The sequence below is a fragment of the Hyla sarda genome, chromosome 4, assembly GCF_029499605.1.
Source record: "Hyla sarda isolate aHylSar1 chromosome 4, aHylSar1.hap1, whole genome shotgun sequence".
Taxonomy (NCBI): domain Eukaryota; kingdom Metazoa; phylum Chordata; class Amphibia; order Anura; family Hylidae; genus Hyla; species Hyla sarda.
In genome coordinates this window covers 294,599,487-294,743,665 of record NC_079192.1, presented here as the reverse complement: position 1 = coordinate 294,743,665, position 144,179 = coordinate 294,599,487, and the positions used below count along the sequence as shown (strand labels likewise).

The window sequence follows — 144,179 nt, the reverse complement described above, 5'->3', positions numbered from 1 at the left end:
TGGATAAAGCCCTTTTTTAAATTTTCCTGGATGTACTCAGACATAGCAAGAGTCTCTGGGGCGGACAGAGGATAAATTCTGCCCCGGGGTGGAGTAGTGCCCGGGAGGAGGTCAATAGGACAATCATAAGGCCTGTGAGGAGGTAGAGTCTCAGCTTGTTTTTTGCAAAAAACATCCGCAAAGTCCATATAGGCCTTAGGGAGACAGGTTACAGGGGGAACCACAGAGTCACGGCAAGGGGTACTGGGAACCGGTTTAAGGCAGTCCTTGAAACAAGAGGGACCCCAACTCTTGATCTCCCCAGTGGACCAATCCAGGGTTGGGAAATGGAGTTGAAGCCAGGGTAGTCCAAGGAGAATTTCGGAAGTGCAATTGGGGAGGACCAAAAATTCAATTTTCTCGTGATGAGGTCCGATGCACATTAGAAGGGGCTCCGTGCGGAAACGTATGGTACAGTCCAATCTTTCATTGTTTACACAATTGATGTAGAGGGGTCTGGCGAGACTGGTCACCGGGATGTTGAACCTGTTGACGAGAGAGGCCAAAATAAAATTTCCTGCAGATCCGGAATCCAAGAAGGCCATAGTAGAGAAGGAGAAGGCAGAGGCAGATATCCGCACAGGCACAGTAAGACGTGGAGAAGCAGAGTTGACATCAAGGACTGTCACATCTTTGTGCGGAGTCAGCGTACGTCTTTCCAGGCGGGGAGGACGGATAGGACAATCCTTCAGGAAGTGTTCGGTACTGGCACAGTACAGGCAGAGATTCTCCATGCGGCGTCGTGTCCTCTCTTGAGGTGTCAGGCGAGACCGGTCGACCTGCATAGCCTCCACGGCGGGAGGCACAGGAACGGATTGCAGGGGACCAGAGGAGAGAGGAGCCGGGGAGAAAAAACGCCTCGTGCGAACAAAGTCCATATCCTGGCGGAGCTCCTGACGCCTTTCGGAAAAACGCATGTCAATCCGAGTGGCTAGATGAATGAGTTCATGTAGGTTAGCAGGGATTTCTCGTGCGGCCAGCACATCTTTAATGTTGCTGGATAGGCCTTTTTTAAAGGTCGCGCAGAGGGCCTCATTATTCCAGGATAGTTCTGAAGCAAGAGTACGGAATTGTACGGCGTACTCGCCAACGGAAGAATTACCCTGGACCAGGTTCAACAGGGCAGTCTCAGCAGAAGAGGCTCGGGCAGGTTCCTCAAAGACACTTCGAATTTCCGAGAAGAAGGAGTGTATAGAGGCAGTGACGGGGTCATTGCGGTCCCAGAGCGGTGTGGCCCATGACAGAGCTTTTCCAGACAGAAGGCTGACTACGAAAGCCACCTTAGACCTTTCAGTAGGAAACTGGTCCGACATCATCTCCAAGTGCAGGGAACATTGGGAAAGAAAGCCACGGCAGAATTTAGAGTCCCCATCAAATTTATCCGGCAAGGATAGTCGTAGGCCAGAAGCGACCACTGGCTGCGGAGGAGGTGCAGGAGCTGGCGGAGGAGATGATTGCTGAAGCTGTGGTAGTAGCTGCTGTAGCATCACGGTCAGTTGAGACAGCTGTTGGCCTTGTTGCGCTATCTGTTGTGACTGCTGGGCGACCACCGTGGTGAGGTCGGCGACAACTGGCAGAGGAACTTCAGCGGGATCCATGGCCGGATCTACTGTCACGATGCCGGCTGGCAGGAGGTGGATCCTCTGTGCCAGAGAGGGATTGGCGTGGACCGTGCTAGTGGATCGGTTGTAAGTCACTACTGGTTTTCACCAGAGCCCGCCGCAAAGCGGGATGGTCTTGCTGCGGCGGTAGTGACCAGGTCGTATCCACTAGCAACGGCTCAACCTCTCTGACTGCTGAAGATAGGCGCGGTACAAGGGAGTAGACAGAAGCAAGGTCGGACGTAGCAGAAGGTCGGGGCAGGCAGCAAGGATCGTAGTCAGGGGCAACGGCAGGAGGTCTGGAACACAGGCTAGGAACATACAAGGGAACGCTTTCACTGGCACAATGGCAACAAGATCCGGCGAGGGAGTGCAGGGGAAGTGAGGTATAAATAGGGAGTGCACAGGTGAACATACTAATTAGAACCACTGCGCCAATCAGCGGCGCAGTGGCCCTTTAAATCGCAGAGACCCGGCGCGCGCGCGCCCTAGGGAGCGGGGCCGCGCGCGCCGGGACAGGACCGACGGAGAGCGAGTCAGGTACGGGAGCCGGGGTGCGCATCGCGAGCGGGCGCCACCCGCATCGCGAATCGCATCCCGGCCGGAGGCAGTATCGCAGCGCACCCGGTCAGTGGATCTGACCGGGGCGCTGCGGGAGCGAGAGTGTAGTGAGCGCTCCGGGTCCCCGCTCCTCCCCGGAGCGCTCACTACACTCTCGCTCCCGCAGCGCCCCGGTCAGATCCACTGACCGGGTGCGCTGCGATACTGCCTCCGGCCGGGATGCGATTCGCGATAACAATGGCGTAACAATGGCTTTGTCCAAGCTGAAGCACAGGCATGGACAAAGTCCAGTAAGTGAGGGTGAGCTAGCACTCCTCTGTGCTCTCTCCTGTCTACTAGGACTCCTCTGTGCTCTCTCCTGTCTGATAGTACTCCTCTGTGCTCTCTCCTGTCTGATAGTACTCCTCTGTGCTCTCTCCAGTCTGATAGGACTCCTCTGTGCTCTCTCCTATCTACTAGGACTCCTCTGTGCTCTCTCCTGTCTGATAGGACTCCTTTGTGCTCTCTCTTGTCTGATAGTACTCCTCTGTGCTCTCTCCTGTCTGATAGCAATGCTATGTGCTCTCTCCTGTCTGTTAGGACTCCTCTGTGCTCTCTCCTGTCTGATAGTACTCCTCTGTGCTCTCTCCTGTCTGATAGTATACTCCTCTGTACTCTCTCCTGTCTGATAGAAATCCTCTGTGCTCTCTCTTGTCTGTTAGTACTCCTCTGTGCTCTCTCCTGTCTGATAGGAGTCCTCTGTGCTCTCTCCTGTCTGATAGGACTCCTCTGTTCTCTCTCCTGTCTGATAGCTCTTCTCTGTGCTCTCTCCTGTCTGATAGGACTCCTCTGTGCTCTCTCCTGTCTGATAGGACTCCTCTGGGCTCTCTCCTGTCTCATAGCAATCCTCTGTGCTCTCTCCTGTCTGATAGCACTTCTCTGTGCTCTCTCCCGTCTGATAGGACTCCTCTGTGCTTTCTCCTGTCTGATAGCACTCATCTGTGCTTTCTCCTGTCTGATAGGACTCCTCTGTGCTTTCTCCTGTCTGATAGCACTCTTCTGTTCTCTCTCCTGTCTGATAGGACTCCTCTGTGCTCTCTCCTGTCTGATAGCACTCCTCTCTGCCATTTCCTGTCTGATAGTACTTGTCACGTATGGGCTGGGAAGGAGTGCACACTAATCTCAACCGCTCCCCTATCCCTGCCTACTTACATACCTGCTTTAAATGACAGGTCCGTAACCACGAAGACAGTCCCTTCCTGTATTTGTGAGGGGCGTAATAGTCAAAATAATAAACTACAATGACACTGACTAGGTCCGGGAACAGTGGGATAACAGACAGACTAACAAAATACGACTACACACTCACACAATAGTCCAGAGTCAACTAACTGCGTCAAAGAAGTCAAAGTACCAAGTCACTACTACCAGAGAGAAGTCGAGATGAAAGCCAAAAGTCAAAGATGCTGGGTTATACAGGAGAAACAGGGAATACACGCTAGCTACTGGAGCAAAAAGACTCATTAACAGGCACTGACTGATAGCCAACTTCCAGGTTAAATAGGCAACTCACATGTGCTCTCATCAAGCGGTCAGCTGACCAGCTAGGTGTAACCCGACAATGAAACAAAGAACCTGTCAGAACCTTTTAACTTTATAAGCTCTGACAGTACTCCTCTGTGCTCTCTCCTGTCTGATAGGACTCCTTAGTGCTCTCTCCTGTCTGATAGGACTCCTCAGTGCTCTCTCCTGTCTGATAGGACTCCTCTTTGCTCTCTCCTGTCTGAAAGCACTCCTCAGTGCTCTCTCCTGTCTGATAGGACTCCTCTGTGCTCTCTTATGTCTGATAGCAATCCGCTGTGCTCTCTCCTGTCTGATAGCATTCCACTGTGCTCTCTCCTGTCTGATAGGACTCCTCTGTGCTCTCTCCTGTCTGATAGGACTCCTCTGTGCTCTCTCCTGTCTGATAGGACTCATCTGTGCTCTCTCCTGCCTGATAGCACTCCTCTGTGCTCTTTCCTGTCTGATAGTACGCCTCTGTGCTCTCTCCTGTCTGATAATACTCTTCTGTGCTCTCTCCTGTCCTATCAGACAGGAGAGAGCACCCTAGCCCACCCTCATTTATTGGACTTTGTTCATGCCTGTGCTTCAGCTTGGACAAAGCCATGATTTTACAAGCCACAATTTCTATAAAAAGGAAATGAAACTTTCTTCTGATGTATATTAGAAAGGTTAATGTTTTGCCAAGATATACAACAAATAAAAAGTTTTTGAATCTGACAGTGCCCATTTAACTCCATCGCAGCTGCTTTCTTCTTTCTTTGGGTGTCCAGAAAAAACTCCAGCACTCCAGAGACCTGCAAGTGGTGGAATCTCTGCCCTATCTTGCAGCACATCTACTGCTGATTGTCTCCTGGCCAGACCCTCAGCTGCCCCACAAAACCAATGTAGTTAAGTCTACTCAGATTTAAAACAAAGAACTGGACTAATGAAGGTGACCAGCCTTAATGTAATTGAAATACCAGGCTACATACAAAAATCCTGGGAATACAACATACAGGCTCTAAGTTGGACAGTTAGAGGCTGGCATTGACACAATACTTGGCACACTTTCAGCTTTTCCTGCCTTATGCAGTAAAACAACCAAATCTAGACTCCATATCCTTCAACCTGTTTCTTTACAGTCTTTCCTATGTTGACAATTTAACACTTACAAAATGGTTCTCCCATTTTTCTTTGGATTTTGCATATATCCAGACTGAAACAGACTATGCTTATTAGGAGAATAGTGACTTTCTATTCATTAGTCAGTCTCCAATGTTTTTGGATCTGCGTCAGATCTTATGGAAAACATTTAGGCCGGGTTCACACTACAGAATCTGCGGCTAGAAAGTTTCCATCTGGAGAGAGTGTGCCCAGTGCCGACAGATTCAGACATTTGCTGTCCCAATAGACAGCAACATATGCAGGCGGGCTCAGCAAAAATATTATATATTGAGCAGGTCCAATGTTCTGGTGGAATTATTTGATTGGAATTTTCCGATGGAAATTCCGCCCAGAAAATTATGCAGTGTGAATAGGTGAACGGAAAACCCATTCACCTGCATTTGACCTATGCAGCGGAATTACAGACCGAAATTCAGAAGCGGAATTCCTGTCCTGTGAACCGGGCATTCCAATGAATCCACTGCTCCTTCTAGATTGGTTGCAGAAATGAAAATGTAACATACTCCAGGTGTACACATTTCACATATCAGAGACCTTTCTCTTTTAAAATGCTTCTTATTAAAGGTAAATAGCATAAAGAACATTTACCAAAATGCTATAGCAATGTAACTTACAAGGTCATACTATTAGTCCTTCATGAATTGCAGGACAGAGTCTGAACAAAGTGCATCCTTTGTGTGTATAGAGTCCTGAATAAGACATAGCTGGAAGCCCTGAGTGTGGTACTCAGCTTGCAATGTTTTGGTGGGATCCCCTCCTTTTGTCATAGTGAGCGTGAAGCTATATATATATGTGTGTGTATTTATAGATATACACACACACACACATACACACATAAACATAAACAATTTAACAACTGAAAATGACAATTTCAATGATGAGAACAACAGGGTCACTCTAGGAGAATTCTTAACTTTGCCTATTCTGACAAGACCGCCTTTAAATGTACAACCCCATACTAAAACCCAGGTTATAGAAGGTTTAGCCCAGGGTTCAGTACTGGGTCTGTTTTTTAAATATATTTAGTAAAGATATAAAGATTGTTTCCATTTTAACAGATGACACAAGGCAGGGTCACACTAGGGGAATTTACTAATAGGATCTAATTCTAAGACAATGCAAACTTAAAAGGACCGACCTCAAATGCACCAGATTTATTTAAGTGGTTAAGACTGATACATAAATCTGCCACACCTGTAGACTGTCTAGTGTAAGTTTGCACTTTTGGGTTTTGGCTTACACTTCAGGCACAGAAAAAAATTACTGAAAGGGAAGAAAAGCTATTTTACACCTTGTCCTTTTTCATACATTACATGTTGCTTTCTGGTAGGCCCGACCCCATGTCACATTTTGTTGTTTATCTGAGGTTATATTTACTTATGTATTTACTTATTTTTTATTTTCATATGCTGGTGTTATGTAATAGACAGCCTGTGTCAGCTGCTCTGACTTTATTGAGAGATGCTCTAACAGCAGAATTTTGCCAACTTAGGCAGAGTGTTTTTGGTGGTTGATAGTATTGACTCTCTTCATAAAGCCTATCCATTGCCATGGCAGCCTGTGGCCTTTATTAGAACTCCTTGGCAACCATCAGTGACCTTCCTTTAAAGCTTGCCATAGGCAGGTTGTATTGGCAGACCAACAATAGAATATATCAATCTATATGAGAGGTTAAATATTGCTCAGACAGTTCAAGTCACCTAAGAGGGAGTAAAAAAGTATATAAAAAAAAGCTGGAAAAAAAATCCTCCATAGTAAATATGTTATTAATAAAAGTAAATATGTTTGGTATCACCACAAATTTTCTTATCTATAAAAATATATTCTTTTTGCCTAAAAAAAAAAACCCTTTAAGAATTTTTTTATTTTTATTTACCAACATTTTAAAAGACTAACTAAACACTTTAGTACTGACCATGTTCTACAACACTTGAACCTATAGTGCAAGTATAAAACTATAACAGGTAAGAAAAGACTATAGTATAAAGCTCTTAAACCAACTGACTTAAAACACTATGCACGTGCTAGAAGCAATCCACATAAAATAATACATTAAACCTCACTCTGATGCCACTGAACTGGTGGAGAAATAAAATCATTTTCAGGATAATATTGCATTTTTTTTTCTAAAGAAAAATTAATGACATGGCCAATCTGACTTTATATTAATTGTGATAAATATTTACCAGCTAATGGCTCAGGCTGTTTAAAGGGGTACTCTGCCCACAGACATCCTATCCCCTATTGAAAGGATAGGGGATAAGATTTATGATCTCGGGGTCCCGCTACTCGGACCCCTTCCCCGTGATCTTCGTGCAGCACCCGTACCGCACCCAGTGCAAAGACATTATGTCACGCCTCCTCCTGATGTCACTTTATGCCCCCTCCATTCATGTCTTTGGGAGGGGGCGTGACAGCCGGTTTACCTGCACTACGCCCAATGCATGGAGTTATGGTGTGGGTAAACCAGATAAAAATAAGGTACAGTGGTTCCTCGAGTTACGATGGCCCCGACATATGTTTTTTTCGACATACGATGGCCTCTCAAAGGCCATCGTGTGTTGAAGTAAGTATCGACATACGATACTTTTTGCGGGGCCATCACTATGATTTTACGTACCGGTGCGGGCTGCGGGGCGCCGTGGTGCGGGTTGCCATGGTGCGGGGTGCCGTTGTGCGGGTTTCCGGGGTGCCGTGCTGCGGGGTGCCATTGCGCCGGAGTCCTCCTCTTGATGCTGATTCGCGAATCCGCAGTCATGTGACAGTGACATGACAGTGACGTCACCAGCCTGCGTCTATGCCGCCATTTGTGGAGCGCCGCCGTGAGGAGAAGACGTGAGGAGCTGGTGAGTTTAACTTAGTAGCTCACTCACGTGGCGGAGTTGTTAACCCCTCACGGCAGCGTTAATGCTGCCGCGGGGTGAGGGGTTAACGCTACCGCTGCCATGGGGTGAGGGGTTAACTTTACCCCTCACCCCATGGCAGTGGTAGCGTTAACCCCTCACCCGTGGCAGCGTTATCCCTGCCGCGGGGTGAGGGGTTAACGCTACCGCTGCCATGGAGTGAGGGGTTAACTTAACCCCTCACCCAATGGCAGCGGCAGCGATAACCCCCTCTCCCCAGGACATAACAGCAGAGACCCCAGGCCTGGGAACAAGCCCCCCCCAGGCCTGGGCCAAAGACCCCCAGGCCTGGGCAAAGGACCCTCAGGCCTGGGCAAAAGACCCCCAGGCCTGGGCAAAAGACTCCCAGGCCTGGGCACAAAGCCCCCCAGGCCTGGGCCAAAAAAAAAAACAGGCCTGGGCACAAATCCCCCCAACGCCAGGCCTGGGCACAAATCCCCCCACCCCAGGCCTGGGCACAAATCCCCCTCAACTCAGGCCTGGGCACAAAGCCTACCACCATTTCATGGACTCAGGAACCAATTACCAGTTTTCCATAGAGATATGTACTCAACATATGATGGTCTCGGGGCTCCGGAACGAATTACCAGTTTTCCATAGACATAAGTACTCAACATATGATGGTTTCAACATATGATGGTCCTCTCGGAACCAATTACCATTATATGTTGAGGGACCACTGTATAACTTACCTGGATTCGTTAACCGGTTCGGAGATAGACCCATTATTACCTGTCATTGCTCATATTTTAATTGATGGCTTTATGCAATAGAGGTGGTATACTCAGACCTGGTATACTCAGCTTCCCTGCCTCCATGTCTTCAGGGCAACAACATCATGACATATAGGTTTTAAGGTTTAATCTTTTCCATGCAGGTACGTAAACGTTTGCAACACGAACACGAGTGGAAGCCTTAAGCACAACTTATATTATTGTGTATTCTCCTCATTATGTCCCATCAGAGCTGTAGTCACTTGTGAGTTCTGCAGTTATGATGAGTAAAACTACAACTGCCAGCATAACCTTACCACTGCTTAAGTAATTCTAGGAGCTGTAGTTTTAAATGGTGGAAATTTCTTAAGCGCTTTCAAAGTCTGTGGCAATTGGTATATTTGATTATGATACTGGAATTTTTCATAATGCGCTACACCAGTGGCATCTCTCACAACAGGCTAAAAACTCACTTTGTTGGGGTGGTAGGTATGGGGTGACACCATTTTCTACCGCACCGGGTGACACCAACCCTACCAACGCCACTGATTCTGTATGTGAGGTCAGCATAGGAGCTACGCTTGCTTCATATATGGTGAGTGATGGCTGCTTATAACATCAAGACAAGTCTGAATGGCTGTCGCTCCTGCAACATAAATGGGGAGGTCTGATGAGTTTCTTTGTCAACTGAAGCCCCCCTGATTACCTCCGCTATGAGGACTTAAAGGGGTACTCCGGCGCTAAGACATCTTAACCCCTATCCAAAGGATAGGGGATAAGATGCCTGATCGTGGGGGTCCTGCTGCTGGGCAGGCCGTGACTTCACAATGCTCCGGCCCCTTGATTGCCAGTAATCAGACCTGGAGCGAACATGCTCGGGGGACTGATTGTAACGAGGTGCTGCGTGCAAGATCACGGGGGTCCCCAGCGGCAGAACCCCCGCGATCAGGCATCTTATCCCCTATCCTTTGGATAGGGGATAAGATGTCTAAGCGCCGGAGTACCCCTTTAATTAGTGTAAAAATAAAAACGTCTATAAAAATATTTATAAATATATAAAAGACCCTCCTCTAATAAAAATGTAAATCACCCCATTTTCCTTATTTTACAGATAAAAAAATCTAACTAAAACAATAAACATAATTTATATCGCTGCGTGCAGCCCATGCAGCAATATTACTATTTAGCACTTTTTTTGTTTAAAAAGTAGAAAATATTAGAAAAACTACATAAAAAGGGTATTGTTTTAACTGCCCCACACAAACACCACAAATGTAGTGTTTTTTTCAATCTCCTCCTGCAAAAAATATTTTTGGGTTGCACCGTACATTATATGGTAAAATTAAAGGAATCATTACAAAGTAAAACTGGTCACACAAAAAATAAGCCTTTATATGACCCTGTGTATGGAAAATAAAAGAGTTATGTATCTTAAAAGACAAGGAGGAAAAAGCGAAAATGTAAAAATGGAAATTGGCTGTGTTCTCAAGGCCAAAATGGGTTGTGTCCGTAAGGGGTTCATAAAGTGAATGAAAAACTACCACAAAATGCTGCATGTGCAACTCCCCTTACGGACGCAGTTATTGCTAGAAATATCATACCACTATGACCTTTCTATAGTTGTCCCAATAAAAAAACAGTACAATAAAAACAAGTTTATAATAGGCTTCAGCAGTTTCAACTGGCACTTATTCATATCACCCTGCCTAGAACAGCAGTGTGAGAAACAAGATGTAATAGATAGCAATGTTGAATAAACCTCAGCAAAAGAGCAAATGAGATTTATTTTCAACATTTGATGACCACAGTTGTTGTTTTACTGTTTCAAAGTACAGGAAAAATTCAGAAACTTGATTGGTCTCAGTACTACTCCCAAGATTTAGAAGAATACACTCAGAAATAGGCCTGTTTTTCACATGAGCATAAAGGTTTATGTCTGAAATCAGGAGTGTTGGTAGCCCCGGCGTCAAGGGCACAGGCCCCGGACTTTTAGTCTGGTGCCCTGCATCTCTGGTTGACTGCCTCCGGCAGATGCAGATGCAGTGAAATAGCTCTCGCTCCATCATTCTGTCAGCTTTCGGCTCCACCATTCAGTTATAGGCTGCAAGCACTTTAGGCCTGCAGCCTATGACACACAAGGACGTGATCCCTGTACTGGCCAGGCAGATGATATGATGATTGGGGATCCCGTTCCTATGGCTTATAGACTGCAGGCCTGAAAAAAGACACACTGCAGCTTCATTCATCATAGGAACCAGGACTAGGGGAGTATCATTTATTATTATTTTCTCTTTTTAACTATAATGGGGAATTATTAATACAGGGGGGGACACAGGGGGTTTTATTACTGTATGGGGCTCAAGGGGAGCATTATTTCTTTTATGGGGCACTAGTACTGTATAGAGGTAAAGGGGAGCATTATTACCATACTCTGCCGAGATGAGCTGCAGTTGAAAGAAATCGTCTTGGTGGTCTGCATCAGATGGAGAAGGAAAGGGAATTATTGCCATCAGAGAAGATGGTTAGAACTGTAAACACGTATATGGGAGCTACTATATTATCCCCTTCCCAACCATGACATACATGTATATCATGGGTCAAGTGAGGGGAATATTGCACGAGCATACGAGTCAGGTCTGCATCATAACCACCAGATGCCATCTGCCGGTAATGGAGGACATCGGAGATCACTTCGATGTCCGTCATTTAACTGGTTAAATGATATAATCAGCAACATTTAAACCCTAAGTGCCAGTAATCCCTGGTGTATAGTGGTAACACCTCCCCCTCCCCCCTCCCTTCGCATGGAGTGAAGTTTGCTCTGTGCCTAATGACTGGCGATACAGTGGCCGGAGTATCGTGATGTCATGGCCCCGCCCATAGACTTGCATAAAGGTGGCAGGGTGTGATGGCACAAGGGGGCGGGGCTGTGACGTCACAATCCTCCGGCCCCTGCAATGCCAGTCATCAGGCACAGAGTGAACTTCGTTTCATGAAGCAGACGACACAGGGTGCTGCAGGAGAGATCGCAGGGGTCCCCAGCTTTGGATAGGGGATAAGATGTCTAGGGGCAAAGTACCCCTTTAGTGTGACACCGAGGTGGCCCTCTAGTGAGAAGGTAGACACTGTTTATAACTGTCTCTGCCTTTTTACACAATGCTACACAGTGCTAAATGAGTGCTATGTATATAGATTAGCATTAGGCATAAGACCTTCCCACTTCCTGTCCCATCTTCATATATATATATATATATATATATATATATATATATATATATGAACTGTTTTATATATTAATAAAGCAATTACAAAAAATACATGCCCTATGTATCCTAGAAATAGTCCGGTCTTTAAGTGGTTCAATAGGGGTAAGGGCTCTGTTCCTATATGGGAGCCTCAATGCTCTGCTATCACAACTATGAACATTTCTCTGAAAATTCCCTGTATGCAGCTTTCACTGAATTCAGTAGAAGCAAAACACAAGCATTACATGCATTTCAATACAAATTACTTTTATTAAAAAATCTTAATCCTTCCAGTACTTATCATCTGCTGTATACTGCAGAGGAAGTTGAGTTGTTCTTTTCTGTCTGACCACAGTGCTCTCTGCTGACACCTCTGTCCATGTCAGGAACTGTCCAGAGTAGGAGCAAATCCCCATAACAGACAGTTCCTGACATGGACAGAGGTGTCAGCAGAGAGCACTGTGGTCAGACAGAAAAGAACTACACAACTTCTTCTGTAGTATACAGCTGATAAGTACGGGAAGAATTAAGATTTTTAAATAGAAGCCATGTACAAATCTGTTTAACTTTCTGGCACCAGAAAGGAGTACCCCTTTAAATATAATTTGCTTCCCATATTTAGGATCCAAAATGCAAGCTTATTCATTATTGGTGGTCAGCTATTTGATGTGTTGTATCAGTGATGTTAGTTGCTATCTCCCTTGTCAAAATGATTTCGCATATGTCTAGCATTTCCTTTTGTTTATGTCTGGTTGCATATTAAGGATTTTTGGAGTGTTGGGAAAGATCCCATGAAGGAAATATTATTTATTCCTGGTAGAGCTTGTGATGTCACCGAAATATCTACTTATAACAAATGATGGGCACAGTGCATACAGTACATTTCTTTAATGAAATGTGCAGAGATCACTTATTAGGCTATGTTGAAAGGGATTTTATGGTTTATTTATATTCATTTTGGCAATATGTTAGGAATCAGGATTGTATAAGAATGCTGCAGTATGAGCACCGTAGCAACAAATGATAAACATGTATGAAGCACAATATACAGAAGTGATTTCTCCATAATGACTTCCAGATGTCCCAAGAGCTTTGCCAGTTACCTATTTAAATACATCAAGTAGTTTTTCTATGAAAGAGGGATTAAAGTGTATTTTGGATGTATATCAATATATACTACATGTAGGATGCATATTTGTACAAATTATTACACACCAAAAATTAAAAACACTATCCATGCCCCCGTCATGACTTTCGTTACACAAGAAACCATAATAACTGTGCCAGACAACAGACAACTATGCCCAACAGACTCTATTGACTCATTATTGGGTCCATTGGGTTCTGATGTGGTGTCATTCTACTGTTGGAAAGAATAGAACAGAGTGCTCTATTTTTTCTTCTCATCATGATGGAATGAGGGAACTGCCAACAGCGGCCCAGAACTAAGAGCCTAAGAGTCTAAGTGAGTAACATTCATTATCTCCTGATATTGGAACCATTTCTTTTTTCCTTTCAATAGTTTTTTATTGAATTTTACCAAAATAGAAAAACAAACATGTATAAAGGACAGGCGCAGGGGCACATTGACATCCATTAATAGAGTTAAACCTTTTCATCATCTTGTTCTATAAGTAATGTCTTGGCATTTGCACTTTTCTACAACGTTTCATTATATTGGAACCATTTAAGGGTTGGTATGTATTAAACAGCCAGGACCATATTTACAACTCATGCTGCCCTAGGCCCTATTTCTAAATACATTCCCATTAAAGATATGACTAAAATTACTCTTAAGATGCCTAATGAATGGCTCCACCATTCAGCACTCATTCTTACTGCATAGCATAACGAGGGAGGACCATTGCTCCCCTTCCTTCCTCCTTTTGCTATGAGGTATGTCAAAAAATCCTCCATCTCCCTACTCCTATAAAAACATACTGGTTTTAAAGGAGTACTCCGGTGCACACTTTTTTCATGTTATCCCGTCCGGGCTGCAAAATAAAAGAAAATGCACTTTATCTTACCTGCCAACGAGCCCCCGGAGCTCCGGTACAGGTGTTCGGTCCCCGGGCTGTATTCTTCTTACTTCCTGTTAGCCCGGCACGTCACACGGAGCTTCAGCCTATCACTGGCCGCAGCGATGTCCCGCCTCGGTCGGTGATAGGCTGAAGCTCCGTGTGACGTGCCGGGCTAACCGGAAGTAAGAAGAATACAGCCCGGGGACCGAACACCTGTACCGGAGCTCCGGGGGCTCGTTGGCAGGTAAGATAAAGTGCGTTTTCTTTTATTTTGCAGCCCGGATGGGATAACATGAAAAAATTGTGCACCGGAGTACTCCTTTAATAGACTGACAGGAAGCAGGGGAGTGGGTGGTTTTAAAAATCGGGCATATTTTTACTACTTATGGCTGGTACCACCCCCCTCAAGGTGCCAACCTAGGCACTGGACCTCTAGTGCCTAGTTTTAAATATAACACAGCAAAATCTCCCACAGGGTACCCAGGGTTAATATATCATTAATTCCCTGGCGCCCCTCAGGGACTAATTCCCTATACTAGGGATACCCCTTTAAAATATCACTTTTATTGTCACTTTTAAAAATGACTATCCCCAATAATGTGCAAGTAAATAATACAAAAATGTATATTAAAAACACAATGCAGGAAATAAATTATTGTCCTTCCAAAGTTGGTACAAAGCTCATAGGAATATTTCCAATGGATTATATCTCATTTAGTATATGTTACTTTTGGACAATATGTCTTGTCCTCTGTATTCAACCCTTTTGATATCCCTGTCTATTTTCAAATCCTGTATTGCTGTTTAAAATACTAAACACGCTAGCATCCTAAGATGTTTCCAGCGGACTACCCCTTTAAAGGGGTACTCTGCCAAAAAACATCTTATCCCGTATGCAAAGATAGGGCATAAAATTTCTGACTCCAGGGTTCCCGCTGCTGAAGAGCCCCGCAATCTCCCGGCCAGCAGCAGCGGCATCTGGAACACGGAAGCTTGAAGCTTCCGAGATCATGACGTCACGCCACGCCCTCCATTCATGTCTATGGGAGGGGGCGTGATGGCTAGTATACAGTCATCATGCTTCCTCCCATAGACATGAATTTAGGGGGCGTGGCAGCTGTAGTAGCCAGTCATCCAGCACGGAGTGGAGTTCGCTCTGTTCACAGATGACTGGGGTGCAGCACCAGAGATCATGGGGGTCCAGCCGACATCTTAGATGTTTTTCGGTGGAGTACCCCTTGATCTTTTGCTTTTGTCCAAATCCTAGTCATCATAGGATACCTTAAGAGGTCTTATGGAGGGCTGTTTTGGTGGCAGAAGGGGGTCCTACGCAATATTTGGCAAGGGATTTTAACCCATTTGCACCCCAAGATATACATATATGTCATGGCAATGTTAGGAAAATGTGAAGTGGACTGTGGAGTAGCTGGGCCTGTTCCATAAGATTAGGAAACATATATGTGTGTGTGTGTGTATATATATATATATATATATATATATATATATATATATATAGTGAGAAGGTGAAAGGTGTGGTCATTGATGGCCGGTATGTGTCACCAAGGTTCCTGGCCTTGGTGAGGGAGGTATGAGCCGGTATTTTCCAGTATCTGTGCTGCAGTGCAGCCTGATACTGTGCCCGTACTGTGGCTGGAAGGCCAATCCGGGACAGCTCTTATCGGAAATGACCAAGTGCAGGGTGGGGGTCATTCCCCATAATCCAGGTCGGCTTTTGTTGGCCTTAAAGCTAGGCTGTTTTACCAGCTGAGGGAGATTTGCTAGTCGCAGCACACAGTGCCAGAGAGGGCTTTGTGTGGAGTCTTCCCCGTGATAGCTGCAGGACAGCCTAGCTGAGGCCTGGAAATGACTTGCTGATGCTGCGTGGCGTGAACGCAGGTGTGAACAAACACCTAAGGGAATACAGGTGGACTTGTTATGTTTTCCTTTCTTCTGAGTTTACAGACTGTTTTGCTGTATGCCCAAGTGTGAATAAAACACTGACTTTGATTAAAAATGCTGTCTCCTTACCTCTATACTGTAACCGCACATATCTGCAAGAGCGAGTCATCACAATATATATATATATATATATATATATATATATATATATATATATATATATATATACAGTATATATACACACATGTATACTTCTTTTATTTATCTTATTTTTAGCCTAAATTATGCCTATCGACATATACCTAATTTTTTGTTTATGTTAATCAAAAGTAGCAACTTGTTTTTCTTTCTTTCTTTCTTTAATAGTTAACTAGATCACTGGGTGACCAACACTAACTTTATCCAACTTACTACCAATACTAACATTATCCAACTGCACCACCTGTATTGATACAATTTTTAACAATACCGGCTTTCTACTCATTTTTGATAATATATCCATTTATCCAACAACAGGGCTAACCCCCATGAGGGCAATTTCATATTAGATTCACAGAAGTCTGTTAGACAAGGGCCAAGGTCTTGATATAGAACAAACAATTCAGGTTGAGGTTATAAGCACAGAGGCAATCGCAGAACATAGGCAACAGATAAAGTAATGAAATGCAAGCTCAGGCTGATGTTTCATGGTCCATTTCCGAGAAAAATTAGAACAGATTATCAGAAATTCAGTGCTTCACCTGAACACGGCATATATATGCTGAATAAAGAATAGCTCTTAGACTGTCTCTCTAACCTACAGGATAAAGGGCAGGCTTTTTTAAGGCCCAAAAAGGTCACCTTAAGTTGGATTACATGTACCGGTAGTATGTACATAGGGTAATTGTGATCTATTGTCATTTCTCTAGATTTAGTTTTACGCACAAATTTCATAGTTTGCACACTTTGCATTGGTGCTAAAGGAATTCTCAGAAACTATGTATGGTAAGTTTTGTAAATGGGATAAACTCTTAAAGTAATTTATTTTAATGGTTATGACATCAAAAATGACTAACCATGGGTAAGAAAAATCCTCGTCATGAAGATAATGTCCCTCATAGAAAAAAGTTGTTCCATTATTTTTGGTAAACATTTCACCAATGTCCTTGAATGTAAAAATATACAATGCATTCTCATGAAAAAAAGTTCTCAGAAACCAGCCTGTTTGGTTAAGAAAATATTGTCTGGCTCTGCCTAATAGAGATAACATTTCAACTGAAAATAAACATTTCTCCGGATATCTGGCTGGATATTACTTGAATGACAAATCAAATGAAACTTCAAACACAAAGTAAAGCTCAAAACTAATTGAGTAAATAAAAAGAATAGATCATTTTAATTAAAGCCGATCTTTTCTTTTGCCCCATCTGCACCATTTTCACATGAAAAGTTATATTCAAACCTACAAAAACTCATAGAGAAAGTGTTTCAGTCCTGGTTCTGTATTTAAGACTACTGCCTGTATACTGATGGTTTACAAACCCATACAGATAAAGTTGTCAGTTTCCCTGTTTGTATAGGAAAAACAGGACTCGTGAGCTTACTTAAAGGGGTTCTCCGGTGCTTAGACATCTTTTCCCCTATTCAAAGGATAGGGGATAAGATGCCTGATCACGGGAGTCCCGCCGCTGGGGACCCCCTTTCTCATGCACGCGGCACCCCGTATGTAATCAGTTCCCGGAGCGTGTTCGCTCCGGGAATGATTACAGGCGATCACCGGGCCAGTGGCGTGTGACATCACGCCTCCGCCCCCATGTGACGTCACGCTCCGCCCCTCAATGCAAGCCTACGGGAGGGGGCGTGATAGCTGTCACTCCCCCTCCCATAGGCTTGCATTGAGGGGCGGAGCGTGACGTCACACGGGGGCGGAGGCGTGACGTCACACGCTGCCGGCCCGGTGGTCGCCTGTAATCAGTCCCGGAGCGAGTTTGCCTTGCCAAACTCTTTTATATAGATTAAATGTTTCATTAATCAGCTCTGGTCTTTGATCCCTAAATATATGAGCTCACCTTTCTGAAGGCAGCTCTGGTAAAACACGTTTATCTAAGGGTTAATTTGGTGACTTGCTGGGACTTGTAGTGGATACCCAGAGGTCTGGCGGCTTTAATCCTTGCACCATCACACTCTCTCTAATGTCTTGGCTGGACCGATAGGGTGTGATCGTGACAACTGGTGGCAGCGTCGGGATATATTTAGAGACTTTTAGTGCTTGCTGGATTTTACCTGTAAGGAAATCTTAGCACTAAAAAGAAATTGCATACATATTCTTGTGTGTAAAGTCCAAAGACAGAGCTCAGTGCTGGTTTAAAAGACATACAAAAAGAGTGCAAGACAGTTCTGTCCTCCCCATCTCCTGTTTTACCTCCTCTGTCTCATCTCGGAAGTATGGAGGCATATCGCAAGCAGTGCAAGCCTGCACTGGAGCTAATGTGCCAAGAAAAGGACATCCCTACTGCAGGAAAGAACAAGGAACAACTTATTGCTGATCTTGTGGAGTATGATGCCCATGCAGAAGAGCTGAGTGACATGAGACAAAGTCCTACAGCTGGAACTGCCATCCAAGGACTGATATCTCCTGGGGAATACAACATTACTCCCCATCAGGACAGTACTGCACATGAGGCCTTGGACTCTTATATGCGGACTGCCTTACAACACCTTGGGAATGTGGATGCCAATATGAAACTCCAACTGCTTCTCCAGTACCAAACTGCAGAGAGAGGGGCTCAGGCACGAGCGGCAGAGAGAGAGGCACAAGCCGCAGAAAGTGAGGCCCAGCAAAGGCATGAACTGGACGTTCTGAGGCTGAGAGGGGATGCTTCATCCGCACGGAGTGATGTGCAGGATCAAGGAGACCACAAACCCTGCTTGGAACATTTCCCCATGTTGGAGAAAGATGGTGATCTGGATGTGTTCCTGAGGGGATTTGAAAAGGTTTGCCGGCAGTTCCATCCACCTAAGGAACAGTGGGGACGATATCTAACCCCATGGTTGCGAGGAAAAGCTCTGGATGTGTTTGCTTCTCTTTCCTCTGAGAGTGACCAGGACTATGAGGCAATAAAATCTGCCCTGCTCAAAAGTTTTAATCTGACTCCAGAGACTTATCGGAAAAAGTTTCGGACTTTGCAACAAAGTGCCACAGAAAGCTGCACTCAACATGCAGGTCAGCTAAGGACTGCATTCAGGCTATGGACTGGGGGCCTACAAGTCACTACCTATGAGGCCCTGGAGGACTTGATGGTCCTGGATCAGTTTCTCCAAACACGGAGCTTTGAAGCCAGAGAGTGGATTTTGGACTGCAAGCCCAAGACAGCCATGGAAGCAGCAGAACTAGGAGATGACTTTGCCAACAACCGGGCACCAACAGCAAAGCGTGGATCTGCACAAGCTGGATCGAGTACCTGGAGGGGAGCCACACAACCACAAAGCACCACCAGGTCAGCCGGAAAATTCTTGCCATCCTTACCAAAAGCAACAGGAGCCACGTTGGGTCAGGGGGACACCCGCCGATGTTACAGATGCAACAATATTGGGCACCTGAGTGCCACTTGCCCCAACAAAAAGAATTCTCCACCAGTAGCTGGAGGACACACAGCCGTTCTTCTGGTGTCCGGAGCAGTGGAGAAAAGAGCGGATAACCTGCAGAGTGTAACTGTGGGTGACCGTGTGACAGTGGGTTTGCGGGATTCTGGAGCCTCCTTTACCTTGGTGCGGCCTGAAGTGGTGGATACAGAGGACATCATCCCTGGAAGAACCATGGTTTTAAAAGGAATTGGAGGTGTGCGGCCTGCTGTGCTCATGGCCCGTGTGTACCTGGATTGGGGTACAGGCAAAGGTTTGCGGGAGGTGGGGGTCTCTGAGGACATCCCTGTTAATGTTCTGCTGGGGATTGATTTGGGTCGGATGCTCTGTCATTATGCTCCAGAGGACACTACCTGCGCACCGGAAGGGCTATTAGAGAGCTCTGTTCATTCTGAGGTACTGTGCGAGACTTTGGGAGACATTGTGAAACGTGGTAACTGGGAGGGGGTGCAGGGGATTGATAATTGTTTACCTGTGACTGAACCAGTAATGTTTTCCAAAAGTGGAATGGGGTGTATTGTAAAATGTGGTGACAATGCATTGCCAATGCCAACACCTAGTGGAGATGGGCTAGGGGGAGGGGTTGGTGTGCCCCTGGTGACATGTAAGGATGAGGGACAAGCAGTGAGTGATATATCCCAATCCTGTGAGCCTAAGGAGGAGGAGGGAAGGAGTGATAGCCCTGTGTATGATGCCTGTATTGTTATGTCTGGAACTGAGGGGGGGAAGATAAACCCAGGGAGGCATACCAATGGTGGCAGTGGTAACGCGTCAGCAGCATGCCAGGGCTGCAGCTTTAACAGGAAGGGAGGATGGTGATGCAAGGGGCAAGCTGTGTGAGTTGCAAGCCCCAGCAGAGGAAGGTGGAGATGCTAGTTCACCTGGGGGAAATGTGCTCCCTGATGCCCAAAGATGGGGGGAAGGAAATGAGCATTTCCAGGAAGCTCTGCGCAGTGACCCTTCCCTTGAAGGGCTGAGACAACGTGCTGAACATACAGGTGTTGACACAGATGGGCATCTGGTATATTGGGAAAATGATATCTTGTACTGGGAGTCCCTTTCCAAAGGCATGCTAGGGGCCCAGGAGGGAGAAAGGCCGTTAGTGGTTCCTAGGCAGTACAGGAAAGAGCTGCTAAGGTTAGCCCATGAGACCCCCCTGGCTGGACATTTGGGAGTGGCCTATACGGTCATAGAGAAGGAATGTCTAGCTGTGTTCTGGGCTTTGCAAAAATTACAGCCATACCTGTATGGCAGGGATTTTACTGTCATAACTGATCAAAACCTTCTACATTGGTTGGACAGAGTGTGCGGTAACAATGGCACCTTGAAACAAATGCTAAAAACATTTGTAGAATCGGAGGGCGGAGACTGGGAAAAGTATTTACCCCATCTGTTATTTGCTTACAGGGAGGTACCCCAAGAGCCTACAGGTTTCTCGCCCTTTGAGTTATTATATGGTCACAAAGTGCGACCCCGAGATTTAGTTAGGGAATAATGGGAAGGGTGGCTACATGCCCCTGAGACTTCTGTGGTGGAGTAGGTTCTGAGATTCAGGGACAGGATGCAGGCATTGACTGGGCTGGTACAGGACAACCTCACAGCAGCACAGTCCAGGCAGAAGTACTGGTATGATCACAATGCAAGGGACCGGGTCTATGAAGTGGGACAGAAGGTAATGGTTCTGAACCCCATCAGGCAGAATAAGTTGCAGGCTGCCTGGGAGGGTCCCTTCCGCATTTTGCAGTGCCTAGAACCCACCACATATCTAGTTGATCTTGATGAGAAAGGTCAGAGGCAGAGACAGTACCACATTTATATGGCATACTATGACCCTGAGAAGGTGGTACTCAGTGTATGTAGTGTACCAAAGGAAGGGCTGGGTAGTAATCCCCTACTGGACCTAGTGGAGGAAGCTAAGAGCCAGGGATCCCTTCAGGATGTAGAGATCAATCCACAGCTCTTAGCTGCAAAGAAAAGGCAGCTAAATGAGGAAATAGGCCCCTTCAGTGCCATCTTTGCCTGGGAATGCAGGGCCTGTGGTGTCAAGAATAGAAATAGAGGAGTAATGGAGACAGATCGATTAGCCTGGACAGGCAAGATCTCTCTGTCCCCATCTTAAGGGGGATGTGTCAGGCCCAAGGCCTGATTATTAAAATCCTATATGTGTATTATAATTATAACTGTGTGATGTATTATCCAAGCCATGGGTGAGAGGTCATTCAGACTGTGTTTTGTGTATTGCATTTTATTGGGGGGTCTGGCTGCTTGTTTACTTCTCCTTTGAAGTCAAAGACTCTTTTGAAGTCATGCACTCTGGTCCCATCATATAATCAAACAGATAAGGGGCCAGGAAGAGAGATGCCCACCTGGTGGGACCAGAGGGGAAGGGGGGATGGAGTCTCCCTCCCAAGAAAGCAGATATATTATTTAAAACAAGGCTAGACTCAAAGTTGGGTGTTCAATGCTGGGCAACAAGCTGACAAGACCATTCTAAGAACAGCTGGAACTCACTCATGGACTGATATCATCATGCTGTAAGAACTTCATCTTTTGTTTTCTGAACTTGCCTTGCTAAACTCTTTTATATATTTTTGTAACTGTATGTCATTTGTTTCTATATTTTTATACAGTCAGCACTGTGATACCTTTTATCAGATTAAATGTTTCATTAAATAGCTCTGGTCTTTGATCTCTAAATATATGAGCTCACCTTTCTGAAGGCAGCTCTGGTAAAACACGCTTAGCACCATCACACCCTCTCTAATGTATTGGCTGGACTGATAGGGTGTGATCGTGACAACCCCTCATAGATATTGGAATCAATTTGTTTTACTAATTTGACAAGCAGTGCATAGCTATTTTCATTCTGTTAGTATGCTCTTTAATTAACAAATTGACATTTACCATCATTTTCTGCTTACTACAAAAATCCTTTTTAGGGTAGGGTCACATGACACAAATCCACATAGTATTTTACGCTGCAGATCTGTCGGTGACCCGTCCCTTAGTGTGCCTCCAGCTTTTTCCCCTGCTCACAGCGGCAATCCGCTGTTCCGAGCAGTTACGCAGGGGCCTGCGTGTGGTGCGCTCACAGTCTACTCCATAAATCGCTGTCTGGCTGCAAAGTATGAGTACACAGCGCATGCACGCGGCGACTCAAACAGAGATTTGTCCTATGTGACTGCACAGAGCAGTGGATTGCTGCTGTGAGCAGGGGAGAACAGATGGAGGCAAACTGAGGGTCTGGTCACTGGTGGATCTGCAGCGTAAAATACGCTGTGGATCAGTGTCGTGTGACCCTACCCATAATGGTCCATTTACACAGCAGATTTCCTGCTGTTGCGGATACATATTTGCCTGTTTCTGCTTCTTTGCTGGGTTCTAGTCTAAACTCCTATTTATTGTTGTTTTAGCTGTTTTCCTTTCCTATGTTAAACACTCTATAAAAGTGGGATTATGCTTAAAAGTTACCAATCAGGAAGGAACACCCACAACTGATCTCTGCAACCACAATCTGGCTAGGGGCACAAACTTACAACCTGGCTCTTAATACACATTCCTGAGCTATGTTCATACAGTAAAAAAGCAGTCTTAAAATCAGCACCAAAATCTATACATGTGGTCAATGTGCAGGTGCAGGCTGGCTATATAAAAGCATATAATATATTGTAATATAAAGCCTTTACCCTTCCTGAAGGACAAGAGTGTGAGTAGCTGTTTATCAGCATTTGGCACATGTGCAGCTTACCCACAGAGCACTAGGGTTCCCCTGCATCCAGCTGGAAACTGGTATTTTAATCTTTACTTCTATCAATAAGTATGGCCGTTTTTCAGTGATACTAACCAGAGGTTTTTCTCCACTGTTCTAAAACTATCGTCCTAAGCATATCTGATTATTCTCCTGTCCCCAGGACCTCTTTACCGGCAGCTGAGGTTGTGGGTTCATGGTCTTGGGCACTGTTAGGCTGGGTTCAGATATATCTGGCATCCGGCATAGTTTTCCTCCAGCATGCACTGGGACAGTTCACAATCATCCAGCATCTCAATTTTTTGCCAGATGGTTGTACACGCAGGCGGGCACCAGACAGGGGAATGCAACTTCCATGCCATACAACTGCCATACAACTGATGACAACTTGTCATCAACTGTGGTATCAGTTGTGACCAGATCTAGGCTGAGTTCCCCTATGCCGGATGCTCGACATATGTGAACCCAGCCTTACTATCCATTAATAAGGCTCACACATAGCATTAATAGATTAAAGTCACACTCCAGAGACCATGAGTTATTAGCTGGAAAAGCGAACGACATTGCGCTCAACTCCTCAGCCAACCGAGAGATCCTTACTTTTCTTTGCATAGATGTTATTGAAACAGCTCAAACACTGACATTTTTACAATGTTCACATCATTATTCCATATTTTCCACATATTTGACATCATTTTGTACCTATTCGTTCCTTATTCTTTATTTTAACATTTGGCAGACCTATAAAATGCTTTGAACAGAAGAAAATAAATGTTTTAGTAGGGTGTACAAAGAGTAAAATTGTATGTACTCTGGGGTTCTTTTGTTAATACCACAACACTAGACAGTATTATTTTTATTAAGTGCACCAATATGTTTCTGCTGGCTGGTGGTGCAGGAAAGTGACCTTTTTGTAGTATGACACATGATCTTTTCTTAAAATTGTGAATTATTTGCAAGTCATGTACCTAGCTATTTGTTTAAAAGGATAACTTTGTTTGCACACTTGTCTGGGTTCCCATGGCCATAGGTGGGATTGAACATAATGCTTTATCCTTTTTAAAGAGTTACTATCATTTAAAAAAGAAGAATGAAATATCAAAAGTGTTGATTGTACCAGGTCTCACTCCTGAGACCCAGTGTGATCACTAGTTATAAGCCAAGGAAGTGTATAGCATCATGCCAGGCTCTATAGCCTGTGGCCAGAGCCTACCTTTTTGACATCCAGGGAGTGGATAGTGAAGTCTGGTAGTTCTCTGGCTTATGACTATTGATCCCAGTGGATCTCAGGAGTGAGAGCCTGTGTGATCATAATTCTTGACACGTCTGGGCAACTATCATTTTTTTAAATGATAGTAACCTTCGAACTATATAAGAAACATAATGATCTATTTCTAACAATAGGGCCTCAGTATAACCTTACTGTACCTCCATATGTCATAGATTTCCTAGAGAGCCATACAGAGGATTTTGTAATTGGAAGAGATGGGCAAAATCTTTTGGTGGCAAAGGTAGAGGTTTTAGATGGCTCACTCACCATCAGTCCCTGATGTTTGGCATGGTAGTTGTAACATGCCCATATTACATTCCTTCCTCATTAATCCTTAAAATTCTGTGTAATTCTGAATGGAGTACATATAGGGAGAGATTGATCAAAACCTGTGCAGAAGACAAGTTGACCAGTTGCCCATAGCAACCAATCAGATTGCTTTTTTATTTTTTAGAGGCCTTTTCAAAACATGAAAAAAGCAATATGGTTGGTTGCTGTGAGCAACTGGTTAACTTTTCCTTTGCACAGGTTTTGAGATATCTCCCCCAAAGTGTATAAAATAGTGGATAAAACAATTTACCTGCTTTGAAACAATAAATTTGTATGAAATATACGTCCTGTGTCGTTGAGAGGTTAATCTCTTTACACCTTGGCCTGTTTTTGCCTTATTGACTTTATAAGTGGTAAATTTTGGTTGATAAATTCAACGTTTTTCTGAAAAACATTAAAAAATTAGCATTCTTTTTCTATTGAAATTTTCTGCCTGTTTGAAAAAAGGTGATTTCACACCAAATTATTATTAATTCTCACCTACAATATGTTTACTTTATGTTTTCATCATTTGGTAAACACCCTTTTACTTTTTTAGGATGTTAAAAGGTTTCTAAGTTTAGCAGCAAATTATTTACATTTTCAAGAAAATTTCTAAATCTGATTGAAAACTTTACCACTCAAAGTATTCAAAATGACATTTATTAAGCCTTTAGGTGTTACAAAGAAATGAAAGAAAAGGGGAGGCGTTATTTAAAATCTTCATTTTTAAATTTTTTTTGCAGATTTTCCATTTTAATAAATTTTTTGCTGTATCATAGCGGGTGTTCATAGAGAAATGCTACTCAATATTCATTCCTTTAATTCTGCTGTATTTAGAAATATCCCACATGTGGCCCTAAAGTTATACATGACTCACACACAGGCCTCAAACATAAGGGAGCTCTATATGGATTTTGAGGCCTCCTTTTAGTTAGAATACATTGTATCAGTGTATCACGTATTTTTGGTTGAAGTTGAAGTTTTCATAGGTACTGTTCTGGGGTACATGTGACACTCGTGATTTTTTTATTCAACTTTTTATGAGGAGGTACATAAAAAAATTAATTCTGTGGTTTTTTATTTTTATTTTTTTTACATTGTTTTTCTTGTGGTATAAATGACATGTTAACTTTACTCTGCATGTTGGTACAATTATGGTGATACCAGATTTATATACTTTTTTATGGTTTATTACAATTATTCCATAAAAACATTTTTTGTTTACAAATGCATATCAAACATACACCATGCTAATTCACTGGTGAATGGCATTAAAGTTTCAGAGTTTATAAAATGGTAACATACATAGTTCATAAGGTTGAAAAAAGAGTCCATCAAATTCAACCTATAACTCTAATGAGTCCCTACTGAGTTGATCCAGAGGAAGGCAAAAAACCCTCATACCAGAGGTAAAAATTCCTTCCCGACTCCAAAAATGGCAGCCAGAATAAATTAACCATGGCCACCTCCTCAGGCAGAGAATTCCACAGTCTCACTGCTCTTACATTAAAGAACCCCCATCTGTGGTGGTGTAGAAACCTTCTTTCTTCTAGACGTAGAGGATGCCCCCTTGTTATAGATACAGTCCTGGGTATAAATAGATAATGGGACAGATCTCTGTACGTACGGTCCCCTGATATATTTATACATAGTTATGAGGTCTCTCCTAAGCCTTCTTTTTTCTAAACTAAATAACCCTAATTCTGATAATCTTTCTGGGTACTGTAGTCCTCCCATTCCCCGTATTACTTTGGTTGCCCGTCTTTGAACCCTCTCCAGCTCTACTATATCTTTCTTGTACACTGGTGCCCAGTACTGTACACAGTATTATATGTGTGGTCTGACTAATGATTTGTACAGCAGTAGAATTTTTTCCTTGTCGTGGGCATCTATGCCCCTATTGATGCACCCCATGATTTTATTTGCCTTGGCAGCAGCTGCCCGACACTGGTCACTACAGCTAAATTTACTATTACTAAGACTCCCAAGGCCTTTTCCATGTCAGTCGTTCCAAGTGTTCTCCCATTTAATACATAATCCCAGCCCGGATTTTTCTTCCCCATGTGCATTACCTTACATTTATCAGTGTTGAACCTCATGTGCCACTTCCCAGCCCAAACTTCCAACCTATCCAGATCCATTTGTAACAGTGCACTGTCCTCTATAGTGTTTACCGCTTTACAGAGTTTAGTATCATCTGCAAAGATTGCTACTTTACTATTCAACCCCTCTACATTAATGAATATATTAAATAGGACAGGACCCAAGACGGACCCCTGTGGTACCCCACTAGTAACAGTCAGCCAATCAGAATAAGTACCATTAATAACCACCCTCTGTTTCCTATCACTGAGCCAGTTACTTACCCACTTGCACACATTTCCCCCCAGCCCAATCCTTCTCATTTTATGCACCAACCTTTTATGTGTCACCATATCAAATGCTTTAAAAAAAATCCAGATATATGACATCCAGCAATTGCCCCTGGTCCAGTCTGGAGCTCATCTCCTCATGAAAGCTGATCAGGTAAGTTTGACAGGACTGATCCCTCATAAAGCCATGCTGATATGGAGTCATACACAGGGGCATAGGAACCGGGGGGGACGGGGGGATGGATCCACCCCAAGAATTAAGGCTGGGGGACCGATATTGGTCGGCAGGCCCCGCTGATGCCTGCGGCCTGCACGTATTAATTCATTACTTTCCCTTTAAGAAAGTAATTAATTCTGGGGGATGAGTGAGGCGACGTGCCTGTGCGCAGTTACGTACTGCAGCGTAGCTCTATTTGCCCGCCAAAGAAGAGCTGTGTCGCAGTTGGAAAAGAGCCCTTCGCCAAGACGGTCGCCTGCAAGGTAGCAATGATATTTCTCACATGAATCATCATCATTCAGCTTTCTACTAGGAAAGCTGAGTGAATGATGATTCCTATGAGAAATATAATTGCAGACATATTTTTTTCACCCAGCTTTCCTAGACTGTCTTCGGAACAGCAAAGTTTGCCTAAATATGTGGTAATATATATTTAGGCAATGTTTGCTGTATTGAAGTCTAGGAAAGCTGGGTGAAAAAAATATGGCTGCAATTATATTTCTCACAGGAATCCTACTAGGAAAGCTGAGTGATTCCTGTGAGAAATATAATTGCAGCCATATTTTTTTCACCCAGCTTTCCTAGACTGTCTTCAGAACAGCAAAGTTTGCCTAAATATGTGGTAATATATATTTAGGCAATGTTTGCTGTATTGAAGTCTAGGAAAGCTGGGTGGAAAAAATATGGCTGCAATTATATTTCTCACAGGAATCACTCAGCTTTCCTAGTAGGATTCTTGTGAGAACTATAATTGCAGCCATATTTTTTTCACCCAGCTTTCCTAGACTTCAATACAGCAAACATTGCCTAAATATATATTACCACATATTTAGGCAAACTTTGCTGTTCTGAAGACAGTCTAGGAAAGCTGGGTGAAAAAAATATGGCTGCAATAATATTTCCTATGGCTGCTAGATTTGTGCAATTATATTTTAGGTGTTACCGCATATGTAGGCAAACTTGGCTGTTTTGAAGCCTAGGAAAGCTGGGTGGAAAAAATATGGCTGCAACAGTATTTTTCACTCAGCTTTCCTATGGCTGCTGTTAGATTAGTGCAATTATATTTTAGGTGTTACCGCATATGTAGGCAAACTTGGCTGTTTTGAAGCCTAGGAAAGCTGGGTGGAAAAAATATGGCTGCAATAATATTTTTCACTCAGCTTTCCTATGGCTGCTGTTAGATTTGTGCAATTGTATTTTAGGTGTTACCGCATATGTAGGCAAACTTGGCTGTTTTGAAGCCTAGGAAAGCTGGGTGGAAAAAATATGGCTGCAATAGTATTTTTCACTCAGCTTTCCAATGGCTGCTATTAGATTTGTGCAATTATATTTTAGGTGTTACCGCATATGTAGGCAAACCTGGCTGTTTTGAAGCCTAGGAAAGCTGGGTGGAAAAAATATGGCTGCAGTAATATTTTTCACTTTGCTTTCCTATGGCTGCTGTTAGATTTGTGCAATTATATAGCAATATACCGGGTATATGAAAATGATGTCAATAGTGCCTACACTAACCCCTCGTCCTGACCTCACACAGTCCTGACAGATCCCTATCCCTTGAATTCACTGCTTCCTGAAGGTACATGTGATGAGGAGCCTGTATTGACCTGCCCCTTTTAGCCCCTCCCCTTTTAGTCCCTTCCCTTTTATGGCTCCGCCTTTTTTCGACGTCTCAATGCTATCCCCCCCCCCCCCAGATTTTTGGGGCTTCCTACGCCCCTGGTCATACATTTATTTGTATCAAGATACTCCAAAATAGCATCCCTTAGAAAACCCTCAAACAATTTACATACAGTGGAGGTTAAAGGGATACTCTGGTTAAAACCTTTTTTCTTTTAAATCAACTGGTTGCAGAAAGTTAAACATATTTGTAAATTACTTCTATTAAAAAATCTTAATCCTTCCAGTACTTATTAGCTGATGAATGCTACAGAGGAAATTCCTTTCTTTTTGGAACACTGATGACATCACGAGCACAGTGCTCTCTGCTGACCTCTCTGTCCATTTTAGCAACCATGCATAGCAGATGTATGCTAAGGGCAGCATGGTGGCTCAGTGGTTAGCACTGCTGCCTTGCAGTGCTGGGGACTTGGGTTCAAATCCCACTAAGGACAACAATAAATAAAGCATTATTGTTATTATTATTATAATAACGTCAGCAGAGAGAACTGTGGTCGTGATGTCATCAGAGAGCATTCCAAAAAGAAAAGAATTTCCTCTGTAGTATTCAACAGCTAATAAGTGCAGGAAGGATTAAGATTTTTTAATAGAAGTAATTTACAAATATGTTTAACTTTCTGCCACCAGTTGATTTAAAAGAAAAAAGGTTTTCACCGGAGTACCCCTTTAAACTAACAGGCCTATAATTTCCTTCCTTTTTTAATAATGGCACCACATTTGCTATGCGCCAGTCCTGGTGAACAGTCCCTGTTACTATAGAGTCCCTGAATATTAAAAATAGGGGACTGTCTATTACATTACTTAATTCCTTTAGAACACGGGGGTGAATGCCATCTGGACCTGTCTATTTAAATTCTTTGTATGCAGCACTGTACTTCTTCCTGGGTTAGATAGGTGACCTGTACTGGGGAGTTTACCTTATCTCTCTGTATTTCACCTGGCATTTAATTTTCCTCGGTGAATACAGTGAAGAATTTGTTTAATATATTTGCTTTTTCCTGATCCCAGTTTATAATTTCTTCCTCATCATTTTTTAAAGGGCCTACACTTTCTTTTTTGACCTTTTTTTTTTTTTTTTTTGCTATTTATATAGTTAACCCCTTATGGACTCAGACAATTTTATTTTTACATTTTCGTTTTTTCCTCCTTGCCATCTAAAAATCATAACTCTTTTATATTTTCATCCACAGACTAGTATGAGGGCTTGATTTTTGCTCGACCAGTTGTCCTTTGTAATGACATCACTCACTTTACCATAAAATGTACGGCGCAACCAAAAAAATACTATTTGTGTGGGGAAATTGATAAGAAAGCCGCAATTTTGCTAATTTTGGAAGGTTTAGTTTTCATGCTGTACACTTTACGGTATATAGACCTGTTTTCTTTATTCTGTGGGTCAATACAATTAAAATGATACCCACTTTTCTGTTATTATACCGCTTTAAAAAATCGCGAACTTTTTAACAAAATTAGTGCAATTAAAATTCCTCTATTTTGCTGACCTACAACTTTTTTATTTTTCCGTATAAACAGCGGTATGAGGGCTAATGTTTTGCGCCGTGATCTGTAATTTTTTTAATACCACATTTGCATATATAAAACTTTTAATACCTTTTTTATCAATTTAATTTGGAATAAAATGTTATAAAAAAGCAGCAATTTTGGACTTTTTTTTTATGTTCACACCGTTCACCGTACGGGATAATTAACATTATATTTTAATAGTTTGGATATTTATGCACGCGGTGATACCAAATATGTTTATAAAAAAAATATTTACACTTTTTGGTGGTAAATTGGGGAAAAACAGACAATTTACATTTTTATAGGGGGAGTAGATGTTTCAAATTTTTTTTATTTTTATTTTTTACTTTTATCTTTACACTTTAATAGTCCCCATAGGGGACTATTTATAGCAATCATTCGATTGCTAATACTGCATAGGGCATAGCACTGATCAGTGTTATCGGTCATCTTCTGCTCTGGTCTGCTCGATCTCAGACCAGAGCAGAAGACCCGTGGAAGGCAGCGGAGGCACGTGAGGGGACCTCAGTCTGCCATTATGGATGATCAGATCGTCGCGGCAGTCTTTCTGTCTAGATTTTTGTGGCTTTCATCTGTTTTTTACATATTTAAAATTTTTCTCTATAGCTTTTTCTCTGCCGTCCTGTTTTAGTAGTTTAAATGCTTTATTTTTGTCATTTATTTCCCCCTCAACATTTTTATTTATCCATATTGGTTTTCTTTTATTTCTGACCATTTTATACCCATAAGGTATATACATCTTACAATGAGAATTTTTAATATTCTTAAAAGTCTCCCATTTAATGTCAGTATTCTTGTTTTTGAGGACATTATCCCATTTTATATTGTTAAGGGCTTCTCTGAGTTGATCAAACATTGCCTTCCTAAAGTTTGTTGTTTTTGTGGCCCCTTGAGAGATTCCCTTATTGAAGAACAAGTTATAATGTATTATATTATGATCACTATTTCCTAGGTATCCTTCTACCTGCACATTAGTTACCCTGTCAGGTCTGTTCATTAATATTAAGTCTAGTAGGGCGCCTCCTCTGGTCAGGCCCTGCACCATTTGGGATAGATAATTGTCTTTAGCTATAGTCAGAAACCTGTTTCCTTTATGAGGTTCACATGTCTCAGTCCCCCAGTTTATATGAGGATAGTTAAAGTCCCCCCATTATTATCACCTTATTCTGATTTGCTGCCTTGTTTATTTGCCTCAATAATTGATCTTCTGCCTCTTCCATTATGTTTGGTGGCTTATAGCAAACCCCTATCAGAATTTTTTTATTTTTATCTTCATATATTTCTACCCATAATGCCTCCACATTATCATTTCCCTCCCATATATCCTCCCGCAGTGCGGCCTTTAGACTCGATTTCACATAAAGACAAACTCCTCCCCCTTTCCATTTTGTCCAATCCTTTCTGAATAGACTATAACCCTGTATGTTGACCACCCAGTCACAGCTATCGTCCAACCAAGTCTCTGTTATACCCACTATGTCATAATTCTCCTCAGACATCAACTCCAGTTCCTCTGTTTTATTGGTCAGACTTCTGGCATTAGTCAACATGCAATTCAAAGGTGTATGTTTTTTCTTCCTATGAAGCCTATACCTACTAACTATTCTAACCCCTCCCTCTGCTCCACCCCAGGTACATTAATAAGTCCCCCCTCTCTATCTACACTATCTTCCCCCTCTTTGTTGTAGGTTCCCTCCCACAGTCCCTAGTTTAAACACTCCTCCACTCTTCTAGCCATCTTCTCCCCAAGCACAGCTGCACCCTACCCATTGAGGTGCATCCCGTCCCTACGGTAGAGCCGGTATCCGAAATCGAAGTCAGCCCAGTTCTCCATGAGCCCAAACCCCTCCTTCCCACACCAGCTTCTGAGACACTTGTTTGCCTCCCTGATCTCCCTCTGCCTCTCTGGTGTGGCTCATGGTACAGGTAATATTTCAGAAAATATTACATTGGAGGTCCTTGCCTTAAGCTTGAGGCCTAAGTCCCTGAAATAATTTTTAAGGACACTTCACCTACCTCTTACTTTGTCATTGGTGCCAATATGTACCATGACTGCTTGGTCCTCTCCAGCCCCACCCAGCAACCTGTCAACTCAAACAGCTTAGAAATTTCTATAAAGTTCTGAAAAAATATTTTTTTTATAATTTCACCAAAGGGTTCTATAGCCAGAAACAGAGTCATTCTTTAAACTCAATAAATCATCGGATTACAAGCAAGCATAAGCAAAGCATATAATATTACAGATACATTTAACATTTGGTTGCCTTTGCTATTTACAATTCTGGGTAGCATTGACTTGGACCATAAGAAATAGTTGGTGGACGATGAGCAAATAAACAGAAGATGTTATCACTTTCAGTTCCACCATTTAAGCTGGTCACTTTACGTTGATTGTTCTTATGTTTTGTTAAACATGCTTATAAAAATGAAAGATAATATGATATAAAAAATATATAAACAAAGTTTATTGCATTGTGCTGCTAATTGTTGACTTGCTTTACACACCTTGAAAAGACTTGGGAATATGAAACATTAATGTAATTTTAATAAACTTTCTACATGTCCCACAGAAGTGCAAAAAGGTTACATGTGCTGGGCTGGGATTTCAGTGCTAAGACACCTTCTGATTGTTAGATATAGCCGAGGAAAGAATGCAGCAGCGCGCGTAACTTTCCAGGTCATCGCTCACTTGCTCACCGGGCAAACCAGGGAGTGAAGGGAGCTGCTGCATGTTTCACCTATCTAAAGATTGGTGGGGGCACTGAGACCCTGAGCAATCTAAACTTTTGACATGTCTGAGCAACATGTAAAAAGTTGAGTAATACTTTAAACCATTATCTATCTGCTTCATGTGAAGGACATTTTTAAAGCAGGTAATGCTTCATTCCACAACTCTTAGAAAGTCTTGCAGTGGTTCCAGGAAATGACTGTAATATAACTTAATGTAGTTGCCCCACAGTCACCAGCTCATAGTTAAGAATCTCTAGAATGAGTTTGAACAACCTAAAAAGTGAAAGTTTAGTACTTGTTCACATGGCCGATGTGCTCCGGTAAGACAGCTCCATCAGCCAGGCCATTTGAGAGTTGAGTGGAAAAAAATAAAAATATGTTCCATTTTTTTTCTTTGTTCAACTCTTGTAAAATTCCAGACAATCGATGCACCTCATTAACGTCAATGGGATTCATTGGGAAGTTGTGAGTTGTGCTCCAATCTGTTTGACCCCCTCCTCAAAAAAAAAAAAGAGCCGAATGAACCCTGAATGGAACGGAGCACAACGACAGTGTGAACTTCGCCTTAACTAACCAAGTAATTATCACCAGCAGTAAGGTACAATGGATACGATATAACAGGGCATCTAGGTGCTTCTGGTTGAGTCAATATTTGAACAAATTCAATAAATTATAGTATAGTCCTTTAGAAAATGTTATGCATTTGTAAATATGGGAGCGCATGACACTGTTTTCTGGGGTTTGCATCCATCTACTGTTGGTTATATTTACATGTTTAAGTTAACAAGTCTAGTATAACTATAGAGATTTATCTTGTCCTTAAGGTCCCTTGAGCTTTCTTAAAAACACATTAAACTACCTTAGTCTAAGTTTAGCTTTACAGGATGAAGAATTAACTGTAAATCATCCATTGAACTTGGTGGACTTTCAGGGTGAATTCACAGAAAATGTGCTTCATTCATCTTCAATGGGTTTGTTCTAGTGGCAAGCTCATGGATTTCTACATGCCCATGAATAGGTTAGTTGCTGAAATTTTAGCTATCAATCTGCTGCCAGCTATTTTCTACTGGGTTTACTCTACAGATGATACTCTAAACCACCAACTCCTGCTCAATGTACTCCACTATGTTTGCCTTAAAGGGGTTATCCACTTATACTTGCTGAGCGTTCCGTCACTGCTATTCAGCACCAGCAGGTCTTCAAGGGTGGGGACCAGAGTGATATGGTGACAAGCAGCAGCCACCAGTGTTTGTAAGGTGAGATGCGAGCCCCATTAAGGAGATTGCTGGGGGTCCGACTGCTGAAACCCTTTGAAATCAGACACGTATCCCCTACATTATGGATAGCAGATATGAAAGTGGATAACCTCTTTAAAGATGCTGATTTGTCTTGGCTTTGCTTGGCTTTGCTGTCTCCATTTCTTCTCCTCTTACTTTTGCTGTTGAGGTCAGTAATAGGTCCTCTTCATTTCTTTCTTTACACTGCTCTATAGGATAAACTATCAGCAGATTTTTCTTTCAGTATTATCACTTCACTGAAGAAATCCATTGATATACCTCTTCCTTTGACGTCACCTCTGCACTACTACATGAGGCCAGTGATTGCTTGCTGTCTTTACCATTATGCCCTCTATCTGAATCTAATGCAACTGTGCCGGTCTGCACTTACTATCCATTAACATTAGAATAGAATTTAAAGGGATACTTCGCCCCTAGATATTTGAACCCCTATACAAAGGACTCCGGCCTAGCACTCCAGATATCCGCATGCATGAAGGGAACTGCCGGATTACGAGCAATCACAACCATCATGCCCCCTCCATATATCTCCCATAGACATAAATGGAGGGGGCGTGACATCCCCAGCTGTCCACAGCCTAGCACAACTGGTGATCTGAACATAAATGCTCAGAACGTTTAGGTGGCGGGCCGGAGATCGCAAGGGGTCCCAGTGGCCAGACCCCCAGCAAACAGACATCTTATGCCCTATCATTTGGATAGGGGATAAAATGACTAGGGGCAGAGTACCCCTTTAAGCTTGTTATTGTCACGATGCCGGCTGGCAGGTAGTGGACCCTCTGTGCCAGAGAGGGATTGGCGTGGACCGTGCTAGTGGACCGGTTCTAAGCCACTACTGGTATTCACCAGAGCCCGCCGCAAAGCGGGATGGTCTTGCTGCGGCGGTAGTGACCAGGTCGTATCCACTAGCAACGGCTCACCTCTCTGGCTGCTGAAGATAGGCGCGGTACAAGGGAGTAGGCAGAAGCAAGGTCGGACGTAGCAGAAGGTCGGGGCAGGCAGCAAGGATCGTAGTCAGGGGCAACGGCAGAAGGTCTGGAAACACTGGCAAGGGACACACAAGGAACGCTTTCACTGGCACTAAGGCAACAAGATCCGGCAAGGGAGTGCAAGGGAAGTGAGGTAATATAGGGAAGTGCACAGGTGATAACCCTAATTGGAACCACTGCGCCAATCAGCGGCGCAGTGGCCCTTTAAATCGCAGAGACCCGGCGCGCGCGCGCCCTAGGGAGCGGGGCCGCGCGCGCCGGGACAGAACAGACGGGGAGCGAGTCAGGTAGGGGAGCCGGGGTGCGCATCGCGAGCGGGCGCTACCCGCATCGCGAATCGCATCCCGGCTGGCAGCAGGATCGCAGCGCCCCGGGTCAGAGGACGTGACCGGGGCGCTGCAGCGGAGGGGGAGAAGCGAGCGCTCCGGGGAGGAGCGGGAACCCGGAGCGCTCGGCGTAACAGTACCCCCCCCCTTGGGTCTCCCCCTCTTCTTGGAGCCTGAGAACCTGAGGAGCAGACTTTTGTCAAGGATGTTGTCCTCAGGTTCCCAGGATCTCTCTTCAGGACCACAACCCTCCCAGTCTACTAAAAAAAAATTTTTCCCTCTGACCTTTTTGGCAGCCAAAATCTCCTTGACCGAGAAGACGTCCGAGGAGCCGGAAACAGGAGTGGGAGGAACAGATTTGGGAGAAAAACGGTTGAGGATGAGTGGTTTGAGAAGAGAGACGTGAAAGGCATTAGGGATACGAAGAGAAGGAGGAAGAAGAAGTTTATAAGAGACAGGATTAATTTGACACAAAATTTTGAAAGGACCAAGATAGCGTGGTCCCAACTTGTAGCTAGGGACACGGAAGCGGACATATTTAGCGGAGAGCCATACCTTGTCTCCAGGGGAAAAAACGGGGGGAGCTCTTCTTTTCTTATCCGCGAATCTCTTCATGCGTGAAGAAGTCTGTAAGAGAGAATTTTGGGTCTCTCTCCATATAATGGAAAGGTCACGAGAAATTTCATCCACAGCGGGCAGACCAGAGGGCAAGGGGGTAGGGAGGGGGGGAAGAGGGTGACGGCCGTACACCACGAAAAATGGGGATTTGGAGGAAGATTCAGAGACCCTGAAGTTATACGAGAATTCGGCCCATGGAAGGAGATCTGCCCAGTCATCCTGGCGGGAGGAAACAAAATGTCGCAAATAATCACCCAGGATCTGGTTAATTCTTTCTACTTGTCCATTGGACTGGGGATGATATGCAGAGGAAAAATTTAATTTAATCTTGAGTTGTTTACAGAGAGCTCTCCAGAATTTAGACACGAATTGGACCCCTCTATCCGAGACAATCTGCGTAGGCAACCCGTGAAGACGAAAAATGTGTACAAAAAATTGTTTAGCCAACTGAGGCGCAGAAGGAAGACCAGGAAGAGGGATGAAATGTGCCATTTTGGAGAATCGATCAACGACCACCCAAATAACGGTGTTGCCACGGGAAGGGGGTAAATCAGTAATAAAATCCATACCAATCAGAGACCAAGGCTGTTCGGGGACAGGCAGAGGATGAAGAAAACCAGCGGGCTTCTGGCGAGGAGTCTTATCCCGGGCACAGATAGTGCAGGCTCGCACAAAGTCCCCAACATCCGTCTCCAGAGTCGGCCACCAATAGAAGCGGGAGATGAGTTGCACAGATTTCTTGATGCCCGCATGACCTGCGAGATGGGAGGAGTGACCCCATTTGAGGATTCCGAGGCGTTGGCGTGGAGAAACAAAGGTCTTTCCTGGAGGAGTCTGCCTGATGGAGGCAGGAGAAGTGGAGATCAGGCAGTCAGGTGGAATGATGTGTTGCGGAGGGAGATCAACTTCTGAGGCATCCGAGGAACGAGAGAGAGCATCGGCCCTAATGTTCTTATCGGCAGGACGAAAGTGAATCTCAAAATTAAATCGGGCAAAGAACAGAGACCACCGGGCCTGGCGAGGATTCAGCCGTTGGGCCGACTGGAGGTAGGAGAGGTTCTTGTGGTCGGTGTAGATAATGACAGGAAATCTTGATCCCTCCAGCAGATGCCTCCATTCCTCAAGTGCTAATTTAATGGCTAGAAGCTCTCGATCCCCGATGGAGTAGTTCCTCTCCGCTGGAGAGAAGGTCCTAGAGAAAAAACCACAAGTGACAGCATGCCCGGAAGAATTTTTTTGTAGAAGAACAGCTCCAGCTCCTACTGAGGAGGCATCAACCTCCAATAGGAAGGGTTTGGAAGGGTCAGGTCTGGAGAGCACGGGAGCCGAAGAAAAGGCAGACTTGAGTCGTTTAAAGGAGTCCTCTGCTTGAGGAGGCCAAGACTTGGGATCAGCATTTTTCTTGGTTAAAGCCACGATAGGAGCCACAATGGTAGAAAAATGTGGAATAAATTGCCTGTAATAATTGGCGAACCCCAAAAAGCGTTGGATAGCACGGAGTCCGGAGGGGCGTGGCCAATTTAAGACGGCAGAGAGTTTGTCTGGATCCATCTGTAGTCCCTGGCCAGAGACCAAATATCCTAGAAAAGGAAGAGATTGGCATTCAAACAGACATTTCTCAATTTTGGCATAGAGTTGGTTGTCACGAAGTCTCTGAAGAACCATACGGACATGCTGGCGGTGTTCTTCTAGATTGGCAGAAAAAATTAGGATATCGTCCAGATATACCACAACACAGGAGTATAACAGATCACGAAAAATTTCATTGACAAAGTCTTGGAAGACGGCAGGGGCATTGCACAGTCCAAAGGGCATGACCAGATACTCAAAGTGTCCATCTCTGGTGTTAAATGCCGTTTTCCACTCGTCCCCCTCTCTGATGCGGATGAGGTTATAGGCGCCTCTTAAGTCCAATTTAGTGAAGATGTGGGCACCTTGGAGGCGATCAAAGAGTTCAGAGATGAGGGGTAAGGGGTAGCGGTTCTTAACCGTGATTTTATTAAGACCGCGGTAGTCAATGCAAGGACGTAGGGAGCCATCTTTTTTGGACACAAAGAAAAATCCGGCTCCGGCAGGAGAGGAGGATTTACGGATAAAGCCCTTTTTTAGATTCTCCTGGACGTATTCGGACATGGCAAGAGTCTCTGGGGCAGAGAGAGGATAAATTCTGCCCCGGGGTGGAGTAGTACCCGGGAGGAGGTCGATAGGGCAATCATAAGGCCTGTGAGGAGGTAGAGTCTCAGCTTGTTTTTTGCAGAAAACATCCGCGAAGTCCATATAGGCCTTAGGGAGACCGGTTACTGGAGGAACCACAGAGTTACGGCAAGGGTTATTGGGAACCGGTTTTAGACAGTTCTTGGAACAAGAGGACCCCCAACTCTTGATCTCCCCAGTGGACCAATCCAGGGTTGGGGAATGAAGTTGAAGCCAGGGAAGTCCAAGGAGAATCTCCGAGGTGCAATTGGGGAGGACCAAAAGTTCAATCCTCTCATGATGAGATCCGATGCTCATAAGAAGGGGCTCCGTGCGGAAACGTATGGCACAGTCCAATCTTTCATTATTTACACAATTGATGTAGAGGGGTCTGGCGAGACTGGTCACTGGGATGTTGAACCTGTTGACGAGAGAGGCCAAAATAAAATTTCCTGCAGATCCAGAGTCCAAGAAGGCCACTGTAGAGAAGGAGAAGGCAGAGGCAGACATCCGCACAGGCACAGTAAGACGTGGAGAAGCAGAGTAGACATCAAGGACTGTCTCACCTTTGTGCGGAGTCAGCGTACGTCTTTCCAGGCGGGGAGGACGGATAGGACAATCCCTCAGGAAGTGTTCGGTACTAGCACAGTACAGGCAGAGGTTCTCCATACGGCGTCGTGTCCTCTCTTGAGGTGTCAGGCGAGACCGGTCGACCTGCATAGCCTCCACGGCGGGAGGCACAGGAACAGATTGCAGGGTACCAGAGGAGAGAGGAGCCGAGGAGACGAAACGCCTCGTGCGAACAGAGTCCATATCTTGACGGAGTTCCTGACGCCTTTCAGAAAAACGCATGTCAATGCGAGTGGCTAGGTGAATAAGTTCATGTAGATTAGCAGGAATTTCTCGTGCGGCCAGAACATCTTTAATGTTGCTGGATAGGCCTTTTTTGAAGGTCGCGCAGAGGGCCTCATTATTCCAGGACAATTCTGAAGCAAGTGTACGGAATTGTACGGCATACTCGCCAACGGAAGAATTACCCTGGACCAGGTTCAACAGGGCAGTCTCAGCAGAAGAGGCTCGGGCAGGTTCCTCAAAGACACTTCGGATTTCCGAGAAGAAGGAGTGTACAGAGGCAGTGACGGGGTCATTGCGGTCCCAGAGCGGTGTGGCCCATGACAGGGCTTTTCCGGACAGAAGACTGACTACGAAAGCCACCTTAGACCTTTCAGTGGGAAACAGGTCCGACATCATCTCCAGATGCAGGGAACATTGGGAAAGGAAGCCACGGCAAAACTTAGAGTCCCCATCAAATTTATCCGGCAAGGATAAGCGTATCCCAGGAGCGGCCACTCGCTGCGGAGGAGGTGCAGGAGCTGGCGGAGGAGATGACTGCTGAAGCTGTGGTAGCAACTGTTGTAGCATAACGGTCAGTTGAGACAGCTGTTGGCCTTGTTGCGCAATCTGTTGTGACTGCTGGGCGACCACCGTGGTGAGGTCAGCGACAACTGGCAGAGGAACTTCAGCGGGATCCATGGCCGGATCTACTGTCACGATGCCGGCTGGCAGGTAGTGGACCCTCTGTGCCAGAGAGGGATTGGCGTGGACCGTGCTAGTGGACCGGTTCTAAGCCACTACTGGTATTCACCAGAGCCCGCCGCAAAGCGGGATGGTCTTGCTGCGGCGGTAGTGACCAGGTCGTATCCACTAGCAACGGCTCACCTCTCTGGCTGCTGAAGATAGGCGCGGTACAAGGGAGTAGGCAGAAGCAAGGTCGGACGTAGCAGAAGGTCGGGGCAGGCAGCAAGGATCGTAGTCAGGGGCAACGGCAGAAGGTCTGGAAACACTGGCAAGGGACACACAAGGAACGCTTTCACTGGCACTAAGGCAACAAGATCCGGCAAGGGAGTGCAAGGGAAGTGAGGTAATATAGGGAAGTGCACAGGTGATAACCCTAATTGGAACCACTGCGCCAATCAGCGGCGCAGTGGCCCTTTAAATCGCAGAGACCCGGCGCGCGCGCGCCCTAGGGAGCGGGGCCGCGCGCGCCGGGACAGAACAGACGGGGAGCGAGTCAGGTAGGGGAGCCGGGGTGCGCATCGCGAGCGGGCGCTACCCGCATCGCGAATCGCATCCCGGCTGGCAGCAGGATCGCAGCGCCCCGGGTCAGAGGACGTGACCGGGGCGCTGCAGCGGAGGGGGAGAAGCGAGCGCTCCGGGGAGGAGCGGGAACCCGGAGCGCTCGGCGTAACAGTTATTCTCACTTACATTACTTTCTACAGTGGTTCCCTACATCTCCTCCTTCATCGGCATCTACTATCCTACCTGTGCTATATGGTCTGTCAACGATCTGAGAGGTCACGTGTAAGCGCTCTGTGTAGCGCGAAACCGGTCGACTTACCTGGCGTTTCTGTTGTGTGTACCAGCATTCCCGAATAAAACTTCCTGCTGTACCGTAAGTGCCGTCTGCGAACTCTTCATTTCTCTATACCTGACGCTTGTGCTGATAGCGGACTGAGCACCGGGAGAGAGGCAGCACAGGACCCGCTCGTGGTGGTGAACCAGTAAGCTCCATCCCTACGTGAGTGCAGCAGTGCTGGCTTTTTCCTTTCTACAGATGTATGAAACATTCCCTAATGTGTTTCCTTTTCTTTTACCCCCTTTTCTTTTACATTACTTCTTCACCCTTTATACCTTTATTCAACTGTATCCCCCACAATCTTTACATTATAATACACTTTATATCTGGGCATACACAGGCAAAGGTTCAATAACTGGCTCCTGCAGATTTATGTACACTTCACTATTTTAAAAAAGAAGGCTGGATCATTTTACAGAACAAACTCTTTTTGCCTTTTTGTTTTACTCGCAATTCCTCATGGACTATTGTTACGCCGAGCGCTCCGGGTCCCTGCTCCTCCCTGGAGCGCTCGCGGCGTTCCTCTCTCTGCAGCGCCCCGGTCAGACCCGCTGACCGGGAGCGCTGCACTGACATTGCCGGCGGGGATGCGATTCGCATAGCGGGACGCGCCCGCTCGCGAATCGCATCCCAAGTCACTTACCTGTCCCGGCCCTCGGCTGTCATGTCCTGGCTCTCTAAGATTTAAAGGGCCAGTGCACCAATGATTGTTGCCTGGCCCAATTAGCCTAATTAGCTTCCACCTGCTCCCTGGCTATAATACCTCACTTCCCCTGCACTCCCTTGCCGGATCTTGTTGCCTTGTGCCAGTGAAAGCGTTTAGTTTTGTCCAAAGCCTGTGTTTCCAGATCTTCTGCTATCCACATTGACTACGAACCTTGCCGCCTGCCTCGACCTTCTGCTACGTCTGACCTTGCCTCTGCCTAGTCCTTCTGTCCCACGCCTTCTCAGCAGTCAGCGAGGTTGAGCCGTTGCCAGTGGATACGACCTGGTTGCTACCGCCGCAGCAAGACCATCCCGCTTTGCGGTGGGCTCTGGTGAATACCAGTAGCATCTTAGAACCGGTCCACTGACACGGTCCACGCCAATCCCTCGCTGACACAGAGGATCCACATCCAGCTAGCCGAATCATGACAGTAGATCCGGCCATGGATCCCGCTGAGGTGCCGCTGCCAAGTCTCGCTGACCTACCCACGGTGGTCGCCCAGCAATCGCAGCAAATTGCCCAACAAGGACAGCAGCTGTCGCAGCTGACCGCCACGTTACAGCAACTTCTGCCACTGCTACAGCAGCAACCATCTCCTCCGCCAGCTCCTGCACCTCCTCCGCAGCGAGTGGCCGCTCCTAGCCTCCACTTGTCCCTGCCGGACAAGTTTGATGGGGACTCCCGACTCTGCCGTGGCTTATTGTCTCAATGTTCCCTGCATATGGAGATGTTTTGGGACCAATTTCCTTCAGAACGGTCTAAGGTGGCGTTCGTAGTGAGCCTTCTTTCTGGAAAGGCCTTGTCTTGGGCCCCACCGCTCTGAGACCGCAATGATCCTGCCACAGCCACAGTCCAGTCCTTCTTCGCTGAAGTCCGTAGTGTCTTCGAGGAACCAGCCCGAGCTTCTTCTGCCGAGACTGCCCTGCTGAACCTGGTCCAGGGTAATTCTTCAGTAGGTGAGTACGCCATCCAATTTCGTACTCTCGCTTCTGAATTATCTTGGAATAACGAGGCTCTCTGCGCAACCTTTTAAAAAGGCCTATCCAGTAACATCAAGGATGTGCTGGCCGCACGAGAGATTCCTGCCAACCTGCAAGAACTTATCCATTTGGCCACCTGCATTGACATGCGTTTTTCTGAGAGACACCAGGAGCTCCGCCAGGAAAAAGACCTAGATCTCTGGGCACCTCTCCCACAGTATCCTTTGCAATCTACGCCTGTGCCTCCCGCCGAGGAGGCTATGCAAGTGGATCGGTCTCGCCTGACCCAGGAAGAGAGAACTCGCCGTAGGGAAGAAAATCTTTGTCTGTACTGCGCCAGTACTGAACATTTCTTGGTGGATTGCCCTATTCATCCTCCACGTCTGGGAAACGCACGCACGCACCCAGCTCACGTGGGTGTGGCGTCTCTTGGTACGAAGTCTGCTTCTCCACGTCTCACGGTGCCCATGCGGATTTCTCCTTCTGCCAACTCCTCCCTCTCAGCCGTGGCCTGCTTGGACTCTGGTGCCTCTGGAAATTTTATTCTGGACTCTTTGGTGAATAAGTTCTGCATCCCGGTGACCTGTCTCGTCAAGCCGCTCTACATTTCCTCGGTCAACGGAGTTAAATTGGATTGCACTGTGCGTTACCGCACAAAACCCCTCTTAATGTGCATTGGACGCCATCACGAAAAGATTGAATTGTTCGTCCTTCCCAACTGCACCTCTGAAGTCCTCCTCGGTCTGCCATGGCTCCAGCATCATTCTCCCACCCTTGACTGGACCACCGGGGAGATCAAGAATTGGGGTTCTGCTTGCCTTAAGAAATGCCTCACCTCTGCTCCCAGTCCCGTCTGTCGGACCTCAGTGTCTCCTCCTGTCCCTGGTCTCCCCAAGGCCTATCGGGACTGTGCCGTGCCTCCTCATAGCCCCCGTCCTGGTGACACCCTGTCCCGTGCCAAGCTTCACCCTCTGCCCTCCCTCCCCATTCCCACTCCTGCTGTACTGCCTGCCTTTGAGGAAACCCTACAATCGCTCCCAGTGTCCTCGTCCCATGTGAAGCAATTGCCGGACAAAAAAAGGGGGAGACCTAAGGGGGGGGGGTACTGTTACGCCGAGCGCTCCGGGTCCCTTCTCCTCCCCGGAGCGCTTGCGGCGCTCCTCTCTCTGCAGCGCCCTGGTCAGACCCGCTGACCGGGAGTGCTGCATTGACATTGCCGGCGGGGATGCGATTCGCATAGCGGGACGCACCCGCTCGCGAATCGCATCCTAAGTCACTTACCTGTCCCGGTCCCCGGCTGTCATGTCCTGGCGCGCGCGGCTCCGCTCCTTAGGGCGCGCGCGCGCCAGCTCTCTAAGATTTAAAGGGCCAGTGCACCAATGATTGGTGCCTGGCCCAATTAGCCTAATTAGCTTCCACCTGCTCCCTGGCTATAATACCTCACTTCCCCTGCACTCCCTTGCCGAATCTTGTTGCCTTTTGCCAGTGAAAGCGTTTAGTGTTGTCCAAAGCCTGTGTTTCCAGATCTTTTGCTATCCACATTGACTACGAACCTTGCCACCTGCCCCGACCTTCTGCTACGTCTGACCTTGCCTCTGCCTAGTCCTTCTGTCCCACGCCTTCTCAGCAGTCAGCGAGGTTGAGCCGTTGCCAGTGGATACGACCTGGTTGCTACCGCCGCAGCAAAACCATCCCGCTTTGCGGCGGGCTCTGGTGAATACCAGTAGCATCTTAGAACCGGTCCACCGATACGGTACACGCCAATCCCTCGCTGACACAGAGGATCCACATCCAGCTAGCCGAATCGTGACAACTATAAGGCCTTTAGGTTAATTATGTTTTTTTTTACTTTGTAATGTTTAATATTCTTTGTACATTCACCCTGGGCAGAATATGTTGTTTCTATATCAAGATAATTATTTCTATTATGTTAATTTACCCTATCTATTCTTAGACTTTGTTTTATTCAGTTAACACAGACCCACTGTCTTAAATTGAGGGGAAAAAAGTCAGATGCAACAAAAGGTTGAATGTTACATATTTACAAAGTATAATCATTACAGACTTCAAATATTTGCTGAATAGAATCATTGCAGGGGCAGTGAACTTTGCATAGTCCAAGGGAATGGTTACAGGTTGCAGTTCTCATGGGATCAATAGCCCTTCCAGAGCTGAACATGAATCTGTACTTTACAGTTAACACCTCGATGTGTGATTTTAGCAGACTGATTTGAAACATGTATTCTTTTCTATTTAGCAGATAGGCAGTTGTCTGGAATATATGAACATAATGATTACTTGCCCCTGCAATGTACTACAGGTGGAAATCGTAGGCGACAACCATTGATGACCTGTGGCATCAAATGGTCTTATCGTTCTTATCTTACACAAACATGTCATTGAATTGTTACCTCGCTTGACTTGAAACACAGTTGCGAAGGGGGGGATGGGGGGGGGGTTGTTCTTTGAACTTTCCTCTCAATGCCTAACTGGGTGTCAGGAACCTGTCTATCTCATAAATGTAACAGTGATCTCCCCTCCCCCCCCCCCCCCCTTATATACCCAGATATAATACTGTTAAGACTTATAGCAGAAGATGTTTAAAGGGAAAAAGGGAATATGATACTCAGAAATGCAGACATTGGCATACAGCTGGTAGGGAGATAAAACAAATGATACCTGTTACTTAGCTGTTGGCTATTTGCAAAGTTATATGTTTTTTTTCTCTTTTAAAGGGGTACTCTGGTGGAAAACATTTTTTAATCAACTGGTGCCAGAAAGTTAAACAGATTTGTAAATTACTTCTATTAAAAAAATCTTAATCCTTCTAGTACTTATCAGCTGCTGTATACTACACTGGAAGTTCTTTTCTTTTTGAATTTCTTTTCTGTCCGACCACAGTGCTCTCTGCTGACACCTCTGTCCATTTCAGGAACTGTCCAGAGCAGGAACAAATCCCCATAGCAAACCCTTTCCTGCTCTGGAAACTTCCTGACATGGAGAGAGGTGTCAGCAGAGAGCACTGTGGTCAGACAGAAATGGAATTCAAAAAGAAATGAACTTCCTGTGGGGCATACAGCAGCTGATAAGTATAGGATTAAGATTTTTAAATAGAAGTAATTTACAAATCTAAATAATGGAAATTATTGAGGCTCAAGGTCTGTAGATAAAGTACACACTTGTTTATTGATAAATAATAAAAAAAATAAAAAATAGGATATCAAACTGACACTCTGGGATCACAGGGCCCTTGTGTATCCTCCGAGTCAGAGATATTAAATAGTATAAAATATATAAAATTAATAAGACCAATATAAAATGTAATAAATGATATGTCCTCGATAGCAGCTTCTTCAGATTGGCAGAATAACAATCAATATGCCACAGAGCTGTTAATCAATTTCTAATATAATGCAGTTAACAGCTCTATGGCATATTGATTGTTATTCTGCCAATCTGAAGAAGCTGCTATTGAGGACATATCATTTATTACATTTTATAGTGGTCTTATTAATTTTATAGATTTTATACTATTTAATATCTCTGACTCTGAGGATACACAAGGGCCCTGTGATCCCAGAGTGTCAGTTTGATATCCTATTTTTTTATTTTTATTATTTATCAATAAACAAGTGTGTACTTTATCTACAGACCTTGATCCTCAATAATTTCCATTATTTAGTAGCCTTTTTCAGACACCTTAGGTACAGGTGCCAATTTGAGCTGCCCAGGTCACTTGGTTAAACTTTCCACAGGAGCCTCTCCATTTTTGACATATTTGTAATTAACAAATCTGTTTAACTTTCTGGCACCAGTTAAAAAAAAAACCCCTTTAAGGCATTCCTGATATTTTGAAAAACTCTTAACATGTTATGCAGACATGTCAAACGTCTTGATCAGTTGCTGGCTCAGTGCTGAGACTTTAAAGTGTCCTTGTCATATTAAAAACTTTCGACATGTCACACAAACATGGCAAAAGTTTTGATTGGTGTCAGGATCCGGACTGGTGTGCAGGGAGGACACAGGTAGTGGATCCTCTGTGTCAGTGTGGTGATGGCTTGGGCCGTACCAGGGGAATGGAATCTAAGGGGTTACTGGTTTTCACCAGAGCCCGCCGCAAAGCGGGATGTACTTGCTGCGGCAGGTAACCCCCAGGTCGTTCCACCCGATAGCGACTCAACCTCACTGACAGCTGAGACAGGCGCGGTACACAAGGAGTAGGCAAGGCAAGGTCAGACGTAGCAGAAGGTCAAGGCAGGCGACAAGGTTCGTAGTCAGGGGCAACGGCAAGGGGTCTGGAAACACTGGCTTGGAAACACACAGAAACGCTTTCTCAGGGCACAAGGCAACAAGATCCGGCAGGGACAGGAAGGGGAAGTGGGTTAATATAGTGTAAGGAGGTGATTGCACAGATTGGGCCAGGCATCAATTAGTGGTGCACTGGCCCTTTAAATTTCAGAGAGCCGGCGTGCGCGCCCTAGAGATCGGGGCTGCACGCCGGGACGGGACAGATGGAGGACAGGGCAGGTGAGTGACAGGGGGCGCGATCCGAGAGCGGGCATGTCCCGTACCTTGGATCGCGTCCCCTCCGGAGACACGGGAGCAGTGCTCGCGGTCAGCGGTGCTGACCGGAGCGCTGCATGCAGAGGCGCGCCGCGAGCGCTACGGGGAGGAAGCGGGACCCGGAGCGCTCACCGTGACAATTGGTCAGTATCTCAGCACTGATCAGTAACACGAGCAAGAAAAAGCATGCTTTACTCCCCACCTCTTAGCTTCGAATTGCAGTCCCCGACTGATCAAAACTTTTGACATGCCTCTGTGAAGAGTTTTTAGAACTGACAGGGACACTTTAAGCTCAAGTGTCATGGAGGCCAGGCTGAGATGCAGCATGCATGCTTGCCTCTTTCTCCACCCCTCCCTGCATGATTGATGTACTATGCTCGCTACTAGAAGCCAAACCATGTACATCAATCATGCAGAGAAGGGAAAGGGGTGTTTCTACATGGAGTGGCAGTTCCCCAAAAAAATTTATTTACAAAATATAAAATAAGGCTGGGTTTCCCATTAACAAATATGTTTTGGATTAGATAATTACGTTTTTGTATACTGCAAAACTAAACGTAACAGAAAATTATTCTAATAAAAACCAGTCTAATATTAACAGAGAAATTGATTATGGGATGTGTGGAGTTGTGCAATAAGTAAGGTTTTGAAGTTTCTGAATTTGGGAAGCCCTACCAAGGACATTATTCGAGTAAATAGGTGTTTGTACACTAGCATATGCCATTACATTTTCACCAATTAGTAAGACCTAAGTGATCCTTAGTACAAAGGAGCAAACCAGCACTCCTGACCACCTGCTATGCAAGAAACTACAACATGACCTCCATACACATAGACCCCATATATATAGAGCTGTGATACAGTTCTAATGTCAGGATTGGTGGAGATCCCTGCAGTCAATTTCCACCAATGATAATATTATAGCATACTCTATAACAATTTGCCATAAGGTAAGAAATTATTTTACGAGCGGCGTGAATGTACGTCCTGGTGACGTGGTACTTAACGCACCAGGATTTACATTTACGTCCAAAGCATAACCGCAGGCATCGGAGCGATGCCTGGATCATGTGCGGCAGGTCCCAGCTGTTGATCGCAGCCAGGGACCCGCCGGTAATGGCGGACATCCGCGATCTCGCGGATGTCCGCCATTAACCCCTCAGATGCCGTGATCAATACAGATCACGGCATCTGCAGCATCGCGGTCACTTAATTGGATGATCGGATCGCCTGCAGTGCTGCAGCGGCGATCTGATCATCCAGCACGGCAGCCGGAGGTCCCCTCACCTGCCTCCGCTGTCTTCCAGGAGTCTTCTTCTCTGATCTGCCTTCCCGCAGACCAGAGCAGAAGATCACCGATAACCCTGATCAGTGCTATGTCCTATACATAGCACTGAACAGGATTAGCAATTGAATTATTGCTATGAATAGTCCCCTATGGGGACTATCAAAGTGTAAAAATAAAAGTAAAAAAAGTAAAAAAAAAAGTTAAAAAAATGTGAAAAACCCTCTCCCCCAATAAAAACGTAAATTGCCCCATTTTCCCTATTTCACCCCCAAAAAGTGTTAAAAAAAATATTTTATATACATATTTGGTATCACCGTGTGCGTAAATATCTGAACTATTAAAATAAAATGTTAATGATTCCTGTACGGTGAACGGCGTGAACGTAAAAAAAAAAAGTTCAAAATAGCTGCTTTTTATAATATTTTATTCCAAAAAAATTAATAAAAAATGTATTAAAAGTTTTATATAAGCAAATATGGTATCAATAAAAAGTACAGATCACGGCGCAAAAAATGAGCCCTCATACCGCCGCTTATATGGAAAAATGAAAAAGTTATAGGTCTTCAAAACTGGGGGAACTTAAACCTACTAATTTGGTTAATAAGTTTGTGATTTTTTTTAAGCGCAACAGTAATAGAAAAGTATGTTATCACAGGTATCATTTTAATTGTATTGACCCAAAGAATAAAGAACACATGTCACTTTTACCGTAAATTGTACGGCGTGAAAACGAAACCTTCCAAAATTAGCAAAATTGCGGTTTTCTTTTTAATTTCCCCACACAAATGGTATTTTTTTGGTTGCGTCATATATCTTATGGTAAAGTGAGTGATGACATTACAACGGACAACTGGTCGTGCAAAATATAAGCCCTCATACTAGTCTGTGGATGAAAATATAAAAGAGTTATGATTTTTTGAAGGCGAGGAGGAAAAAATGAAAACGTTAAAATTAAATTTTCTGCGTCCTTAAGGCCCAAATGGGCTGCGCCCTTAAGGGGTTAAGAGGAAGGTTTAATTTTTGTTGCCATTCACAAATTATTCTTTAAAGCGCAACTGTCATGGAAATTATACCCCCCAGACTAATAACATGATAGTATAGATGATGATATGTGTAATGCAGCTGTCCTTTTGGCTGCTGTTTATCAGTCTTTATCAGCAGGAAAATTGTTTTATCGTGCGGTCAGCAACAGTCGGATAGGCGTGGCTGGGGATCGTAATGCCCCACCTCCGCCACGCCTATCCCCTGTAAGTGAGCGCTGGACCACTGTGTGATTGACACACAGGTCCCCACCCCCCGATGTCCATGATGTGCGGGCCGGCGTGACTCCACTGAGCATATACATATTATGTGCACCTTTATGTTATATGAAATACAGTGCCCGTACTCCTCTTCTTTCTTTTGCCGGAGACGCGCTGCTTCTGTTTTCACTATAGGCAGGGAGCTCCCTGCCTCTAGCACTGCGCAGGTGCACTGAGCTGGCGGCAGACAATGGGAGCGAGCTCACTGCCTGTAGTGAAAGCAGAAGCAGCGCGTCTCCGGCACCAGGAGAAGAAAGAAGAGGAGTACGGGCACTGTATTTCATATATCATAAAGGTGCACATTATATGTATAGGCTCTGTGGAGTCACGCCGGCCCGCACATCATGGACATCGGGGGGGTGGGGACCTGTGTGTCAAGCACACAGTGGTCCAGCGCTCACTTGGCGGAGGTGGGGCATTACGATCTCCAGCCACGCCTATCCGTCTGTTGCTGACCGCACGATAAAACTATTTTCCTGCTGATAAAGAGTGATAAACAGCAGCCAAAAGTACAGCTGCATTACACGTATCATCATCTATACTATCATGTTATTAGTCTGGGGGGTATAATTTCCATGACAGTTGCGCTTTAAATAAAGGTTGCTTAGTATTGATTTCACACATATAACCTGTGGAATAGTGGGGTACAGTTTTTGTAAGAAAGAAGCCACTTTTTTCTACATCCGTGCAATCCCTGTTAACACATTTTAACTTCATAAAATTAAAATGGATGGCATAGCAAAGCAAATGTATGCATTGTGACTTTTATGAAAGATTAGAGAGGTTGTCTGGTTTACAAAATCCAATTTTATTAACCCTCCAAACCAATCAGCATCAATTGACTCTTCATTGACAGTCAATTGCTTTCAATGGGCACCATTTATTACTTTGTTTCCCCTGTGATGGTGCTACAGGGGATTTTGACAATTGTTGCCATGTTAAAGATGATCTGTCAGCTCTAGATCTTTCACAGAGCTCGTGTCAAGAAGGCTTTTCTGACCCACAGGAGGCACACCTACTGTTTTCCCTCCTCACCCTTCCTGTCTTATTTCTATCACTGTAAGCACGGTATGGTACAACAAGTGTGGTACAACAATGGTAAAACAATCTACATTTATTCAAAAATAGTTAAGTCGTCTTCTTCTGGAACATCATCATAACTCTCCAAAACTGGAATTCCACCCTCAATTTCTTGCAACTCCATTTCCATTAGAACCATTGGCTCCAATCTTTGTATGTCCAGCAATAGAGCTCTTATTAAATAATGTCCTGCTCAGACCTGCTTAAAGTGCATTGGCAACAACACTGTCAGTGATTTTATCCCATGAATTCTTCACCCAATTCACAACCTTTTGCAGGCTAGGTTTCACAATGTTTCCATGCTGATTTCTTGTCATTCTATGTTCACTGTAGTTGTTCATTTCCATACGCAAATAGTGTTTAGTGATAAGCAGCTGGGGCCATTTTCAAATACACGATATTTCGCAAATATATGGACGAATATTCTTCTTATGTTCGCAAAATTAGCTTATTGGCTATGTTCGTTCTCTTTTCTTTTTTTTTATGGGAAAATTCGTAATGAAACTTGCATAGTGCGCTTGCGCAATTATATCTTCCACCTAAAAGAAGGGAGGGATCAGTGTCCAGTTTGGAAGTGCCGATATTCGCATAAATATTCGCATAAACTCGCATTAAAAAATGAATATTCCTCATTACGAATATATATCACTATATTGTAAATATTTGTGAAATCGCAAAGTGCCGATATTCTCAGTGAAAATTCGCATTTCACATATTCGCGCTCAACACAACTGATCTTTAAATGGCTTGTTTATTGCAATATCAAGTCTGCAGATAGGCCATCATTCCTGCAGGAATCATTATTTGATATATTCTTCTCTCTGTAAGGAAGTTCTTCATGTCTGTAGCACGGTGAGTGCTGGCTGAATCCCAAACTAGCAGACCTCTTTCGCCACCTCGCAAACAAGTGGCAGCATTAAATCAAGCCACTTCCTTATAACTTCTTGTGTGCACTATGCTTTTTCTGTTTCAAGAACATAAATGCCGGAAACACGTTCAATCTTATCTTTTTTGCCCTTAGTGATGATAAGAGGTGTGGCTTTCTTTCCATCCAGACAAATTGCCAAAATACAGGTAACACATGAACTTTCGTAACCAGTGGACGGAACATAGATTGAGGAGGCACCCCTCTGTTCAATTGTGGTTTGGGCACCCTGACCCATAAACACTGTAGTTTCATCCATAGCAATCATGTTGCACAGTTGGTATTTTGAAAAGTGGATGCCATCAACAAAGGACTTGAATGCAAGTGCTCGCTTAATAACTTGAGCATCTTCCAGCTTAAACAGCGTTTTTTGATTTTCTAAGAGACAGTTCATATTGCTGAAGGAAGCCATCCAGCCAGTATTGTGATGCTTTGAATTCTGGGGATATGTCAAATTGTGGTGCCATTGCAAGGGCAAATGCTTGAATATCAGCCCTATGCACAACCAAAGACTTTGCTCTCCTGTCAGCAATCCATTCACTAATCATGTCTTCCAGCTAAGGAACTAAAGGTTGCCGACCTGAACCACACATGCCTTTCTTGCATTTCCTCTATCCACCTGTAGACTGAGGTTATCATATTCTGACATTTTTGGACCATTCGGATATCCAACTTCTTCTCTTTGCAGTAAGCCGTAAGATTCTTGCCTCGGGAGTCCTCCACAATTCCTTTCTTGTACTCAATAGAATAACTCTTTCTTTTTGCACTCATCTTGTCTGATGGGGCTGCCCCATCTCTCCAGTCACCTGTCAATAGAGATGTCCATGTACCATATGAGTATCGATACTTTTATTTATTTATTTTGTGACCAACCAAAAGCCCTACCGTATATGAGGGAGAATGGGCATATACGCAGGGATGGGGAGAATGGGCTATATGAGGGGGAATGGGCGTATTAAACAAAGGGAATGGCTATATGAAATTAATATAGCCACTGTAGCCATTATCCCAATGCCCATTCTCCTCATTTCATATGCCCATTCTCCCCATTTGCATTCCCGCATATACGTTACCCATTCTTCCCTCATATGCCCATACTCCTCATTTCATATGCCCATTCTTCCCATTTGCATTCCCTCATATACTGTACCCATTCCCCCTAATATGCCCATTCTCCTCATTTAATATGCCCATCCCCCCTTATATCCCCCCTCATATACTCCCCTCATATACCAGTAGTCCCCCCCCCCTTATATTTCCAAAGGGGAGGTGGAGGAGGAGGAATAAAAATGAGTGAAATGGGCATATAAGGAGGAATAAAAATGAGGGAAATGGGCACATGAAGGGAGAGAATGGGAATATAACAGTGTTTCCAAACCAGTGTGCCTCCAGCTATTGCAAAAGAGCTGGGAGTTGTTTTGCAACAGCTGGAAGCGCACTGGTTGGGAAACACTGTATATGCCCATTCTCTCCCTTCATATGCCCATTCCCCTCATTTTTATTCCTCCTTTTTATTGGCCAATTCCCCTTATTTCTATCCCTCCTTTTTATTGGCCAATTCCCCTTATTTTTATTCCTCCTGACAGGCCCATCCCCCTCCCCCTTATTTTATTTTTATTGTTTGAACATGAAATGAAGAGAAACTAACTGAATTTCTTCTCCATTTCATGAACCACACCTGGCACGAGAATGCACCAAAGAGTACCGGGAGGAAGCTAAAGAAACTTCCTCCCAGTACTTTATGATGCATCCACAGGCAACCTCAGGGAGTTGGGAGCCACTGCGTTCCCATGCCGATCAGCTGGGACAGGCTGCCGTACAGGTCAGCTGCCTTCCCCACGCTGATCAGCTGGGAAAAAAGACCTGCAGCCGCTGGTCCACTCGAGCCCCCGCTGCCACACTGAAGCGCTGCAAAGGATCAGGATATCCCTAAGTTGCCCTACCTGTCAGCTGCTGTTCATTTCGTTTAGCTGGGACATGGACCCGCCACCGCACTGAAGCTCTGCACAGGATCAGGACATCCCTAAGGTACCTGGGGCAGATGAGTAGGGGTGGCCATCTTTATTACTTCACTTCAATAAGCCACACCTTATTCGGGGGTATGGCTTATACTGAGCAAAGACGTAAAACTCCTGGCATGGCTTATTTTATGGGTATGGCTTATTTTCGGGGAAACACGGTATGTGCCTGGACAGACACTTTATTACAGCCACTAGTAGCAACAATCCCAGGGTTTCTATGAGATACCAAACATGTGTTATCGGGTTTTCATCAAATACCATGGCAGAGTAATTTTTCTTGGATCACTGTGGACGTCACCTCATTGTATTCAGTGATTCCACATGAGAAGGCTATCATCGCCCTCAGATGGTTCCTGGATGTGTATTCCCAATACCTCAGTGACCTGCCGTAATATTTAATTGTATGTGTTGAATATCTATAAACACATAGGGGGAGATTTATCAAAACTCGTCCAGAGGAAAAGTTGCTGAGTTGCCCATAGCAATCAATCAGATCGCTTCTTTCATTTTTGTAAAGGCCTCTAAAAAATCAAAGAAGCAATCTGATTGGTTCCTATGGGAAACTCTGCAACTTTTCCTCTAGACAGATTTTGATAAATTTCCCCCATAATTTTTATGTTTGATGGCATTTATTTTCTACAGATCACTGGTGCGGCCATGGGGACGAAATTCTCCCCTTCTCTCGCCAATATTTATATGTGTTGGTGGGAGAAGGGGACTCTTTTTCATCCCTAGTAACATCTTTTTTAATTGCATTCAATGGTACAGTCGCTACATAGACGACCTCCTGTTCATATGAAGTTCGGATGTAACGGCCAAACAGGCATTTTCTGTCTACTTGAATGACAATCAATTGGGACTCGAATTCACCGTACATCATACTAAGGACCAAATTTCTTTTTTGGACTTAAATTTATTTGGAAACAGTATCCATGAGGTTACTGTTACGTCTACCTATCAAAAAAAATACAACTGCAAATTCAATCCTGCATGCTGCTTCTTGCCATCCTGCCCACATGAGTAAAAATCTCCCTGTTGGCTAGATGGTTAGAGCTAGGAGGAATTGCTCCTCTATTGAACTGACAATATAGAAAAATGTCTCGCCCATAGAGGCTGCCCTAAATGGAATGCTAGGAAACCTATATCTATAGCTACGAACAAGGATCGTACAGAACTCGTGTTTTCTTTACCAAGGACTAATAATAATATCACCAATGTAACCAATCGAAATAAACCAATAACATTTGTCACTCAGTACAGTCAAGATTTTAAAACAATCTGTAACCTGATCCATAAATACATACCGATTATTATTGGAGATCCTTTATTCATTTCAGTTATGGATGCAGATTACAGATGTGTTTCTAGAAAGGCCCCTACTATTGGGCAAAAACTGTCACCAAGCATGTTTAGTAGCAACGCACCTATAGAAAAAGACATGGCTAACTACTAAGGGCTTTTATAAATGTGGTCACAGGATATTTACGTGCTGTAAAATCATGCATAATACTACCCAATTTACTTCATATTGTACAAGTAGAAATTATTAAATACAGCAGTACATAAATTGTAACACATCACATGTCATTTACCTTTTTTTCTTGTATTGCATGCAAAGTGCAATATTTGGGTTGTACCATCAATACAATAAAAACAAAAATTCAAAAACATATATCGGATGTTGCCACTTAAATTCTCATCATACCTCTATGGTTACCAAACATTGCATTGAGGTGCACCAGGGAGATTTCTCTTTCATCACCCTACAAGGAATTGAAAGGGTTAATCCCCCAACAAGAGGCGAAAACTACAGACAAAAAATATTTGACTGTGAGGTCTTTTGGATCTTTGAACTTGACACTCGTTTTCCGAAAGGGAGTTAGTCCCGACTAACTCTCCATTTTGCTAAGAAAACCAGAGAAAGGGGCGTGGCTGCCGGGAGAAGGGGGTTTGGTCTCTTAAAAGGGGCGTGTTCCCGACATTTTCACAAAAACCCAATATATTTACTAAGATTTCCACATAAAATGTGCTGGATTTGAACTGAGGAAAACCCCACAGATCAGAGCATGCGTAAAAAAAGCTAAATGTAGGGAAAGTGGAAAATGTAGGGAAACCTTAGTAAATACCGTGGAAAATAAATTGTAGGGAATTAAAGCCCACAAAGAAACCTACACAACACTCTCAGTAAATAAGGGCCATTGTTTGTTTCTGCAATTTGACTTCTGTTTTAATAATTGTAATGTAATGAACAGATCTTTTCTATATATGGCGCAGTCTCTTATGACATATTTCTCCCTTTTCTATATGACTGGCACTTTACACAATTGTACAGGGTGGGCCATTTATATGGATACACCTTAATAAAATGGGAATGGTTGGTGATATTAACTTCCTGTTTGTAGCACATTAGTATATGTGAGGGGGGGGGGGAACTTTTCAAGATGGGTGGTGACCATGGCGGGTATTTTGAAGTCAGCCATTTTGAATCCAACTTTTGTTTTTTCAATAGGAAGAGTGTCATGTGACACATCAAACTTATTGGGAATTTCACAAGAAAAACAATGATGAGCTTGGTTTTAACGTAACTTTATTCTTTTATGAGTTATTTACAAATTTCTGACCACTTATAAAATGTGTTGGATTGTCAATGCAAACCTCTTCTCCCACTCTTCACACACTGATAGCAACACCGAAGGAGAAATGCTAGCACAGGCTTCCAGTATCCGTAGTTTCAGGTGCTGCACATCTCATATCTTCAAAGCATAGACAATTGCCTTCAGATGACCCCAAAGATAAAAGTCTAAGGAGGTCAGATCAGGAGACCTTGGGGGCCATTCAACTGGCCCACAACGACCAATCCTCTTTCCAGGAAACTGTTCATCTAGGAATGCTCGGACCTGGCACATTCCCTGAGTTTTTCCAGCAAGATGGTGCACCACCACATTATGGGTGTCAGGTCCGAGCATTCCTAGACATTTGAGTGTCACCATATTCTGAGAGTTGTACTTTCTTTCTATTTTATTTTATTATTATTATTTTTTTACAATGGAGCTGTGTGAGGCCTTGTTTTTGGCAGGAAAAGTTGCAGATTTCAATGGTACCATTTTGGGGGTACTTTTGACATTTTGATCACTTTTTATTAAACTTTTACTGAGACTGGATTACCAAAAAGCCTGACTGCCTGCCGTAGCCAGGTAACCAAAGGCAATTCGGAGACCTCTGGTTGCCATGGCTACCATTGGGACCTCGCAATTGCATCTCAGAGTCCAGATAGAAAACAGCAGGAGCTCTCTCCTTCTGTCACCCTGATCGATTGCAGCCCTAAGCTCACCCACTCCCTCTATCCCTGCCTACTTGCGTAACCACCCTAGGTAGCGGGTGCACAATCACAGTGCCAGTCCCTTCCTATATAGGTGATGGCAGCCAGTAGTTAAAACAATAAACTACAAAAGACAGACAAAAGGTTGGTGAACAGCTGGAGGCACACAAACTAACAGCAAATAACCTAAACATACAAACACACTAATTCGTAGTCGATGAGCCTAGTCCAAGCCAAGAGAGAACAAAGAACAATAACGGAGTTACAAAAAGAAGTCAAAAAGCCGAGCCAAGAGTCACAGAAAACCTGAATAAATAGTAGAGTAAGAGGTAGCTAGGGAAGTACCAGGAAGACTCCAATTGGCCACAAACAAAACCACACCCAAGCACATAGGCGTAGTCCCAGCAACCAAGGATAACAAGAAACTCTCAGGCAGATTAACCATACGGGTTCTGACATTACCCTCATTCTTTTAGGAGGGGCCACTGGACCCTTAAATTTGGGTCTGGGTTTGTCCGGATGAGAGGTATAGAATCTTTTAACCAGCATGGGGGCATGAATAGAAGATGCTGGAATCCACGACCTCTCCTCCAGGCCATACCCCTTCCAATGCACCAAATATTGGATAGAGTTTTATACCCTATGACTATCCAATATTTTGGAGACTACATATTCCAGTTCACCATCAATTTCTACTGGAGTAGGAGGAGGATCAGAAACGGGAGTTTGAGATGGAACATATAATTTAAGTAGACAACGGTGAAACGCATTATGGATGCTTAAAGAACTTGGTAATTTCAATTTACAACAGACTGGATTGATGACTTCCGATATCTCATAAGGCCCAATAAAGCATGGAGCCAATTTACCAGATGGAACTTCATGGCGTAAATTCTTTGTAGAAAGCCACACTTTGTCATCTACTTTAAATACAGTACCACAAGTGCGCCTCTTGTTGGCAAATTTACTTTGAACCTCTTGGGCTTTCCTCAGATTCTCTTGAACCTGGGCCCAAACTGTGCACAGTTTATTCATAGTTGTTTCAACTTCAGGATTATCACAATTAACATCAGTACATGAAGAGAATTGTGGATGAAACCCATAAACAAAGAAGAATGGTGAAATGACGATAAAAAAGAAACCCATTCATCCTGTCTATCTGCTACGTAACATCTAAGGTACTGTTCAACATTCTGATTCATCCTTTCTGTCTGACCATTAGATTGTGGATGAAAAGCAGAAGAAAAGGACAATTCAACTCCCAATAGTTTACAGAAAGATTGCCAACATTTTGAGACAAATTGTACACCCCGATCAGATATAATATTCTCTGGAACCCCATGGTACCTAACCACATGTCTTAAAAACAAATTGGCAGGAGTTGCCTCAAAGGAACCAAATGACACTGTTTACAGAACCTGTCCACCACCCATAGAACATTCTTTCCCCTCAGATGGAGGCAGATCAGTCATAAAATCCATAGAAATGTGAGTTCACGGTCTGAAGAGTTTTTGCTCGGGCACAAATCTCACAAAAGCCTCCACATCCCTATTGAGAGTTGGCCACCAGAATTTTCCCCTAAGCAATTTCTTTGTACCCAGAATTCCCGGATGGCCTGCTAACGGGAACAATTACATTCCCCAATAATACGGAGACGAAACTGATTATTCAAAATCTCAGAAGTTAAATCTGAGGACACTGCTGAAATAACCACACCCTCTGGGAGAATAGTCTCAGTATCAGAAGCAATAGGCTGTGAAGCATTGAAACTCAGAGATAAGGCATCAGCCTTCACATTCTTGGTACATGGACAATAAGTTGTAACAAAATTAAAACGAGTAAAGAACAATGCCCAAAAATCTTGTCGGGTTTGAGAAGTTTAGCAGATTCTTAAAAGATACATTTTTTGTGATCTGTAATAACAGTAACCTGATGTCCTGCCCCTTATAATTTCATTAAGCTGCAAAAAATGTATGAGAAAAAAAGGACATAAATGAGTAAGAGAAGCAGACAATACTGCTCCAGCACCAACCTCTGAGGCATCAACCGCTACAATAAAAGGTTTGGTTTGATCTGGTTGGACTAAGATCGGAGCGGAGGTAAAGCACCCTTTAAGATGTTTAAAAGTTGCCACTGCCTCCGTAGTCCCCCACCTCCTCAAACGAAGTAATCAGGAGGAAGGGCCTTGGCATAAGAAAGCAGTAAGAAGGGCCTTGGTAAGAGAGATGACCGAGAACCAAATGGACACTGTGGTTGAGCACCAAAGATCCTGTGCACAGATGGGGGAAATGTCCAGAAGGTCAACCATTACTGCAGCACTTCATCAATCTGGGAAATTTTTGTCCAGAAAGAAACTGCTCGTTAGTAAGCAACTGTGTTTCCAATGAGGCTACAAAACCTTAAACCTAGTAGAGTAATCCATTCATTAAGATTCAAAAAGAAAAGTCCATTTCAATGGAAAAATATCGTAATGTCTTAATATGTCTTTAAAATCCTGGAGTTTGCAAAAAAAAAGCATTTAAACTACTCTCAGACTATGAGAAACAAGATCCTCTGGTCTGATGAAACCATCATTGAAGTTTTTGGTGTCAACTCCTATGTTGGCTATGGTACTATGGCTTTGTTTCCACTTGTTTTTGGAAAACTGCCACTGCAGTTTTTGAGCCAAAGTTAGAAGTGGATCCATAAGGGAGGAGAAGTCCTTCCTTTATATGTCCTATTCCTTTTGAATACACTTCTGGCTTTGGCTCAAAAACTGCAGTGACAGTTTTCCAAAAGCTACCAGAGAAAAAAACAAGTGGAAACTTAGCCTAATAGTCATGTCTGGAGGAATTCAGGCAATGGTCATCACCTGCCCAATACCATCCCTCCAGTGAAGCATGGTGGTAGCAATATATTTGGCTGTGGGGTGTTGGGACAAGGAGACTGGTTAGGGTTGAGGGGAAACTAAAGGAAGCAACAGAGATATTTAGAGGGGCGTAAATATAGAGGTTGCAAGGGTCGCAATCGCGCACGCAGGGACGCACGTCTGCTCCAACAATCACCTGACCCTGTCCCTGCGTGCTCTCCACGGCAGCGTTCCTTGTGTGCTCTCTCTCCGAGCTCTCCCCGGCAGAGGTCCCCTGTGCAGCAGTGGCAAGAGCAGCACAAGCTCCACCACCTCAAACCAAACCCCCGATCTCCAGGTGAGTGAACTGGGGGGAGTCTTCAGATTGTGGATGAGAGAGGAGAGGTGAAAAGTATGTAGGATGGGGGGGATGTTGAGGAGATCAAGGATGGGGGTCTGAGGAGACCAAGGATGGGGTGAAGGGGGGGGCTGAGGAGACCAAGCACTCAAAAGAACATAACAGAGTGCTTTAACCCCTTGGGGACCAAGCCCATTTTTTTAAGGACCAGGCCAATTTTTGTTTTTTCACTTTCATCTTTTCCACCTCCCCTTCTAAAAATCATAATGCTTAAAATTTTGCATCTATAGACCCATATAAGGGCTTGTTTTTTGCGTCACCAATTGGACTTTATAATAACATCACTTATTTTATAACATAATATTCAGAGAAACAAAAAATATATATCTGGGGGGGGGGGATTTAAAAAAATTCCATTTTGCAACTTTTTAGGGCTTCTGTTTCTACACAGTGCAATTTTCTGTAAAATTGTTTGCCGAATCTTTATTCTGTAGGTCCATACGGTTACAAGGATACCCAATTTATGTAGGTTTTATTTTATTTTACTACTTAAAAAAATTATAACTACATGTACCAAAATGAGTATGGTTACAACTGTCCTCATCTGACTCCTATAACTTTTTTATTTTTCCGCATATGGGGCTATATGAGAGCTCATTTTTGAACAGTGGTCTGTAGTTTTTATTGGTATTTTGTTTTGATGGGACTTTTTGTAAAAATTTTTTATGGTATATGAAGTGACCAAAAATGCACAATTTTGGACTTTGGTATTATTTTTACGTGCGGTTTATCTACCCTTATATTTCAATACGTCGGACATTTACACACGCGACAGTACCACATATGATTATTTAAATTTTTTATTAGGGATGTCCCTATACCGTTTTTTGAAGACCGAGTACGAGTACCGATACTTTAATTCTAGTACTCGCCAATACCAATTAAGAGTACTTTTATTTTAAAGGGAATCTGACACCAGGGTGACAAGTTCTCAAGCACTGCTTACCATGCTGATATGTGGGTCCTTGTTGTGTGCAATGGAGGCGGCTGCTGTAGTATGAGCCAAGATTTCTCTCGTCTCCATTGGGCAGAACAAAGAATTTGCATTGGTGGCGAGGCCGATGACCACATGGTGAGCAGCTGTAGAAACCAGGTCACCTGCTCTATCACACTATAAATTCAAGTTAGTGCAGGTGACTCTGCTTTAAGATTGCCTTTAATAGTAGCTAGTACCCCCTTTCAGACATTAGCAGCAGCCCCCTGTAGACATTAGTAGCAGCAGCTCCGTAGAACGCAGCCCCCCCTTGTAGACAGCACCCCCCCCCCCCGTAGACAGCAGGCCCCCCTTTGTAGACAGCAGGTCCCCCCTTGTAGACAGCAGGCCCCCCTGTAGACATTAGTAGCAGCCCCCCTTTAGACAGCAGGACCCCCTTTAGACACTAGTAGAAGGCCCCCCCTGTAGACCTCAGCCCCCCAGCAGATGTTAGTAGCAGCCCTCCTGTAGACCACAGCCCCCCTTGTAAACAGCAGGACCCACCCTTGTAGATGGCAGATCCCCCTATAGACAGCAATGCCCGCCCTTTAGACATTAGTAACAGGTCCCCTGTAGATCGCAGCCACCACCCTTGTAGACAGCTCACCTGCGGCTGTCCTCTGACGGGTGCTGCAGCTCCGCTGCCCCGCTCTCCAGTCCGCATCATGGCATTCTATGGAGGAGCATGTGACATACACGTCACTTTGCTTCGTCCGTAGCGTTACGCTGGGCGCAGTTGAGGAGGTGGAGTGACGTGTGTGTCACATGCTACTTCATGGAACGCTATGATGCGATTGGGAGAACGGGGCAGCGGAGCGGCAGCAGGTATTGGTTTTGGTATCGGGGACATTGAACGAGTCCCCGATACCATGGAAATGGCTAGTATCGGCCTTGATACCAATACTAGTATTGGTATCAGGACATCCCTAGTTTTTATTTATTTATAAAAAAAAATGTTAAATTGGAAAAGAGGGGGTTCAAACTTTTATTAGGAAGGGGTTATTTCACTTTTATTAACTTTTTTTAAAACTTTTTTGTATGATGTATATATGCATGATAGATGTGGGTATGTATGACAAATGTGTATGATAGATGTGTGTATGTATGATAGATCACACATCTATCGTACGTACATACGTACATACATGCATACATATACACACACCATACAAACACCAGTCATATTCACATCTATCATAAATACATAAATATATATTTCGCATCGGGGCCCTGTGGTTTCTAGCTACGCCTCTGGCTGAAAGTTTACCTTCTAATGTCCTTGGATGGTTTAGCCAGAGCACTGACTTGAACCCAGTGGAACATCTCTGCTGAGACCTGAAAATGGTCCCCATGCAACCTGATAGAGCTTGACAGGATCTGCAGAGAAGAATGGCAGAAAATCCCCAAATGCAATGTAAATGACACTTGTTTGAAGGCAGGAACCCCTTTTGCTTGCGTCCTCTGTTTACTGCCACTTGTTTTGCAGCTGTGGCGAAATGTATAGAAATAAATATGTCTGCTCTGCAAAAAGATTTCTTGTAGCTAGCAGTGCAGGCAAATGATTTATCAGAACTCTGATCAAGATTAATGGAGTTTCACACCTTTAGGTTTATAATGGAAACTATTGATTAGAAAGCTAGGAACAGATCAGAAATAGAGGAAACATATCAAGAAAAGATGGAGAGTTCCATCATTTTCAAATCTATTGCTTTCTTTGTATTCATTAATTGCAATTAAAAACCTAAGAGATGAGAGCAATTGCAAAGAATTTTGCTTCCTCCGCTCTGTATGACATAGACATTCAATTAGTTTGAAAGTGAATTGTGTAATACTTGATTTTACACTTTGTGATCAGCTACTCATGAAAGGACTCCAATAAAAAGTAGGAACTGTCCAAAGTAAAGATTAGAGATTGTCTGACTTTGGGGGGGGGGGGGGGGGGGGGGATCTACAGTCCCACACAGGACTACTTATTAGAGTCCTGTGCAGGACTGTTTCTTAATTCTGCTCCCTCTGAATTTCTGACTATTACTGCCTGCTCCAGCGACGTGTGTGTTTCACTCTGGCCCGCTCTTGTGACATGTGTGTCCTATTCCGTCCTTTCCATAAATATGTGTGTTTAATCCCACCAACTTCCACAAACATTCTGTTACAGCTTTTAGAGATAGCCCACTCTTGTGCCATTTCATAGCCCCCTGGGTCATATCATCACACCATGTAACATTGTATCACCCCCTTGTGCCTTTTTTTCACCCTCTTGTGCCATTCAGTTACCCCCGTGCCATATCCCTACCCTCTCATGCCTTTTTATCACCCCCTTGCGACTTTTCATCAACCCCTTGTACCATTTCATCACCTACCTGTGACATTTATCACCCCCTCTTGCCATTTTATCACCCCTAGTGCCATTTTATTACCCCTTGTGCCATTTCATCACCCCTTGTGCCATTTTATCACTCCCTCTTGCCATTTCATCACCCCCATAAGTCTTTTTCATCACACACCTGGGCTTAGTGGGCTGGTTCTGTGACCCAGCCCACTAAGCCCGCTGAGCCCAGGAAGGAAGTGTCGCTGAGCCCAGGAAGGAAGTAATAGAATGGGATGATCACTTCCTCCCATCGCTCTGTCATTTGTGACACCCCTGGCCTGGGAGAAAGCATCACCACAGCCCAGGGCCAGGCTTCCACTGCCCAGAGGTTTGCAGGAGTGAGCAGGATTTTGCAGGATCCGCTGTATGTTCTGTAAATGCCCGATCCAGACAAACAAAATCACTGGTGCCCATGGGACCTGCAGGATTCCAATCCCATTGCAGTCCTCTAATACTCACCTTTTTATTCACTGCCAATTGAGCATTGGTTTTTGTTTTAAAGCTTCCAGCAATTATGGGCCATACTGGTGTCCACTGCAGCCAACCAGTGTCCGTAATAGTTACGTGCCATACTTACTGCTATCGCCAAGTATCTGATTTTTTTTTTAAATAGTTTTAACCCCCTTAAAGCCTCCTTTTAAAAAACCTGGTAACCAGTAGTTAAAACTTCTTGAAGGTGCAGGTCCCAAAGTGGTGTACACCATTATCTGGTTTTGCCTTTATTTCTTGATAAATCTGAACCCTTGTTTAAAAATCTGAAACTCCTTAAAGGGGTACTCCCGTGGAAAACTTTTTTTTTTTAAATGAACTGGTGCCAGAAAGTTAAACAGATTTGTAAATTACTTATTTAAAAAAAATCTTAATCCTTCCAGTACTTTTTATGAGCTGTATACTACAGAAGAAATGCTTAACTTTTTGGATTTCTCTGATGTCACGACCACAGTGCTCTCTGCTGACCTCTGCTGTCCATTTTTGGAACTGTCCAGAGCAGGAGAAAATCCCCATAGCAAACAAACATATGCTGCTCTGGACAGTTTCTAAAATGGACAGCAGAGGTCAGCAGAGAGCACTGTGGTCGTGACATCAGAGAAATCCAAAGAGATAAGCATTTTCTCTGTAGTATACAGCCCATACAATGTATTGGAAGGATTAAGATTTTATAATAGAAGTAATTTACAAATCTGTTTAACTTTCTGGCACCAGGTGATTTAAAAAAAAAAAAAAAAGTTTTCCACGGGAGTACCCCTTTAAGCAGGCTAAATAGCAGCCTCAATGTTGGTCTTGAATTTTCAGCACCACCATGTGGAAAAATCACATATTTTATTATACTTCAGTCAGTTTTAGACTCTAGAGCAGTGTTTACCAACCAGCATGGCCCCAGCTGTTGCAAAACTACAACTCCCAGCATGCCCGGACAGCCGAAGGCTGTCCGGGCATGCTGGGGGTTGTAGTTTTGCAACAGCTGGAGGCACCATGATTGGGAAACACTGCTCTAGACTTTCCAGGCATGAATGCTTTATTTTTTTTAAAGTCATAATAATTCTCATTTTATTCTGTAAAGTAAACATGAAATATTAACAACATGAACATCTGGCTGTGGGATAAAGTCACTGAGATGTTGGACTGCCAAGTGCTAGAGCCAAGATTGTATAATCACATCCACCCTCCGTACTTCAGTAAATATATAAAATAAGCCATCACACTGAAATAAAAAATGAGTGATAAAATCATAACACTGCCCATAGAAAGATTACTAAGTGTGCAAACATATATCCTGCATTGTATACAAATCACTACAAAAGGTCCAGTATGACAACATGAAAGAGAGGACGGCTGACTATGTTGTAGCTCTTTCTGAATTACATCTCCCATAATGCTAAGCAGTCAGCGTCAATGGAATGACTGTATACATCCTATGTATATTAACTCTATTAACACATAACTCATTTCCCAGACAAGCTGTTATTTAAGATTTAAATGAAAAGATGACAAAATCTGCTTTAGGGCATTAAACTCAATCAGGGGCAGGAATGGACATACCACATGTGCAGCCTATGTAGCTGGGCCCTGTATGTTACCTAGAAGGAACAATTGTCTCTATTATTTATTGGTATCCATGGACTGATTCTAATGGCACACTACTGTCCACTAGAGAACCAAACACAGGTGAAGGATTTGCTACTGTTATGGGGTAGTTGCTCTATCTAATACTGCAGATAGTAGACATGAAGGAGGTGGGGGGGGGGGGGGGCTGGGGGAAGGAATAGTAAGTAGCTGCAGTTCCAATTCTAAATATGTTCTATATAGCCTAAAGTTTAAAAACATATCCCCTATCCACAGGACAGGACCTGACTCTCCCCTATGAACTATCTGGCCCCCACCTTCTGAAACATACTCAACTTGGCAGTGTGGGCCATGTAGCCAATCACCGATTGGCAAAAAGATCTTGGAAGGTGGGGACCAGGGGGTTCAGCAGGGAGATTTACACTACTTCTGAAGATAGGGGATATATTTTAAATAGCTGGGTAACCCCTTTGAAACGATTAATTTTTAATTTTCATTTTTTCTGCATTTCATATCGTCATTGCTGCCTCTTCCACTTTGACCTTGTGACCCTGCCACCATTTTGTTTTCAATCGCTGTGTGTATAAAAAGCCCTCTGTTCCACTGTACTGTACAAATCTGTCAATCTGAAGAAGGGGTATGCTAACCCCGAAACGCGTTGTTGTGTACCAATAAAGCTTGAACTTATATTCACTTCCATGACTTGGTTGTGAGATCTCTTTGGACCCCCGAGCGCCTTGTAAAAGGTCACTTTTTTCCCTACTATCAAGTTCCCTTTGAAACAATGTCTTGTTTTGAAAACCCATTTACAAATCCCCTATTTTTTGCCTATATAGTGAAGCATAGGCTATTATTTGAGAATCATGAAGAGGTTCTTGTGAAACAAGCTGGCACCTCATCACCAGCATCACCCCCTGTACCTAATGACTAGCATCACCACCCTCTTATGGCATATCACCAGCATCATCACCCTACTTCACCTCATCACTAGTGTTGAGCGGCACAGGCCATATTCGAATTTGCGACACTTCGCAAATATATGGACAAATATTTGTCGTATATTCGCAAAATTCGCATATTCACAATATTCGTGGCCTTTTTTTACTATGCACCATAAAGTTTGCATGCGCATTCACCATAAAATTTGCATGCGCATGCACAATATCGCGTGATAAAAGAGCTAAAAGAAGGGAGGGATCAAAATGCGCAAAAAATCGCATATGCGAATATTCGTATGCCAATTTTCGGACGCCCGCCAGTCTGAAACAGTAACTAGTATTGGAGCCTTGTTTACACCACAAGCTGGAAGCAGGGAGGGATGATCACTGTGATGTGTACTGTGAAAAAAAATGCGAATATTCGTAAATTGCAAATATTTAGCGCTATATATTCGCAATATTCGCAAATTCACGAATCTGCAATATTCACGATAAATATTCGCATTGCGAATATTCGCGCCCCCCAACACTACTCATCACCAGCATTGTTGTCATTTATACCTCCCATATTAATATTCTGGCTGAAGTAGCAGTAACAAAAATGGATGTTTATAAAAGAAATAGTATAGTTTATGTTTTGAACCCTGTTTGGGTCTACATCGCCAATGTTTTTGCACTGTATGATGGCACCGTTGTATTTGCACTGTATGATGACAAGTTCTGTCCGGAAAGATCCACCTCTCCCATTAACTGTTCATATTCCTGGATACACACAGGCTTGGTGGTCTGTTCTGTGTTTTTTTTTTTTTTTGGATTGGGGTAGATCGACTTGTATGCAGTGTTGTCAACACAGGGACATCACTTCTCATCAGGGCAACAGCTGATCTATGAAGGACTTCAGGAGGCCACTATGATTATTTTCGTATTTCCCACATGCAGCTCTGCCTCTGGCAGCTACTATGAAAACGAAAAGCAATAGTCCAGTTTGGGGTGGAAACTCTGGGGGCTGTATGTTTGAATCCTCTCCTTGTAAACCAGAAACATGATAGTGTAGCTGGATACTCTTTCCCAAAGCTTATAAAGCTATACTGCATACCTAGCCCATTTTTGGAAAGTTATTGGTGGAAATGTAGCCTGCTTTTTTGTGATGCCCATATTCGATACAAGAGTCCTAAACTTGCACATTTCAATGGAGTCAGTAAAGGTTCATTTTTGGGGTCTGGAACAATAGCTTTTAGGATTGGGGCAATACATTGCTCTGCATAGGCATCTGTTTGTGTCCCCATAAGGTCAATAAAACCATAAGAGAAAATCAATTAAAAAAGTGAATTTCCCTAAATCCATCCACCTGGGAAATTTAATTATTTGTTAGGATTCATGTGGGTGTCACTTGAACTGGGCTGTGCTTACACACTAGGCCTATGGGGGATTCATCGCTGGATGAGTCTTCTGATGGTTCTCCGTTGTCAGAACCAGGAGCAATGGGACAAAAAAAACTCACAGAGAACCCTGGTGGGCATCAAATGGTAGATAACTAACACCCTACCGTCCTGCAGTGGGAAAGCTGCAACAGATTATATTGACTTCAATAAAATGCTGTATTGCAAGTCTTTTTATTTTCACAGTCACATGGTTTCCAGGCAGCGTGGCTATGCTGCAGTGGGTGGGTAAACCGCATTGCTTTAGTATGCTTCAGCTATCCACCCACTGCAGCATAGCCACGCTTCCCTGAAGGCCATGTGACTTATGACATATTGTCTCTGGCTGCATGGAATGCTGGGAAAGGTCAGAGACAAAAGTAAAATGAACAGAGTTATATCACAGCACATCTAGGTGTGATTCCTGTGCATGAAGCGGGAAAAAGAGGCACACAGAGGTAATTGAAGTACACATTATTATAACTTGGCATCATGAACTCAAAGGCTGGATAAAAAAAAATCCACATTTAAGGCCTAAAATGGCTTGGTTGTTAAGGGTTTTATTTAGTATTTTTTGTATTTTGAATATTTTTTGTATTTTGAATAAATAGAGGGGGAGGGTTTTTTCCCTAGAACCTCATGATTAAGGGAGTGGCTACAAAGACAGTTTTTCACTCTGGAGGACCTGGCATGTCCAAAACTACAGAGTGCTATGTGGACCCGAATATTCTCTCTGGTGTTCCCCCACAGGATAAAGCTGATCACTGGGAGCCCCAGTGCAGTTATTCATTGGAGGACTCAATGAACAAAGAAGACAGTTAATCAAATTAATTTTATATTAATTACCTTGATTTTTATTTTTTTAGGAAAAATGACACATTAATGAATGTGTTTGATACCATTAGTTTATTTGAATTATTATTTTGTCCATATAAGGTATAAGACATACAGGTTATTTACTTAACAATGGACTTATTTTATCCGCGGTAGTCCCCAAGGTATACTGTTCCGTTCCTCTAATAAATATGCATTTTTAGAATATGTATGCTATCTTTAAAAACTCTATATATGTAGGTTTCTTCATTGCATCTTAGTACATGTTGTCAAGTGCAGAACATAGACTGCTGAGTTCATCTTTTATCTGACAGAGGGCAGTCCTGACCTTCTGAAAAGAATCCAAGATTTCAACACTGCAAGTAAAAGGATCGTATCGCAGATAGAAAGGCTTCTTCATTTTCACAGCGTATTGTCTGGGAATTAGTCAAGAATTTTTGTCAGTACACACTTTCCATGTAAAATGTAGTAAATATGGCCTTAATGCAACTGAAAATTATTTGTATATCCAGAGGTTCCACATATATAAGCCCTTGCAGGGTAATACTATATGTTTGTTTATGTTTGCTTGTGCACTGTAGTCATTTCAGTGTTGCTGCATCAGTGCTGCTTTACTACTCATTTCTCCAGGGGTGCAACAAGTAACCATGGGACCCCATAGCAAAATTTAGATTTAGACCCCACTCAACCAAGATCGCTTTCAGCAACAAGTACGGAAACATTTTTGCAAAGTTAAATGGAAAGAAATAATGCACACAGGGACATCACAGTACAGAGATAACATACACAGTGATGTTACAGTACATGAATAAGGCACATAGTGATGTAGAGCTCTGGTGGCACTATTTTCTTAAAGGGGTACTCCGCCTCTAGACATCTTATCCCCTATACAAAGGATAAGGGATAAGATGTCTGATCACTGGGGTCCCGCCGCTGGGATCCCCTGCGATCTTTGCTGTGGCACCCCAGTCATCCAGTGAATGGAGCGAAGTTCGCTCTGTGCCGGATGACTAGCAACGAGGCGCTGGAGGCTCGTTATGTCACAGCCATGCCCCCCCCCCCCCATAGACTTGCATTGAGGGGACGCGGCGTGATATTACGAGGGGGCGTAGCCGTGACATCATGAGCCTCCGGCACCGTAGCCGACGTTGTAAACAAATGCCGGGTGCTGCAAGGAGATCGCGGGGGTCCCAGCGATCAGACATCTTACCCCCTATCCTTTGCATAGTAAATAAGATGTCTAGTGGCAGAGTACCCCTATAATCCCGCTCTTGCTGGATTTTTGACCATTATCGACTGCTCCCGCAAGGTGTAAGTTCCAGTCCCGCCTGCTCCCGCAACATGTGTGTGTCTAAACCCGACTCTTCACATTAACATTTTGACACAACTTTTAGAGATAGCCCTCCCTGTGCAAATGTATTACCCCTCCCCTGAGCAATTTAATCATCCCCATGTTTTGCCATTTTATCACCCCATTGAGCCATTTCATCACCCCTTTATGCCATGTGCCTATATGCCATATTTATGAAGTATGGTCAATAACAGGTTAAATAAATCACTGAAGTGTAAATCATTTAGCCTCTAATGATACTGATAGCAAATTTTCTCTTGAAGGTATGGGCAGCTTAAAACTGTATGGCTGATAACTGAGTTTCTGCAACTATCATGTCTCATTGCCTCCTTCGTAGGCACTAGTGACTGCAGTTGCCAAAAAACGGGAAGCCACATCCAAGATTCAGAAAGTCCCACGATGATAATGTAGTGTCCATCACCTTTACCTGAGTTTGGCTTTGGAGTCTTCAAAACTCTCTGATACAAAGTATACAGGCTGAAAGGAATTATCCTGATAGGACTGGATTGCTGTGACTTCTGGATCAAAGGGTTTGACCTCAGGCTTATTTGATAAAGCATACTGAAAATACATAGACATGGATTGTTAAATAGTCATTGCATTATTACATTTTAACACCAAATTATAAAAATACAGTGCTTGACATTCAGTGGTTAAAAATGGTCTGCACTGCAACCAAACTACCCAAATATGTCCTAACGTTTTTTTTATATCAACTTGCTCCAGAAAGAAGAAATTAGAAGAAAAGGAAAAAAGGTGCAAGTGCAGCTCACAATTAATATGTAAACCCTACCTGAGGTCAACAGGGCATGCAACTATACCACAGTTGCAAAATAATGCGAAATATGTAAAGAAAAATATTGCCCGGACCTTCCAAGGTATTGTGATTGATTGAATAAACAATGGATATCTGGGTCGTACTCCAATAATAATTCAATATTTATTTAAAATGTATAGTGCATTACTCCTCACAGGGCCCTTGTGAGAAAAAACACATATAGTGATTGCACAAGATTAAACAATCTTAAAAAGTAAAAATATGCAAATATTAAAAAGTGACACTGGCATATGAGATAGCTCTATATGGACATATTAATATGATGACTTTACGGTATTATAAAGATGCAGTATAAATGTCCTTTCAATTGTATATCAAATTGGAGACTAATGTACAGGACTAGACGCGTTTCAGGGTTCTCATATACGACCCTTTCCTCAGTAGTCATCACTACTGAGGAAAGGGTCGTATTTGAGAACCCTGAAATGCGTCTAGTCCTGTACATTAGTCTTGCTCACTGGCATTTATGCTCTTCATGAACTCTACCTATTGCTCAGGGAGCAAGTTTATCACATTGTGGATCTCCTATGCATTAGTCGATCCAGACTAGTGTCCGGTCCTGATCTTACCTGGCCAGCTCCGGCTCAGCTGATGTCACACGCCATCCACACGAGGCAAGTTCCATCTACCCAGCGTGTGGTCTCCGGCTTCTTCCAAGTCCAGCGGTGAGGAGATCGATATCATCAGCACCTGCCAGCGCTTGGTCTCCTGACAAGCATACCATCGGCACTTGCCAGCGCACGGTCTCCCGGCGACTCTACCATCGGCGCCTGCCAGCGCCACCAGCCTGGGACGACCATCACCGCGTAACACCTGGACCCTGAGAGTTAAAGCCACAGCACCATCTAAGACCGCTGACTGTGATATCTAGGCACAGGAACAACTATATTGCCTCAGCGGGAGCTGTCAGAGTCACACCAAGGACCGGTAACAAAGTATCCAATTTGATATACAATTGTCACACAAAAGGACATTTATACTGCATCTTCACAATACCGTAAAGTCATCATATTAATTTTTCCATATAGAGCTATCTCATATGCCAGTGTCACTTTTTAATATTTGCATATTTTTACATTTTAAGATTGTTTAATCTTGTACACTATATGTGTTTTTTCTCACAAGGGCCCTGTGAGAAGTAATGCACTATACATTTTAAATAAATAATTATTGAATTATTATTGGAGTACGATATCCATTGTTTATTCAATCAATCACACTACCTTGGAAGGTCCGGGCAATATTTTTCTATACAGATTTGTAAATTACTTCTATTAAAAAATCTTAATCCTTTCAATAATTATCAGCTGCTGAAGTTGAGTTGTTGTTTTCTGTCTCGGGAACTGCACAGAGTAGAATAGGTTTGTTATGGGGATTTGCTTCTAAACTGGGCAGTTCCCGAGACACGTGTCATCAGAGAGCACTTAGACAGAAAAGAACAACTCAACTTCAGAAGCTCATAAGTACTGAAAGGATTAAGATTTTTTACTAGAAGTCATTTACAAATCTGTTTAACTTTCTGGAGCCAGTTGATATATAATATAAAGTTTTTTCCTGGATAACCCCTTTAAGCATTGGCCTTTTTGACGGTCTTTATAAGGTTGAGGATTTAACCACTTGGATCAGTACCACTTGAAGAGTAGCCTGGAGCATTTTCTTAATCTCACAACAGGTACACTTTAATGTGAAATATGCATCATGTGTCCTGCTGTCACCTAAAAGTTATTCTACAACATGGCAAAAGCAAATGATTCCAATGCATCTAACACATGTAAGGGATAGAAGGCCCAAAAAGGTGGGATATCCCTGCTAAATCAACCAATAACCTACATATTTCCTTAACTATCCTCTACTGTTGTAAAGAGGATCACATCTGTCTCGTCAGCAAGAATAGTTGAACATTGTTCCTCACTGCATTCTAGAACTTGATGTGGCTTCAGGCCAGGCTTGGTCATCATAGTAGCTAAAGTGGCTGCCTACACCCTGCAGTTGGAAATTGTAGAGCCTATGAAACTACAATAATCATGAGTATCCACCGGGAGCCAACCAATGAGCAGCTTTAACCCCTTTCGAGGAAATAGAGACTGTGAGTACATTAAACTTTTAAAGTATTGAGTATTAAGCCCCTCCATATCTCAAAAGATCAAGCCTACTATGTTGCAGCCTGTTATATCTAGTGAAACTCCAGATTATATGCAGTGCCTTTTAACTGTGAACCTGTTAACTTGTTACCCCCTTCCCTCATTTTATTGAAGAATTAAATTAAGGCCTACACCACCCTACACTACTTACTACTGCTTCAGTGAACCTGCTGCAGCCCTATAGGAACAGGGAGTCTGTTTGAACCCCTTGAACACTGCATCAAATACAGTGGGGGGGGGGGGGGAAGTATTCAGTCAGCCACCAATTGTGCAAGTTCTCCCATTTAAAAAGATGAGAGAGGCCTGTAATTTTCATCATAGGTAAACCTCAACTATGAGAGATAATGAGAAAAAAAATCCATAAAATCACATTGTCTGATTTTTAAAGAATTTATTTGCAAATTATGGTGGAAAAAAAGTATTTGGTCACCTAAAAACAAGCAAGATTTCTGGCTCTCACAGACCTGTAATTTCTTCTTTAAGAGTCTCCTTTGTCCTCCACTCGTTACCTGTATTTATGGCACGTGTTTGAACTCATTATCAGTATAAAATACACCTGTCCACAAACTTAAACAGTCACACTCCAAACTCCACTATGGCCAAGACCAAAGAGCTGTCGTAGGACACCAGAAACAAAATTGTAGACCTGCACCAGGCTGGGAAGACTGAATCTGCAATAGGCAAGCAGCTTGGTGTGAAGAAATCAACTGTGGGAGCAATTATTAGAAAATGGAAGACATACAAGACCACTGATAATCTCCCTCGACCTGGGGCTCCATGCATGATCTCACCCTGTGGTGTCAAAATGATCATAAGAACAGTGAGCAAAAATCCAAGAACCACATGGGGGACCTAGTGAATGACCTGCAAAGAACTGGGACCAAAGTAACAAAAGCTACCATTTGTAACACACTACTCCACCAGGGACTCAAATCATGCAGTGCCAGACGTGTCCCCCTGCTTAAGCCAGTACATGTCTGGGCCCATCTGAAGTTTGCTAGAGAGCATTTGGATAATCCAGAAGAGGATTGGGTGAATGTCATATGGTCAGAAGAAATCAAAGTAGAACTTTTTAGTAAAAACTCAACTTGTCGTGTTTGGAGGAGAAAGAATGCTGAGTTGCATCCAAAGAACACCATACCTACTGTGAGGCATGGGGATGGAAACATCATGCTTTGGGGCTGTTTCTCAGCAAAGGGACCAGGACGACTGATCTGTGTAAAGGAAAGAATGAATGGCGCCATGTATCGTGAGATTTTGAATGAAAACCTCCTTCCTCAGCAAGGGCATTGAAGATGAAACGTGGCTGGGTCTTTCAGGATGACAATGATCCCAAACACACCGCCCGGGCAACGAAGGAGTGGCTTTGTTGGCCTAGCCAGTCTCCAGATCTCAACCCCATAGAAAACCTCTGGTGGGAGTTGAAAGTCTGTGTTTCCCAGCGACAGCCCCAAAACATCGCTGCTCTAGAGGAGCTCTGCATGGAGGAATGGGCCAAAATACCAGCAACAGTGTGCGAAAACCTTGTGAAGACTTACAGAAAACATTTGACCTCTGTCATTGCCAACAAAGGATATATAACAAAGTATTGAGATTAACTTTTGTTATTGACCAAATACTTATTTTTCACCATGATTTGCAAATAAATTCTTTAAGAAAAGCAGACAATGTGATTTTATGGATTTTTTTTTCTCATTATGTCTCTCATAGTTGAGGTATACCTATGATACCCATGAAATTACAGGCCTCGCTCATCTTTTTAAGTGGGAGAACTTGCACAATTGGTGGCTGACTAAATACTTTTTTCCCCCACTGTAGCAACTTACATTCTGGAGGACCCAGCAAGTACATACACTACACAGTAATTCATATTGGTTTGTTCTCCATGTGTTGGCGCTGTAAAGAAACTGAACCCTAGGTGTCAGAGACCCCTACAAATTACAGCTAATTAAAGGAATTCATGACGATTTATATACACTGCTCAAAAAAATAAAGGGAACACTTAAAAAACACAATGTAACTCCAAGTCCATCACACTTCTGTGAAATCACACTGTCCACTTAGGAAGCAACACTGATTGACAATCAATTTCACATGCTGTTGTGCAAATGGAACAGACAACAGGTGGAAATTAAAGGCAATTAGCAAGACACCCCCAATAAAGGAGTGGCTCTCCAGGGGGTGATCACAGACCACTTCTCAGTTCCTATGCTTCCTGGCTAATGTTTTGATCACTTTTGAATGCTGGCGGTGCTTTCAATCTAGTGGTAGCATGAGACGGAGTCTACAACCCACACAACTGGCTCAGGTAGTGCAGCTCATCCAGGATGGCACATCAATGCGAGCTGTGGCAAGAAGGTTTGATGTGTCTGTCAGTGTAGTGTCCAGAGCATGGAGGCGCTAACAGGAGACAGGTCAGTACATCAGGAGATGTGGAGGAGGCCGTAGGAGGGCAACAACCCAGCAGCAGGACCACTACCTCTGCTTATTTGAAAGGAAGAGCAGGAGGAGCACTGCCAGAGCCCTGCAAAATGGCCTTCAGCAGGCCACGAATGTGTATCTGTCTACTCAGTCAGAAACAGACTCCATGAGGGTGGTTTGAGGGCCTCACTTGCACAGGTGGGGGTTGTGCTTATAGCCCAACACCATGCAGGATGTTTGGCATTTGCCAGAGAACACCAAGATTGGAAATTGGACATGGCGCCCTGTGCTCTTCACAGATGAATGCAGGTTCACACTGAGCACATGTGACAGACATCTGGAGACGCCATGGAAAACGTTCTGCTGCTTGCAAGATCCTCCAGCATGACTGGTTTGGCTGTTGGTCAGTAATGATGTGGGGTGGCATTTCTTTGGGGGGCCCCACAACCCTTCATGTGCTTGCCAGAGGTAGCCTGTCTGCCATTAGGTACTGAGATGAGATCATCAGACCCCTTGTGAGACCATATGCTGGTGTGGTTGGCCCTGGGTTCCTTCTAATGCAAGACAATGCTAGACCTCATGTGGCTAGAGTGTGTCAGCAGTTCCTGCAAGAGGAAGGCCTTGATGCTATGGATTGGCCCGCCCGTTCTCCAGACCTAAATCCGATTGAGCACATCTGGGACATCATGTCTTGCTCCATCCATCAACACTACCACAGACTGTCCACAGGTCTGGGAGGTCCACTTCTGAGAGGGCATCCCTCAGGAGACCATCCATCACCTCATCAGGAGCATGCCCAGGCATTGTAGGGAGGTCATACGGGCACGTGGAGGCCACACACACTACTGAGCCTCATTTTGACTTGTTTTAAGGACATTACATCAAAGTTGGATCAGCCTGTAGTGTGGTTTTCCACTTTGATTTTGAATGTGACTCCATATCCAGACCCCCATGGGCTGATAAATTTGAATTCCATTGATAATTTTTGTGTGAATTTGTTGTCAGCACATTCAACTATGCAAAGACGAAAATATTTCATATGATTAGTTCATTCATTCAGATCTAGGATGTGCTTTCTTAGTGTTTCTTTATTTTTTTGAGCAGTGTGTATACAGAATATTATATAATGTTTGTGTCTACAGAATTCATTGCATTGTAAACCTTCATCTCTGTCTTTATCTAACCCATAATGTGTTCCTTCCTGCCTATGCACAAAAATCATTTTTTAATACAATAGTTTAGCCAAACCAATGAAGGGCCTGTAAGATAGAACAAAAAGGAGAAAGTGGCACATATGCAGTTTTTGTTTGTAATTGTTTACAAACTTAAAATAATATATAGTTCCCCTCTGTACTAGACATAACATTTATAAAATACTTGCAGCTATTTTAAAATATCAAAAATTCTTACCGAGAGTTCCCCATAAGATGATAGCAGGCCAGCTCCATAGGCCTTAATAGATCCATTCTGTTTGCAGAGTCCAAACTCAATGGTGAACCAGTACAGCTGGAATAATTTTCAATAATTTTACAATATCATTTTTTATTTTGCTTCATTTTTTTCATGTGACATCATGTATCATGGTTTATGAGACCCCACGATCATTAGAATGTGTGGCTCCCAAGCTAGCACCAATCTCTCTGGATGGAGATTGTATCTGGGAAATAGACATGTGCAATTCGGTTCGGCACGAATGTCTAAATTAACGAATTTTACCGTTTTCGTGCATTCGGACCGAACCGAATGCACGAAAACATATTTTGAACATTCCCGAATAGCCACGATAATACGAATAGCAAAGTAACGAATGCATTCGTTATTTCCCAACCATAATGCTGTAAATAACGAATGCATTCGTTATCTGTAAACGAATGTGAAGAATTCATTCTGATAACAAATATAATAAAAAGGATATAGATAGTTTGATTTTTCGGATACATTCGGTATTCGGGTACATTCGGTAAATCTTTTTATTCTTTTTTTGGACTTTAGCGATCCTAAAAAATTATGGAGATACCTTTTTTTATAAAAATTTCGTAGGGTATCATAAAAAAATCATAATAAAAAAGATACAGTGGTGATGGAAAAAATTGTATCTAATGAAATGTATCATTTTTATTATGAAATGTTTATTCATTTTTAAACAGGGATCAATTTATGTGAGCGGGTAAAGCACTAAAAATGTAGCCGACAATAATGAAAATGTAGTGTGTGCGTGTTTTTCACTTTTTTAAAAACATTTTTAGGTAGTACTACTACTCCCAGCATGGAACACACTCTTCCATGATGGGAGTAGTAGTTACCTGTACTAATTGACAGATCGCAGGGGTCCCTTGCGATCCTCTTGTATAATGTATAGATGCGCCGGCTGCTCTTCTATGGTCCCCTGCACTCACGTATATGTACACATATTCATATTTCCCGCAGAGCTGTGATTGGCCAGATGGTTCCAGCCAATCACAGCTCTCTGTGAGAAATAGGAATATGTGTATATATACGGCCGTGCAGGGGACCATAGGAGAGCGGCCGCCGCATTCATACATTATACTGGAGGATCGCAGCGGCTGTCAGGAGTGATACCCGCAGTGATCTTTCCTTTACTACAAGTACTAATACTCCCAACATGGAGCACACTCTGCTCCATGCTGGGAACTGTAGTACCTGTATTAATAGACAGATCGCAGCGGTTACACTCGCTGCCATATGTCTATTAATGCAGGTATACAGCTCCCAGCATGGAGCAGAGGGTGCTCCATGTTGGGAGTATTAGTACCTGCAGTAAGGGACAGATCCCAGCGGATGTCACTCCTCCTGACACCCGCTGCGATCGTCCTTATGTGAATGTCGGGATCAGCTGTTCTCAGGGCTTCAGAGCCAGGAGAACAGCTGACGCTGAGCCGTAGGTATACATCGTATATCTACTGCCCAGCAAGAACTTACAGTGAGCTTGCAATGTGTATACAGTATACACATTGCTGGCTCACTTAACCCCTTGCTGAGCTGTGCGCTATGCGCAAGCCCAGCAAGGGAAGAGTTAACTTACACTGCTGGACAGTGTAGGTTAACCCTTTGTGCGGTATACACTTTATACAGCTATCTATAGATAGCTGTATACAGTGTATACAGAAGACGAAGTCCAGCTTACTTCCCTCGAGTCCCGGGCCGGGTTCGTGTAGCTCCGCCCCCTAGTGATGACGGCATTAGGGGGCGGAGCTACAGAAGGGAACAAGGCTAATTAATCTGAAGCTCTGTTCACATTGTACGTTTTGTATAATGTGAACAGACCCTTCTGGCAGTGTCCACCCAGACAGGGAGACTCCAGCTGTTGCTAAACTACAACTCCCAGCATGCCCAGACAGCCAAAGGCTGTCTGGGCATGCTGGGAGTTATAGTTTTGCACCAATTGGTGGCTCCCTGTTTGGGTAGACATTGCATCATGGGTGCTCTCCCCAGCGGACAGCGCCAAAAATGTCATAACCAATTTTTTGTGTTTTTTTCTTCTCGTTTCAGATCCGTGTATGCAGAGGATTACTGCGGATTCGATGGATTACGGCGGATTATTTATTTTTTCCTTTAATAAAATGGTTAACGAGGGCTGTGGGGGAGTGTTTTTTTAAATAAAATAATTTTTCCAATGTGTTGTGTTTTTTTTTTTAATTGAATTTTCAAGGTTAGTAGTGGACGCTGTCTTATTGACGGAATCCATTACTAGGCCAGGGCTTAGTGCTAGCCCCAAAAACAGCTAGCGCTAACCCCCAATTATTACCCCAGTACCCACCGCCACAGGGGTGCCGGGAAGAGCCGGTACCAACAGGCCCAGAGCGTCAAAATGGCGCTCCTGGGCCTAGGCGGTAACAGGCTGGCGTTATTTAGGCTGGGGAGGGCCAGTAACAATGGTCCTCGCCCACCCTGGTAACGTCAGGCTGTTGCTGTTTGGTTGGTATCTGGCTGAGAATGAAAATACGGGGAACCCTATGCGTTTTTTTTATTTATTTTTTTATTTAAATTTAAAAAAAAAAACGCATAGGGCTCCCCGTATTTTCATTCTCAGCACAATACCAACCAAACAGCAACAGCCTGACGTTACCAGGGTGGGTGAGGACCATTGTTACTGGCCCTCCCCAGCCTAAATAACGCCAGCCTGTTACCGCCTAGGTCCAGGAGCGCCATTTTTGACGCTCCGAGCCTGTTGGTACCGGCTCTTCCCGGCACCCCTGTGGCGGTGGGTACCGGGGTAATAATTGGGGGTTAGCGCTAGCTGTTTTTGGGGCTAGCACTAAGCCCTGGCCTAGTAATGGATTCCGTCAATAAGACAGCTTCCGCTACTAACCCTGAAAATTCAATAAAAATTAAAAAAAAACACAACACATTGGAAAAATTATTTTATTTAAAAAAACACTCCCCCACAGCCCTCGTTAACCATTTTATTAAAGGGAAAAAAAATAATCCGCCGTAATCCATCGAATCCGCAGTAATCCTCTGCATACACGGATCTGAAACGAGAAGAAAAAAAAACACAAAAAATTGGTTATGACATTTTTGGCGCTGTCCGCTGGGGAGAGCACCCATGATGCAATGTCTACCCAAACAGGGAGCCACCAATTGGTGCAAAACTACAACTCCCAGCATGCCCAGACAGCCTTTGGCTGTCTGGGCATGCTGGGAGTTGTAGTTTAGCAACAGCTGGAGTCTCCCTGTCTGGGTAGACACTGCCAGAAGGGTCTGTTCACATTATACAAAACGTACAATGTGAACAGAGCTTCAGATAAACTAGCCTTGTTCCCTTCTGTAGCTCCACCCCCTAATGACGTCATCACTAGGGGGCGGAGCTACACGAACCCGGCCCGGGACTCGAGGGAAGTAAGCTGGACTTCGTCTTCTGTATACACTGTATACAGCTATCTATAGATAGCTGTATAAAGTGTATACCGCACAAAGGGTTAACCTACACTGTCCAGCAGTGTAAGTTAACTCTTCCCTTGCTGGGCTTGCGCATAGCGCACAGCTCAGCAAGGGGTTAAGTGAGCCAGCAATGTGTATACTGTATACACATTGCAGGCTCACTGTAAGTTCTTGCTGGGCAGTAGATATACGATATATACCTACGGCTCAGCGTCAGCTGTTCTCCCGGCTCTGTAGCCCTGAGAACAGCTGATCCCGACATTCACATAAGGACGATCGCAGCGGGTGTCAGGAGGAGTGACATCCGCTGGGATCTGTCCCTTACTGCAGGTACTAATACTCCCAACATGGAGCACACTCTGCTCCATGCTGGGAGCTGTAGTACCTGCATTAATAGACATATCGCAGCGAGTGTAACTTCTGACACCCGCTGCGATCTGTCTATTAATGCAGGTACTACAGTTCCCAGCATGGAGCAGAGTGTACTCCATGTTGGGAGTATTAGTACTTGTAGTAAAGGAAAGATCACTGCAGGTATCACTCCTGACAGCCGCTGCGATCCTCCAGTATAATGTATGAATGCGGCGGCCGCTCTCCTATGGTCCCCTGCACGGCCGTATATATACACATATTCCTATTTCTCACAGAGAGCTGTGATTGGCTGGAACCATCTGGCCAATCACAGCTCTGCGGGAAATATGAATATGTGTATATATACGTGAGTGCAGGGGACCATAGAAGAGCGCCGGCCGCATCTATACATTATACAAGATGATCGCAAGGGACCCCTGCGATCTGTCAATTAGTACAGGTAACTACTACTCCCATCATGGAAGAGTGTGTTCCATGCTGGGAGTAGTAGTACTACCTAAAAAATGTTTTTAAAAAAAGTGAAAAACACGCACACACTACATTTTCAATATTGTCGGCTACATTTTTAGTGCTTTACCCGCTCACATAAATTGATCCCTGATTAAAAATGAATAAACATTTCATAATAAAAAAGATACATTTCGTTAGATACAATTTTTTCCATCACCACTGTATCTTTTTTATTATGATTTTTTTATGATACCCTGCAAAATTTTAATAAAAAAGGTATCTCCATTATTTATTAGGATCGCTAAAGTCCAAAAAAACTAAAGATTTACCGAATGTACCCGAATACCGAATGTACCCAAATACCGAATGTATCCGAAAAAACAACACGAATACCCGAATACCGAATGTATCCGAAAAATCAAAACCGAAAATATTGCCGAACCGAAATTTTTTTCCAAAACGAAAAAACGAAACGAAAATAAACGAAAATTTTTCTAGTGCACAAGTCTACTGGGAAATGTCATTTTATTTTATTCTTTAAAATGACAGGGACACAAAAGAAATCTGTTACCCCCAGATTTATTTTATTTAAGTCGTGTTTGTTTAAAATCAAATAGGCGTTTTCATGGCCAATAGCAAATATACCAAACAGATTTGTTAGCCTTTATATATTTATCTAAAGCAATATGGTTTTAAAACATATATTTTTAAAGCAATGCTTAAATAACCATAGATGGCCATTTAAAGACTAATAAGGCTTGATAGAGATATTCTTTAGGAAACAGGTAAGATTTAAATATTTGCCATATGTGTAGAGTAGTGGAAATAGAGCGTGCACTCCCTGGTGGTGTAGTACACTTCTTAAAATGTTCGGTGATGCATATATACACCTAATGGCTTGGTAAGGGTTAAAGCAGTGGCCCTCAGAGAAATCACGCTGACACCTGCGGGGTGCATACACTAGAGTGAGGCATCATAGTATTCACAACAAAGAGAAATAAGTGTGCACTCACCGCAGGGAACGTCAGGCCGTACCGGAGTCCGGGTCTCAAGCAGCAGGTTACCGAGGACGCATCACGGGGAGTGCTCAGAGGCGATGCCGCTCTATCGTGTGAAAGGCCGGCTGCTTGAGACCCGGGCTCCGGTACTGCCTGACGTCCCCTGCGGTGAGTGCACACTTATTTCTCCTTTGTTTTAAATATTTGCCAATGATATTATCAATGTGCTATTTTTTTCTAAGTTACATTTCATAGAATAAACTTTAAGGGAATTTTACTTCTACGTGGCAAATTTGTAGATGGAGTGATTTAGTGAAAATAAATGTGCAATTCCAAAATGATCAAGTTAATGCTTTATATATACATAAATACTTTATATACTTCAATACTTTGAGACTTACAGTTGACAGTTTTTCAATATCTTCATCAGATGCTCCTAGAGACTCCAAACCAATATCCTGCAAAAAGACACATTTGTAATATAGTGTTTTGAAATTTTTATTAACATTTTCAATACTCTTTTTTTTTTTATAGGTAAGTTACTAAGAAGCAATGCATTCATTCCAGGCCAACATCTTACCTGTGAAAACTGTGCAAAGTCTCTATCAGCAAGCATAGGGATGTGGCCGAGGAGTTCATGGCAGCAGTCCCTTAATAAATATAGTATTTATTACAGTACTTGTGTAGAAATGGTTTGTAATATATACACAATACACATTTAGTACGGCGACCTTCACATGTCACTAGGCAGCCACTAGGCAACAACGTTTCTGAACTCACTCTCCCCGTGATCCCCTATACAGGGCCCAGCTCACGTTTACCACTAAATAAATGCTCTGGCCCCACCATCAGAGATGAGCAGGAGCGATGGCCCACTCAGCCAATCACCGGCAGAGACAGGACCCTGTCTAAGCCAGTGATTGGCAGATAGGGCCGTCACTCCAGCGCGTCTCTGAGGCTGGGGGCTGAAGCACTCAGGGAGAAGCTGCAAGATGGTAAGTTCAGCCCCAGGGTTAGGCCATTGGTGGTCGGACTGCCTGCGATCCAGTGAATAGGGGATACGTTGTGTTTCTTCAGCTTTAATGTCAGGCAGAGAATTACCCACACACACCTACCAGCCTCTTCCGTGCCCATAAAAATATACCAGTCAATCTATTCAAATGTAACTTAAATGTAACCATTTTACTGGTCAAAAAGAGCACTAGAGAAGACAAACAATACAGATTCGATCCAAAATGATAGCAAAAAGCTACAGAAGGGGCCTAAATCTGTAAACTGAATTTGGCTCGCTATCCTTATAGTGACCAGTACCACCCTCTGTACGGTATGTATTAATTCATATGCTTTTACTTACGGTTCTGGTGAATGCATCACAGCTGAAGGATGTCTCAGGTACTGGGTGCTCGGGAAAACACGGAAAGCTAGACAGGCCAGAAAATCTCGTGCAGAGAGTAAACCAGCAGCTGGTCTTAGTTTGAACCCCGTTCTTTCTACACAGAACACAACACTTACAAAGTTGTTCTTAAGGGGTTAGAGGCTAAGAAAAATTATTCATAGAATTAACATGCAATTTTCCCTGGGCGTCAGTGGAAAGGTCAGTTATTGTTCCCAGTGATATAATGGGCAAATATTACACATACAGTCAAATATCATTTTTGGCATTTTGATAGCAAATTTGGGTTTAGTGACAGTTTTATCAATATGCAGTATGTTCTAAGTATTGTGGTTTTTTTCTGGTACTTTTCTATATAGCAATAGCCAGAAAAACGCATGTACCAAATTAAAAGAATATCCATAAAAATGCTCAAAACACATGCCAATTTTTAAAAATCTTTTAAAGTCAAGCCCAAAGAAAAGTCGCTTCATGCCACGCTCAGTGATACAAGGCCGCCGCAAATGCATATATATATATATATATATATATATATATATATATATATATATAAAAACCAGAAAGGGATTCCGCATAGATAGGTCACATGTGAGGTGCCAGGTCTCCACCAGCTTGCTATGCTGGATAAGAACAACCTCTCCCTCCAGGAAACAGCACCCGTCTTAAGGTCCGGTTGATTTGCAGGCTAAAAGTCTTTATTGCATACAAGCATTACAATGCGACGTTTTGGCTGAAAAGCCTTTCTCAAGCTTGGTATAAATGTGAATACAAATTCCTTAAATAGGTAACACAGATACGTGATAGGTTAAAACACAGGTGTATACTATGACATCATCATTACTAAGCCAGCCTCTTACTTATCATAGGCTGGAATTAAGATCATGTGACACTGAACTACTGAACTGTCAAACAGCTATAAACATCTAAATAAAATAGTATAAACAGTGAAAAAAGGAACCAAACAAGTGGAGTGACAGACAGGTGGGGACTCCGATATCATTTCTTTATAGATCGATGTCCACTCACTTGCGGGTTTTCATGTAAAAGTCCGGGATCCGTATATCGTGGTCTTGTTTGTAAATATTCCTAGTGCGGCTGCGCATCATGTATTCACATGATCGCAGCTGCCCGGAGTTCACGTCATCCTATGACTCACCCTGCGCGTGCGCAACTAACCAGCGCTCCGTGCAGCCGTCCTGAAACAGACAGGGTGATCTTGCTGACATACGGCTAACACCCGTGTCAGAAAAACCCCTGTTGTGTCTGTCAGGATCCAGAAATGAGACTCCAGGACAAAACCGCCTCTTAGCGTGAACGTGGACAATGGATATTGTTTCAATCCTAGGAGTCCCCTTAGTCCAGTCTTCTCCAGTTGTTTGGAGTAAGTGTCAAAGTGCAGTAGCTAAAAAAGATTAAAAACATAGTTAAAATCAACACCTCACGTCTTTGATGTTGTTAATATTAATATCTGAACAGGATACGGTTTTAAAGTATAAAATAATGAAGCAGTAGAAAAAAAGGAGAGAAAGAAAGAAAACAAAAGAAAGAAAGAGAGGAAGAAGGAGAAGAAGAAAAAGAATAAGGAAAAGAGAGAAAGAGAGAGAGAGAAGAGGGAGAGAGAGAGAGAGAAAAAGAAAAAATTATAAAAAATGATAAAAAATTATGGTAAATAATATAAATGCAAAATAAAAAATACAAAAAATAAATAAAAAAATTAAATAAAAATAAAATATAAAATATAAAAATTGAAGTGAAAAAAATAATAAACAAAAATAAAAAAAAGGGGAGGCCAAGAAAAGTGCCAAAAACTGAAAAAGAAAAGAGAACGAAAAAACTTAAAGAAAAAAAGAAAAGAAAAAAATGAAAAATAACAAGAATAAATTTACATATACGGTTTCAAAGTGAAATCGATGTTCAAGCCATTGGGTTGTAATGTGTTCAACTTATGGATCCATCTAAATTCCTTTTGTCTGAGAATTTTTTCTCTGTCTCCTCCTCGCCTAAGGGGAGGGACATGGTCTATAATCCTGAATCTTAGTTGACTAGCATTATGTCCCAATTCTAGGAAATGCTTCAGGATGGGGAATTCCACTTTGCCTGTTCTGATCGGATCCGGATTCATTCAATCGGATCCGACACTCGTTTGTGGTTTCCCCCCACGTATTACAGTCCACGAGGGCACTGTATTAGGTAGACCACAAATGAGGATCTGCAGGTATACCTCTCCTTGATCTGAAATTTACACCCCGTTTGAGGATGAGAGAAAAAATCTCCCTTGATTATACTGTTGCAATGGCTGCACCCCGGGCAAGGAAAATTGCCCCTCCTGGGGTTCAGCCATGCTTCAGAATCCCTTTGGTTCTGTTTCTGGCTCCCAATATCTGATTTGACCAGCATATCTTTGAAGTTACGTCCTCTACGGTAAGCCATAACTGGAATATCTTTCAAATCAGTGGTACGTTCTATTATACTCCAATTTCGTCTGATGATGTGAGCTATTTTAGTGCTGCAAGTAGTATATGTAGAGACAAAGGGTATTTTCTCATTCTCTGTTTTAACTTTCACACTTAATGTCTCCTCTCTAGATTTTACCTCCAAATTAGACCGATGTTGTTGTAACAATCTTTGTGGATACCCTCTGTTCTGGAATTTACCACACATCTCATCAAGTCTACCCACCAGAATTTCAGAGGGCGAAACGATATGTTTCACCCTCAACATCTGGCTCCAGGGTAGGGAACGTATCATTGGCCTACGATGAAAACTATCATAGGCCAATAGGTTGTTCCTGTCTGTTTCCTTCGTGAATAGATCTGTAGTAAGTCTATTCCCACGAAGGACAACCGTGGGGTCTAGAAATTGTAAGGAATTTACTGAATGTACCATGGTGAATCTCAATTCTGGGTAGATATTGTTTAAGGCCTCAAAGAACCATCTAATCAAACAACCAAGAACCAAACAATCTAACTCCGTCCCAGACCCCGTCCAGACCACGAACGTGTTGTCGATATAACGAAGCCACGTTCGGACATATCTGAACAGGGGGGACGGATAGATGTGTGCTTTTTCCACCTCGGTCATGTAGATGTTAGCGTAGCTAGGTGCCACGTTAGAGCTTATGGCCGTTCCCCTGTTCTGGACATAGAAGTCATCCCCAAACAGAAAATAATTCTGTCTGAGGATGACTCCCAATAAGTCCAGAACAAAGGAACGGGCTCTTTCCATCATATCAGTCTCTTGCAGAGTTTTGGCTACCGCCTGTATACCTCGATCGTGATCGATAGAGGTATATAAGTTCACTATATCAAATGATACTAGTATAGTGTTCGCAGGACACTCTAGTGACATAATCTTGTGGAGAGAATCTGTAGTATCCTGTACATGGGATTGAACATTGATAGCAAAGTCACATAACACTTTATCGAGATACACTGCAATAGGGGAAAATATAGAGTCCCTCCCGGAGACAATTGGTCTCCCGGGGGGACTCTGCAGATTTTTGTGAATTTTCTGTACTTTATAAAACACTGGTGTGAGTGGATGTTCCTTGATTATATATCGGTATAGGTCATCATCTATAATCTCATCTGATCTAGCCTGTGACAAAATCTCTCCAATCATCTCCTGTATGTTGTGTAGAGGATCTACTGGAATTTTTGTGTAAACCATTCCATTGGCCAATTGTCTTTCAATCTCGGCCAAGTATTGGGGGGTGTCCATCACAACGATGGCACCCCCCTTGTCGGCCGGCTTCATAGTAATTGACCGGTATATAGCCTACAGAAAGTTGCAGTTAGTAACTCTTAAAGTCGAGGTACTTATCAGCTGCTGTATGCTACAGAGGAAGTTGAGTAGTTCTTTTCTGTCTGACCACAGTGCTCTCTGCTTATACCTCTGTCCATGTCAGGAACTGTCCAGAGCAGGAGCAGGATTAAATTCCCATAGCAAACCTCTCCTGCTCTGGACAGTTCCTGACATGAACAGAAGTGTCAGCAGAGAGCACTGTGGTCAAACAAAAAAGAGCTTAAAAAAAAGAACTTCCTTTGGAACATGCAGTAGCTGATAAATACTAAAAAGATTAATATTAAGGATGAAGATTTTTAAAGTGAAGTACTTTACAAATCCAGTACTTATCTGCTGCTGTATGCTCCTAAGGAAGTTCTTTTCTTTTTGAATTTTTTTTCTGTCTGACCACAGTGCTCTCTGCTGACACCTCTGTCTATGTCAGGAACTGTCCAGAGCAGGAGCAAATCCCCATAGCAAACCTATCCTGCTCTGGACAGTTCCTGACATGGACAAAGTGTCAGCAGAGAGCACTGTGGTCAGAGAACATACAGCAGCTGAAAGGATTAAGATTTTTAAATAGAAGTCATTTACAAATCTGTTTAATTTTCTAGCACCAGTTGATTTAAAAAAAAATATTGTTTTCCACTGGAGTACCCCTTTAAAGTGTAGAAAGAAAGGGAGGGTGAAGGAGGCCTTATTGTTCATTTGGGTTCTGACAGGTTTTTATTGTATATTTACAACTGTATTAAAAATAGCACCAACCAACATGATATGCGTGCAGAAATATTTATACATATATTGTTTATATATATATATATATATATATATATATATTTTTTATTTTTTTTTTATTTTTTTCTTTTTTTTTTGGCTCAAATTCGGTAAAAGTGCTAAGAAGAGCACACCCAAATTCTGCATGTCTGAATCCAGCCATATGCCAGTTTCTCACAAGTGTATTATTGGTGCATTTTTGTGCCTGTATTATGGCCAATCGTTGGTTTTCTGACTCAGTTTCACAGTGTCAAAGTTCCCTTGGATACTGTGAATAGGGATCATTAACATACAGGTTGATATGTTACCTCTGGTTACAGTAGGATATTAGCAATAAAAAGATAAATATAAAATGACATTTTTTTAAATCAAATAAAGTAAAAAAAAAAAAAAAAGAAAAGGCCCAAAACGACTTTCCTATATACACCCCGCATCCCACATGCACCCCCTATATTGAAACAACTTTAAGGCTAAGTTGCCATGTGGTTTTTTTACAGCATTTTTTGCCCCAAAACACACCAGAAAAACTACTAAAAAACTACCTCTGTATTTCTGCATTTTTTTCAATTTTTTGTCTGCCATTTTTCTGGCGTTTTTTGCCATTGAGCGGAAATTATGTTTTTTTCTCCTTTGGCAGTTTTTCCTATTCCTGCCTCAACATGCTGAAATTTTTAAAAACTGCCTCTGAGCCAAAAAATGCAGAAAAGATGAGTAAAAAAAGGCGAAGACAAAAACAGCAAGTAGGTATGGCATTTCATAAGTCCCTATTGACTTGCATCTAACATCTGGCCAGCTGTGCAGCTGTTTTGGCATTATTGTCGGCATTATTGCCAAAACAGTAGAAACTTGGACTAACAGAAAGGGGACATGATTTTAAAAGTATTTTAGCAAGTAAGTGGTGAACTTTTTTGAGCAAAACATATAAAGAAGCTTGAGCAATTTTATGAATTTTGTGCAAAAGCTCCCCTCGTAGCACAGCGCCTCCAGATTCTCTGCAGTGCCCACTAACCTCTACCCTGAGGAGATATACTTCGGATCCCATGTCTCTAGCAGGCAGATCGCTGACAGATTTAGCTGAATACGGATTCCTATGTTGGACCTTCCATCTTTCGCAGTGCTGGACGGTAGCACTGTCGGGCTCTGGTCCTCGGTGGTGACTGGCTGCAGATTGGACTTTAACCCCAAGCTCATTGTTGGACTTCGATCTACACTGATTGTCTTCAGTATCCTTACTTGGCTATAATGTTCTCTTTATTTTATTTAATTTTATTTTCCTGTTTGGTGTTTCTATACCACACTATATGACTATATGGTTTACTGCTAACAGTTTTTGCTTTCAGGATAACTGCACTGCTAGCTCCAAAAGCTTCAACGTTACCCTATTATATTGTTGAGAGTGTATTATAACTCATGTTATTTCTCTTCTTGTATCATGGTAATATTGATAGCTAGTTTAAACGTTAATGGTCTTAAAAGACATCTGTAGTGCAAGGGGGCCCCAGCGCTCGGACCCCCTGCGATCTATAACTTATCCTCCTTTGGATAGGGGATAAGTTCTTTTGTGCTGGAATACTCCTTTAATAGCCCTATGCATATATCACATTTATGGAGGGAGGCCTCTACAGTGTGATGTCCTTTGTGTTCAGGAGATGCATTTGCTTCCTGTGTATGCTGTCAGACTCTCTGACAGATCCTTCCCTCATTTATATCAGTCTCACTTTCATAGCAAAGCGAGAGGGGTAGCCATTGCTATAAAAAATATGGTTGCCTTTACCCAAATAGCTGTCTACTCAGACCCCCTGGGGAGATTTCTTATCTTGGTTTGCTCACTTAACAGTAACTGTACACCCTAGTGTCACTGTATGTACCAAACAAGGGGCAGATAACTTTTTTCAAAGGTAACTTTGCAAGGTTGCGACTTCTCAACACGGTAAGCTGATTTTGTATGGGGATTATAACATCACACCCGACCCTCCTTTGGACACTACATCCCTCCACACAGAACTTCACACTCTTTAGCTCAATCTCTCTGGAATGAGGAACTCTATGACGTGTGGTGAATCCACCACGCCTCACATGGCGACTACACATTCCATCAAGGAGTGCAAAAATGTACTTCCCTACACGACTTCCTGAGAAGGTGAACTCTCCCCCCACTTATTTGTGCCGAAGCAACCCTTTTTTACTCTCCCTTCCCAAACATAGAGACTGTATTCAAGTGGTTCTTGAATAATGTTTTCTTTTTAACTCCCCTTCAACGCCAGACCCAGGGGTTCTTTGGAACACCCATAAGGCATGCCTTTGAGGCTCCTTTACAAAACAAGGTGCAATACATAAAAGGCAATGTGATGGCATCATCTCTGACTTATTATCGCGCATACAACAGACTGAATCCCAAAATAAAGTGGCGCCCTTGCAGTTGTTAGCCTCCACCCTCTTGTCTATTGTACACTCTTGCTCAAAATTTACTAAGGCTGTACACTCCTTTGATAAATCTTGTGCAAATATAGAAATGCCTCCTTCTCGCTCTACTGTACACTCCTTCTCTACCTCACAGGAAAAGTGGACGTAGGGATTTTGTTCTATTGCTGTGAGGCCAGGATTCCATTGAGGTTTTTTGTCCATCAGCAAAAATGCCAGAAAAACTGTCCCAGCTTTTTCCTGTGTTTTGTCAGTTTTTCTTGTGTTTTTTACTAGCGTTTTTGCTGGTGTGTGGAAACAAAAAAATTTACTAAACTTTTTGTTTTTTTTTCTTTGAAATTTAGATACGTGAATGCGGAGGACTATGTCAGATTTGGTGTATTGCGATGATGAACAGCGTTTTTTAAAAATGTCAATAAAAGGATTAACGAGGGCTGTGGGGGAGTGTTTTTAAAAAACATTTTTTTTTAAATGTATTGTGTTTTTTATAATTGAATTTTCAGGCTTAGTAGTGGAAGGCGTCTTGTAGACAGAATCCATTACTAAGCCGGGGCTTAGCATTAGCCCTCAAAACAGCTTGCACTAACCCCCAATTATTACCCCGGTACCCACCGCCACACGGGTGCCGGGAAGAGCCAGTACCAACAGGCCCGGAGCGTCAAAAATGGCGCTCCTGGGCCTAAGCGGTAACAGGCTGGGGTTATTTAGGCTGGACAGGGCCAGTAACAATGGTCCTCGCCCATCCTGGTAACGTCAGGCTGTTTCTGCTTGGTTGGTATCTGGCTGATACTGAAAAAATGAGGGAAGCACACACTTTTTTAAATTTATTAATTTATTAAAAAAAAAAAAAAATGCATAGGGTTCCCCCTATTTTCAGTATCAGCCAGATACCAACCAAGCAGCAACAGCCTGACGTTACCAGGGTGGGCGAGGACCATTGTTACTAGCCCTCCCCAGCCTAAATAACGCCAGCCTGTTACCACCTAGGCCCAGGAGTGCCATTTTTGACTCTCCGGGCCTGTTGGTACCGGCTCTTCCCGGAACCCCTGTGGCGGTGGGTACCGGGGTAATAATTGGAGGGTAGCGTTAGCTGTTTTTGGGGCTTAACGCTAAGCCCCGGCTAAGTAATGGATTCTGTCTATAAGACAGCTTCCACTATTAACCCTGAAAATTCAATTATAAAAAACACGGACACATTGAAAAAAAAATATTTAAAAAAACACTCCCCCACAGCCATTTTATTGAAATAAAAAAAAAAAAAACACTGGTCATCGTCGCAGTCCACCGAATCTGACATAGTCCTCCGCATTCACGTACCTGAAATAAGAAGAAAAGAAAAACAAGAAATACGGGTTAGTACATTTTTTGTGCTCTCCCCTGGGAAGAGCGCACATAAACAGGGAGCCTCCAATTGTTGCTAAACTACAACTCCCATCATGGTTGCAAAACACTGAGAGTTTGTTACTTAACTCAGTGTTTCCCAACCCGTGCACCTCCAGCTGTTGCAAAACTACAACTCCCAGCATGTATGGTTTGTCAGTGCATGCTGGGAGTTATAGTTTTGCAACAGCTGGAGGCGCACAGGTAGGGAAACACTGAGTTAGGAAACAGACAATGTTTCCCAACCAGTGTGCCTCCAGATGTTGCAAAACTACAACTCCCAGCATGCCCGGGCAGCCGAAGGGCATGCTGAGAGTTGTAGTTTTTCAACAACTAGAGGAGAACAGTTTGGAGACCACTGTGTAGTGGTGTCCAAACCGTAGCCCTCCAGATGTTGCAAAACTACAACTATCAGCATGTCCAGACTGCCAAGGTATGCTGGGAATTGCAGTTCGGCAACATCTGAAGGGCGAATGTTACAGAACTACAACTCCCAGCATGCCTGGACTGTCTGGGCATGCTGGGAGTTGTAGTTTTTGCAACATCTGGAAGAGCACAGATTGGAGACCACTGTACAGTGGTCTCCAAACTGCGGCCCTCCAGATGTTGCAAAACTACAACTCCCAGCATGCCCAGACAGCCAAAGGCTGTCTGGGCATGCTGGGAGTTGTAGTTTTTAAACTACCAGAAGCAGCAGTGAAGAGCTTCACTGCTGCCTCTGATTCAGATGCCGCCGCCGCCTCCTCCACTTACCCGCTGCCGCCAACCCGTGTGCCGCGATCCCTGCCGCAGCTCTCTGCATCATCTTCCCCTGCTGTGCCCGGACTTCTAGCGGCGGGCAGAGCAGGGGAAATGAACTTTACCCCCCAGTCAGCTCATTCACTGTGATTGGTCCACAGGGACCAATCACGGTGATCGCTGACCAGGACCATCGACAGGAGTCAGAAGACCATCGCTGACCAGGACCATCGGGGTGTTGCAGAAGTTGTCCACTGCTGGAAACAGCGGGACTTCTGCCAGTTAACCCGTGAGATGCCGCGCATCGCCGGGTTAATTGAATGCCATTTATAAACGCGGATCGCAGCAGATCTCCAGAATGATCTGCTGCGATCCGCATTTAAATTAAAAAGCCGGTGGTACATGCGGCTACATCGTGCTTCCACCGGCTCCTATATACAGTACACTGTCATAATTCATAATCCCCGCCGGGAGACGGGAGCTCTGATTGGAGAATAGATATTGGCCAATCAGAGCTCTCCTCTCCCGGCGACTGCGATTATGAATTATGACAGTGTATATAGAAGCCGGTGGCAGCGCGATGTAGACGCATGTGCCGCCGACTTTTACAGTTAATAAATGCGGATCACAGCGGGTCCCCTGGACTACAACTCCCATCATGGGCAGAGTATGTCCATGATGGAAGCAGTAGTTCTAAATGTCCCGCAGCCAGGGGATGTGCAATTGCCATCCCTCAGCAGCACCGTGATACTACAACTACTCCCATCATGGGACAGACTCGGTCCTATGATGGGAGTAGTAGTCCAAGGGCAGAGGGGCAGATCGCAGCAGATCATTCTCCAGAGACCCATTGCGATCCACATTTATTAACTATAGAAGCCGGCGGTACATGCATCCACACTGCGCTGCTCCTAAATACAGCTCTTATAAGTCATAATCCCCGCCAGGATAGGGGAGCTCTGATTGGAGAATAGCTATCCACCAATCAGAGCTCCCCTCTCCCGGCGGCGGCGATTATGAATTATGACAGTGTATATAGAAGCCGATGGCAGCACGATGTAGCCGCATATACCGCCGGCTTTTACAGTTAATAAATGTGGATCGCAGCGAGTCTCTGAAGAATGACCCAGTGCGATCTGCACCTCATCCCCTGGACTACAACTCCCATCATGGACAGAGTCTGTCCCATGATGGGAGTAGCAGTCCTTACTGTGCCAAAATAGACACTTTGGTACGTGTCCTTCGAGGTGGTGTATATTTACACAAGAAAATGCTGTTTGTGCATTTTTTTGCGCAAAAAAAAAACAAACTACGCAGTTAGTAAATTGATTCTACAGTAGAAAATGCTCTATGGTAGAATTAACCGTAGAAAAGGTGATGAAGAATTCTATCAAAATTTGCGCAAAAAAGACACAAAAAAACACTTGCACTTTTTTTCCCCCAAAAAAATAGACACAATGATAAATTCCCCCCATAATACTGCCTTTTTGGCAACTTTCTGTTGCTGATTCCCTGAGTCCGGTGGTGTCAGCTTCACATAAAGCTTGGAGCACGTATCACCTTTTGGTGAAGTCAGGTTTATCCTCCCATATAAATGCACTCCCTCTTAGTTTTATACAAACTACGGTATATTACCTGACATGGCTCTTCATAACTTGATAGACAAGGGAAACAGTGGTTGGGGACATGATGGAGAGCGTCACATTGAGCTCATTTCAGAACCTTATGACAACTTACCACCTCCCATCATCGGATTTTTATAAGTACTTACCAGTCCACCACGTTATTCAAACACTTTCCCCTTCCTCTCTACAGGTAGACAGACTAGCAATAGCAGAGGCCTGAGACCCCTATACCGTGCCCTTACTAGCCCCTCACAGTTTTCAAAACCGCACCCCTACTCAGATGGGAAACTGAGCTTGCGCTTACCTTTGATGCAGATGACTGGCAGGGTGCCATTCTTATAATCCAAATATATTTAAAGTGCTCCTCTCATATTGCAGCAGCCATGAAAACGATACTTAGATGGTATTACACCACTGACAAGTTAGCAATAATATATCCTACAGTATATAATAAATGTTGGCGGGGATGCGGGGCTAAGGGATCCCTCTTGCATGTGCTGTGGCCATGCCCGATCGCACAACCGTACTGGGATTTTTGTAAACAACTACTAAACACAATTCTACCTGGGCCATTTGAATGGACCCCACAAAAGTTTCTTCTGTTCATAGGAATACACTGTTACCCACATAAAGTGAGAGCCCTGATAAGCATCATTTGTACTATGGCTAAAACGGTTTTACTCAGGAGATGGAAAACTGCAGAAATTCCAGATTCAACAGAATTAATATTAGCCATTAACCTCTCCTGTTCCTATGAAAAAGTAATATCCATGGACAATTGTACTTATTCTAGCTTTCTCTCCAAATGGCAATACTGGCTTGATTCTACTTATCATACCTAAACTTTGATTATCTTCCGATGACTGCAATCTTTCCATGTGCATCTGTACTTATAACTTGGCTATTGGACCTAATTTTATAGTTTGCATTTTATGTATATTCCTTTGCAGGCAGTGCAGAAAGGAAACTGTTGTATATTCTTAAACTCTTTTGATTACCGTATATACTCGAGTATAAGCCGACCCGAGTATAAGCCGAGGCCCCTAATTTCAACCCAAAATCCCAGGAAAAGTTATTGACTCGAGTATAAGCCTAGGGTGGGAAATACATCATCCCCCCCGTCATCATCCAGACCCCCGCCATTAACATCCTCATCATCATCACCGCCTGTCATCATCCAGACCCTCATCATCATCACCTGTCAACATCCCCTTGTCATCATCCCACACCCCCCCTTCATCATCCCCTTGTCATCATCCCCACCCCCCTTCATCATCCCCTTGTAATCATCCCACACCCCCCCTTCATCATCCCCTTGTAATCATCCCCACCCCCCTTCATCATCCCCTTGTCATCATCCCACACCCCCCCTTCATCCTCCCCTTGTCATCATCCCCACCCTCCTTCATCATCCCCTTGTAATCATCCCACACCCCCCCCCTTTATCATCCCCTTGTAATCATCCCCACCCCCCTTCATCATCCCCTTGTCATCATCCCACACACCCCCTTCATCATCCCCTTGTCATCATCCCCACCCCCCTTCATTATCCCCTTGTAATCATCCCACACACCCCCTTCATCATCCCCTTGTAATCATCCCACACACCCCCTTCATCATCCCCTTGTCATCATCCCACCCCCCTTCATCATCCCACACACCCCCTTCATCATCCTCTTGTCATCATCCCACACCCCCCCCTTCATCATCCTCTTGTCATCATCCGCCCTCAGTGGTCTTCAACCTGCGGACCTCCGGAGGTCCGCAGGTTGAAGACCACTGCGGCCTTCGACATCATCCAGCCCCCTCTCACCCCCTTTAGTTCTGTACAGTACTCACCTCCGCTCGGCGCTGGTTCGGTGCTGCAGGGCTGTCCGGTGAGGAGGTCGTCCGGTGGGATAGTGGTTCCGGGCTGCTATCTTCACCGGGGGCGCCTCTTCTCCGCGCTTCTGGCCCAGAATAGAGGCGTTGCCTTGACGATGACGCAGAAGTACGTTGGTAATGAACGTACCTCTGCATCGTCGTCAAGGCAACGTGACTATTCTGGGGCCGGTCCCGAAGCGCTTAGAAGAGGCCTCCCCGGTGAAGATAGCAGCCCGGAACCACTATCCCACCGGACGACCTCCTCACCGGACAGTCCTGCAGCACCGGACCAACGCCGAGCGGAGGCGAGTACTGTACAGAACTAAAGGGGGTGAGAGGGGGCTGGATGATGTCGAAGGCCGCAGTGGTCTTAAACCTGCGGACCTCCGGAGGTTTCAAAACTACAACTCCCAGCAAGCCCGGACAGCCGATGGCTGCCCGGGCTTGCTGGGAGTTGTAGTTTTGAAACCTCTGGAGGTCCGCTGGTTGAAGACCACTGCGGGTGGAGAGTTTACTCGAGTATAAGCCGAGGGGGGTGTTTTCAGCATGAAAAATTGTGCTGAAAAACTCGGCTTATACTCGAGTATATACGGTATATGAAAGCTGGAGATGTTATACTACTACTGTGTTTACTTGCACACTATTGTGCTATTAGAGTTTGAATTCCAGGATCTCCTGGGGTTTGTGCTTCCTGTTATAAAAATGTTATGAAAATGATTGTTTAAAAAATAAATAAATAAAAAAAAATAAAAAAAAACGATTGTCATGTGGATTTTAGGGATATGTAAACCAAGACCTTCAATTGTGAAAAGACAATAATAATTGATCTATTTACAGCATATTCAGTGCTTCAGGCAACAGATTAAACACCTTTAATATATATTTACCTTATCTATACAATACAATCAAGGGGGGTAGTATCAAGACCAGCATCTTCGCTGCCACCCCACCAGTGCACAGGCTAGCACAGGCCGTGCAACTCTACATAAGTCTCTGTGCCTTAGGGCTGCCTTGTGTTCTTTAAATCTCTGCTAGCTCTGAGTTGGTGGAGATTTGAAGGACAGTGTTCGCTTGCTTAATTTAGGCGAACAGGGGTGACTTTGCTCCATTTAGGCAAAGCAACACCCCTCCACCACACGGTGTGCCTACTCAGCGAGCTCAGAGATTATCAAAAAGTTGCACAAGTTTTGCGCAACTTGTCCAGAGGAAAAGTTGCTGAGTTGTCCAAAGCAACCAATTAGATTGTTTCTTTCATTTTTCAGAGGCCTTTTCAAAAATGAAAGAAACAATCTGATAGGTTGCTATGGGCAACTGAGCAATTTTTACTTTTGATAAATCTCCCCCTATATTTCTTTTTTAATCCTGAGTTACAGCTTATATTATTTTCCAGAACTGCATTCACAATTCTGACAGTTGTCATTTAAAAAAGACAACTATCTTGTTGTCTGCCATTTTAAACAGCGTGGATGTGATTCAATAATTCAGTGGGGGACGTACCATTTCCTACATCAGATTGCTGTAGAGTTCCTGCTGTAGACTGTGGAATCCTCACTGATCCCAAAAGCACGGACAGACCTCCCCGGAATGAATAGAGCGCACCACACATGTACAGCCAAAGCTTCGATCACTCTTTATGAGGCAATCGAGCATTGCGGAGCTCTGAACTTGGTAATGTTTGGCGGCCTCATAGAGAATTCTTGGAATCAGTGAGGACTCCTGGGGTTGGACGCCCACCGATCAGTTTGTTATTCTCTTTCCTGTGGACAAGGGATAATATCTTCTGATGATAATACCCCTTTAAATGGGTACTCCGGTGGAAAACATTTTTTTTTCGAATCAACTGGTGCCAGAAAGTTAAACAGATTTGTAAATTACAGTGGGGATCAAAAGTTTGGGCACCCCAGGTAAAAATTTGTATTAATGTGCATAAAGAAGCCAAGGAAAGATGGAAAAATCTCCAAAAGGCATCAAATTACAGATTAGACATTCTTATAATATGTCAACAAAAGTTAGATTTTATTTCCATCATTTACACTTTCAAAATAACAGAAAACAAAAAAATGGCGTCTGCAAAAGTTTGGGTACCCTGCAGAGTTAATATCTTGTACTGCCCCCCTTGGCAAGTATCACAGCTTGTAAACGCTTTTTGTAGCCAGCCAAAAGTCTTTCAATTCTTGTTTGAGGTATCTTTGCCCATTCTTCCTTACAAAATTCTTCCAGTTCTTTGAGATTTCTTGGCTGTCTGTCACGCACTGCTCTTTTAAGGTCTATCCATAGATTTTCAATTATGTTGAGGTCAGGAGATTGTGAAGGCCATGGCAAAATCTTCAGTTTACGCCTCTTGATGTAATCCCCAGTGGATTTCAAGGTGTATTTAGGATCATTATCCATTTGTAGAAGCCATCCTCTCTTTAACTTCAGCTTTTTCACAGATGGCATCAAGTTAGCATCCAAAATTTGCTGAAATTTTACTGAATCCATGTTTCCTTCTACTCGTGAGATGTTTCCTGTGCCACTGGCTGCAATACAACCCCAAAGCATGATTGATCCACCCCCATGCTTAATAGTTGGACAGAGGTTATTTTCATTAAATTCTGTTCCCCTTCTTCTCCAAACGTACCTTTGCTCATTCTGGCCAAAAAGTTCAATTTTAACCTCATTGGTCCACAGAACTTGTTTGCAAAATGCATCAGGCTTGTCTATAGGTTCATTTGCAAAGTTCAAACGCTGATTTTTGTGGTGAGAACGTAGAAGAGGTTTTCTTCTGATGACTCTTCCATGAAGACCATATTTGTACAAGTATCTCTTTATAGTGGAATAGTGTACAGACAACTCCAGTGTCTGCCAGATCTTTCTGGAGGGATTGTGCAGTCAAACGTGGGTTTTGAATAGTTTTTCTCACAATCTTGTGAGCTGTTATGTCTGATATTTTTCTTGGTCTTCCAGATCTTGCTTTAAATTCCACTGTTCCTGATGACTGCCATTTCTAAATTACATTCCGAACAGAGAATATTGACATCTGAAAACGTTTTGCTATCTTCTTATAGCCTTCTCCAGCTTTGTGAGCGTCAATTATTTTCAGTTTCAGATTTCTAGACAACTGCTTAGAAGAACCCATGGTGCTGATTGTTGGGGCAAGGTCAGATGAGTCTGGGCATTTAAAACCTTTGAGATTGACATCACATGGTCTTCCCAGATGATGATTGAGAACAATCCATGACACTGGCAGGTCTCAGCTTTGCAAAGGGGGCAGTGCATGCTATATATTCTGCAGGGTGCCCAAACTTTTGCAGACACCATTTTTTTGTTTTCTGCTATTTTGAAAGTGTAAATGATGGAAATAAAATCTAACTTTTGTTGACATATTCTAAGAATGTCTAATCTGTAATTTGATGCCTTTTGGAGATTTATTGATCTTTCCTTGGCTTCTTTATGCACATTAATACAAATTTTTACGTGGGGTGCCCAAACTTTTGATCCCCACTGTACTACTATATAAAAATCTTAATCCTTGCAATACTTTAGAGGAAGTTGTATAGATCTTTTCAGTCTGACCACAGTGCTCTCTGCTGACATCTCTGTCCATGTCAGGAACTTCCAGAGCAGAAGAGGTTTGCCATGGGGATTTGCTCCTGCTCTGGACAGTTTGTGACATAGACAGAGATATCAGCAGAGAGCATTGTGGTGAAACAGAAAAGAACTGTACAACTTCCTCTGTATTATACAGCAGCTGATAAGTGCTGTAAGGATTAAGATTTTTAAATAGAAGTAATTTACAAATCTTTTTAACTTTCTGGCACCAGTTGATTTAAAAAAAAGAAATTTCTACTGGAGTACCCCTTTAAGGGTCTGTACCAAAAAAGTAATACAAAGAATGTGTGGTTACTCATATTTTTATTTAGATGAATGTATTATTTTTGCAAATTATAAAGAGGATAACTCTTTTATTTAGTTAATAAAATGCCACATATAAAATTGTGCAATGTAACCATCAAACAGAATTGGTGAGTTCACAATGCCAACCATATATCTTATGAGACAAATCATCATATTTTCCAGGGAAGTTCTCACTGTTCAATTGTATCTGCAGTAAAGTATGTTACTGCTACTAGAACTCTGTATCTTCTTTACATACAGATTCATTAACTGGCAACTTCTCTTTGTGCGACCAAGACGCGGTGTTGCATTGTAGCACAGTGCCATCTACTGATAAAAGGCAGTGTATTGTAAACTAAACATATTTTGGCTAGAGATAAGCAAATTTCCGGAAATTTGTTTGGGGTATGGTGTTGGTCCATCAGATTAAGTGCTAATAAATTTGGTCTAAATCATAAAATTGCCCTGAAAAGTCATGTATGACACTTTTAAGGTCTCCAAGGTCTCTGAATTTGTATACATATCCTGTACAGAGTAGGGTTCCCAGCAGCAGTAATACAGTATGGAACATGATGAAGAAGGTAGAAGATGTGTGGCTGTATACAGCATGGCTAGTAGTAGGGGTAGCAGTAATACAGTATGGAACATGATAGAGAAGGTAAGAGATGTGTGGCTGGATAAAGCATGGCTAGTAGTAGGGGTAGCAGTATTACAGTATGGAACATGATGGAGAAGGTAGGAGATGTGTGGCTGTATACAGCACGGCTAGTAGTAGGGGTAGCAGTATTACAGTATGGAACATGATGGAGAAGGTAGGAGATGTGTGGCTGTATACAGCATGGCTAGCAGTAGGGGTAGCAGTATTACAGTATGGAACATGATAGATAAGGTAGGAGATGTGTGGCTGTATACAGCATGGCTAGTAGTAGGGGTAGCAGTATTACAGTATGGAACATGATGGAAAATGCTGTATATGCAGTACAGTGCAGTTATGTAGGGCTAGTAGTGGCTGTCATTTTGAAAAATTTATTTTGGATTTAGATAATTGCAAAATTTTTATGAAATTTAAAATAGATTCATCTTATGCCACTAAAAACATGATGTTCAAGATCCATCCGAATATGTAAAAAAAAAGGGGGGATGAGGTTTCACAATTGCACATTTCGTTTTTGCCTGCCACTTTTCAGGTTAGAAGTGTTATGTAAAACAAGCAAAAAAATTGGCATGGCATTATTAGACGTCAGGGCCACATTTTTCATCAGGGCATGTGGTGTAGAAGTCATAGTCAATTCCATTTATATTCTTGTATGCAGTAACTCTACTGTTATTATTAGCCATAAACTCTATCCGTACCCGTAAATAAGGAGTACTTTATAAGAAGAACCTTGGATACCCACAGTAACACTTACATTTATAAAAAAGTTTACCTCTTAGGAAAATGGATACATCTTGAAGTTGAGGTATAGAGTTTTCTGTATATCCACAATATTCCTCCAGCTGGCGAAACGAATCTAAGTATTGCTTGCAGGCATAGTTTGGATAGAGACTGCTGAGGGATTTATACACTTGTCTCCTAAAATTATACAGGAGTCATAAAAAACACAATTATATCTTATATGGCCATTTATACAAGAGCAGTTTACATTTAGTTGAAAAAGCATTGCCTCAATTCATCCAAACTACCTAGAAGGCATCTCTTACCAGACTATAGGGAAACAGAGGGTGGTTATTAATGGTACTTATTCTGATTGGGTGACTGTAGTAGACTATAGTAGTGTGGTACCACAGGGTCAGTATTGGGTCCTATTCTATTTCATATATTTACAGTATTAATGACCTTGTTGAGGTAGAAATCTTTGCAGATGATACTAAACTATGTATAGTGGTTAACACAATAGAGGACAGTGCACTGTTACAAATGGATTTGGATACGTTGGAGATTTGAGCTGGGAAGTAGCAGATGAGGTTCATCACTGATAAATGTAAGGTAATGCACATGGGGAGGAAAAATCCAGGCTGGGATTATGTATTAAATGGGAGAACATTTGGGACGACTGATATGGAAAAGGACTTAGGAGTCTTAGTTAACAGTAAATTTAGCTGTAGCGACCAGTGTCGGGCAGCTGCTGCCAAGGCAAATAAATTTGTATATAGGTGCATCAATAGGGGCATAGATGCCAATGACAAGGAAATAATTCTACTACTGTACAAATCACTAGTCAGACCACACATAGAATACTGTGTACAGTACTGGGCACCAGTGTACAAGAAAGATATAGTGGAGCTGGAGAGGGTTCAAAGACGGGCAACCAGAGTAATACGGGGAATGGGAGGACTACAGTACCCAGAAAGATTAGCAGAATTAGGGTTATTTAGTTTAGAAAAAAGAAGGCTTAGGGGAGACCTAATAACTATGTATTAATATATCAGGGGGCAGAACAGATTAGAGCTGCAACAATTAATCGATAAAATCGATTAAATTCGATAACGGGATTCGTTGTTGACGAATCCCGTTATCGAATTATCGCCCGATTCGTTTTCCGTGGTCATTAACAGTCTCAGGCTGAGACTCTCAGCTCCACCCTCCGATCAGTGTTACCAGTTAGGAGGCTGCTGCTCCTCCTAACTGTCTCCTCCCCTGCCGCCATTTTACCTGTATTTCCCCCACTCAGCCCATGAGGATCAGTGACCCTCCATTTTCTGTCGCCGTCTGTCGCCACCTGCCGCCGCCTCCAGGGCCCCTGTACGGTAGGTTGAGGTTCCAATACAGCACACACTCACTGTTCTGCGGCCCTGGCGGCCGGTGATCCTCCCAGGGCCTCAGTCCATGTGTGTGTGCAGTCTGCTCTGCACTGCTATACATATGGGGGAAATGTGCAGAGCAGACTGCAGACAGAGCATTGCACCCTAGTGTCTTCTACAGACCTAAGGGTGCAATGTTCTGCAGCCTGCACATACCCCCCATGTTTATAGCAGTGTGTGTACATTCATATACAGGTGGGGGTATGTGCAGAGCATTGCACCCTAGTCTGTACTACAGACACAAGGGTGCAATGCTCTGCATATACCCCTATGTGTATAGCAGTATATGCAGAGCATTGCACCCTTGTGTCTGTAGTACAGTGTGCAGTGCACACCGCTTTACCCATGGGGGTATGTGCAGAGCATTGCACCCTTGTGTTTGTAGTACAGACACTAGGATGCAATGCTCTGCACATACCCCCATGTGTATAGCAGTGTGTGTACTACATACACACTGCTATACAAATGGTAGTATGAGCAGAGCATTGCATCCTAGTGTCTGTACTACACACACAAGGGTGCAATGCTCTGCACATCCCCCCATGGGTATAGCGCTGTGTATGTAGTACATGTATACTACTATACACATGGGGGGGTGCAGAGCATTTGCACCCTAGTATTTGTAGTACGGCAGAGTCTGTACTACAGACATGGTTCGGGTGCAATGCTCTGCAGTCTGCACATACCCCCATGTGTATAGGAGTGCTATATAAAAAGAGTAAAGTTGAAAAAAATGTAAATTAACTGCTCCCCCAATAAAAAATTAGCTATACAAAAAAGTTTAATAATTTTTTTATTTTTACATATTTGATACTGCCGCATGGCTAGCTGTCTGAACTATTAAAATATTAGTGAATCATTAACATTTTATTTTAATAGTTCAGACAGTTACCCATGCGGCAGTATCAAATTTACACTGGTTTCTGTACAGGATCATTAATAATAGTACAGCAACCGGCGTAAACGTAAAAAAAAAATAATAAACTCCATAATTGCTGCTGTTTGGTCACATCACATGATAGAAACTTTTAATATGGCCATTGTACATAATTTTTCAAGTAGAATCAGCTGAACCCCTTATTTTCAAATTTTGACATTTTTCCCGATTAATCAATAACGTAATCGTCAACCAATCGATTATTAAAATGATCGTTAGCTACAGCCCTAGTACAGATATTTCTTCCATGATCTATTTATACCCAGGACTGTATCTATAACAAGGGGGCATCCTCTACTTCTTCTTTACTATAAGAGCAGTGAGACTGTGGAATTCTCTCCCTGAGGAGGTGGTCATGGTGAACTCTGTAAAAGAATTTAAAAGGGGTCTGGATGATTTTCTGGAGAGTAACTACATTGCAGGTTATGTATACTAGAAATATAGGGACAGAACGTTGATCCAGGGATTTATTCTGATGCCATATTTGGAGTTGGGAAGGAATTTTTACCTCTAGTATGACTTTTTTTTTTTTTACTTCCTCTGGATCAACTCAGTAGGGACTCTTTAGGGTTATAGGTTGAACTTTGATGGACTCTGGTCTTTTTTCAACCTTATAAACTATGTAACTATGACTTTCTTACAAAGGTAAAACAGTAATGTGAATTGCCTCCTCAAGATGCTACTGACACCTATTCCTGAATGTCAGCCCAGACCCCTTAATGAAGGAGAATGTGGTTTATATTTAGGTGTTCTCATTTTATTTTATAAATAGTTATATGTAGAGGACCAAATTAGGGGTCTCAACAGTGGTGGTAAGAGAAAGTTAGAAAGTTCACACATAGTAAATGTACCAATATGAAAAATCCAAAATAAATCTGCTACACAATTCTGCACCAAATTTCAATTTTGGCCTGGATTTGCTTTTTTCGGTGGTGCTGCTTCTCGGGCCCTCTGATACAGTGATGATGTAATGACCTATATGACCACTGCAGCTATCATGTGTTGTGTGGGCCAAGTGTATTTAAAACTGGCAGGGGCCATGGAATCAGTAATGTGAGTTAAGTGTTTGCATTTAAAAAAAAAAAATTATGTTAAAATTAATCCTAATTTTGCTGTTAATCTGCAGGTAAACTATAGAAAAATTTACAAGATTCCCTTGTATATTTTCATGTCCCCATTAAAGCCAGTTATTAAAATCCATAACAGTTGTTATAGGTTAATATATTCTGCTGTGGATTTTCCAGCTGTAAAATCTGCAGCAAATCTGCTGTATGTAATGCACACTTATAATTACTTACCAAGTGGCAATTTCTTCAGGGGTATATTCAATTCTTGGGATAACATTTCCGCTAAATTGAACAAAATGACATTCACAGCATTTCTTGCATTCATTGTTTTAAATTTATATACACACTTTCCCAAGATATTAACCCAACAGGGACATAATTGTGGATATTGAGGACACAATTACCAACATTTTATAAAAGAAAAATACTCCCAAAGGGGAACTCCGCATCCCGACCACAAAGTACAAAGTCAGCAGGCAGGGGATAAGTTGTCTGATTGCAGGGGTCCTGTTGCTGGGGACCCCTGCAATTTCTCCGACAGCACCTGCTTGTCATGAGCTGCATGGAGCAATGATCGCTCTGTGCCTGATGATTCACGATACAGGGGCCAGAGTATTGTGACGTCACGGCTCCGCCCCATCATGACATCACACCTCGCCCCTCAATTCAAGCCTATGGGAGGGGGCATGATGGTCACCATGCCCCCTCCCATTGATTTGCATTGTGGGCTGTGACATCACGAGGGGGCGGGACCATGACATCACGATACTCTGGCCCCTGTATCATGAGTCATCAGCACGGAACGATCTTTGCTCCATGCAGCTGATGACAAGCGGGTGCTGCTGGAGAGAATGCGTGGGTCCCCAACGGGGGCTAAGATGTCTAGGGGCAGAGTACTCCTTTAAGCCATGCCCCCTAGAGAACATGGGTACACCCACATTTGAATGTAATTTACATAAGCGCCACCTCTTTTGTGTAGAGGTTCACTGGATTGCCCGAAACAAAATAAGGACTGTTGGCAAGTATATGAGAACAAGAAACTTGGGCAATAAGAAATTAGTCCTAGGATCTGTGTGCTCTGGATATCATGTCAGAGGTAGGGATCATTGTAGATCTGGATCTAGCCCCAACCACTGTCCTTACCTACTTGGACAATCCGCTCTAAACAACAGCTCCCAACTGGGTGATGGCCTGTGCACTGAACTAAGTTCAGGGGAGTCAAGAAGCCTCAAACCAATCATGTAACACATGGGCAAAAACAATACCAAATCAGAAGAGAAAAAGTTAAAAGGAGAAAGCTGAGGGTCAAAACCAACACCATGGCAGAATAGTACAACATGAGAGACAAAACAGAGTCAGCAAGGGCAAAGTCTAGAGGGCCACAAAGTACAAAGTCAGCAGACAGAAGCAAAGCCAGGGATCTGGCATAAGGCATGTTTGAAGTTTCTGAGACAATGGCCCTCATTTACTATTGCAAACCCAACATGGTTTGCGCAAGAATTTGTGCCAGAATTGAAAAAACCCTGACTAACTCTCCATTTTGCTAAGAAAACCCGGAAAAGGGGCGTGGCTGCATGGAACAGGGGTGTGGTCTCCAAAAAGGGGCGTGTTCCCGACATTTTCACAAAAACCCAACATATTTACTAAGGTTTCCACATAAAATGTGGTGGATTTGAGCTGAGGAAAACCAGACAGATCAGAGCATGTGTAAAAAAAAAGCAAAGTGTGGGGAAAGTGGAAAATGTAGGGAAACCTTAGTAAATACAGTGGAAAATAAATTGTAGGGAATTAAAATCCACAAAGAAACCTACACTCCACTGTTAGCAAATAAGGGTCAATATATACGTATCCGAAAAGGAAAAAAAAGGAGTACATTTTATACAGTGGTAGATGGTATGAGAGGGTTCCAAAATGGAAGGACAAGCAACTTCTCTGGAGATTGTGGTGTAAGGATTCCTGGCAAATAGCTACTTCTCATGTTTGCTGTGACACTGTCATGGTGGCTACCTGTAAACTTCTCAATGGGTAGCTTAAAGGAGTGCTCCGGGTGAAGATAAGAAAATTTTAAATACCCCAAAGCCACCACAATACCTGTTCTGAGTCCCCTATAGTTAGCTCCTGTGGCCCCTGTTGTCTTCTGAATATTCTTTTCCCTTTCTTGCAGCTCAGACTACAACTCCCAGCAGTCAATGTGGCTCTGTGTAATGGCTGCCAGCCAATTGCTATTACTATCTGTGTGCATGCTGTGTTGTTGTAAACACAGTGAAACAGCACACACTGTACACGTCTTTTCTTTCAAACTTTCCCACCCCCAACAATAAATCATGCTATGCTCTGAATGGCAGCAGTCAGTGATTAGATCTATAGCAGGTAAAGAGCAACGTTAGGTTCTGAGTTGTGAGTTGTGAATCTTCACAGGAGATGCTGGGCTATTTCTTTGTTGGCAAGTTCCTCAGACAGGGAGGGGAGGTGTGGCTGTGAAACCAGACCACTAGACAAGACAGAAACCTTGTGGTCTTTGTCTTCCAGGTGGGTGAGGCTACTCTTAGTGAGGGCTTTGCACAAAGACAAGCAGGATCTGATTATGATGTCTTTCCCTCACTCCTTTCAAGTAAGCGAGAGCTGAAAGAGGGAAACTGCTCTATATAGCTAATGAATGATATTTTGACACATAAATAGGTCGGTGAGAAGGAAAGGATGGGCTTTGGATTTTGTTCCCCGGAGTTCCCCTTTAATGCATTCTGAATTATACAGGTCCCATATAACTTAATACTAGCTGTATTTCAAATCCACATGCAGTCTGCTCTCCTTAGTGATGGCTGCATTCAGACATAGGGACCTAATCACAACACAGCTTCCCTAAATTTGGATCTCATATGGGTCTCTCTTTCATTGAAGTCTTACATGGAAGTACATTTTTTTTTTTTTTGTTAAATAACTTACTCTTTATACTTGAAAGCCAGTTCAGCAAAATACACCCTTCTTTTCTTGTATTCCTTGTCACCAAATCCCTATAAACAAAAGTGACAAGTGGTAAGACATCTCCACATGTGCAGCACTTAACCTATCTTCTCTGCCAGAGAATCCCCAAAATGGCAGATCTTGTAGGGGCATTCTTGGCATGCATTGGTTAGTTCCCACCCATGAAAAGTGACCCCTTCTGCTCTGTGCCACTTTCTCTAGGCTCTGCTACCTCTTCAGAGACTCTTCGCTCACATGACACTGGTGATGAACTATTACAACTCTTTTTAGGCCCACATCATATTTCCTCACTTTGAGTACATTAGCAATTCAATAGCTTCCCCCCCCGCCCCTACCCCTACCCCTGTCCATCTCTTCTGCGGAAGGATAAGCTTGGTTTCGGAGGTGAATAGGCAGCACTCTGTCTGGCTCCTCTCACATATTATCCACACACTCCCCAGCTGGTGATAAGCCTTTTTACATCTTTTATGTTCTGCTCCTCTCTATGCTTTGGTGGTGCAGTATGTTAGCATCACCACGTACAGCTCCTAGATAGAACCATGCTCTTGCCTAGCTAACCCACCAGATTGAGCTGAGAGATTCTCCTAGCTCTGTGCCACAGGCCCGAAACAGGCTCCCAATGTAAGTCAATGGGACTTCCACAGTCAAAGTGCTTCACTCCCAGCTCTTTCTACAGATCGGTCTGAACACTCAGAGGTTCTGTGGAGTCCATGCCTCAATAAGTTGAAACTGCTTAGGCACGAGGGAGACCTGAACTATATTATACAATTGGTTTTAATTTTATGGTTTATTGGTGTGTGTGAATATATCTATACAATGGTCAAACATATAAACTATTTATATTATGCATTAGAAATTACGGTATATAGATGTGGATCTTTCATTTAGAGGTAATCTGCATGATAATTGTTTAAGGTATAAAGTATTCAAAGCATGAAGCGCTATCATCAGTGCTGATGTTATAGAAATAAAAGTAGCTCAACCTTTGCTACAAAGGAGAAACCTCTCAGCTCCCAGCTGTATAGAGCCATCGTGCATACATGGGAACAGGCTGTGTTTCCTGCCATATGGTATTAGTTACTCAGCACATACCCACCCAGGGAAATAACCTCTCAGAGCTTCTCTAAATGACATTTTCTTGGTTATAGATCTGACAGCAGTGGATGTAAAACATCCTAATTTCTATGTAAATGATCTGTCTGGGAAAATTATATAATACTTGAATCTTATTGTAATTATATGTGAGCCAAGGGTCTAAGTCATGTGGGTCCCCGACAAATCTGGTTATGATGAGCAAAATGTCTTATTAGTGTTACAATTATATAGAACTACATTTGTAAAATGTGCTGTGACCGAGCTGAAAATCATTTTGGTACTTGTGGTCATTTCCAAAGACAACACAAACCCCTTGCCCATATACATTACATACATACTGTATATTTAATATCTTCAAGGGCGTATCTACTATAGGGGCAGACCAAGTGGCTGCTATAGTTGGTCCCATACCTTTTTATACTTTATAAAAAAAAACTTTGCATTACTACCCTCTCCAGTTATCTGCATTGTCAACAAGCTAGTGGTATTGACTCAGGGATGCGTGCAAATGTCCCTACTATCTACATGGGGACTACTACTATCTACAAGAGAGGCTGTTACTATACACAGGGAGGCTACTACTATATACAGAGGGGAGATCAGGCCCGTCGCTACCGGACCGGCAAACCAAGCAATTGCTTGGGGCCCCGAGCTGGCTGGGGGGGCCCCGAGCAGAGCCGGTGCTTGCCCGTCCTGTAGCGCACATTTCAATTAAATTACCTTTTTGTAGGGCACGGGCCCCTTAAGAAACAAAGCAGGGCCGGCACCGGACAGGTCAGGGGCTGATGGGAGTAGAGACGTCACGTGCCCCGCGCAGGCACGCACGTCTACTCCAATCACCTGATCTGTCCCTGCTTTACGTCCCCACGCGAATCTCCAGCATCCTCCGTACAGTGACAGGAGCAGCAGCAGACTCACGTCGCTGCAACGATCCGCGGCAGGGTAAGTAAACTGGTGCGGGGGGCCCGGGGGGGAGGGGGGGGGATTGTATGGTGGTTAGGGGACTGCAATGGTGATGAGAGGTGTGTGTGTGTGTGTGTGTGTGTGGGGGGGGGGTGTTATGGGGGTGATGAGAGATGCAGGGGGGGTCATAAGAAATGCAGGGGGGGTGTTTTGGGGGTGATGAGAGATGCAGGGGGGTGTTTTGGGGGTGATGAGAGATGCAGGGGGGTTTTATCGGGGTCATGAGAGATGCTGGGGGGTGTTATGGGGGTGATGAGAGGTGCAGGGGGTGTTATGGGGGTGATGAGAGGTGCAGGGGGTGTTATGGGGGTGATGAGAGGTGCAGGGGGGTGTTATGGGGGTGATGAGAGGTGCAGGGGGGTGTTATGGGGGTCATGAGAGATGCAGGGGGGGTGTAATGGGGTCATGAGAGGTGCAGGGGGTGTTATGGTGGTCATGAGAGATGCAGGGGGGTGTTATGGGGGTCATGAGAGATGCAGGGGGGGTGTTATGGGGGTCATGAGAGATGCAGGGGGTGTTATGGGGGTCATGAGAGGTGCAGGGGGGTGTTATGGGGGTGATGAGAGATGCAGGGGGGTGTTATGGGGGTCATGAGAGATGCAGGGGGGGTGTTATGGGGGTCATGAGAGGTGCAGGGGGGTGTTATGGGGGTCATGAGAAATGCAGGGGGGTGTTATGGGGGTCATGAGAAATGCAGGGGGGGTGTTATGGGGTCATGAGAGGTGCAAGGGGGGTGTTATGGTGGTCATGAGAGATGCAGGGGGGTGTTATGGGGTCATGAGAGATGCAGGGGGGGTGTTATGGGGGTCATGAGAGATGCAGGGGGGTGTTATGGGGGTCATGAGAGGTGCAGGGGGTGTTATGGGGTGATGAGAGGTGCAGGGGGGTGTTATGGGGGTCATGAGAGGTGCAGGGGTTTTATGAGGGTGATGAGAGGTGCAGGGGGGTGTAATGGGGGTGATGAGAGGTGCAGGGGGGTGTTATGGGGGTGACGAGAGGACAGTGAGGAGCCAATGATGTCTGAGCATCAGACTCTGCAGAGAAGATGGAGCTGGAGGAAGACCTGGTCTCTGGACCAGATGAAGAAGAAAAGATAACAAAGAAGATATCACTCAAGTTATGGGGGTGATGAGAGGTGCAGGGGGGTGTTATGGGGGTGATGAGAGGTGCAGGGGGTGTTATGGGGGTGATGAGAGGTGCAGGGGGGGGTGTTATGGGGGTGATGAGAGGTGCCCCCCCTGCACCTCTCCTCATCACCCCCCCCCCATAACCCCCCCCCCCCTGGTTATAATAGTGATGAGGAGAGGTGGGGGGTGGTATTTATAGTAATGATGCGGAGAGGTTTGGCGGGGGGGTAATGGGGGTGATGAGGACACAGAGGATAAGAGGGGGTGTATATGTATATAAGGTGTGTATGCATGTGTGGCAGTATTGTATTAAGTGGATACAGTGTGGAGCAGCATTATATTCAGGGTACAGTGTGTGGCAGCATTATATTCAGGGTACAGTGTGTGGCAGTATTATATTCAGGGTACAGTGTGGGGCAGTATTATATTTAGTGGGTACAGTGTATAGCAGTATTTTATTCAGGGTACAGTGTATGGCAGTATTATATTCAGGGTACAGTGTGGGGAAGTATTTTATTTAGGGTACAGTGTGGGGCAGTTTTATATTTAGGGTACAGTGTATAGCAGTATTATATTTAGTGGGTACAGTGAATAGCAGGATTATATTTAGTGGGTACAGTGTATGGCAGTATTATATTTAGTGGGTACAGTGTGTGGTAGTATTATATTTAGTGGGTACAGTGAATAGCAGTATTATATTTAGTGGGTACTGTGTATAGCAGTATTATATTTAGTGTACAGTGTGGGGCAGTATTATATTCAGGGTACAGTGTGGGGCAGTATTATATTCAGGGTACAGTGTATGGCAGTATAATATTCAGGGTACAGTGTATGGCAGTGTTATATTTAGTGGGTACAGTGTGGGGCAGTATTATATTCAGGGTACAGTGTATGGCAGTATAATATTCAGGGTACAGTGTGTGGCAGTATTATATTCAGGGATACAGTGTGTGGCAGTATTATATTCAGGGTACAGTGTGGGGCAGTATTATATTCAGGGTACAGTGTGGGGCAGTATTATATTCAGGGTACACTTTCTGGCAAGGTTATAATGATTACTGTCTTCATGCAGAGGATAAGGATCTGCTGACAGTGAGGAGCCAATGATGTCTGAGCATCAGACTCTGCAGAGAAGATGGAGCTGGAGGAAGACCTGGTCTCTGGACCAGATGAAGAAGAAAAGATAACAGAGAAGATATCACTCAAGTCAGAAGACATCACTCAGGTCACTGATATCATTGTGTATTTCCATAACTCCCATAATGCCTGAGGTTCTCCAGACATGATGGGAGTTTTAGCTTTCCAACAGCTGGAGAACCACTTTAACCGAGGTGATCGGTGGGAGTCTCAGCAGTCAAACCCCCACCCAAAAAAATGGCCCCGGGGGGGGGGGGGGGGGTCTGGACAGGGGGTATGGGTAGGGAACACTGCTGCACCTAATGTGGGGGGAACACTGCTGCACCTAATGTGGGGGGAACACTGCCTTCCTAATGTGGAGGGAACTCTGCTGCACCTAATGTGGGGGGGAACACTGCTGCACCTAATGTGCATCGTATCGACGTTCGCTCACGTTGCGCTCCCAGAATTCAAGGGCCGGCATTACTATGTCCTGATGCTGGCCCTATAGCGTAACGTGCGTGAACATCAAAGGGGGGGGGCCTCCATGTCCATTTTGCTTGGGGCCCCCAAATTTCTTCAAACGGCCCTGGGGGAGATGTTACTACCTACAGGTGGGGACTACTAGTATTTACAGGAGGGGGGCTGCTACTACTTACAGCAGGCTGTTACTACTTACAGGGGGGCTGTTACTGCTGACAGGTACAGGGGAGGCGTCTTTTATCTAAGGGGGCTACTACAATCTACAAAGGTGGGCTACTACTATCTACAGGGGGGCTTTTTATATCTACAAAGGGTTACTACTACCTACAGGGGGGCTGTTACTACCTACAGGGGGGCTGTTACTACCTACAGGTGAGGGGGCTGCTACTACTTACATGGTTGTAATTGGTACCGGTGAGTACTAGAAAAAAAGTATTGGTACTCATACTCGGCCTAAAAAAAGGATATTGGGACATCCTTAGTATTGACCAATGAGTCACAGAAAGCAAAGGGAAATTTAAAAAACAGAGCTTTCTGAGCTGGGGGCAAAGTCAGACACCATAATAGGGGGCCCATTCTGGTGTTTTCTATGAGACCCCCTTTCTATGTGCGCCACTGAATATCATATACGAGAAACCCAAGTCTTTAATATAGTTAATAAATGGTGACAAATGAGGTTAGTGGGACAGTAAACCTAAAACTATTGAATGCAATATGTTCCTCTTAAGCAGCCATTTTAGGCTAGAGAGAAATTGTTTTGTTTTCTTGATAAGATAACCAAAAGTCCATGAAATGCTTGCTGTCATATTCACTACTTTATCATACGTATCTCCATAGTCTCCATACACATGGACCTCAGGTTTGGTTCTATTAAGTAATTCAATTAAACCACTGCCTATATGTACTAATGCTAAAGGGCCTTTTACATGGACCACTGTGTAAGCAGTAAATAAGTGGCTGACAAAGCATACATTGATATGCAACGTTACAATCCTTTAAATGAGCATCAATCTACTAGATCTTGTAGATCTAGAAACATGTACGCTTTTAGTTGAGCCTATTTATTTCAATAAGGAGAGATCAACCACCCCTGGCATCAGCTTATCTCCTGCTGGGACAAACATTTAGTATCTCCCCAGGCTTCACTCCCCCAATGTCTGGTGTATGGGGACAGCCAGGAGGCCCCCATATACATTAGATTAGATTTAGCCTACTTTTGTCACATGTGCATGGCCAGCTATTGACACTAAAAATGATATAAATGAAGCAGAGGCATACACAGTAATAAAGGATCTGATAGCAACATTCCCCATGAACCCCCTCTTATAATGTATATTTACACAGTACATATAGATGTAGAAAAGAGATTGGAGAGAAGACCAATATGACCATGGATTGGTCCGTTCTATTTGTGCATGCTATGTAATAAATGCAGGTGTAGTATGAATATAGTGGGGCAAATCTTTCTTTCCGAATTTATATGTATGAATAATAGGAAGTATGATATTGATGACATTTAATAGCAAAAAGAACTATGATGGACCAAGCATAACATTGTGGAAGGCATGATTATATAATAGTACTTACTGGGTGATCTTTGTCAAAATTTGGTTCAAATTTCACATTGAGATTCTGGCACATATCCAGGTCTTGAACTTTTCTCGGAAAAGACGGTGCTGTATGAATTACATAAAACACATGTGAGATGCACTAAGAAGCCCAAATATGTAATGATCTTTACATTTTCACATTTTACATCAGAAAAGTGTTGAAAGCAGAACAATTCTTTTTCATGTTAAACAAGACAGAATTGAGTTATTTGTCAATGTCATCATGGTCATTTAAAGAAATTCACTAATACAGTTACTCAATTTACTATTCCTATTCTGACAATTTAGTGTCGGCTTTTGGAACATGGTTTAGTTTTTTTGTGCAATACTATACAAGAAGAAACCCAAACAAACCTGATAAACCCATGAACATGGCTACTTTTATACCCAACAGATTTTTTATTTAAACCAATGAAAATGTATATATATATATATATATATATATATATATATATATATATATGTAATCCAAATAGAAGCAGCACCTCCTGAAGTTAATGTGGTCGGGTGCAGGCCTTTGAACCTCGGTGCTCCGGTTCTTAGTAGATATAGATTAATGCAGGCAGCATACCAAAATCCGTGCAAAATTGAAGTGTTTATTCCAAGAAAAGAGACAACGTTTCAGCGATCTCACACCGCCATTTTCAAGTGATTTACAAGTGATACAGGTGGGGTTTAAATACACTCCCCATTTAGTGACATCATGATCATTAGCATATCACATGACAATAAACAAAATATAAACAACGTGAAAATACAAGTTTTACAGTGAAATCTTCTCAATCAAAATCATCTCATACATACAATGTTATACAGTGGATACATATACATGATCTGATCACCAATTCCTCCTGGTGACAGATTATAAACCCATCATACGTGTTATACTAATAATGTGAATATTGTGAAGACAAGTGAAGGGTTAAAAACATTACCGACTCAAGCAGCCTCCTCCATACACCGGCCTCCTTGCAAATCACGTCATTGTCCGCAAGTCCGTCTTCCACGAGGGACGCCGAACCTCAACCAATCACAGAGACTGCTTCATCTGTTGTCATGACTACTCTCTGTGTCGTCAGTGTAGCGATGACGTGTGCGGCGCAGCCAAGCTCCGTGGCTCTCTGCGCATGTCTACTGTGTGTTAACACAGTCAGCGCCATCTTGGAATAGGGCAAGAAGGTAAGTAACCACATATTATCCTATGGCAATGTACTGGCAAAGTAGATCGCTCTATTGCTTAATAGATTAAACCTCTAATGGTAAAAAGAGGGATAATTAATACATCCTATTAATACAACCTTGCATGCAACAAAATTTACATTCAAGGGGCCTGAACCACTTACTCCGTACCCTCCTAGCTAGTGCCTGGGTGTGTCCTGTAGGGTCCAAAGAAACCTCAGGCCTGCATTCTCCCTCCCAAATTGGTGTGTTCTCACCTTCTGGACTTCGGGATACTTCACCAGACCATCGCTCCTGGTACAGAGGTGTTATTTGGCAACCCAACATGCAGATGGGATTCATTCCAGGGTATTGTATCAGGAGTATATGTATTATTAATCTGTATTAGTCCTAATTGCCCCAGAGACGCCGTCACTGTGTTGGTAGAAAAAATGAAGACAATATCTAAATCTAGACACAAAATGAATAAATTTGCGGAATCATGGACCTTAGTAGCTATTTGAAGGAGGCATATAGACAACTCAGTGACCAAGATTTTTACAGGGAATTAGCCAGGGACCCCAAGACTGAGATGATGGTGAGACTACAGATGATTATCAATGACGCACTTGAACATGGGCTCATTGATAAGAAGCTTGGTGAATTTTTAATAGTGGAACATCCAATTACTCCTCTGTTGTACCTCCTGGGCCTGCGAGATCCACCTGGCAGGCCTATAGTCTCCGGCAGGGGGTCATTAACTAATAATGTTTCCATTTTTTTGGATAAAATCCTGCATCAGTTTGCAATAGCAGCAGGGTCATATCTACGTGACACGAAGGATTTTTTGACAAAAATCTCACAAATTTTTGTACCCTCTAATGCTATAATTGCTAGCTTTGATATAGTGAGTCTATATACGTCGATTCAACATGAGAGGGGTGTAATGGCTATTGGTAAAACTCTGGAACGAGCACATTTTAACACAGACCAAATTGAGTTTAACTTGAAATTGTTGATGTTTGTGTTACAGAATAATTATTTTTTCTTTGATGAGAAATACTATGTTCAATTACGTGGGACTGCCGTGGGCATGGCGCCCACGTATGCGAACATAGTGATGAGAGACTTTGAGGAGAGTCACGTCTATGTAGCCCACCACTCCAGGAAAATCCTGGGGTGGTGGCGCTACATAGATTATATTTTCTTGATTTGGGACGGCACAGGTGACGAACTGGTTGAATTTCAGACATACCTTAATCACATTGACAGAGACCTACAGTTCACACTTACCTATTCACATGACAAAGTATAATTTCTGGACACGGAGATTATTAATCATAGATTGTCAACAGATCTTTACTGTAAACCGACAGACTGTAATACTCTTTTGAAGTTTAATTCCTGTCATCCTAGACCAATGATCGAGACGCTACCATACAGTCAATTTTTAAGAGCCAGCAGGACTGCTGATAATGATGACAAGCTTGATCTGGCGATTGAAAAAATGACCTCTCAATTTATTGCTAGAGGATATCCACCCACACTTATAGACAGACAAAAACAGAGACTCTATGATGAACGAAGTGGACAAAGGACACCTAGGTTAAAAAGAGACCAATCAACACGTATCCTATTTATCTCGACCTACAATGAGGCTTCGGGTCAGATAGCTCAGAAATTGAAGAAACATTGGCATCTGATTAGCCAGAGTTTTCCAAACATTCCAGAGTTTAGACAAATGCCATTGATGTCGTACCACAGAGCCAGGAATCTGAAGGATGAACTGGTTAAATCGGATGTGTCAAAACAACGTTTGATACACAAGTATGCATCTGTACAAGTTAAGGGATGTTTTCCATGTAGGAGGTGCGTGAACTGTAAGTACATGGTGAAAGGGAATGCATTCACGCACCCCCTAACGGGCAAAACATACCCGATAAATTTCTATTTAAACTGTGAGAGTGATTTTGTGGTATATATTTTATGGTGCCCTTGCAGGTTAATATACATTGGAGAAACAAAATGTGAGTTCAAAGTAAGGTTAAATCAACATAGATATTCCATATGGAAGAACAGAACAGACTTGCCGGTATCCAAGCACTTTTTGGATGCGGGGCACCGGGAACAAGATTTAAAATGCATGGTAGTAGACCATATACCACCATTGAGAAGGGGTGAGGATAGGGTCTCCTTATTACAAAAAAGAGAGTTGAGGTGGATATATAACCTTAACTCACTGAAACCAAATGGCCTCAATGTAGAGTTCGTGGTTACCCCTAAAATGATGATGTAGACACAAGTTGATCTCTCAGAGTCTAGTTTATAATCAGTGTGGTTAATTTTATGAGTGATATTATCCATTATTTATGTATATTTTCTGTATTTTCAGATACTTTAAGTCTTCACATTACGACAAAGCAGCCCAAGAAATGTACCGAAGACCTCAACACGGTTCCTCAAATGTATTAATTTTGTGTCTAGATTTAGATATTGTTTTCATTTTTTCTACCAACACAGTGACGGCGTCTCTGGGGCAATTAGGACTAATACAGATTAATAATACATATACTCCTAATACAATACCCTGGAATGAATGCCATCTGCATGTTGGGTTGCCAAATAACACCTCTGTACCAGAAGCGATGGTCTGGTGAAGTATCCCGAAGTCCAGAAGGTGAGAACACACCAATTTGGGAGAGAGAATGCAGGCCTGAGGTTTCTTTGGACCCTACAGGACGCACCCAGGCACTAGTTAGGAGGGTACGGAGTAAGTGGTTCAGGCCCCTTGAATGTTAATTTTGTTGCATGCAGGGTTGTATTAATAGGATGTGTTAATTATACCTCTTTTTACCATTAGAGGTTTAATCTATTAAGCAATAGAGCGATCTACTTTGCCAGTACATTGCCATAGGATAATATGTGGTAACTTACCTTCTTGCCCTATTCCAAGATGGTGCTGACTGTGTTAACACACAGTAGACATGCGCAGAGAGCCACGGAACTTGGCTGAGCCGCACACGTCATCGCTACACTGACGACACAGAGAGTAGTCATGACAACAGATGACGCCGTCTCTGTGATTGGTTGAGGTCCGGCGATGCCGGAAGTAAGTCCCGGCGTCCCTCGTGGAAGACGGGCTTGTGGACAATGACATGATTTTCAAGGAGGCCAGTGTATGGAGGAGGCTGCTTGAGTCGGTAATGTTTTTAACCCTTCACTTGTCTTCACAATATTCACATTATTAGTAGAACACGTATGATGGGTTAATAATCTGTCACCAGGAGGAATTGGTGATCAGATCATGTATATGTATCCACTGTATAACATTGTATATATGAGATGATTTTGATTGAGAAGATTTCACTGTAAAACTTGTGTTTTCACGTTGTTTATATTTTGTTTATTGTCATGTGATATGCTAATGATCATGATGTCACTAAATGGGGAGTGTATTTAAACCCCACCTGTATCACTTGTAAATCACTTGAAAATGGCGGTGTGAGATCGCTGAAACATTGTCTCTTTTCTTGGAATAAACACTTTTGCACGGATTTTGGTGTGCTGCCTACATTAATCTATATATATCATAGGCATGCGCAGCCTACTGCATTAGGGTGTGCACCCTAACGCACAAACTCACTCCGCGCACGCGTGTGTGTGTGTTTATGTATATATATATATATATATATATACATACATATACACACACACTCTTGCTTGCATAGTGTAGGAGGATTGGATCCAGGACCGGTTTTAGGCTTAGCATGGCCCTGGGCAAAATCAGAAGTGGGGTCCCAAAAGTTGTAATAGTGCGCTAATCAGATTAGCACATTTTTGGTCACTTCAAATACCATAAAAAATATCTAAAAAGAAAAAAAGAAAAAAAATGGTACCAATAAAAACTACAAATCATAGCGCTAAAAATGACCCTCATACATCCCCATATACAGAAAAATAAAAGTTCTATAGGGATCAGAATAGTACAATTTTATATTTTTGTATAGTTCCCCCACATTAGGTTGGCAGCATAGTTCCCCCACATTAGGTTGGCAGTATAAATCTCCCACATTAGGATGGAAATATATTTCCCCCACATTAGGTTGGCAGTATAGTTCCCCCACATTAGGTTAGTAGTACAGTTCCCCCACATTGGGTTGGCAGTATAGTTCCCCCACATTAGGTGGTAGTATAGTTCCCCCACATTAGGTTAGTAGTATAGTTCCCCCACATTAGGTTAGTAGCACAGTTCCTCCACTTTAGGTGCAGTACAGTTCCCCCACATTAGGTGCAATATAGTTCCCCCACATTAGGTGCAATATAGTTCCCCACATTAGGTGCAGTACAGTTCCCCCACATTAGGTGCAATATAGTTCCCCCACATTAGGTGCAGTACAGTTCCCCCACATTAGGTGCAATATAGTTCCCCCACATTAGGTGCAGTACAGTTCCCCCACATTAGGTGCAATATAGTTCCCCCACATTAGGTGCAGTATAGTTATAATTGTAGGGAGGAGGACAAGTCTAGAATTTACCATGAGGCTTACAGGACTAATTCTACCCCTGATCTTATATTTGCCAAGGGGTTCAATAGGCGGAGCCAAAGGGTTGTCAAAATTAGGTTTTGCCTAGAGTGTCAAAAATCCATGCACCAGCCCTGACTAGACCTCCCACTTGTGTGTATGTTTGCTGGTGTTTATAGGGATGCATTTGATGTTGATTTGAAAAAAAATTGTAAGTTGAATGGTAAAACTCATGTTTTTCTTTACTTGGCAAACAGAAGAATGCTTTCACTATAAGATGGTGGCACAGAGGGGGGGAATATTCCAAATAGAATTTTTTTTTGCACCAGATTGGTTGAAAAAGTGATGCGGCACCCAGCAAGCTTGTAGCAGCATGCACGTTGTAGTTTTGGGTCTGCAGTTGACCCAAAACTAGGACTCCCAGCATGTTGCACCATAATCTAAATTGTACTCCTATATAGTGCAAGATGTGTGGAGTTGTAGTTTTGGTCATCATAGATTGTATCAGGGCATGCTGGGAATTGTAGTTGGTAACTGCACCTCCCAGCATTGCATTCCTTCAAGGAATGCAATGCTGGGATTTTCAGTTACCAACTACAATTCCCAGCATGCCCTGATACAATATATGGTGACCAAAACTACAACTCCCATTATGTTGCACTGGGGGTGCTGTGTGTGTGTGTGTGTGTGTGTGTGTGAGGTGCTGTGTGTGAGTGTGGGGGGGTGCTGTGTGTGTGTGTTTGAGGGGTGCTGTGTGTTTGAGGGGTGCTATGGGTGCTGTGTGGGGGATTGGGCACATAATACATACATAATATAAAATATATACATAATACATTAAAAAAATGTTATTTCAGCTACCGGGTCGGTGCTGTAGTAGTTTTTAGTATATTTGCTGGTAGAAGAGCACGGACTGCAGAGAGTGGGCCGTGTCCCGTGTATCAGAACAAAGGAAAAAAGAAAGTTGCCTCTTTCAAGGTGCTTGTAGTATTAAAACATCAAACCTTTAATCTGTATGCATTAAAAATAGAAAAAGGTGGACATCAATCATAAAAGAGATGCGAAACTCCAACACGTTTTGAGCAAAATGTAGCTCTTAATCATGGCTATATGTAGCCCAAAACGCACTGGAGTTTCACTTTTCTTTTATGATGTCCACCTTTTTCTATTTTTAATGTATACAGATTAAACGTTTGATGGTTTAATACTACAAGCACCGTTATCCTTGGAAGAGCTGGAGGAAACTTTCTTTTTTCTTTTGTTCTGATTCATAATACATATATACATACGTCATACATACATACACACATCATACATGCATAACCTACACATATATATACACACACATACATAATGCATAAATACATACTATATGCATACAAACATCATACATATATAATACATGCATACATCATACATAGATAATGCATGCATCATACATACATATGCACACCATACATAATACATACACAAATCCATAATATATACATATACACATCATACATAAATACATTATACATACACACATAATACATAAATACATACTATATGCATACAAACATCATACATATATAATACATACACACATCATACATGCATAACCTACACACACACACACACATATATATATATATATATATATATATATATATACACACATACATATATATATATTTTTTTTTATTTTTATTTTTATAAATCTTAAAGTAGTCAGAAAATTCCATTTGTGTTGACAGGAAAAATTACTGTGGGATTTCTGGTTTTTATAATTTCTACATTAAGGATTGTTTTAAACCTTACTGAAGTGCAATGTCTCACTTTTTATCAGTGTACTACAATTTTCCCAATATGTCCACCATATAGCTGGTGGAAAAAACAAAATAGTATAAAAGCTAAATAAATCAGCAAATCTAGGCTGGTATTGTATAGTCTGATCCTGCATTTGTGTGTTACTCCTGTCCATCCGATATAGGTTAGTAAGTTAAAAATGAGAGCCTCTAAGGCTATGTTTACTTTACAGAAGCTCCGGATGAATATATTCCGACTAGAGGTTCCGAAGGTGGTCAGCACTGACTGAATAAGTCAGCGCTAGGACTATGCGGACATTGCTTTCCCCAAAGATAGCAATTTATTTTGTGCTGATTCAGTCAAAAGAATATCAGGCTCATTCTTTCAGCAGATTAATTTTCACAGCAGAAAGCCCTGCCATGGAGATTCTGTAGCGTGTACTGTGTAACAGTATCCCATTGACAGCAACTGGAGTTTCCGAGCGGAATTTCAAAACAGAATTATGCTTGGAAACTCCCTAGTGTTAACGCGGCCTAACTGATCAATGTGGAAAGTAATGGATGTAATCCAAGAAAACAGGAATTACCATACGGCGCTTCTCCTCCTAGGACAGATGCAGGCAGCAGCCCATATGACAAATGAATGGATTCTTTACTTTGCAACTTCAAGTTTCGAGCTCGTGCTGAGCTCTTCGTCAGGCATATGATACACAATGTTAAAATCAAGTGGTATAAAAGCCCGGGGAAGGAACATCTTCCAGGTCAGAGGTTCATTACAATTAAATATTATGTGCTTTAAAACATATTAAAATCAACAAATGTCAATGTATATATGAACAAAGGGTTAACCTAGATTGCATTTATAAAGCAGGTATTGTAAATGCAATCTAGGTTAACCCTTTGTTCATATATACATTGACATTTGTTGATTTTAATATGTTTTAAAGCACATAATATTTAATTGTAATGAACCTCTGACCCGGAAGATGTTCCTTCCCCGGGCTTTTATACCACTTGATTTTAACATTGTGTATCATATGCCTGACGAAGAGCTCAGCACGAGCTCGAAACTTGAAGTTGCAAAGTAAAGAATCCATTCATTTGTCACATGGACTGCTGCCTGCATCTGTCCTAGGAGGAGAAGCGCCGTATGGTAATTCCTGTTTTCTTGGATTATATCCATTACTTTCCACTACCCATCCAGTGACCCAGAGGAACCTGGAAAGGAAACCGTGCCTGCTGACTTCCATTCCATCCTGCGAGTCTATATGCCTGCTGAGGTGTTGTGCTCTGAGCACAACACATTCCGGTAAGCCTCCTATTTTTACGTGTACCGTCCACACTAGGAGTGCACCTTGTTTTGTGTTTTTTTTCATATTTAACTGATCAATGTGGGTGCCATTAGGTAACACTGTGTGACACAAGAAGGAAAAGTTAAAGGGGTATTCCAGGAAAAAACTTTTTTTTTTTTTATACACGGTATATATCAACTGGCTCCAGAAAGTTAAACAGATTTGTAAATTACTTCTATTAAAAAATCTTAATCCTTTCAATAATTATCAGCTGCTGAAGTTGAGTTGTTCTCTTCTATCTGTCAACAGTGCTCTCTGGTGACATCTTTGCTTGTCTCGGGAACTGCATAGAGTAGAAGAGGTTTGCTTTAGGGATTTGCTTCTACTCTGGACAGTTCCCGAGACAGGTGTCATGAGAGAGCAACTCAACTTCAGCAGCTCATGAATACTGAAAGGTTGATATATATAAAAAAAAGTTTTTGCCTGGATAACCCCTTTAAGCATCTACATGTGGTGCACATAGAGTGCAGTAGATTTCCTCTAACCATCAATAGAATGAATCATTTACTAGATGCTGTTGACTAGCCTTATACTACCTATTATTAGTTTACTGTACCAAAATTTTGCCCTTGACTAAGTTGCATCTCAACCCACCCATCTTTTCCATTATACCATACCCCTTTAAATCTAAGCCATGTTTGCTTGTGGGGATGGGTGCAAAAAGAGTCTAAAATACAATAAAAATAGGAGGACATCATTTGTCAGTTTTTTCAGCCCAATCAGCCCATAATTTGGGTCCCTTTACAATGATGTTGCAATAGTTCAGATGGTGTCATAAGATTATTGTGATGTTATTAAGTAAATTTACTATACCTGGTATAAACATATATCTATAATGAGATAAAAACAAAAAGGAAATAATATAAGGGCAGACTAGATCGACCAAGTGTGGGGGTGTAACTATAGCGGGTACAGAGGCAGCAGTCGCATCTGGGGCCCTGGTGCCTAAGGTGGCCAAAGAAACCTCTGCCCGATAAGAAAACAGTTTTATAAATAGCAAATGTTAGACATGTGACCCTGTTATAGATTTTGTATTGGGACCCAGAAACTACAAGTTACACCTCTTTTTGTTTTTTTATCACAATCTTTTATGTTTTAGCTTTAGTTACTGTATTCTGTGAAACTGCACCTTGCATTGCCCCTTTTATTTAACTTTGCTACTCTGTGACATTACTTACCTGTTAGTTCCTTGACTATTTTTACATCACCTGCTACTTTCTTTAATGAGGATAGTAAAGAACAAATAGAAGAGTTATTAATGAAGCCTTTCACAAAGCACTCCAATTCTTCTCCTTTCTTCTTGCCCCGTCCAGCAGGCCTTGTTTCTATATGATATATTATAGTGCCATGTTTCTAAAGAAGAAGCATAAATACTTGTTTTTGGCTGGCACATAATATCATTTCTGTAATCAGTTATTTCTGAAGAAGTATCATAGGGGAAAACACATGAAATAACAGTACAATGTGGTCATGTATAAGAAGGTCCAACATAACTTCAAAGTTTGCTGCAGTGCTTTCCAAACAGTGGGGGGAATTAATCAATATTGTCTGTGATAGACATGTTTTACAGTCAATGGCCCACATTTATCATTGTCTTTAGACTGTTTTTTGTGTCTAAAAAAGGGGCAAAAAAGGCGCAAGCAGGGTTTTTTGCGCCTTTTTTGCCCCTTTTCGTTTACACATTTCTGCTGATTTTGATTTGCAATCCACTGATTTTGAGTTGCAATCCACTGATTTTGAGTTGCAATCCACTGATTTTGAGTTGCAATCCACTGATTTTGAGTTGCAATCCACTGATTTTGAGTTGCAATAGACATGATATGGAAGGGATTTATCATTGCGCCTTTTTGTAAAAAGGAGCAAAACAAGGCGCAAAGCCACTGAAAAGTCTCTAAAACTACACCAGCCCAGACATGGTGTAGCTTTTTGGTGTATGTGTAGACAGAAATTTCAGAAAATGTGACCTGCACAAAATTTACCAAAGCTCTTTTACCTTTTAATAAATTTGGTGCTCCTACACATTACCAGCACACAAAAAAAAAAAAGGTGTAAGAAAATGCTTCACTTGCACCTACAATGATAAATGTGGGCCAATAAATTTCTGCTGTAAAGTGCTGACATGGGTCAAATTTATGGAATAGCGCACAGCAAATTGCTAATTTTTTCTAAGCAATAAACAGCTAGGGAAAATTATCTCAACACAGCCAATTTTACACTGAAAAGAAAAAAGGCTGTGTTAAAGGTTAAAGTTGTATTCCAGGAAAAAAAAACTTTTTTTTTTATCTACTGGCTCCAGAAAATTAAACAGATTTGTAAATTACTTCTATTAAAAAATCTTATTACTTACAATAATTATCAGCTGCTAAAGTTGAGCTGTTCTTTTCTGTCTGGCAACAGTGCTCTCTGCTGACACCTCTGCTTGCCTTGGGAACTGCACAGAGTAGACGAGGTTTGCTATGGGGATTTGCCTCTACTCTGGACAGTTCACGAGACATGTGTCATCAGAGAGCACTTAGACAGAAAAGAACAACTCAACTTCAGCAGCTCAAGTACTGAAAGGATTAAGATTTTTTAATTGAAGTAATTCACAAATCTAAAACCACTGGAGGAGGAGAGAGCACACCGTGCAGCTGAACAAGCAGATATACGATACCGCTGGTGTACACTGGCAGCCTCCGGACCCGATAAGTTACAAAGCAGCACCTGCGGGGTGCACACACTAGATAAAGTATCCAATAATACAATGAAAAAGAGGAAGCATGCACTCACCGCGGGTAAACAGCTGCAGGCCCAAGGTCCGGGATCACCACGGCATAGACGGAGACGGTAAGGGGCGCTCAGAGGCTATGCCGGCTGTTTCGGACGTAGGAACGTCCTTCTTCCGGCCTCCAAGGAGGCCGGAAGAAGGACGTTCCTACGTCCGAAACAGCCGGCGTAGCCTCTGAGCGCCCCTTACCGTCTCCGTCTATGCCGTGGTGATCCCGGACCTTGGGCCTGCAGCTGTTTACCCGCGGTGAGTGCGCGCTACCTCTTTTTCATTGTATAATTCACAAATCTGTTTAACTTTTGGGAGGCAGTTGTTTTTCCTGGATAACCCCTTTAAGTGCTGCATTTTGCGGTATTGCACTGCTGACCCCTTATAACTTTCTTATTTTCCACATACAAGGGCTTTTTTTTGTGCCATGATCTGTAGTGTTTAACCCCTTAAGGACGCAGGACGTAAATGTACGTCCTGGTGAGGTGGTACTTAACGCACCAGGACGTACATTTACGTCCTAAGCATAACCGCGGGCATCGGAGCGATGCCCGTGTCATGCGCGGATGATCCCGGCTGCTGATCGCAGCCAGGGACCCGCCGGCAATGGCCGACGCCCGCGATCTCGCGGGCGTCCGCCATTAACCCCTCAGGTGCCGGGATCAATACAGATCCCGGCATCTGCGGCAGTTCGCGATTTAAATGAACGATCATTCATAACGCCGCACGGAGGTCCCCTCTCCTTCCTCCATGCGGCTCCCGGCGTCTCCTGCTCTGGTCTGTGATCGAGCAGACCAGAGCAGGAGATGACCGATAATACTTATCTGTTCTATGTCCCATATATAGAACAGATCAGTATTAGCAATCATGGTATGGGGACTATTCAAGTGTAAAAAAAAATGTAAAAAAATGTAAAAGTAAAAGTAAAAAAAAAGTGAAAAATCCCCTCCCCCAATAAAAAAGTAAAACGTCCGTTTTTTCCTATTTTACCCCCAAAAAGCGTAAAAAACATTTTTTATAGACATATTTGGTATCGCCGCGTGCGTAAATGTCCGAACTATTAAAATAAAATGTTAATGATCCCGTACGGTGAACGGCGTGAACGAAAAAAAATTAAAAAAGTCCAAAATTCCTACTTTTTTAATACATTTTATAAAAAAAAATTATAAAAAATATATTAAAAGTTTTTTATATGTAAATGTGGTATCAAAAAAAAGTACAGATCATGGCGCAAAAAATGAGCCCCCATCCCGCCACTTATACGGAAAAATAAAAAAGTTAGAGGTCATCAAAATAAAGGGATTATAAACGTACTAATTTGGTTAAAAAGTTTGTGATTTTTTTTAAGCGCAACAATAATATAAAAGTATATAATAATGGGTATCATTTTAATCGTATTGACCCTCAGAATAAAGAACACACATCATTTTTACCATAAATTGTACGGCGTGAAAACGAAACCTTCCAAAATTAGCAAAATTGCGTTTTTCGTTTTAATTTCCCCACAAAAATAGTGTTTTTTGGTTGCGCCATACATGTTATGATATAATGAGTGATGTCATTACAAAGGACAACTGGTCGCGCAAAAAACAAGCCCTCATACTAGTCTGTGGATGAAAATATAAAAGAGTTATGATTTTTAGAAGGCGAGGAGGAAAAAATGAAAACGTAACAATTAAATTGTCTGAGTCCTTAAGGCCAAAATGGGCTGAGTCCTTAAGGGGTTAACTATACCACTTTTGTGTATATGTAATGTTTTGATCACTTTTTTTGCGTTTTTTTGGTGGGGGGATGTTACCCAAAATTTTTTTTAGTTTACACCTTTAAAGGGACCATTAACTATTTTAATAGTGTAGAAATTTCTGGACGCAGTGATACGAAATATGTTTATTTATTTAATTCTTAATTTTTTTTTTTTTTGGGGTGGGGACTTATTCACATGTATTTATTATTTATTAGGGTGTGCTGGGAGTTGTAGTTGTGTACCATACAGAGAGACACACGTACGGGTAGCTAGCCCCAACCTATGACTCTCCAACTGTCGCAAAACTACAACTCCCAGCATGTCCTCACTGTCATGTTTTACTTGTGCATTACTTTATAAGTTTCCTACTCTGCGACTTCTTGTGCGACTTTTTAACCCTGTGTGCCAAAATGTGCGACCTTTTAACATACTGTTAAAGTATGTTAGCCAGGTCTTGGCTGGTGTAGATTTACGGTGTTTTGGAAGGGTTTGCGGTTTTCTGTGCAACTTTTTTAAAAGTCGCAATAATAAATTCCTGACAATAGGGGATACGTGCAGTACTCCTTTAATAAATCTCCCCCATTGACTCTTATTCTGTGCAAATTTTGGGAAATAAAGTCAGAGCAAACGCATTTCGCTATATTTTTTAATGTCATGTGCCAAACATGTGCTAGAGTTTGCCTAGTTTTTACAACCGTTCCAATCCTTTTTTTTTTTTTTTTTTTACTTTGGCGCACTTTGGTGCAAAGTTTAAAGATGTTTGGCAAAAAGGTAAATTAAACATCACTTTGAAAAGGGAAAAATTAAGAGGAATCATAGTACATGAGACCCATAATATCAAGGAATCATATCCCTGCTATAAAAAAAAGAGTTACTGCTCAAAAACCCCATTTCAGATTTCTTCAGGCTAAAGGCTGATGTCTCAAAGGCGTCTCCATAAATTCTGACATTAGATATGGGCGGCATATATTTCCCAGTCCTGATTTTTCCAAGACATTCATGTTTTGTTTGACCCATCCTTGTTATGCAATAGCATCAGAAATGTACATTTGTTTTCAGCTCCCTGAAAGCTCTTGAAAAATGTCTCATATTTTGCACATTGAAAGAGGAGATCTTTATTCCTACTGTTTCACAGAGACCCAATAATCTGCCTGCAAAATGCACTCTTTCTGCATCTGCTTTATTTGCCAGAAAGTGACAAAAGTGGCTGTATCAACAACACTGAGGCTGAGACTTAAAGGGGTACTCCGGCCCTAAGACATCTTATCAGGCATCTTAGGGGATAAGATGCCTCCGCTCCACCCCCTCAATGCAAGCCTATGGGATATGGGAGGGGGCATGACAGCCACCATGCCCCCTCCCATAGGCTTGCATTGAGGGGGCGGAGCGTGACGTCAGATGGGGGGCGGAGCCGTGATGTCACGATACTCCAGCCCCATGATCGTGATTCATTAGACCCGGAGCGATGTTCGATCCGGAGGCTGATGATAGCGGGGTGCTGCATGAAAGATTGTGGGGGTCCCCAGCGGCGGGACCCCTGCGATCAGGCATCTTATCCCCTATCCTTTGGATAGGGGATAAGATGTCTCAGGGCCGGAGTACCCCTTTAAGATGTGACTGACATCTAGTGGTGAAATAGCCCACCAAGTCACAGTCACATTCAGCTATGGTGGGTAGTGTTTCCCAACCAGGGTGCCTCCAGATGTTGCAAAACTACAAGTCGTGTTCTCTAAATTGTGAACATCCAGATGTAGCAAAACTACAACTCCCAGCATGCCCGGACGTTGTTGTTTTGCAACTTCTCGTGGAGACCACTGGTTTAAGGAGACTACGAGGGGGGAGGGGGGAATTTATCATTGTAGGTGAAGCATTTTTGTACACCTATATTTTGCAAATATGTAGGTGCACCAAATTGATTAAAGAAAGTTTTGCGCAGGTACACATTCTGGACTGGTGATTTTTTATTTTATTTTATGCGACTTTTTGGTGGTGTTTGCGCAAATATTTGTGACTTAAAAAAAAAAAAAAAAAAGTCGCAGTTGATCAATTCTTTACCACTGCAAAATACTTAACTGGTCTGTACACACTTTAAAAGAAAACAAAAAATAGTGTAAACTGAAAAAGTCACAAAAAAGAGAATTTAACCCTGCACAGCGCCAACTGTGCGACAAATATACACACAAAACCAGCTCTTAAGACGATAGAGAATTTTAAGTATTTCCTTATCCTATAAATGATTCTATGCCTTCACTTCACTTCTGGGCAGGCTGAATATTAAAACTCTAATGACACAAAATAATAATTTTTTTTTTTTTTTGCATATAACAACCAATCACAGCTCAGCGTTCATATTTTAACAATAATGAAAGCTGAGCTGTGATTTGTTGCTATAGACTAAACCAAAAAGTTACAATTTTAAGCAGATTGATAAATCTGGGCCACTGTATTTGGTCCTATCCCTCAACTGGTATCTATATGTTCTACAAAGACAGTAGAAGGACTTTGGAAAACTATAGGATACAAATACAATTAACAATGCAAAACTATATTCCCATTGGTGTACATAATCTGGGAGCCCATCTATGACATACCAAGACAACGACTCCATGGTTTATGAGCTGCTGTTTGTAACTGTTTGCAATAATAAATCATTTTGAGTTAGCCAGCACATACTGACACCAAACCATTGCATGGACCGGCATACAGGTGCACGCTGCTAGGCTAAAGGTGCTGGATGTTTAAGACATTATAAGCCTGGTAACTGATTGCACAGAGGCACATTCACAATGTAGGGTCCTTCCCAATGAGGTCACCTTATCGCGGTGGGATGGTCCAAACTATTTGGCCAAATGGTGAGCGAAGCACCTACATTTTTCATTTTTTATTGTAGCAATATTGCATTTCATGTTTTATCTGTATCTTTGTGCTAGCAGTGTGCTGTATTCTCCTGTTTGTGTCTCATTTTATTGCTACTTTTATTGCTAATTTATTGCTCTTTTTATTGCTACTAATTATTTCTACTTTAATCCCAGATAGAGGAAGCACTGTTTAATGTGATCCTCTCAGGGTGAATCTGCTATAGCTATTTCTTTCTATGAGGTGGAGGTAACTTTTTGGTCCTCGGTGATTTTCGTTTCCATACTAATTCGTTTTGACTCTTTTTTTGAATCCCTATTCTCTGTAGCTAAAGGGGTACTCCGGTGGTCAACGTGTTTTTCGGATTTTGACTTACCCTTTTTGTTTCTTTTCCTTTCTCTTCTTGGTGTTTTGGCTACTCTCTTTCCGTTCTTTGTCGTCTTTGTATCACCCACTTTATTTTCTTATTGTTTCTTCTATTTCCTTTTTTTTCTTGCTGTGCTGAAAACTACTAATCCCAGCATGCCACATGCCTTGCTGGTTTGGTATGGGGTGTCTTTTCTTTTTTTTTTTTGGTTATGCCCTGCTGTTTTACCTCCCCTTTTTTTCCTTTTGGCTTATGCCTGGTGACACCCATCTACATTCCCTCCCCCTGCAAACAGACAAAACTGAAGAAAAAAAAAAAAAATAATAATAATTTATTCACATAAACGTGCATGCACAAAATACACACACAGACGCACACACAATTATCCAAATCTTATGAATGAACCAAAGGACATGCTAAAACCCACCTTAGACATCATGATTGGACAGGCAGCAAGCGCATGACCACATACAAGCACGTCACCACATACATACGTCACCACATACATACGCATGCGTTAGCAATGAACACCGATTGGTTCAGCTATGTGGAGGGATTTACGGAACTAAAAACATAGTGAACCAATCATGGAAGAGCCCGAAATAAACCTAATACATATTCAGTAGCTGGGAATGAAAGAAGCCACCCACTAACGGAGAAAAAAACATAGAAAAAAAAAAGCCCTGACGCAATGTCCACAGAATACTCTGAAAATCGCCGACACGGTGGACGACAGTAACAAATACCACGCAAAACTACAGAACTTCCTGGCCCACAAACAGGTTAGAAATACAGACACATGCTGCACAAACATATAAAACATGTCAATTGCAAAAAATAAAAACAAGAAGATACAACATAGCAAAGATATTAACCATCGGAGTACCCCTTTAAAGCCGTCATTGATCCCTGCCATAGGCAGGCCTAGGGTCTATTTACGTAGCTGTACAGTGTAAGAACCCTGTCAAACTACTTAAGTGATAAAATATCAAATTTGAGTAACTGTTCATTAATAATAATAAAAAAATTATATATATATGCAAATGTACTTGAAATATTATGTATATTGTAAAATTACATTACAGGTCAAATGGTGTGGCATTTACCTCTAAAATCTTTAAGCTGCTTGATAAAGAAGAGGCACTTGCATTCCTAATTGTGAACATTAGATTCAAGGTGCTGCTGCCATCATCTGGGTGATCACATGTTACTATAGGCTCAGTCGCACTTAACTCCGATACTTCCTTCTCCTTCCGAGCATCTTCTATAAGACTTTGCTTTCTGCACAGAGAAGTTCCCACTTCAGACTTCATAGTTACAGTATTCTGTAGTCAGGAAAAAATATATGATTGGAGATACAAATGTGTCATGTGACCCAACAATCAGAATGTATCATCTGTCATTTTGACAAAGAAGTTCTGGTGAATCGTCCCCGTTACCTAAGACACACAGAACATTGTGACTCCAATTTCTAACATACCTGAGTTAGGAATCGATCAGCACACAAAGCCTTCTGCTGCAGATGACCACAAGGTCTTCCGATTTTTATAGTCGGTGGAGGAGCAGTCATGAATATTTATTCCTATACCCACACTTATTTCTTATTCATCCTGGATGCTCTGTGTAGTCTAATTGTCATCAGATGGCGCTCTGAAGCTTTGTATGAGTAGGAGATAATAGGAATAATAAATAGATGTACTTATGAAAGTCATAACATGTATCTGCTTGTGTAAGCACTATTAGTTAAATTGTCAGACTTGTTACAGACTACATTGAAGATATCGAGATATAGTGTCCTTCATACTTTGTGATAACGTGTAAGGTGTAATAGTTATCTTACAGAGCTCTCCATGGTGCTGCTGATCCTTACATTATGCTGGACTTTATTTTGTTTTAGTTTAAGATTAAAATAACCTATGTATCTATGAAAAAAGTCATTATTTACAGTCTGTTCTTCATGAGAATGCAAAAAGAATGTTCCACTGAGCAAATATATGCAAAATAGCCCAAAAGAAGTGGGGGGTATTCATGAAAAGTGGAGATGAAAAACGTCTTTTTACTCCATTAATTCACATGGTGGAAACTGTGCACCTGCACCAAATGTATTACATGGTGCCGGGCATGTGATCAATCTGATGCTGATCACATTTCTTACTTCAGTACATCACTTTGTATGGTGATTCCTCTCTGACTTTTTGTGCCACTTTTTAACCTGTGTGACAAATGTGCAACTTTTTCATAATGCTGAGGACTGGTGTAGAATTGCGCCTCAGTAAGCACAGTTCAATATTCCTATAGATCACCGGCAGGTGATCCAAACATTACCCTTTCTTGCCCATACACCTAAGGATTGTGATTGTTAAAAGTGTAATCTTTATTCATTTTGCACACTATAAACATTTAAAATATTCAAGTGCCATATAGTCCTACATTCTGTTGACAATTCTGACCATGGCTCTCACTACAGATGAGCGAATCGAACCGGACGAAGTCAAATTTAGTGTTGCTCGCGAATATTCGCAATGCGAATTTTATTCACGAATATCGCATATTCGCGAATATTCACGAATATAGCACTATATATTCGTAATTCCAAATATTCGTTTTTAATTTTTTTTATTTTTTTCACAGTACATATCACAGTGATCATCCCTCTCTGCTTCCAGCTTGTGTGGTGTAAAGAAGGCTCTAATACTACTGTGTAAGACTGGTGTGCGAATTTTCGCATATACGAAAATTTGCATATGCGAATTTTCGCTCATGTTAATTTTCGCATATGTTAATTTTCGCATATGTTAATTTCCACATACGCGTATTTTGGCATATGCGAAAATAAAATATTACGAATATGCGAATATTCGCAAATATATGACGAATATTCGTCCATATATTCGCGAATATTCGCAAATTCGAATATGGCCTATGCCGCTCAACACTAGTCAAATTTGTTCCAAATTTAATGAAAAATTTGATTCAGACCGAATCCGAACTTCAACTCGATTCGAAATAACGAATTTAGTCATTTGCGACATCCCTGTAATCATCCTGTATAATGTATAGATGCAAGCGGCTGTCTCCCACACTTGCATCTCTGCAATAGATAGGACGATCGCAGCGGGTGTCAGGAGTGACACTTGCTGTGATCTGTTCTTAACTGCAGGTACTACTACTCCTAACATGGAGCACACTCTGCTCCATGCTAGGAGCTATAGTACCTGCATTAATAGACAGATTACAGCGGGGTTACTTCTGACACCCGATGCGATCGTCCTGTATAATGTATAGATGCGGGCGGTCGGCCGCTCTTCTCTGGTTCACTGTAGTATGAGTATATGCTGTATATATGCCTATTATTCATGAAATTCTGCAGGAAATATGAATAAGTGACGTGAATTCTATTCACATCACTGGCCAGCCGGAGTATAGTGCAGTGATGCGAGCGCAGGAGAAAGAGGCCCATCTCTGCAATAGAAAAGTGCAAAAGTGCATCGGGTGTCAGGAGTGACACCCAGGGCAATCTGTCTATTAGTACAGGTACTACAGCTCCCATCATGGAACAGTCAGTTCCATGCTGGGAGTTCTAGTACTCCCTAAAATTTTTTAAAAAAAATAGAGAAAAGAAAAGCGAAACACACATACTTTATTAAACACATTATTAAAATACATTACTAATAAAAATTTGCAGAGAATTTATTCAGATCGAATCTTTTTATTTATTTTTATTTTTTTTCAAAAATTCGCTCATCTCTAGCTCTCAACCCTGGTTATTTAACCCCTGCCCCAGAACATCTGAAACCCCACCCATAGGTTTCCTCATGCCTTTCTAAGGCTATTGACAACTTTGAGTGAGATCAGTAATGCTTGCTAGGAGGCTGTACAGTGGTCTTAACTCGGTGCTCCAGAATTACAGGTGGCATATCATCTATAGTGCTTACTATATGTATTTCAGGACTACAACTACTAGCATGCACATAGTGGGGGTTGTTGTCTTCCAACAGCTAAAAGATGCAATACTCTGAGAAAATTGTTTATTTAAAAAAAAATGATTTACAGAAACTGCAGTGGTTGCAGATACCACCTGGTAACTGTCTTGCTCAGATACAGACCTAGCATAACTACAAACTACTGTATAGTAGTGCCATTATGTTTTTTACATTTGTCTTCATTGTAGCATAGAGGTCCTGACAATCGGACTAGAGGCACATCTGCAAGGAGATATGTACATTCTATATGAGTTTGTAGGGATTTCCTCCAAAAATAAACATATTTCCTATTATGTTTGTTTGAGCGAGGGAATATAGATTGGGAGCCCAAGTAGAGAATGGGACTTATCTTAGTGCATTTATTTTCTGCTGCTTATATGGTACTAACACATTCCAAAGTGCTGCACAAAGTAACTGTCTCTTTTAATTTACCCAGAATATAATAGACACACTCATAATTCATTCTAAAGACCTTTATTATCAATATAAACAATTACATACATAAAAGATATAAGAGATGTTGGATGATCGTATAATAACATTAAATTAGATTTTTTTATTCAATAATGCGTGGTATATCTTATTAATAAACATCTGGAGAATACACCAATTATGCTTAATACTATCCCCTGCCACTAGTGATACATTTGAGCAGAGTACTAAGAGACACGCTCACATCATCAACAATCACAACGTCTCTGAACCAGCTCTGATAGTGGGGAAGGAGACAGCACTCCTATGTCATGTGCTTATAAAGTAAAGTAGTTCTCAGGTGACAGATTTTCTATTATTTCAAAGAACACTAAAAAACAAAACAATACAAAAAAAACAAACATATCAGGCCCTTGTACAAAACAAAACTCCCAATGGTGAGTCAACTGTGAAGCCAGCCACATAGTATGGTAATTGCATTGGGATCTATGGTTTTGTGGGACAGATCTCTAAAATGATTAATAATTCCTAAAAAAAAAAAATGTTTATAATCGTATGTGTTTTTGTTATTAGTCATAAAGATAGGCGCAATATATAAAGATTCCTACTTTAAAACAATACTAAACACTATGCATCTAAATGACATATTGGATAATATCAGAATACCAACTAAATTATAAGGCTGGGTTCGCGCACCGGAATAATCTCCAACATATTTCATTTTACTTACTAAGTTTCATAATTTTTTTTTAAATTTATCACTCAGGACCTAATTCTGACCATGTACATCTAATTTTTATGTGTCTAGCACATTTATTTATTTTTTATTACACTTTTAATTAAGCTCACTAGTCTGAATTCCTCTCAAATGGAGGGGGTGTGGCCTCACTGTGCAGGTCTCCGCCCCTTCCCTCAGTATGCTGTCTGCTCACATCTCCCCTAGCATTAGTAAAACTACAACTCCCAGCTTGCCCTCACTGACAGTAGCGGGACATAAGCTGACAGTGGGAGGATTTTTCCTCCAGATGTGAGCCCTGCAATCACAGCTGTCAATCAAGGAAGTGTGTCCATGACATAGGTGATGATGCATGGACATAGCAGGACTGGTATGTGTCCATGCAGGCAGGGGGGGGGCAGTTGTTTGAGTGGCTTTTTATGTATGAAATACTGAACATTTTCTGATGAATGCAATTGCAAAACCTATTGGTTTTACATGCTTTACAATATATCAAAAGTTTTTGTATCTGAAAGTGCCCGTTTAAAGAAAACAATTTTCCCACTGTCGGAATCCGGCCTTATAATGAAACAATATGCTATATGATGATTATGCAAGAATTGTTACTATTAATCTAACTACTATTACAATGTGCTATCATCCATTTTCCATCAAACTGCAGAATTACATTAAAGGTGTTGTCCAGGATTAGAAAAGCACTGTTTCTTTCTTGTAAAAACTGCATCACTCCTGTCCACATGGGACTAAGCTGTAGTACTACACACAACCTCCGGACTGAAGTGGTGCTGTTTTCGAAAAAGAACAAACAGAGTTTTTATAATTCTGGACAACCCCCTTTATGCCTTGGATCCACCAATGATGGACCCTACAGTGTGCCTCCAGCTATGCCTGCTCGTAGTGGCAATCCACCGCTATGAGCAGAAACACAGTGTTCTGTGAGTCGCTGTGAGCATGTGCGGTGTACTCACACACATCTTGGCTGCTCTCGGCCTACCTCAGGGAGCAGGGAAGCAGCCACGATGTGTGTGAGTACACTGCCCATGTGTGCAGTGCCATGCAGATCGCTGTGTGTCTGCTTGTAGCGGCAGATTGCCGCTATGAGCAGGCCCAGCTGAAGGCACACTGTAGGGTCCATTATTGGCAGATCCCCAGCATAAAATACGCTGCAGATCTGTTCCATGTGACCCCACCTTAAAAAGGTTATCAAGCCTAACAGATGGTCTATCCTTAGGATAGCCTATTAATATAAGATCGGCAGGAGGTCTGAGTTCTATCGGCAGGGGGTTCAAGTCCCAACACCTCAGCCAATTATTTCTTGGAAGACATTAATGAACTTTCACCACTGAAATTTCTTGGATTGCTGCTACAAATAGTACAGCAATGCAAATATGAGTAAACATTGAAGAGACTGCAGCACTTGCATGAGCAACATGGCCCTTGATACAGCTGATATACTGTAGGATAGGCCATGACTTTTTACAGGCTAGACAACCTCTTTAACATGGAGAGTTATGATGGTGAATACAAGAAACAGAAACAGATGACAAAATCCTCCCTACTACATCAGAACCTAAAGCTTTATATGGACATTTTAGGCCCTTGTTAGTTATTCATCCCCCTATCGGTGCTGATAACTCTCAACTGAATGATGGCTATTGGAGGACATAAGGGTGCTTGCATCTCTGCCTCTCTTAAATGAACAGAGATATTAGATTAATAGTATCTATTAGCAGATATCCTAGAAATAAACTGCACAGTTACTGTCCCCTGAAATAAATGAGAGTTAAAGGAACCCACGAGTGAGAGTCCTCAATGATTTTAATACTTCTCATTATTCAAAATGTAAAGCAACTACAGGGGATGAACTGATCTAATACATCTGGCAGATACAGACAAAAGTGTTGACTGAAAAATAAAACGATTCACATGTGAAGTAAATGTATTTGCAGTTAAAGGGGTACTCAACCCCTAGACATCTTATCCCCTATCCAATGGATAGGGGATAAGATGTCTGATCGCGGGGGTCCCGCCGCTGGGTACCCCCACAATATGGCATGCAGCACCCACCTGCATTTGCTTCCGGCAGCGCTGGAGGTTCTGGCTCCCGACCACTGGAACGGAAAACCATGACACCCCGACTCCGCCCCCGTATGACGTCACACCCCGCCCCCTCAATGCAAGTCTATGGGAGGGGGCGTGATGCCGGTCACACCCCCTCCCATAGACTTGCATTGAGGGGGCGGGCTGTGACATCACACGGGGGCGGAGTCGTGACATCAAGATCTTCCGTTCCTGTGGTCGGGAACCAGAACCTCCAGCGCTACCGGAAGCAGATACAAGTGGTTGCTGCATGCTATATTGCGAGGGTCCCCAGTGGCAGGACCCCCGCGATCAGACATCTTATACCCTATCACAATACAGTAAGTCAGTCACCAATGATGTACTTTGATTATTCAGTGCAATAACTGAACCTCACGTTTGTTGACTTGATTCATCTGATCTAATACACAGGAAGATTTCTATCGCTTCAGTAAATCCTGCAAATAATGTATGTTCCAAAAGTAAGAAGCAGTAATATCTGGACAATAGCTTAATAATTTATGATTTCTTTAGTTCTGGCAATGTACCATGATACTGCAATTTAACATCATGATCTGTTATTGTTATATATGTATGATCCTATTGACATATCACTAATATCATTTGTTTGAAGTAATATCTTCAGCTCCTTCAGTTCATGGCAGTTGCCGGTGGAGATTGTCTTCACTCAAGCTTCCGAAGAGCAGAACACAGGATCCCGATTTCACCTGCACAGGAATAATTATAAGTCATTATAAGCATATAAAATATATTTACAATACTACAGCAGCTATAGCCCTGCATTGTTTGATTAAGGTGGCTTTTTTTGTAGCAGAATTTTTTTTAGTTTCTAACTAACTGACAGAAAGCCATCGAGAAATTGACACCGATGCTACTGGAGAGCAGCTAGGTAAGTAAATTACACAGATTCTTCCTTTCCCTTACTTATCTGCCCAATCACAGCACAGTATACCACCTGCTCACCTCATTATGCCATGACATGGGGGTGGTAAAAGTGTTCCCGACTAATAGGCTGGCACTGTGCAGGAGGATGATTTACGGATGGTATGTGGAGGGAGAGGGGGATTACTGATGTACAGAGGTAGTATGTGAACAGAAAGGAAAGATAAAGAAGTAGCAGAGTAAAAAAGGGATTACAGTAAGCAGTGAACTGCTGCTGTTGATGATGATGATGATGATAAAAAGGAAAGGTAGCCTTGAATTTAGTTTCGGAGGCAATGTAGACCCCCCCCCCTTCCCTCACATCGACATCCTACCCCCTCTGCTAGCTGCACCTAATGGATATATAGTGTTTGTCTTTCAACCACACTATGTAGGTGTGTATTTAAAAAATGTAGGTCAAGTATTCTTGACTATCCCCTCTGATCCCAATTATACATAAACACGTAAAAACACTGAAAGCTGTTGCTTTGAGGGATCCATCATGATTATTTTAATCGTGAAGTCAGTCTTAGATGTGTCATACATTAAGCAAATGTAAATTTAAAAATATTGTTAAAATGCCATCTTTAGCAGTGCTTGAGGTGAGAAAGCTTTATGTGGGAATGGAACCAACAATAAACACAACATGGAACAATTAATGCAGGCATATCACCATGTCTGTAATTTTCAGAGCAGTATGTGACATATTCCTTAAAGGGGTATTCCAGGAAAAAACTTTTTTTAATATATCAACTGGTTAAAGAAAGTTAAACAGATTTGTAAATTACTTCTACTAAAAAATCTTAATCCTTTCAGTACTTATGAGCGTCTGAAGTTAAGGTTGTTCTTTTCTGTCTAAGTAATCTCTGATGACACGTGTCTCGGGAAACGCCCAGTTTAGAAGCAAATTCCCATAGCAAACCTCTTCTAAACTGGGTGGTTCCCGAGACACGTGTCATCAGAGATTACTTAGACAGAAAAGAACAACCTAAACTTCAGAAGCTCATAAGTACTGAAAGGATTAAGATTTTTTAATAGAAGTAATTTACAAATCTGTTTAACTTTCTGGAGCCAGTTGATATATAAAAAAAAGTTTTTTTCCTGGATAACCCCTTTAAGATCTAGCACATTGACTATGGAATACAGAGCAGCCCCTGAACTATTCAGATGTAACTATTCAGGTTGTGCATTAATTTTTCATGAAAAATCATGATGATAAAGTACCCCAGCTAGGGCGTAACACACAATGCAGGATACAACTTAAAGAGTCATCTCTTTTTTTATTTTACAAAATTACACTAATGTTACAGAGAAAATAGCAAAAAGACTCCATTAGTAAATCTACTCCAGAACATAACTACTTACCGTTAATGCAGTCAGCTAGATTCTTCAGCTGCTGTACATTATCTAACACTTCAATGCTTTGTGTGTATGGATTATAACGCACAGAGAATGGGCGAGGAATCGTGGCAGCAAATTTCCTGCAAGATGTCAGAAGATTACAGGTTATACAAAAGATTGCATTACACACATTATGTAAAGATAAAGGGGTTGTGCGCTGCCCTAATTTTCGGAGCTCCGCTCACAGCGTCCGGAAATTCATTACTCCGAACGCTGTGTGCGGGCCTCCATGTTCGCGGTCGCGCCCCCTTCCCATAGACTTTCGTTGAGGGGGCGGGCGAGACGTCACGAGGGGGCGGGCGAGACGTCGCGAGGGGCCGAGCGTGACGTCACGCCCGGCGGCTGCGAACACGGAAACCCGCACACAGAGTAATGAACTTCCGGACGCTGTGAGCGGAGCTCCGAAAGTCAGGGCAGCGCACAACCCCTTTAAACTACATACATGGGTGACCTTATTAAAGACATAAAACTAGAGGGAGAATTTATCATCGTTGGTGTAGGTAAACAATCTTTCTACGCATTTATTTTGTATGGTGCTAATGTGTACATGCACCAAATTTATTATATGGTGCATGGCATGTGATAAATATGGTGCTAGAAGACATTTTATGGAAAAAAAAGCCCTTTAGGAAAACACTTTGTATGTTTTATAAATTGCTGTCCACAGGTCTAGGCTGGTGTATGTTTGTAATATAAATAAGGGCGTTGAGAAAAGCTTGCAACTTGGCAATTTTGCACAAAAATACCACTTGTGACACTTTATGTGACAAACAGAAGACTAAAAAGCTTCATAAATATCCCCTATGACTTCAAATGGCCAGACTATAAAAGACCTTGGGGGAGATTTATCAAAATCCGTCCAGAGGAAAAGTTGCTGAGTTGCCCATAGCAACCAATCAGATCACTTCTTTCATTTCTGAAAAGGCCTCTGAAAAATGAAAGAAGCGATCTGATTGGTTGCTATGGGCAACTCAGCAACTTTTCCTCTTGGCAGGTTTTGATAAATCTCCCCACTTTTCCTTAAAGTGGTACTCTGGTTAAAAACATATTTGCCTGGTGAAAAACAGGTGCCAGAAAGTTAAACAGATTTGTAAATTACTTCTATTTAAAAATCCTAATCCTTCAAGTATTTATCAGCTGCTGTATGCTCCAGAGGAAGTTCTTTTATTTTTTAATTTCTTTTTTGTCTGACCACAGGTGCTCTCTGTCCATGTCAGGAACTGTCCAGAGCAGGAGAGGTTTGCTATGGGGATTTGTTTTGGCTCTGGACAGTTCCTGACAAGGACAGAGGTGTCAGCAGAGAGCACTGTGGTCAGATAGAAAAGAACTACAGGGTGGGCCATTTATATGGATACACCTTAATAAAATGGGAATGGTTGGTGATATTAACTTCCTGTTTGTGGCACATTAGTATATGTGAGGGGGGATACTTTTCAAGATGGGTGGTGACCATGGCAGCGATTTTGAAGTCGGCCATTTTGAATCCAACTTTTGTTTTTTCAATAGGAAGAGGGTCATGTGACACATCAAACTTATTTGGAATTTCACAAGAAAAACAATGATGTGCTTGATTTTAACATAACTTTATTCTTTCATGAGTTATTTACAAGTTTCTGACCACTTATAAAATGTGTTCAATGTGCTGCCCATTGTGTTGGATTGTCAATGCAACCCTCTTCTCCCACTCTTCACACACTGATAGCAACACCGCAGAAGAAATGCTAGCACAGGCTTCCAGTATCCGTAGTTTCAGGTGCTGCAGAATGGGCAAAACAAAAATTGGAACAGGACCCTCAGTTTACGCAGAAGATTTTGTTCAGTGATGAGGCAAACTTTTATGTGAATGGTGAAGTTAACAAACAAAACCACTGCTATTGGTCTGACACTAACCCACATTGGATAGATCCCTCCAAGACTGTTGGAACACAAACATTGATGGTATGGTGTGGTATATGGGGTACAAAGATAGTGGGGCCATTCTACATCAATGGAAACCTCAAGGCCACTGGATATTCGAAATTGCTACATGATGATGTGTTTCCCTCTTTATGCACTGAAGCTGGCACGTTCCCTGAGTTTTTCCAGCAAGATGGTGCACCACCACATTATGGGTGTCAGGTCCGAGCATTCCTAGATGAACAGTTTCCTGGAAAGAGGATTGGTCGTCGTGGGCCAGTTGAATGGCCCCCAAGGTCTCCCGATCTGACCCCCTTAGACTTTTATCTTTGGGGTCATCTGAAGGCAATTGTCTATGCTGTGAAGATACGAGATGTGCAGCACCTGAAACTACGGATACTGGAAGCTTGTGCTAGCATTTCTTCTGCGGTGTTGCTATCAGTGTGTGAAGAGTGGGAAAAGAGGGTTGCATTGACAATCCAACACAATGGGCAGCACATTGAACGCATTTTATTAGTGGTCAGAAACTTGTAAATAACTCATGAAAGAATAAAGTTACGTTAAAACCAAGCACATCATTGTTTTTCTTGTGAAATTCTCAATAGGTTTGATGTGTCACATGACCCTCTTCCTATTGAAAAAACAAAAGTTGGATTCAAAATGTCCGACTTCAAAATGGCCACCATGGTCACCACCCATCTTGAAAAGTTTCTCCCCTCACATATACTAATGTGCCACAAACAGGAAGTTAATATCACCAACCATTCCCATTTTATTAAGGTGTATCCATAGAAATGGCCCACCCTGTATACAGCAGCTGATAAGTAATGGGAGGATTACAGTTTTTAAATAGAAGCAATTTACAAACCTGTTTAACTTTCTAGCACCAGTTGATTTCTTCTTAACGACCACGAGCGTATATTTACGCTCGTGGCCGGCTCCAGTTATATGCACCGCCCTAAGGAGCTGAGCGCGCTTCATACCCGGCAGGTCCCAGATGCTATCAGCAGCCAGGACCTGCAGTAATACCGGACATCGCCGATCGGGCCAATGTCCGGTATTAACCCTTTATACGCTGCAATCAAAGTTGACCACGCCATCTAAAACAGGTGAAAAGGGTTGCCGATTAGCTCAGTAGGTTGTTTGGGACCGCCGCGGTGAAATCACGGCATCCTGAACAGCTGGCATAGCATTGATCAGTCTCTGCAATCAAGGTAATGCATGTTAAAGTCCCCTATGGGGACAATGACATTGTAAAAAAAATAGTTAATAAATGGGATTTAACCCCTTCCCTATTAAAAGTTTGAATCACCCCCTTTTCCCATTAAAAAAAAAGTATCTTTATGAAAATAAAAATAAACATATGTGGCATGGTCGCGTGCGTAAATGTCCAAACTATAAAAATATAATGTTAATTAAACCGCACGGTCAATGGCGTACACATAATATAATTCCAAAGTCCAAAATTGCGTATTTTGGTCACTTTGTATACCCAAATTTTTTTTTATAAAAAGCAATCAAAAAGTCCCATCAAAACAAAAATGGTATTGATAAAAACTTCAGATCACAGAGCAAAAAATGAGCCCTCATATATCCCCCTCCGTATACTGAAAAATAAAA

General features: G+C 42.7%; 2 protein-coding genes and 1 long non-coding RNA gene across 3 annotated transcripts in view; 1 reads left to right on the top strand and 2 right to left on the bottom strand.

Moving 5' to 3' along the window:
* Positions 1-68,547: 68,547 nt before the first annotated feature.
* Positions 68,548-83,158, top strand: LOC130369377 (uncharacterized). The gene is made up of 3 exons (XR_008892733.1): positions 68,548-68,667; positions 73,155-73,318; positions 83,051-83,158. It is a non-coding gene; the product is annotated as an uncharacterized LOC130369377 (long non-coding RNA).
* LOC130369375 (tyrosine 3-monooxygenase-like) lies at positions 69,103-132,654 on the bottom strand. Its single transcript, XM_056574553.1, has 13 exons — positions 132,571-132,654; positions 132,197-132,415; positions 124,547-124,721; positions 114,529-114,617; positions 108,119-108,186; positions 105,407-105,457; positions 101,797-101,942; positions 83,871-84,006; positions 83,097-83,166; positions 82,918-82,974; positions 77,205-77,300; positions 70,822-70,955; positions 69,103-69,459 (listed from the first exon to the last, which is right to left on the bottom strand). The coding sequence occupies exons 2-13, from the start codon at positions 132,401-132,403 to the stop codon at positions 69,300-69,302; spliced, it is 1,389 nt and encodes a 462-aa protein (XP_056430528.1). The 5' UTR covers positions 132,404-132,415; positions 132,571-132,654; the 3' UTR covers positions 69,103-69,299.
* Positions 132,655-138,653: 5,999 nt separating this feature from the next.
* Positions 138,654-144,179, bottom strand: part of PAH (phenylalanine hydroxylase) — a 107,217-nt gene continuing 101,691 nt past the window's right edge. Inside the window, exons 13-14 of the mRNA XM_056569885.1 lie at positions 140,628-140,743; positions 138,654-139,048 (exon numbers count right to left, since the gene is read on the bottom strand). Coding sequence (XP_056425860.1) covers positions 139,005-139,048; positions 140,628-140,743 — 160 coding nt within the window. The 3' untranslated portion in view covers positions 138,654-139,004. The remainder of the gene's footprint in view (positions 139,049-140,627; positions 140,744-144,179) is intronic.

Coding starts and splice junctions, on each gene's coding strand:
- LOC130369375 (XM_056574553.1), bottom strand. CDS start 132,403: ATGAAGTCTGAAGTGGGAACTTCTCTGTGCAGAAAGCAAAGTCTTATA. Junction 84,007..101,796: donor TGTATCCATTTTCCTAAGAG/GTAAACTTTTTT, acceptor TGTTCTGTGTAG/AAAGAACGGGGTTCAAACTA. Junction 82,975..83,096: donor ACTTTGCACAGTTTTCACAG/GTAAGATGTTGG, acceptor GTCTTTTTGCAG/GATATTGGTTTGGAGTCTCT.